At 43.4% G+C, this 144,179-nt stretch overlaps 1 protein-coding gene across 2 annotated transcripts; it reads right to left on the reverse strand.

The window, feature by feature from the left end:
- Nucleotides 1–17,157: 17,157 nt before the first annotated feature.
- rad51b (RAD51 paralog B) lies at nucleotides 17,158–104,237 on the reverse strand. Of its 2 annotated transcripts, none has more exons than XM_036148770.1 (10): nucleotides 104,116–104,237; nucleotides 103,539–103,637; nucleotides 90,729–90,866; nucleotides 51,963–52,080; nucleotides 51,782–51,873; nucleotides 51,604–51,698; nucleotides 51,264–51,377; nucleotides 19,003–19,132; nucleotides 18,519–18,640; nucleotides 17,158–18,452 (listed from the first exon to the last, which is right to left on the reverse strand). In XM_036148770.1, the coding sequence occupies exons 2-10, from the start codon at nucleotides 103,617–103,619 to the stop codon at nucleotides 18,329–18,331; spliced, it is 1,014 nt and encodes a 337-aa protein (XP_036004663.1). In that variant the 5' UTR covers nucleotides 103,620–103,637; nucleotides 104,116–104,237; the 3' UTR covers nucleotides 17,158–18,328. The 2 variants fall into 2 exon arrangements, with proteins under 2 accessions (XP_036004663.1, XP_036004662.1); XM_036148769.1 differs by having other exon boundaries at nucleotides 104,018–104,188.
- Between the last annotated feature and the right edge of the window lie 39,942 nt (nucleotides 104,238–144,179).

The following is a 144,179-nucleotide window of genomic DNA, read 5'->3' on the forward strand; positions in this document are numbered from 1 at the left end:
GTCCTATTAATCCTTTTCACAGACTCATACCAGAGGGTTTGCATACATTGTACATGTATGTATATTTAAAAAATCGCCGTAGTTAGCAGCTGTAGTGCAGACCGCGGTGAAGTTAGCTTGACATTGGACATTCAACCTCCGCGGAGTCAGCGGGATCTAGCTCACGGTTGATCCGGTTGAAGGACTCCGATTTCGGCTAGCGTGTCTCAGCTGCTCCCTTCTCCCATACGCGGTGGGACCGTCAATAAATCTGATTTGATTTTTGTTTCTCAAGACGCTCCGCTGACGCCGCGGAGCTTGAGTGTCCATGTCAAGCCAACTTCACCGCGGTCTAGTGCGAGCCAGAAAGTAGCGCTACATACTTGGCCGAATGATTAAAAGGTCCGAAAGAAATGGGATACATTCGTAAAAGAAACGGGAAAGGACTGGATTGCCAGCAGTGACAAAAGTGTTTTATGCAATTCACACTTCACAAGCGAGGATTGTGAGGGGTACTTACAATGGAGCATGGGCTCTATGTGTTGGCCAGCGTTAGATATAGTCTCCTCAGGTTCACCTTGTGCAAACTCCGTTTCTTCATATATTAATTTCTTATCTGAGTCGCCGATGCTTGAGGGGGAGTTTGAAGATGTATCAGACATTTTTTTTTATTTATTTTTTTGTACGTAGAGTAAGAGTTATTAATAAAATTGAACAAATCGGTAGCAAAAGACGTAGTATTTGCAGGCTGATGCACGGTACTAGTTCTGTTTGTGACGTCGCATTCCGGAACAACCCGAATGCAGAACGTTCGTGCTCTTTCGACAATGTAGAAATTGTCCTTCAAGTTTTATCAAAATTACTTCCAAACGGCGCACATAATTCACATATAATATACATTTCTTTACTCTGGTGACTATTTGAATGCATCTGGCAAAAAATACGTTCAGTCCAAGAGTTAGACTAGTAATGATAATAGGCCAACTGATGATAATAATAATGATAATAATAATAACAACAACAATAAAGCATGTAACCTCATATTTATATAGCAATAGCCTTGTAATAATGATAGGCATATACTACTCATAATAATAATAATAATAATAATAATAATAATAGTAATAATAATAATGCCTGCAAGCTCACATTAGAAGTCTGGTGCTACTGCCAATTATAGCAATAGCCTAGTAATGATGATAGGCCTACTGATGATGATGATAATAATAATAATAATAATAATAATAATAATAATAATAATAATAACAAAAAAAGCATGTAACCTCACAATTATATAGCAATAGCCTAGTAATGGTGATAGGCCTACTGATGATAATAATAATAATAATAATAATAATAATAATAATAATAATAACAAAAAAAAGCATGTAACCTCACAATTATATAGCAATAGCCTAGTAATGGTGATAGGCCTATACTACTCATAATAATAATAATAATAATGCCTGCAAGCTCACATTAGAAGTCTGGTGCTACTGCCAATTATAACAATAGCCTAGAAATGATAATAGACCTACCTACCGCTACTGATGATGGTAATAATAATAATGTGGGCCTAAAAATAATAGCCTAGGGCTATCTATCTATCTATCTATCTATCTATCTATCTATCTATGCAAGGTAGAGCGGGGCGGGGCGGGGGGATGGGGGATCTGGGCGGGGGGCACTGGGGCCCCAACTGCAACGAACCAGCTTTGGGGGGGCCCAGCTTGCAAAAAGTTGAGAACCCCTGGTCTAAGCCATTGTAACGTACAGCTATCCTCCTTTCGTACGCGCCCCCCCTCCGATCCCCCCCGATTCGCTAAATCTAGAAGAGAACGCCATCACATGGTGCACGGAAGGCAGCACACCCATACGAAACGCCGACTCGGACCAAGCGGGCGAAATGCTGGAGCTTTTATTGTGCGCGTACGTACACTACCACGTAACGAACACACGCATACTGATTGTATGTGTAAATCCGTTCGTACGGTATTCAAAATCATTGCGGCTGTACGGCCGAAGTCGACGTTTCGTACGATTTTCCCTTGACAATGTAGAAATTGTCCTTCAGGTTGTAAGAATGCCAAGCGGGGGTGCAAAACGGTTGTTAAAACGTTAGACTGTGAACTGATCCATAAAAAAACGGCGGCATCTATGTATTGTTGAAAATTCTTCTAATCAACTTTGTTTTGCAACAAGTCTAGCACATCTCTTTAATCCGACTTTTACAGACAGTGAAGCCGTCCACCAAGGGACAATTTGGCAGCATATGGCAGGTCTGACCGAGCAGACTACAGTAACTTTCGGTGATTTGAAAATATTCTCAACAGGAAAATTGTCGTTTTCTATAAAGACAGCAAGGATGCACTGCTTCGTAATTTCCAGACTGACTTTTCAGATCGTTCAAATCCAATTTTTTTGTTTCTGTTCAAAAATCATTAATATGGAATTAAAAGTCTCACAGCATTCACAGGCTCTAATTACATCTGCAGCTATGTCAACAGACATAACTGTGAAGGTCGCTGTGCGGTTTGCCTTGATCCGAACTGTACGATGCAGCCGTACAGTTCTGTGCAATGCATAGACTGTAAGCGCATATGTCGTAATCTGCAATGTTTTAATTGCCACAAGGTGCCCAGATTGAAGCCCAAACTCAACAAGCATGTGAGTAGCTGTGACACCACTAAATTCTGTCCTGTTTGTAAAAAGCTATATGATTTGTCAGCCGGCAAAGAGAGCAAACCTCACGAGTGTTCCATAAAATGTCCGATCTGTCATGAGAAAGTGCCTGCCGGTGCTGATGTAACGTTAAACGGTCATCAGTGTTATATTCAGCCAAGTCTGACTGATGCTGAACTCAATGACAAATTGGTTTTCTACGATCTCGAAACTTTTACAGATAAGTCTGGTTCAACATTCCATATCTTGCTTGCGCAAAAACATTGAAGGGGGAAACTTGGTATTCCTATGGATTGAACTGTGTCAAGGAGCTTCTGCTCCATTTTCGGAGACCTTGTTATAGAGGTTATACTTTTCTAGCTCACAACAGCCGAGGATTTGACTCTTACTTGATTCTGAGTGTGATGGTTCAGTTGGGTATAAAACCACATTTAATAACGCAGGGAAGTAAAGTTCTCTGTTTTACCGAGCGGGACCACAGTCTTAAATTCATAGACAGTCTCTCATTCCTTACCATGAAACTCAGCCAGATGCCAAAAACATTAGGCTTCACTGATCACTAAAGTTTTTTTTCCCCCACTTGTTCTCCTCTGAGAAGACTTTAAACTACGTATGTCCGCTTCCTCCACCTAGTTTCTACGCTGTGGAACACATGAACCCCGCCGAGCAGGAACGTTTTTTCCAGCTGGTACAACGAGGCCTGTAAGCACCCCTTTGACATTCAGAAAGAGGCTCTTATTATTGCAAAAATGACGTGGAGATTCTTTTCAGGGCTTGTGTGAAATTCAGAGAAGAGTTCTTTAAAGAGACAAATGTGGATCCATTAAAGTCCATAACAATAGCAGCTGCTTGTATTAAAGCTTTTACTTCAAATTTCCTGCTCCCTAACACTTTAGCCATACCTTCCCCCGTGGATTACCGCTGGCAGTGCAAGACTTTTTCGTATGCGTTCATTCAGTGGTTAGAGTGGGTAGCTGCTGAACGGGGCATTTTCATTCAACATTCTCTTAATCGAGGTGAAATGAAAGTGGGGCCTTATTATGTGGATGGATTTGCAGAGATTCGAGGAGTAAAGACTGTGTTTGAGTTCAATGTATGATTTTATCATGAATGTCCCACCTGTTTTCCAGCTGACCAGAAATGCCCGCTCAGAGGAGTCTGTTTTGAGACTTTCCATTATGCTACCATGGAGAGAGCAAGGGTGTTGGTATCGGTTTATGGGGTACATGTGGAGATGATGTGGGAACATACTTGGAGTTTGATGAAGGCGTCACACTCGGGTCTCAAAAAGTTTCTGGACTGTTTCAGCGCACCTGTACCTCTTCGCCCTCGAGATGGTTTGTTTGGGGGTCGAACTTGTGCTCTTAGGCTCAGGTACACGGCCGGAGAGAATGAGTCTGTACGTTATGTAGATTTCACATCTTTGTATCCATTTGTGAATGCCAACTGCAGCTATCCGTTAGGCCATAGCAAAATCATTTGCAAAGATTTTGATGATCCTCATAACTATTTCGGCTTCATCAGGGCGACCGTGTACCCGCCTCGTGGTCTGTTTTTCCCCGTTCTGCCATACAAGACATCTACCGGTAAACTGGTGTTCACACTGTGCCGGGCTTGCACCGAGATGAACTACCAGTCGGGTCCTTGCACTCACTCTGACGAAGAGAGAGCGTTAACAGGTGTATGGGTAAGTGTGGAATTCAACAAGGCTCTTGAGCAGGGATATCGGCTTGCTAATATCACTGAGGTTTGGCATTTTGAAAAACAGAGCAGTTCAATCTTTAAACCGTATATCCACACATTTCTCAAGGGTAAACAGTAGGCTTCAGGTTTCCCAGCTGAAGCTACGGACGAGGAAAGTCGTATGAAATATGTGGCAGACTACAAACGTGAGCAAGGTATCCAGCTAGATGTACGGAAGATTGAGGTGAATCCGGCTAAAAGGCAGGTGGCAAAATTGTGTCTGAACAGTTTTTGGGGCAAATTTGCATAGATAAATGATTTGGCTCAGACAAGCATTGTCAGCGAGCCCGAAGAGTTTTTCAACTTTCTATTTTCCGGTAAATACACAGTAAGCTACTTTCACTTCCTGAACGATGAAATGTGTATGGTTCAGAGGAAATGCAAAAAAACGATGCGTCTCTCCACCCAATAATGTCTTCATCGCTGCCTTTACAACCGCCCACGCACGTCTGAAATTGTACACCTGTCTCGAAAGACTTAAACAGCGAGTTCCGTACATTGACACGGACAGTCTGATCTACGTGGTAAAACCGGGTCAGACCTCCCTCGAGCTCGGACATTTATTTGGTGACTTGACTGATGAACTTTCAGGTGATTCGATAGACGAATATGTTTCCGCAAGTCCAAAAAGCTACGCCTACCGGACCAGAAGCCAGAAACGGGTTGTGATGAAGTTTAAAGGTATCAGTCTGACTCGTAAATGCTGTGAGACAGTGAATTTTGACAGTGTAAAAGAGCTGGTTGAAGGTTATTTGCAAGGTTCTACAGGGGATGTTTTACAAGCTACACAGCACACCATCAGAACACATAAAAGAAACTTCCAGCTTCAAAATGCCACATTTCAGAAAACGCTCCGTGTGGTGTATGACAAGAGAAGGCTTTTTTCTGACGGTACAACTCTTCCGTTTGGTTATTAAAGGTTAACTGAGAAAAATAAAAAATCTAAATAAAATGTCTCTCTCCCGTGAAACACAGGAGGTCGAATTTGATCCTAGATTCAAAACTCCCTTTTCACTTCTAATAGCAGGGCCGAGTGGTTGTGGTAAATCTTTTTTTGTTTAAAGTGTTTTGCAGAATTATAACCATGTTATGGATGTTGTTCCTGTAAATATCGTTTGGATTTACACCTGTTTTCAAAGTATGTATTCTGAATTGCAAAAAATTAATAAAAAGATTAAATTCATCGAAGGACTACCTGATTCTTTTGATGATGAAAATCTGTTTCCTCCTGATCAAAATCCTTTGGTTATTTTAGACTATGTGATTTTCCAGGCTTCAGACCATCCGGAAGTGGTGAAAATTTTCACTCAATACAGACATCATAAAAATATGAGTGTTATAATGTTAACCCAGAATATTTTTCATAAAGGGAAGTATAGCCGAACCATTAGTTTAAACGCTAATTATATAGTGCTGTTTAAGAACCCCAGAGATAAACTGCAGCTGAATATATTAGCCCGTCAAATATTCCCGTCAGAGAAAACTTTCTTCATGGAGAGTTTTCAAGACGCCACCAGAGATCCTCACGGATATATAATCGTGGATCTGACTCCCACTTGCCCAGATCATTTCAGACTGAGAACAGGAATGCTCCCAGGTCAGTGGCCGGCTATCTATGTACCGAAATTAAATTAATTTTATCATGTCAGCTCGCATAAGCAGGAACATTCCCTTATTCAGAGCGCTATATCAAGCCACAGCAAAGAAGCGTAAAGACATTCTTGCTCACTGCTCACCCGACTTTCTCAAAGCCTTGTGTGAAATAGCTCTGAACACCTTAAAAAGGTAACGTAAAAATATCTCATTCTCAGCATAAAAAATTGGAAAAGCAGAAAAAGATCATCAGATTGCTGGCTGATAAAAGAACTGGCTTAAAACGCAAGCAGTCGGTTCTGAAAAATCAAACAGGTGGATTCATTCTGCCCTTGTTAGGTGTTGTGGCTCCTTTAATCGGAGAGCTGGTGGGAGGTCTCATCAGGAGATGAGAAAAAATGTCTCTTAGGACTGCGCAAAAGATGTATCTGGTTTCACCGCATCAGTTCAAACGTTTGACCCCGTCGGACCCTTCCTTTAGACAGACCGCTGAAGACGATTTGGATTCTAAAATGAGAGAGATTCTGAATGAACCGGGACTGAGTTCTTATGAAAAAATTAAAAGGTACAACGCTCTGCTGCAGAGATATCTGACTCTAATGAAACAATGTCAGCTTGAGGAACCCCGAGTGACTTTAACTATACAACGTGACCCTGTGCCTGAAAATAACGAGGCGGACTCTGATTCTACTGCTTCTACAGCGTCTCCTGTTGAATTGGATGAAACCGCTATCGAGGTTTTAAGAGCTCTGCCTAACAGAGATCGCAAAAATGCTGAATACATACTGAAAAGGTTAACGCAAGTTGGTACGAGTTGGACTTCGAAAGGGGAATTTGTTTACCGTGATCGTGTGATGGGGGGCTCACATCTGGTCGATTTGTTGAAAAACCTCCTCCTTCCAATTTGGAGGAAAACACAGAGTCAGGAACCTGTAGGTTGGACCTGTTCATGGCCACCCTGAAGGAGTTAAACATCCCCGTGTCGTCAGTCAGTAATCTGCAAGCTCGTGACCAATACAGAGGCATGGCAGAAGCGGGTGTATTGGAGAAGAACAAAGATAAGCCCGTCATGAAATGTAAAGGAAAAATTGTGTTGTCCCCTAAATTCTCCGGAATAGACTTTGAGCATCCCACCCCTGAGAACGGCCGTGCTTGAAGCAAAAGACTCAACAAAACTCCTGCATGGTTGAAATTCTCACCCTAAAAGTCTGTATGAAATAAAAACTGGAGAAATTAACTTGTAATAAAGAAAACTTTAATGTTTCAAATTATTCATGTGTACAGTGTTTTTATTTTAGACAGGTTACAACTTGTAACAATCTTTAAACATTTGTAAAGAGCAGGTTCCGTGAATAAACGAACACGAAGCCCTATTTTTATTACAATTCTGATACTTTTTCACAAAATCAAATACCATGACATCATTTTCATTAACATCATTGTGGTAGGTAGCCAATATGTCATGCACTGAAAGCCCACAGGCTTTATGACACAGATAATAAACACAATGATGGCCGCACACGACGGATAGAGTGTCTTGAAGTTGACGATTATGATACAATATTTTCGAGGATCTATCTTTCAAAAATGTCACTATGCTTGGTGGATAAAATTCAAAATCAGGACTGAATCCATGAGTTGAAAAAGATGGCTTGATCATTCTCTTCCAAAGTCAAAGCTAGCCAGTGTTCTCCAGGCATGTGTGAAGGATGAGTGTTTACGATGAAATAGGCCGGTCCTTTGTACGTGCGCTTTAGCAGCGGGAGCTGATCAGATGCCCAGACGCCGTGAAATAAATCCCCCAGGAGATGATGCATCAAATTCTCGATTTCGTGGTTATTCATGTTTTTAATAAAAATCCACCAAGACCTGCCTTTTTGAGTTGATTTCCAAAATTGAATCGTAACATGCGTACACAATCAGGGTGGTCGTGTGAGGCAGAGGAACTCTGAACCTCATTTCCAGTCTCAAATTCCCATTACACACAGAGCGTCAGCGTCCTCGCTCGGGTTGAGATTAAAAACAAAAAGGGAGTAACCTTCGTTAAAGTCCTCTCGAGCGATGCTCAAAGGAAGGTCTTTTAAATGACGACCTGTAGCGGTGAACATGTTGTAATATTCCCTCACTGAAATACCATCGCTGAATTGAGGTTGAAACGCTTTGGCTGGCACCTGTCTGCCGTCTTTGCAGAGAGCTAAATATTCTACATCCATATGCTTAAAGTTGAAAGGGGACATGCGTCTCCTGCCTGTGAAGGCTTCGTAGTTCACCAAGCCTAAATGTATCTAGGTAGGGTACCCAAAAACAGATTCTCCTGTGTACATATCCTGGAATTTTCTGGGATAGAATATGTTTTCACGTTCACGCGGGAAAGTGGATATAGGGCGTTTCCTCTCATTAATGCAGAAGCGTGGCCCAACCGGATAGCCGGGGAGACTGAAACTTTTTTCACAAATAGAGAAGCCCCTAGAATTTTCAGTCGGAAGGTTGAATCACGAGGTCCCATCAAAGAGAATGCATCGCTAGCTCTGGTCAATTTAACTCTCATGTCGACAGAGTTCAATAGGAGTCTTTCGCAAAAGAATATATCAGCGTGAAGCGGTCCCATCAGGTGTAATTCCCTTGAATTAGCGGTGAATGAAGCTCTGCGGTTCATACCCAAGTTAGGACCGTCTGACGTAACAATAGAATCGATTGCTCCAGCTGTATCTTTGTAAAAGAGACCTGCGCTAAATTGACTCTTTAAAGTGTCTTCTGAATAATTGAGTAATGTTTCAATCATCGCCCTGTAAAAATGAGTCGCGCTACTCTGAAATTAATCTCCCAGAATAACGTCGCATTGACTGAACATTGTATTCAACGGGTAATTTATGAGTCCGACGGCTGCATCATTAGCCGGATTGCTCCCGTCTGCGTTGGTAATTTTTAGACGGACGTGCAGCAAGGTGTCGTTCAAATCCAGGTGTTTTTCTCCATCTCCGGGGATAAAGAACTCAATAGGCCCTGTGTCTGTAATAGCTGACACAGGTAGTATTTCGGTGTAAATCTTATCTTCCACAGATAGTTGAGTCATAGGGACCGTGAAAAGATCGAGTTCGGCCAGGGTACATTCTGATGATTTCTGATGTAAAAGAGCCATGATTGATTTTTAATGAAAATACTAAATCAGTTAAATATATCCTTGCTCGCAGCAGACTTCCTTCTCCTAGGCTTGCTGTTGCGAACTGGCTTGTTCTTCTTCCGCGGTGCGAGTTTATGTGAGCGCCAAACACGTTGCCCCGAAGGTCGCTTTCTAGCCCTTTTTGACAAAACCATAACCCCTGACACCTCCTGGTTATTCACACTTGTTATTTTGGTCATTGCTTTACCTATGACGTCTGAAGCAATGTTTGTGGCCGCCCTTTTCAGATGGGGTTTCGCTATTGCGAAGCCGGATTTAACTAGGGGCGATACGAAACAAAATAGTTTTGAAAAAATGGATCCAATCCCATGCCCGTACATAACGGGAGCGCCATAGAAACCTGGTAAAGCGCCCCCAACCTGGCTTTGGTAATAGGAGACGAAACGGTGTGGGTCTTCTCTCAGGAAAACCATGTTTTCTTGATTTTTTATTTATTTTTTTCCTTCTCACGTTTTAGTACGTTGCAACGTTGCTGGTGTGAATGATTGCACGGCTATGAATGATTCCGGCCGCAGTCGTGCGTGTTTTTTTATATCCACAATCTGTTTCACGTGAATGCTCGGTGTGAGGTCACAGGTCTGAAATGCAACTTCATGATGCACTTTCCGTATGTAAATTTCACCGGGATGTTCTGATCCGTTTTTATTTCAACTTGTATATTTTCAATGTGTTTCTTAGCAACAGGTAAATAGTAAGGATAATGGAAAGTTTCCGTTATAACATCCCCAAAAACACCTTGGACCTGGACGGTTCGCAATAGCGGTGCGTGAATGTCACCCACCATCTGGGAGGCAACAACGTCGTTGTAGAAATACAGATGGTAGAACCCTGCCTTAAAGTCTATAGGTCGAGGGGCGTGCCAGTGGTCTAATTTGACCCATTCTCCAGGTTCCGTGCCTAACATAAAGGCGATTGGAGCGTAAAAACATAGGTGGTTCTGGCCACCTGCTTGAAAAGTTAGCATGTTAGCAGTGCGGTTAACTTTGAAATAAATATCTGAATCTATCTTTCTCAGATGGGCTTCAATCTCTGTGATAAGCTGATTCAAATTAGTGTAGTATCCGTTTCCTATCTGTACACGTTGGACTTTTTCCTGGCCTGCTTTCCGCGATTCGAAATAGGCGTTTTCTGAGGGGACATTATGGCATGTATGTGGATAAGAAACCTCCGTCAAGGCCACTTGCCACTGACCTTTTAAGTTCATAGGTTTGGCTAAATCCACACGGAAACTCGATATGCTATTATCCTTAAAAACATTGAGGCTAGCGTTGGACGGCAGCGTCAGATAAAACCCCTGGTCCTCAGTTAAGCGATCCATGTTGCAATGTCACCCTTCCGGAGAGCAGCGCCTCGTTTTATACATCACAGAGGTCATCGGCTCTCACCCAGCTGCTGAATTTCTCCGGCCAATTTTTTCAATGTACTAAGACCTGTCTGACTGTGCTGACTGTCGGAATGTGCGTTTGTCTAATATTTCACCCACTTGATACATTTTGTTTTTTGACATTTTCACCTTTTGAAGCTCCTCAGCATAAAAAGAACCTCGGACGGGCTCTCCATCTAAATGTTTCAGCTTGAAGACGGGTGGAGATCGCTGTATCACTTCTGTAACTGTAAAGATTTCATCTGTGAAACTCAGTTCATATTTTTTGTCAAACACTCCACGCACTTTCGATATTCTGACATGATCACCCTGCTTAAACGCCATCTTGAGTTTTGTGCAGCGTTTGGAATTAGTCCCGTACAAATTCTGAAACACCTGAAAAACGTTAGTAACGATGACTTCCACAGGGGCCATTTTAATACTCGAATGATAGCTGTGGTTGTAACTTTTGACCAGATCCTGAAGCACGTTTACATATCGGAGAATGTTGTTTGCTGTGAAATATCTCCACATTCTTGATTTTAACGTACGATTAAACCTCTCAACCACCGAGGCTTTTATTTCACTAGCCGTGGAAAAATTTTCAATTCCGTTTTTATCCATTAACGCTTTGAATGATTTGTTGAAAAATTCTTTACCATCGTCAGTTTGAAGTCTCTTTGGAACCCCACTCTCCTTTAAAACAGACTCGAAAGCTGTTACGACATCGGACGCCGTTTTCCTTTTTAAAACTCTGACGTAGGCTCTTTTGGAGAATACGTCGATAACGGTTAATAAATAATTGTAGCCGTCGTTTTCTTTGGATAAACTCTGCATATCACAAAGATCTGCTTGAAACTGTCTCAGAGGCCTGGTGACAAACACTCTATTTCTAGGAAATCTTATTCTTGCTGGTTTATGTAAAGAATATGCATCTGTTCTGTTCTGATAAAAAGTCTCGGACCATTTCAATCGGAACCTTTTTCCCGGTTTCACTCTGCATAGCCCTCTGTAATCTATCTACTCCACCAAAAGAACCTGGGTGAGCAGGTGTGTAATATACACGCTTCATTAACTTTGCTTCAGCCATACCTTCCCACACACGTAGTGATGCTAAATGAAGGAGAAGACATCTGTATTCAAGTTTCTATATATTTTATTAACATAATCAAGAAAGAAATTACACTAATTTATTATACCACAAACTAATTGTAAAACAATCATTTCATTTCATATAAGAAAGAAAGAAAAGATGTAGAAAATAAAACAAACAGTTTTTTTTAATACAATGTCACTAGCTAATTTAATATATATAATATATATAAAGAGAAAGACAAGAGAAAACATGTATGCATTGGTTTCAAGACCCTCGCCAGTAATCGAAGGCGGCTAGAAGCTGATCTCTAAATTCGGAGCTTTCTTCAACGGCGTGACCAAATGCAACATTGATGGGGTCATACACCTGCTTGACCAGCGTCAATTCATACAGATATGCCTGTGTGACAGCATTAACTGCATCGTTGTCTTGATGAATGTTGCGTGCGGCTAGAAAGTGTTGAATGGCTCCGATGAAACACTCATTACAAAGCAGCGGCATTATACAATGGTAGTTGCTTTCAAAGAATCCATCCTCAGTATCGTCTAAGCATTCATGCTCTTTTTGACTAGGACGATCGTGAGCACACCCATAACATTTATCATACATGAACTTGTTGATGGCTTAGTACAAAAGATGGTACACCACAGTTTTCACCGCTCTGATGAAACCGAAGCGAATCCACCCATCGTTTTCATCGGCACCGCTCTCACCGTCTGGCTGGGTGTCCTTAGGTTGCGATGTGGGAGCTGAGGCCGCATCCACCTGGCTCTCAGATGGCGATGCAGGCGGTGAGGTTGGATCTCCCTGGCCGCAGGGGAGCTCTGAGTCATCCTCAGGTGGCGATGGGGGCGCTGAGGCCTGATCCGTCTGGCTCTCAGGGATTTGCTCCACCGCGGAGGCCGGATCTCCCTGGCCGCAGGGGGGCTCTGAGTCATCCTCAGGTGGCGATGGGGGCGCTGAAAGCCTGATCCATCTGGCTCTCAGGGATGTGCTCCACCGCGGAGGCCGGATCTCCCTGGCCGCAGGGGAGCTTTGAGTCATCCTCAGGTGGTGATGGGGGCACTGAGGCCTGATTCGTCTGGCTCTCAGGGATGTGCTCCACCGCGGAGGCCGGATGTCCTTGGCTGCAGGGGAGCTCTGAGTCTTGGGAAAGCGGTGGGGAGGCAGGAAGATCCACCGCTTGTGAATCTTCATCCTGGGTTGCCATCTGAGGTGGTGAGGGAGTAAACTCGGAATTGTCCCTCCTTAAAACAAAGATCTCTTGGTGTAGTTTGAGGCCTTCAGGGCGAGATCCGGTCCAGATCATGGTGTTTCTCTTTAGCGATGTGAGGATGCTTTCTCTGGTAAGAAGTCCTGTCAGCGAAGTTGCACAGAGTCCCGATCGGTTTGGCTGGTTGTATTTATATACTGAGAAGGGTGTGGTTAATGTTGAAGGGGGTGGTATTAGCAGTTGTGAGGGGCGGGTCTAAAAAGCGAGCGCTTTCTTGACCCCCAAAATGTCTTTCCAGTTGCGGCAGTCGCGAAGCAGTGTTGAAATCCGGTCTGGTATTCCGATCATCTTGTCACGCAGGGCATCAAAGGGGATGGTTAGCAATGTCCTGAAGACCCCACATTCTGAATTGTAATAATCCAGCATGAACATAACCGTCTGTGTTTTATCTTGAGCCTTTTTGAGACTTGCACGGAAAAACCATCGACCGTTAACCCCCGTCTTCGACTGCCAAGTAGCTGAGAAGATCCTATTTTCTGAATCATTGTCAATTTCATTCAGGTCGGTCAGCACTCGTTTGCAGCACTTAGCGGCGGGTGAATCATTGATTCCTTCCTCGACTTGTTGACGCGCCCGCTTGCCCCGTTTAGCTGCGGGTGAGGCCTTGATTCCGTCCTCAGCTTGCTGATGTGACCATTTGCCCCGTTTAGCGGGGGGTGAATCCGTGATTCCATCCTCGGCTTGCTGATGTGGCCGTTTGCCCCGTCTAGCTACGGGGGAGTCCTTGATTCCATCCTCAGCTTCTTTTCTCACAGAGGACCCTCCAGGAATAGGTTCTTGGGGATTTAGTCGAATGAAGCTGGTTTTTCGTTTCACCGAAGGGCCTGCTGCCGCATTCGCTTCTTCAGGGCCTAGTCTGCGAAGCATAATGAGTTTCAGAACAGCCCAATCGTTTGATGTCAGCATCCCCAAGGAGTGGATAGTTTGCAGCTCTTCACCTTCATCATCTATTTGATAGAGGTACATTTCCCCAGATTCATATTTGAAGACGTACCCCCATTTACCGCGGGCTCCATAGGGCTCCAAAGACCATTGTTCTTGCAGACGATGGCTCGGAGGCATCTTTAAAGTTCTGCATAAAAACAGCGTAGCCTTGTGAGGAGTATGCTGAGCTCGCCAAAAATCGCTCTGATCATGGCAAATCGTGACGGTGTCTCAGCGATAACGGGTTCATAGGTGCTTCTTCCGGACGCCATGTTGAAAAGTATTCATTCACTATAGACGCTGGAGAAAAGGGGTTTATATCATGAGAGAAGCGGTCGTGGGCGGGGTTGAAGGAGACTTCCGGGGGTGGGGCTTCTGCCGGAAGTGTGTGTGGGGGGGTGGTGGGGGTTCCGGAAATCATAAATCATATTTTTTGGAAGGAGGGGGGTGACCGGTGTCATAAATCAAAAGGTCATATACAGTTCATAAGGGCCATAAATTAACTTTTGACACAAGGTATATCCTATCGTTTTTTAGTGAGCCCAGGAGACTGGGTGTTCGTCAAAGTCGTCAGAAGGAAGAACTGGGCAACCCCAAGGTAGTGCTCCTAGCCACGCCAACAGCTGTGAAGATCACTGGAAGACCTTCCTGGATTCACCTCAGCCACTGTAAGTTACAGAGAGTGTTAAATACCTAAAAGGTTGGAACAGTGGGGAAGTCCAATTACAAAGGGGTTTGGTTTTTTAGGGCCACTCGTCTCAACGTCGGTGAAGAAATCAACTGATTCCTGTTCTTTAAAATCCAAGGTAAAATTAACATCTGTTAACCTAGCAAAAATTGGGTTCCCATGGACATGGGGCTTCCTTTGCATTGTGACTGTTGTGTGCATTATCTGTTTGCGTCCAGATCTGCTGAGTGGAAGAGGAAAGAGGTTCATCCACTCCACTGCCATGAAGATTTGGCTGGGAAATCTCCCAGACCATCACCCAGACAACTCGTGGCAGATGTATGTGACGATGTTGGCTGAAGAGAAGAACATGAGTAACTGCTACGTGCTAAGTGATGCCCAAATTCACCAGACAACCCACCCTGTATGCTAAGAGCATGCTGGCAGGAGACGGAAAGTGTTTCCTGAGGACTGCCCTCGTACCTGTGTTTGCACTTGGCTACATAAAAAAATAAATAAAAATAAAAATCGCATGCCGTGCATACGCTCATTGAATGGATCATACTGTGATGTGAAGTTATTTTCCACCTGCAACAACACCACCCGGATCTTCCCTTTCACCAAGAAAGTCAAAAACTACATAGGAAGCCTGAAGGCCCAGATGGATTGCGGTGATAAACATCCTGTGAGCATACAGCTTAGGTTAAAGCAAAAACAATCAGTTTGACTGAAAAAAATTTCAAGTCAGCCCATATATTCCCGAGCCGTGGACATCATGCCACATCAGTTACCTCACTTGCTTATTGTGCAAAGTCAACATTAACAAAATCTGGTAGGTCTACAATATCCATTGACCACTCCTGTATCTCTCCCACCTTTCAGCTTCAGAGCCTTGGTGTCATCCTGGAAAGCCTCCCATCCTCTCCTTCACTTTCCATATCACCTGGTTAACTTTCATCTCAGCAGCATCAAGTTCTTTCTTCACACTTTTGCCAAACTGGTTCACAGTCCACTCACTTCTTGACTTTACAATTTCAGCTCCCTTCCCTCCAGAAAACCTCCATAAACTGCAGCTAGTACAAAGACAGGAGCTTCGTCATTACATCATCTACTTCACTCCTGTACATTAACTCCACTGGCTCCCTGTCACATTCTATATAAATCAATCCTATGATCATACAAGGCCAACCACAACCATGGACAATGCAGGACACATAACCAACACTATGATGACGTCATATATTTCAATTTAACACAGATCGCACATTACAATAATCAGTTTTTCCAATTATTGCACAGCAATTAATTATCACACCTCATGAGTTTATAAAAAAAGGCATTATTAAACTTTTTTGAAGTCTAATAAAACGGTTATATTTTAGCCCTGACTGGTGACCTGTCCAGGATGTAATCTGCCCCCCCCACCTCCCCCCATTGCCCTGTTTCCCCATCAGATAGGGCTTGACGTAACACCTGTGCGGACAAGCGGGTATAGAAAATCCATGGATGGATGGGATGTTACATTTTTGAAAAGTTTAATAAAATTGCTCAAAGTTGATCAGAAATGAACATAACTTGCTTTTTAAGATGAACACTTTAATTAGAAAAATGTTATTGAACTTTGCATAAAGTTAAATATTGCTGTAGATAATCTTGGCTGCTGTAGCTTATCTCTCTGGCAGGTGATTTTGGGTTGAATAAAATGAGTCCATAGAACCACAGGAGGCTTTCTCAGCTGGTTCTAGTGCGAATGGCCACAGGTGGAAATAATTCATTAATTAACTGCAGGAGCAGCGACAGACACACTTACCGATGAAGATGTTGTCAGCTGTTCATTCTGCTGAACTTTATGACCTGCTGGTTTGCATAAATCCAAAGAAAACTTTGACCACTGCTACTTTCATTCATGCCATCTGAGGTCACTTTAAAATGTTCTCCCAAAAGTTAAAATGATGAAACACCGATAAAACTCAGATTGGCAGATGTCCGCTTCACAAAGACCCGCCCTACTCTCTTTCTAATTGGCTAATGTCGCGGCTCTGCCAGGTTTCATTGGATGAAAGCAGCTTCAGTTTAATACCTTACAGTCTAGACGGAACGTTTTGCACTCATTTTCCAAATGACGGAAATCTGTCGCAGCGACGGAGAACTTTAACCCCTGGCATACAGTCACCTTTCAAACCTGGCTGCAAGAAACTGAGCCAGGTACAGGGGTGCCAGGCTAACCTCGCTGATCTGTTTCCAAACTCCACGTTAACCCGGGACTACATAGCGTGGGCATCTATACCTACAGAAGGAGGATGGTTCCTGTGTGGTGGAAAAAACATTTACCCATCACTGCCCCTCAGCTGGTCAGGTGCATGTGCACCTGTGTTTGTTTCTGACCACACCATCATCATCTCAGCTCAGACTGTGACGGACTATCACTCCGCTAATAGGAAGAGAAGAGAGATCAGCTCCAGCTCAGGTTTCCAACCCCATGATCCCATATGGGGTTCCAACGTTCCCTCTGAACACAAGCACAGCGGATAAAATAGGACTTTCACTTTTCCCGTGGTTTGGAGTTGGTAAATCTATGCTGATGATTGAGACACTGGACTACAGAATGATGACCCTGGTGAACATGACAATGGACATCAATAAAGGACAAAACAAACAAGTGAAATGCGTTTAATGGTACTGCAAAACAGAATGGTTTTGGACATGTTAAGTGCTAGCCAAGGTGGCGTATGTGTAATGACTGGAATTTCCTGCTGTACGTATATTTCTGACGCAAATGAAACTCATTACTGAAGCTATGTCTGCTTTAAAGAATCTGCAACAAGCAATGTCCCAGGTGCTGTTACTCTAAGTATGGACTTCTTCTCCTGGTTCTTTTCAGGATCTTTGTGGCACCTCTTGCTGATAATAATGTTAAATGCTTAACAAAATGACAGTCTCATTAAAAATGCAAAATGCAAGAAATGAGTGCTCGAAGTAGGTGAAGTTAAGCTTCACCTACTTGGTGAAGTGGGCAGTTTTTGTAGTCGCTAGCACAGAGACAGAGCCGAGTGAGCGGAAAAAGCTGAGCAAGCTCACAGCTGGTGTTGAGCGTGGAAGGAGCTGGTCCAGTGTGCAAGCAGACACGGAACAGAGCATGAAGATTAGGCCGTTATTTTTGTGCCTTTGAGTTGAGTACATAGAATCCACGCCATAAGCGCTAGCTTTCTGCATTTCACCTTAAAGATGGTAACTTATGTTGTTTTGCTTTTTCACTTGTTTCTTGGGGCGCTTTTGCTAATAACACGTCTTCTCACATAGCCACCATAACTGGAAGACTCATAGTTAACAGCTTATCAAAGGATCCCCCACACACAGCTCAAAGTATTCAGATTTTAATGAGATTTAACTTAGTTCTGCAACATGTATAGAGAAAAAAAATAATGGACATAACAGCTTAAAGATGAACACATTAGAAATGTTTTAAATAAAGGTTTGCTGTTTTTAAGACAAAACCTTCAGAGCAGAAACACTAGACAAATGTATTGCCAGTTTGAAGTAATTTGGGCTTCACAGATGTTTGTACACAATTAGTATCTAGTTGGTGGTATTGGTCATACACTGTCAGAAAGTTTTGATCTAATATTACTATGCCTTTGCAGCAGACATTAAACCATTTTTGTTGTTGAATAGAATAAACTTCAATAACAAAATACCTCATGGTCTGCAGATAAGTTTGATCTACCTCTTCCTCTCAGCACTTGAACAGGACACCTGTCAAACCACCAAACCCTCATACTGATGCACCCCTTTGCAGTTCAAAAATTAGCTTCCTCTTCCAATCCAGCTCAGTCCTTGGCGTCCCCTACCCCATCAGCATTGATTGCGAACATGGCCTCAGCCTCCGGCAGGCAGGGAGAGTCATAGATTTTACAAATTCTGGTCTCTCCTCGGCCCTTCCTCAGGTATAGCCTGCACAGAGGAAAATAAGTTGGAAGGTACTCGCACTGAAGGATAAACACTGAGTCATAAACGTACCTTGTGGTGGAAGCATGTGCCAGAATGTTGCCACCAATTGGTTTCTTGGGATCTGATGAAAACATGGCTGACCCATCAACCTGTGCCACCACTTGGTTTGATATTACCACGGCAACCCCAAACTAGAAAGAGAAGACAACACACTTGTTTGTGCTATAACAGCTGCTTGGACATAAAGAACCTCAATGTGGCAAGTTTGCTCATATATTTCTGCACAGATGTGAAAGAATCAGCATCCGTCAACTGCATCAAAGCTCTCAGTAAAAAGGAAAACCTTCCTGTGCAGACAGATTTTTTTGAGCTAAAAGTTATTTTATCCTTACAATAGTTACAAAGTCATAATGCTCAGCTGCTGAATTACTTTTTATAGTCCTATGTATCTGCAATGAACATTGTTCATTGAGTGAGTTTGAATTTTAAGCCAAGTTTAAAGTTCCACTGTGGGAAAAAATGCTTTAGCTGGTGGGTGAGCTGCAATGCGTACCTCATCTGCTAACCGGAGCAACATGCGGAGGAACCGCCCCAAGTGTCCCTGCCTGGCTGACAGCTCCCCTCTCCCGGAATAGTCTGTTCTATACAGAGCTGTAGCACTGTCCACTATTAGCAGGGCATACCTGGAAAAAAAATATTCCGCCGTTATAGACTACAGATATTTAACTTTGGGCATCTGGGCCCATTTATACAAAGAATCCTAAGACCAAAGGTTTGGTCTTAGTGGCATCATTTTAGTAAAAATCTAAGAATTTCTCAAATTCTCAGATTTTTCTTAGAATTTACCTTGGTAAGATAAAATTTATTCACAAAGCACCCTGGCCATAAAAGAGCTCCTAAAGTGAAAATCTGTTAGTAGGGAGAACTTTTAGTGAGCCTAAGCAGGGAATATAGTAGAAACAGAGAGAGCTGTTTTGCTGATCTACCACCTAAACCATGGAGGAATGAGCACATAAACTTTAACAGTGTTACAATTATAAATATTTAGAAATGATAAACTTTAACCCATCTGGTCACTGAAATTAATATCCCTCTATGGTGATGATAAAGGTGCAGCTGTAGAAACAGTTTTGTTGATAAATAAATAGAAAAAATATCCCCTGGAATAAAAAAAACATATTAAAAAAATATATTACATAGCAATTTCAATATCACTTATACAACAAAATACTGTCAATAATAAACATTTTAAAATATTACTACTAATAATAATGTGATTTGTAACATACTTCACATTTCCAAGAAAACTCAAAGTGCTACAGTTAATTGAAAACAAATAATAAAATAAGAAGAGGGACATTAAAATGTAATTAAAATACACAAGTGAAAGTTTTAAAGCAATTACATAAAAGAAAACTAAAAGCAGAACAAACAGAATTGGATAAAGTCACATAAGAATAGACATAAATTCACACAAGATAAAGTACAGAAATAGAGATGTCAAAATTATTTAAAAATACTTTAGAAGTATAAACTCAAACTTTTTACTCAATTAAAGTATAAATGTAAAAGTAATTTAAGAAAAGAAAATACTATTAAGGACCCCCCAAAAAAGACAATTTTTTAAAGGCCATTATGAATATAATGTTATGTTAAGATTTTAAATGTTTGCAATAGGTTACATATTTCACCCACATATATGCCCATTGAAAATGAACCATTGTATTTCAATGCAAATATATCAATGAACGACAAATATGCATTACTGCGGCACATAATGCATATGTGCTTTTCATGGAGAAGGAGATCCGATGACTGGTTACTTACAAATATTGTAATGGTATAAAAAGTCAAAATTCAGAGACAAGGTAATTACGTTTTACTTTGCATTATTGGAATGTAAATAGAAATTAAAGCTTAGTTGCAGGAAACTACGATCGCAACACATATACGATAAAACAGGAAAAGATTTGTTTGTCCAGGGCAGGCTTTGTAACAATTAGTCATGTATGGTTCTCTTTAGTGGACAATGGCATAAAAATGAATGATTAAAAGTGATTAATCAAAACATTTTATTGACTGATAAATTCCTGATATGTACTATGTTCAGTTCTATATAATGTCAATTTTAACTTTGCATACCACTTTCTTGGAAAAACTCTTACAGATCCAACCAGAGGTATTCAAGACTGTGCTCTTCTAGGTCACCAACCTTCTCACTGGTGCTTGGTTGGCACATTTCGTTCATATTAGAGGGAAAGTGACCTGTTGAAACATGGAGTCTCCAGGGAAGCTTCTGGTGGTTTAACATTGAAACTGTCTTTTGAAGTGGATGATTTTCACCCCCAAACGCAGGGCTATGGCAATGCGAGAGATTTGGCAGAGGAATAAACAGGGAAAGTTTAGAATGGTTCCATAAGGGTTTAATACATTGATGGGACAATGATGTTTGTGCTTTCTGGTCCACTCATTACAACCAAAATAGAGCTTAAGGAAAATATAGTGTTATACCATTGAAGTATAGTGTTAACTGAGATAAACAGCATTCTATAGTGATGTTCTCTGGAAGTGTATTTTATTTCTGTTAATAAATTCTTGAACTTGAAGAGACGTTGTTACTCATTTATTCTATATGTGTGCAGAGTTTGAACACCAAACCAAAGAAGACCAGTGCTCGAATCATTCCTTTCAACTATAGTCCTAATATCAGCTGTTTGGGCTGATATTCAACAGACAATACCTAACAGACCAAGAGTTCTTTTATTAAACATTAAATAACTTAAACAGAGTGTAATAACACAACAACAGACACAAGTCCATTATCTGAGGCGATGAAAATATCATTAGTGAGGTCCACCAGTGCTGTTTCAGTGCTACGATGAGCTATGAAGCCTGACTGAAACTCTTCAAATAGGTCATTACTTTGTAAGTGTTCACATAGTTGATGACAGTTTCTGTCCACTTAAAAAGACAGAAACTGGAGAACTTTCTGGGGAAAACCTGGTCTGATCTGGAGAGACGGCATCCATCCTACTTTGGATGGTGCTGCTCTTCTTTCTATAAATCTGGCCGGATTTATTAGTCCTCCTAAATGCTGACAACCCAGGGTCCAGACCAGGAAGCAGAGCCGTAGTTTAACACACCTCTCTGCAGCTTCTGTACTGTTACCCATCCATTATCCTATTGAGATGGTGTCTTTCCCACGGCCAAAACTTAACAGATCAAAAACTTATCTAAAAAGGAACAAATCATAAAAACCTAATAAAAATCAATACGGTTCACCTTGAACCTAAAAATAAAACAATTAAATGTGGTCTATTAAATATAAGGTCCCTCCCTCCAAAGACTTTTTTAGTTAACGAATTGATTTCTGATAAACAGATTGATTTGTTTTGTCTCACAGAAACCTAGCTACAAAGGACTATGTTAGTATAAATGAGTCAACTCCCTCCAATTATTCAAATTTCCACATTCCCAGATCTGTGGGAAGAGGAGGAGGAGTGGCAACCATCTTTCAGTCTGATTTATTAATTAGTCCCAGGCCAATTAATAACTACAGTTCTTTTGAACATTTAGCCCTCAGTTTCCCTCATCCAAACTGCAAAGCAATAAAACCTCTTCTGTTTGTTGTTTTGTATCGTCCACCAGGCCCTTACACTCAGTTTTTGGATGAGTTGTCAGATTTCTTATCTGATTTGGTGTTAAATACTGATAAGGCTATTATAGTGGGTGATTTTAACATCCATGTTGACACAGAATGTGATAACCTTAGTGTAGCCTTTGAAACTATCCTAGATTCAATTGGTTTTAATCAAAATGTGCATAAACCGACACACTCTTGGCTCCATACTTTAGACCTTGTGCTGACATATGGCATTGATTGTGAAGAATTAACAGTATTTCCTCACAACCCTGTCCTATCTGATCATTTTTTAATAACATTTGAGTTTAATCTAACTGAGTTCTCCACCCCCAAAAGAGGGTTCCATTATAGTAGATCTTTATCGGATAATGCTGTATCAAAACTTAAAGAGTCTGTCTCCTTTTTAATATCCTCCGTATTGCAGAAATGCCCTGTAGATGGCAGCAATGTTGTTTCTTCCAATTCACAAATAGATGTCTTTGTAAACGGTATGACTTCGTCATTGCGTTCTGCATTAGACAATGTAGCTCCCTTCAAAAAGAAGGTGATTATTCACAGGGAGCTGGCTCCTTGGTTTAATTCAGAGCTGCGTTCCTTGAAGCACAATGTTAGGAAATTGGAGAGAAAATGGCGCTCTACACACCAAGAGGAATCCTACCTAATCTGGAGGGACAGTCTATTGTTGTATAACAAGACCCTTCGCAGAGTTAGAGCAGCATATTTTTCATCATTAATTGAGGAGAAAAAGAAAAATTCTAGATTTCTCTTCAGTACAGTTGCCAAACTTACCCAGAGCCACAGCTCTGTTGATCCATCCATTCCCTTAGCTCTTAGCAGTAATGATTTTATGGGATTCTTCATAAATAAAATTGATTCCATTAAAAATAAAATAATTGGCATCCTCCCAAACATGATTACCTCGTCCTCAGTAAGTGAGGCAACATTGGTAATGACCTACTTGAGGAGTTTCAGTCAGGCTTCAGAGCTCATCATAGCACTGAAACAGCTCTGGTGAAGGTCACTAATGATATTCTCATGGCCTCAGATAATGGACTTGTGTCTATACTTGTCCTGTTAGATCTCAGTGCTGCATTTGATACAGTTGATCACAATATTCTCCTACAAAGACTTGAGCATACTGTAGGGATTAAGGGAAAAGCATTAGGCTGGTTTAAATCTTATCTGTCGGACAGATTCCAGTTTGTTCATGTTAATAATAAATCTTCCTCAAACTCTAGGGTCACTTGTGGAGTACCACAGGGTTCAGTCCTTGGACCAATTCTATTTACTATATATATGCTTCCGATTGGCAAAATTATCAGACAGCATGGGATTAATTTTCACTGTTATGCTGATGACACTCAGCTATATTTATCCATAAATCCTGATGAATCCAATCAGTTACTTCGACTGCAGTCATGTCTTGATAACATCAAAAGCTGGATGACTTTAAATTTCCTGCATTTAAGTTCTGACAAGACAGAAGTTGTAATCTTTGGGCCAGAGTCTTCAAAAAATAAAGTTCTTAATCAATCACTTAATCTGGATGGCATTAACTTGGCCTCTGGTAATAAAGTTAAAAATCTTGGTGTTGTTTTCGACCAAGACATGTCATTTAAATCCCATTTTAAACAGGTTTCCAGAGTTTCCTTTTTTCACCTCCGACATATCGGCAAAATTAGAAACATTCTGTCCAGGTGTGATGCTGAAAAACTAGTCCATGCATTTGTTACTTCAAGGCTGGACTATTGTAATTCTTTACTATCAGGAAGTCCACAAAATGCAGTTCGAAGTCTTCAGCTGATCCAAAATGCTGCGGCAAGAGTTCTGATGAAAATCAACAAGAGGGATCATATTTCTCCAATTTTAGCTTCTCTTCATTGGCTTCCTGTTGAATCAAGAATAGAATTTAAAATTCTTCTTCTAACGTATAAAGCCCTTAATAATCAAGCTCCATCATATATCAGAGCTCTGATTACCCCGTATGTTCCTAACAGAGCACTTCGCTCTCAGACTGCAGGTCTGCTGGTGGTTCCTAGAGTCTCTAAAAGTAGAATGGGAGGCAGATCATTTAGCTATCAGGCTCCTCTCCTGTGGAACCAACTCCCAGTTTTGGTCCGTGAGGCAGACACCCTATCTATTTTTAAGAATAATCTTAAAACTTTCCTTTTTGACAAAGCTTATAGTTAGAGTGGCTCATGTTACCCTGAGCTATCTCTATAGTTGTGCTGTGATAGGCCTAGGCTGCTGGAGGACATCAGGGTCTAATTTTCTCACTCTACTGATTTCTACTGTTCTTCAGTCTACTGTTCTCCAGTTTTGCATTGTATTACATTGAAATGACTGTCGTCATTTCTGCTTTTAACTTTTTGCTCTCTCTCTTTTTCTTCATAGTAGGTACACCTGGTCTGGCGTTCTGTTAACTGTGACATCATCCAGAGAAGACGGCTCACCCGCTACTACCATCTAATGTAGAACAGATTACTAGATCAATGTGTGCTTCTGTGCTTTTTTGTCTCTCTTGTTGTGTCTCTGCTCTGTCTTCTGTAACCCCAGTCGGTCGAGGCGGATTACCGTTCATACTGAGCCCGGTTCTGCCGGAGGTTTTCCTTCCCGTTAATGGGGAGTTTTTCTTCTCACTGTCGCTTCATGCTTGCTCAGTATGAGGGATTGCAGCAAAGCCATGTACAATGCAGATGACTCTCCCTGTGGCTCTACGGTTCCCCAGGAGTGAATGCTGCTTGTCGGGACTTTGATGCAATCAACTGGTTTCCTTATATAGGACATTTTTGACCAATCTGTATAATCTGACCCAATCTGTATAATATGATTGAACTTGATTTTGTAAAGTGCCTTGAGATGACATGTTTCATGATTTGGCGCTATATAAATAAAATTGAATTGAAATTGAATTGAATGAGCAACTACTTTCTCTAGAATTTCAGATAGGAAAAGAAGATTAGACATAGGTCTGTAATTTATTAAATCATCTTGATCAACCCCTCCCTGGGCTCCCACCTTACTGTGGTGGAGGAGTTTGAGTGTCCCAATGACCCTAGGAGCTATGCTGTCAGGGGCTTTATGCCCCTAGTAGGGTCACCCAAAGCAGACAAGTCCTAGGTAAGGGCCCAGACAAAGAGCAGCCCAAAACCTCCTTATGATGAATACAATAAATGGACGTTGTGTTCCCTCGCCCGGACGCGGGTCACTGGGGCCCCACTCTGAAGCCAGGCCTGGAGGTGGGGCACGTTGGCGAGCGCCTGGTGGCCGGGCTTTCACCCATGGAGCCCGGCCGGGCTCAGCCCGAAGAGGCATCATGGGTTCCCCTTCCAATGGGCTCACCACCTGTCGGAGGGGCCAAAGGGGTCGGGTGCATTGTACAACGGGTGGCAGTCAAGGGCGGGGACCTTGGCGTTCCGATCCTCGGCTGCAGAAGCTGGCTCTTGGGACGTGGAATGTCACCTCTCTGGTGGGGTAGGAGCCTAAGCTAGTGCGCCAGGTTGAGAGGTTCCGGCTAGAGATAGTCAAAACACACATCGACACATGGCTCTGAAACCAGTCTCCTTGAGAGAGGTATGACATTCTTCACTCTGGAGTTGCCCCTGGTGAGAGGCGCCGAGCTGGAGTGGGCACACTTCCCCTCTGTCAGCCTGCCCCAGGGCAGCTGTAGCTACTAACATAGCTCACCACCGTCAGGGTGTGAATGTGTGTGTGACTGGGTGAATGACTAAGACTGTAGTGTAAAGCACTTTGGAGGTCGTCAAGACTAGTTAAAACTACAAGTACTAATACTAACACAAGTACAAGCCATTTACCATTACCATTTTACTTGTTGCCCCTCATCTCGGTGCCTGTACGTTGGGGTTCACCCCGGTGAACGAGAGGGTGGCCTCCCTCCGCATACGTGTGGGGGGACGGGTTCTGACTGTTTGTGCGTATGCGGCGAAAAGCAGCTCAGATTACCCACCCTCCATGGAGGGGGTACTGGAGAGTGCCCCTCCTGGGGACTCCCTCGTTTTGCTGGGGGACTTCAACGCTCACGTGGGCAATGACAGTGAGACTTGGAGAGGCGTGGTTGGGAGGAATGGTCTACCTGATTTGAACTCGAGTGGTGTTCGGTTTTTGGACTTCTGGGCTCGTCATGGATTGTCCATCACGAACACCATGTTCAAGCATAAGGGTGTCCACATGTGCTCTTGGCACCAGGACACCCTAGGCCGTAGGTCAATGATCAACTTTGTTGTCGTTTCATCTGATCTGCAGCCGCATGTCTTGGACACTTGGGTGAAGAGAGGGGCGGAGCTCTCCACCGACCACTACCTGGTGGTGAGCTGGCTCCGATGGTGGGGGAGGTAGCCGGTCAGACCTGGCAGGCCCAAACGTATTGTGAGGGTTTGCTGGGAACGTCTGGTGGAGTCCTCAGTTAGACAGAGCTTTACCTTCCACCTCCGGGGAGAGCTTTGAACACGTCCCGAGGGAGGCGGGGGACATTGAGTCTGAATGGACCATGTTCCGCGCCTCTATTGTCGAGGCGGCTAGTTGGAGCTGTGGCCGCAAGGTTGTCGGTGCATGTCACGGTGACAACCCTCGAACACCCTCCCTCACCGCTGGTGGACACCGTCAAGCTGAAGGAGGAGTCCTATTGGGCTTTATTGGCCTGTGGGACTCCAGGAGCAGCTGATGTGTACCGGCAGTTGAAGCGACAGGCGGCTTGGCTGGTTGCCGAGGCAAAAACTCGGGCATGGAAAGAGTTCGGAGAGGCCATGGAGAAAGACTTCCGTGTGGCTTCAAAGCGATTCTGGTCCACTATCTGGCGTCTCAGGAGGGGGAAGCAGTGCAGTACCAACACTTTTTTTTAGTGGGGGTGGTATGCTGCTGACCTTGACTCGGAACGTTGTGCGTCGGTGGGCGGAATACTTCGAAGACCTCCTTAATCCCACCAACACGTCTTCCATTGCGGAAGCAGAGCCTGGGGACTCTGGGTTGGGTTATCCCATCTCTTAAGATGAGGTCTTCGAAGTTGTTAAAAAGCTCCTCGTGGCAAGGCCCCGGGGGTGGATAAGATTCGCCCTGAGTACTTTAAGGCCCTGGATGTTGTGGGGCTGTGTTGGTTAACACGGCTCTGCAGCATTGTGTGGACATCGGGGGCAGTTCCCTTGGATTGGCAAACTTGGGTGGTGGTCCCCCTATTTAAAAAGGGGGACCGGAGGGTGTGTTCCAACTACAGAGGAATCACACTCTTAAGCCTCCCTGTCAAGGTCTATTCTGGGGTTCTGGAAAGGAGGGTCCGTTGGATAGTCGAATCTCGGCTTCAGGAAGAGCAGTGTGGTTTTCGTCCTGGCCGTGGAACACTGGATCAGCTCTATACCCTCAGCAACATCCTGGAGGGGGCATGGGAATTTGCCCAACCAGTCTACATGTGCTTTGTGAATCTGGAGAAGGCATTCGACCGTGTCCCTTAGGGGGTCCTTTGGTGGTATTCCGGGAGTATGGAGTACCGGGCCCTTTGACACCGGTCATACAGAGACCTGACAGCCCTTATTAGAGTCTGGTCCGCATAGCCGGCAGTAAAAGATCCGGTGAGAGTTGGACTCCGCCAAGGTTCCCGTTTGTCACCTATTCTGTTCATAACTTTTATGGACAGAATTTCTAGGTGCAGCCAAGGTGTTGAGGGGATCCGTTTTGGTGGCCTTAGGATTTCTGCTATTTCTGCTATTCACGGATGACGTGGTCCTATTGGCTTCATCAGGGCGTGATCTACAGCTCTCACTAGAGTGGTTCGCAGCAGAGTGCGATGCGGCCGGGATGAAAATCAGTGCCTCCAAATCCGAGACCATGGTCTTTAGCCGGAAAAGGATAGAGTGCCTTCTCCGGCTTGGGGAGGATGCGTTACCCCTAGTGGAGGATTTCAAGGATCTTGGGGTCTTGTTCACGAATGAGGGGAAGATGGAGCGGGAGAACGACAGGCGGATTGGTGCAGCGTCTGCTGTGTAGCAGGCGCTGTACCGATTCGTTGTGGTGAAGAGAGAACTGAGCCAAAAGGCGAAGCTCTCGATTTACCGGTCAATCTACGTTCCTACCCTCATCTATGGTCATGAGTTTTGGGTCGTGACCGAAAGAACGAGATCCCGGATACAAGTGGCCGAAATGAGTTTTCTCCATAGTGTGTCTGGGCTCTCCCTTAGAGATAGGGTGAGGAGCTCAAAGTAGAGCCGCTGCTCCTCCATGTCGAGAGGAGCCAGTTGAGGTGGCGCGGGCATCTGGTTAGGATGCCTCCCGGACACGTTCCGGGCACGTCCCACCGGGAGGAGACCCAGGGGAAGACCCAGGACACGCTGGAGAGACTGTTTCTTGGCTGGCCTGGGAACGCCTTGGAATTCCCCCAGAGGAGCTGGCCAAAATGGCTGGTGAGAGGGACGTCTGGGCTTCCCAACTGAAGCTGCTACCCCCGCGACCCAACCCCGGATAAGCGGAAGACGATGGATGGATGGATGGATCTTGATCAAGAGATGGTTTCTTAAGTAAAGGTTAAATAACAGCTACTTTAAAAGCCTGTGCTAAATATCCATTTACTAAGGATAGATTAGTAATATCTAAAATGGGGGCATTAATCAAAGGGAACACCTCCTCAAATAACTTGGTTGGGATTGGGTCTAACATTCAAGTTTAAGGTTTAGATTAAGAAGTTTAGATAACTCAGAAAGCTCCACTAAACAGTTCAAACACAGAATCCGGTTCTAAACATTCCTTCAACACTATCTCACTTACTGAGAACGAGGTAATCATGTTTGTGAGGATGCCAATGATTTTATTTTTAATGGGGTAAATTTTATTTATGAAGAATCCCATAAAATCATTCCTGCTTTGAGCCGAGGGAATGGAAGGATCAACAGAGCTATGACTCTGGGTAAGTTTGGCAACTGTACTAAAGAGAAACCTAGGATTATTTTTATTCTCCTCTATTAATGATGAAAAAAATGCTGTTCTAACTCTGCAAAGGGTCTTTTTATATAACAGTAGACTGTTTTTCCAGATTCGGTAGGATTCCTTTGGATGTGTGAGTGCCATTTTCTCCCGAATTTCCTAACATATTGCTTCAAAGAACGCAGCTCTAAATTAAACCAAGGAGCCATCTTCCTGTGAATAATCACCTTCGTTTTAAATAGGGCTACATTGTCTAATGCAAAATGCAACGACGAAGTGACACCCTCAACAAAGTTGTCAATTTGTGAATGGGAAGAAACAACATTGCTGCCATCTGCTTGGCATTTCTGTGATACTGAGGAAATTAAAAGGTGGACAGACTCTAGTTTGATAAGAATTATCTGCTAAAGTTCTACTATAATGAAATCTTTTGGAGGTGGAGAACTCAGATTGAACTCAAAAGTTATTAACAAATGGTCATATAGGACAGGGTTGAGGAAATACTGTTTGTTGCAATCAATGCCATATGTCAGCACAACTTGACTTCATTCATTGACTTCCTGTACTATACCTCCTGGATTTTATAGAAGCCCATTCTATTAGGTCTATTAGCAGTAGAAGCCTGGTCCATATCAAGGAGATCAGGGCAATTCTCCTGGGCTACTCTGATGTCTGCTAAGGACAAATATAAGTATGTACCCGATTTAGCAGCAGCCATAGCCACAACTGCAGAACTGGCCTCACCTACTGCTCGACATAGGGCATCTGGAACAGTTACCCTATTTTCTGAGTTCTGGAGCCCTTTTCTGTACTTCAATTTGAACTGGAACTCCTGCAGATGGAGTCAATCGAGATGCTCTTTTTGGATAGTTAATGTCACCATTTCTCTACAGCCCATACAACAGCCAAGCATTCCTTTAGAAGAATAATTACACACTCCACCTCTTAAGGATCTGGAATGGAAGGCAATGACATGTTCCTCCTCCAATGTCCTCTGAACCAGGACAACTCCCAATCCAACACCACTAGCGTCAGTATGTATCTCAAATGGCATCCAGAAATCTGCTGCCTTAATATGGAGTGCCTTTATCAAAGCATTCTTTAGCTGTACAAATGCATGTTGGCTTTCAGATTTCCACTTCCACTTTCTGTCTTTTTTCATGAGTAGATATAATGGACTAACCTGACAACAGCCAGCTGCATGTATCGCTCCGCCTAGCTCCACTCACATACATCTGGGACACCGCCATAGGGATTGCCTTTACTGAAGGCTGGGCCTTATCAAAACTCCTTGCATATGATTGGATAAGCCACTTGTCTGTCATCTTTATCGACGTGGTATTTCAACCACTCACACCGAAGCTAACCCGTGACGCTGATGAGACCGACGCAGGAAAAAAAACCATTTTTTTTTTATGTGTTTGCGGCTCTAGTGCAGGGTTTCCCGCAGCGCTATCTTGGCGAGGCGGCCGCGGAAAACGTGTCGTCCCTCTCCCCCCCGCTCCGCGGAAAACGTGTCGTCCCTCTCCCCCCCGCTCCGCGGAAAACGTGTCGTCCAATCCCCCCCCCCCCCGCTCCGCGAGCCGGTCCGCCTCGCATAAGCAAATTCCTGCGGGAAACACTGTAGTGGCACACCTTTTATTGACAGTGAGCTGACAGGAAGAGGGGGGGAGACAGGCGGCAAAGCGCCGCGGGTCGGAGTCGATCCCGGGCCGACCGCGTTGAGGACTAAAGGCCTCCTTATATGGTTCGCGCTAACCGCTAACCGCTCCGGGGACGCGTCCGCGTTGCGCGTCCGCGCCCCGGAAAACAAAACTTGCCAAATCCGGTCGGGAGAAGGGCGAAAACATGGTTTCCACCAACAAAAGCCTTAAGAGCCGTTCTCTGATGTTCTTTTAATGAAACAATATTAGGTAGATTGGACAACATGGAAGAAATAGCAGCATCAATGCTAACGCTTGCTTCCTCGATGCGAGCCGCCATTGTTGTTGGAATCTCACGGTGGCTTCTCCACTACGTCACATCCATGAAACACCCGCCCTGCGTCCCGATTGGCCAGACCAAAAATTTGGTTGGGGAAATCACTTTCAATCAGCCGTGTCCCAGATGTATGTGAGTGGAGCTAGGCGGAGCGATACATGCAGCTGGCTGTTGTCAGGTTAATAATGGACCAGCTATGTCAGCAAAGTGAGAATTTAATTTGTGATACCATCTTGCCAACCCCATGAGCCATTGTAGACTTTTCTTTTCAGTCGGGGTCAGGTAACCTTAGACAGCTTGGGTCCACTTGATCTACCTTCCCTGAGACTACATGGCCCGAGAATTAGAGTTGCTTTTTTTATGTTCAAAGTCAGATTGGACTCATGTAACTTAACAACCCTTTCCTGGTCTTTCAGGTGTTGTTCTGGAGTGGGCAAAAAGATGATCACATCATCAATATATACAAAGCAACTTTTCCCTCTCAGCTCTACCAACACTTTTTCTATCAGTCTTTGAAAAGAGGCACCAGCGTTTTTAAGTCCAGACGGCATGCATCTAAACTGATACAGTCAAAAAGGTGTTATAACAGCAGTTTTGGCTTTACTCTCCGCAGCTACTACCATTTGCCAGTACCCAGAATTTAAATTCAGGGTGCTTAAAATCTAAGCTCCATTCATCGATTCCAGCAGCTCATGTATTAGAGGCATGGGATAGACATCCTGACGGGTCTTAGCATTTACGGCTCGATAACACACAAAACCAATGTCTTATTAGGTTTTTGGAATGAGAACCACTGGGAATGCCCAAGATGATTGAGAGGACTCTATGATTCCCTCTTTTAATATGCTCTCAATATGTTCTTTTAGTAATTGCTGCTTGAAAGGTTAAAACTCTGTAGGCTCTGTAGCACACTGGCATCTCATCAGTGGTATAAATCGTATGTTCTTCAATAAAGGTTTTACCTAGTTTATCTGTACATACACTTGACCATGTTTATTTAGTTTTTTTTAACCTGTGGTGGAAAATTCCCTTTTCTGGGTTATAACTCCATGGGGAGTTTTACCATTTCTTTATTAGGCAGGGAAACAATCAAACTTAAATGGGATGAACAGGGAAGTACCGTTGTAGTGAGCATGGGTTTAAGGACAAAAGGGTAAAATTAATAACCTTGAGGTCCTTTGATTCCATAGATGTAGTCCCCTAGATTAATGATGGTAGAGATTTTTTTTTCAGGGATCCAAAAGTTTATTCACCAACTTTCAAGGTACATGAACTGGTGGATGAAAGCTTCAGCAATGCTTGACGGTTCAGGAGCAGACTTGAATGTCAAACCAACATGTTTCGGCTTGTAGCCTTCTTCAGGGTAATTCAGGATTTTCTTCTACTAGAGATTTTTGTCAGGAAATCAAGACCAAAACCTCATGGAAGTCAGTATCTACCACCACAAATGTCTCCAATGACTACATCATTCCATGCCAGTAGTATAAAATAATGTTTTTTCCCAAAGCACTATAGGTTTTCCAATGGGAAAACCTATAGTGTTTCCCATTGGAAAACCTATAGTGCTTTCACTTTCAGCTTGTTTAGTAGTAGTTTCCCCCGATGAGCAACTTCCTGCTAGAAACTGTGGTACATTAGTGTGAAAGTGCAGACGATATCTAATACAGCATTACATTTTCTGTCTCGTACCTCTATAGGGACATACAAAAGGGGAGATGACATCCTCGGACCTCGTTCCATAAGAGAAACAACATCTGCCGGTCTTCTAACCACCCTGTTTTGATGAGATTTGGCTGGAATCTTCCCTTTGGACTTTTGTTGGCCAGCATTTCCCCAATAGGCCTTAGCTCCAGCAGTTTTTTTTCCCACCTGTGATCCTACTGTAACTAGTTGGTCCATCGTTGTGATGGTACCTCGAAGGCATCCAGCTAGTTTGGGATTACAATTTTTCAAAATCCTCCTTACTAATTCTGCTTCTGAAATATCAGGCTTCCAACGTAAACACAATGCTCGGTAATCAAAGGCAAAGTCCCTCAAGCCCTGTTCTGATAGTTTGACCATACCTGAGTTTTTCTTCCACCTCTGGGAGATATTCTGTGGGTAAAAGTGCTGCATAAAATGCTTCCTGGAATTCAGTTCAGTTATGTATGTTGTTGCTGGCCACAGTGTGAGCAGGTCCCTTTAAGACACAGGCCGGAGGGGCGTGCTCCGATGTTGCAGGGGTAGTGAGCACAACCCATATAGAGAGGCCTTAGTCTCCGAAATTGATGACCCGGGTTCGATTGTGGCCTGCGGTCCTTTGCCATATGTCTTTCCCCTTCTCTCAAACCCCCTTTCCTCTCAGTCTACTATAGGAAAAATTAGCCAAAAGTACTGTAAAAACGCAGAAAAAAAGAGACACCAGCCAGAGTCTGACAGTGGTCTCACAGTCAAGAATGTTTCACACTGGTCCATGAAGTTTAACACATCTGCAACCTCTCTTGCTCCCCCAAATAATAGAAAATTCATATGAATGGGTGATTCAAAAAAGGTTAAAAAATAAAACAACTGGACTTCTATTCTGAAGATGAAGACGTTTCGCTTTCCATCCAGGAAGCTTTCTCAATTCAAAATGCCTGGAGTAGTGTGGAGTTCCAAGCTTTATAGACCTGCTGGCGAGGCCTCATTAGAGCTTAAATTTACATATAAATTCACCCGGAACTGATCGGCCAACAATGGACAGTCGTCAGGCTCATCGTGGTATTATTCAAAAGTTTTATTCCCAATCAGGAAGAAATACATTGCTGAAGGTGTCAGGGCTGCAGTTGCTGTAGATAAGCTTCATATTATTGGTCAGCTGTTCAGGGATCAGAAAGGAATATACTTTCTTTTCAAATGTCCATCATTCCTACTCTTGTTTGGACTATTTTTTACCCAGAAGCTCGCTGCTGTCTGACATTTCTGATGCTGTAAAACATCCTATTGCTGTCAGTAATCATGCTCCTGTTTCTTTAACCGTGATAAATAAAAAATAACCCCACAAATCAAAAGCTGGAGACTTAATACATCATTGCTTAAAGATTAAGAATTTATCAAATATTTTAAAGAAGAGTGGGGTTCATACTTGGAGTACAATGATCTACCAGGAACATCAGCATCTATCGTCTGGGAAGCAGGGAAAGCAGTGATGAGAGATTTAAATAATTTCATTCTCATCTTATTAAAAGAAGATAGAAAACAAAAAGATTCAGGAATCAAAGGAGAAAATTAAGTTACTAGAAACCTTCCAGGAAGAGGAAAAGCTGGGTAAAATCCGTGAAGTAAAATTAAAATAAAACGAATATATTGAAAAACAAAACAAAGAGAACTTTAAAGATGGTAATAAGTAAGCTTCTTAGCTAATCAGTTAAAAATAAACAAAGAAAAAAAAGACTTTATTTGCAGTCACAGACTCAACTGTATAAAGTATAAACAACACCTTCGGAGATCTCTACAAATCGCAGATGAATCCACCAGATAATGACATCAAGTAATTTCTGGATAAAATTATACTTCCTAAATTACCAGACAGTCAAACAATGACCCTGGATTCACCACTGACAACAGTCAGAATTCAGGAAGCTCTAAAAAGCATACCCAATAAAAAGGCTCATCTCATAATACACCCTGATCAAACTGGTTTCACTAAAGGTAGGCAGTCATGCACAAATGCACACAGATTACTTAATTTAATAGATTATTCCTATAGTAAAAATATTGAATCCAATATATTGTCTTTAGATTCAGAAAAAGCATTTGATAGAGTTAACTGGAAAAATTTATTTGATACTCTACATAAATTTGGTTTTCGAACTTTTTTTTAATAAATGGGTTAAAAATGTTATACAGCTTCCCAACAGCATGTGTCAGGACAAATAACCAAACATCTTCCAGCTTTTGTCTCCAGAAGGGCACTAGGCAAGGATGCCCGCTTTCCACCCCTCACTGTTTGACATTTTATTTGAACCCTTACCAGCAACAATTAGACAAACTAATGTTGTTAAAGGTATAAAATGCATGAAAATAGAGAATAAAATTAGTCTTTATGCAGATGCCGTATTACTCTATCTCCAGCACTCAAACACCTCTCTCTCTCTCTTTCTCTCTCAAATATTTAGATTACTTGAGTCTGTCTCAAAAGTCTCAGATTACTCTATAAATTGGTCTTGGTTGTTTATATTGCAAATAGAATAATGAATGTGAATCCACTGTGTACTTGAATGCAACTTTATTAGCAGCTTCCTCATAACATTGCGGCAACATTTGTTTAACATTGAAGTTTAACATAATCTCTGCCCCTAAATGCATGGGTTAAAGCAAAAATAATCAGTCTGACTGAAAAAAAATTAAAGTCAGCCCATATATTCCCGAGCAGTGGACATCATGCCACATCAGTTACCTCACTTGCTTATTGTACAAAGTGAACATTAACCAAATCTGGTAGGTCTACAATATATATTGACCATTCCTGTATCTCTCCCACCTTTCAGCTTCAGAGCCTTGGCGCCATCCTGGACAGCCTCCCATCCTCTCCTTCACTTTCCATATCATCACCTGGTTAACTTTCATCTCAGCAGCATCAAGTTCTTCCTTCACACTTTTGCCAAGCTGGTTTACAGTCCACTCACCTCTTGACTTTACAATTTCAGCTCCCTTCCCTCCCTGTCCTCCAGAAAACCTCCATAAACTGCAGCTAGTAAAAAGACAGCAGCTTCGTCATTACATCATCTAGTTCACTCCTGTACATTAACTCCACTGGCTCCCTGTCACATTCTATATAAACCAATCCTGTGATCATACAAGGCCAACCACAACCATGGACAATGCAGGACACATAACCAACACTATGATGACATCATATATTTCAATTTAACACAGATCGCACATTACAATAATCAGTCTGTTTTTCCAAATTTTGCACAGCAATTAATTATCACACCTCATGAGTATATAAAAAAGGCATTATTTAACTTTTTTGAAGTCTAATAAAACGGTTATATTTTAGCCCTGTGACTGGTGACCTGTCCAGGATGTAATCTGCCCCCCCATTACCCTGTTTCCCCCTGCCCCCCCATTGCCCTGTTTCCCCATCAGATAGGGCTTGACGTAACACCTGTGTGGACAAGCGGGTATAGAAAATCCATGGATGGATGGGATGTTACATTTTTGAAAAGTTTAATAAAATTGCTCAAAGTTGATCAGAAAAGAACATAACTTGCTTTTTAAGATGAACACTTTAATTAGAAAAATGTTATTGAACTTTGCATAAAGTTAGATATTGCTGTAGATAATCTTGAATGCTGTAGCTTATCTCTCTGGCAGGTGATTTTGGGTTGAATAAAATGAGTCCATAGAACCACAGGAGGCTTTCTCAGCTGGTTCTAGTGCGAATGGCCACAGGTGGAAATAATTAATTAATTAACTGCAGGAGCAGTGACAGACACACTTACCGATGAAGATGTTGTCAGCTGTTCATTCCGCTGAACTTTATGACCTGCTGGTTTGCATAAATCCAAAGAAAACTTTGACCACTGCTACTTTCATTCATGCCATCTGAGGTCACTTTAAAATGTTCTCCCAAAAGTTAAAATGATGAGACACAGATAAAACTCAGATTGGCAGATGTCCGCTTCACAAAAACCCACCCTACTCTCTTTCTGATTAGCTAATGTCACGGCTCTGCCAGGTTTCATTGGATGAAAGCAGCTTCAGTTTAATACCTTGCAGTCTAGACGGAACGTTTTGCACTCATTTTTCAAATGACGGAGAACTTTAACCCCTGAAAATGAAAATACACAAAAATAAAGAAGGGGAATCAGCAATTTCACATTTCTTTCACTATTATTTTGATATACATAAACAAAACAGTTTTAACAGTCAGCAACCACAGCCCTAACACTCTCTGACTCTGGTCACTATGGTAACGTTTAAAACACCCCATCAAAGAAAGATACAGATACACCAAAAAAAAAGAAGAAAAAAAAGAAAGAATACAAAGGGCATACATTTTAACTCACCATAATGCTAAATCAATGGGAGTGCTGAGCTTGTTTCTCTGTAACGAGATGGTCCCATATAGGGGTAATGTCTTCAGAAAGTTCATCAAAGTGACATTTAACTTTTGTGGCCCTGGTTGCTTCAAATTGCGTTGGACTTCCCCATTTAGCAGCTAGAGCCAGAGTGGCAGGCTTAGCCTCAGCAAATTGCTCCCTAAACTTCATTAAAACACTGATGCCGTTTTGCAGAAGAGTAGATGCTTTCAGAATATCCGCGTCTTTAGCTTGCAGGAGCTGTGAGGCAGCGTTTATGCACTCAAGAATCTTGGTTTGTGGCTAGAGAATGGAGGGAGAGGGTGTGGGGGAGGTAGCATTTTAGGGTTTGTGGGGGCATTCGGTTCATGTTGGCCCCATCTTCGGGTGGGTGGGCTCGTGGGTTGTCTGGTCTGGGGCCGGGATGGGGGGTCAGGACCTAAGCATTAACTGAGTAGGTCGGGTTGTGGTGGTGGTCCCGTTCGGCATCTGGGGGTTTTGGCTCTTCACAACTACTATTGAGCATCTTTCTCATGGATAAACCTTACATACACAAGCACACTCTCACAAACACCTACAGGTGCTTGGATCCAGGTATAGAAATACCTGTATGGAAATACAGAAAACCCCTATTCTTATCTTCAGCTGTCACTTTATACATGTATTAATTAATACTGTATATACTTGAGTGATGGTATCAAGGCGTTACTTGATTGTATCTGTAATACTTTATCGGCTGGCTGTGCTCTTCTTTCTACATCTCTCTGCAGGTGAAGGAGCAGACTGAGGATGTATCGTTCTCACCCTTTTCTCTTTTACCTTCTTGTTTCAGTGGCCACATAACATGAAATATTCCCTGCATAAATTATAGTAAAGTTTCTTGCATGTATAAATCAAGCGAAGCACTATGGCGAATGTGGTAAGGCTCTGCTTGTGAAAGTAATATCTCTTGGGCTCTTTTTGGCATTAAGACAACAATTCGTATTGCCACATTGCCAGACAGGACACTATTTAAAAAAAATAAATAGAGGAATAGCCAATAATTGCGCTGAACTACAAAGTTTAAAATGTCGGTGGGGAGTCTGCGCGACGCATGATACAGCCAAGTGTGCAGCCGCCTTTAATGTTTCTAAGCCGAGTTGTCACTCCTTTACTTTCAGCTCAGTCACCTGCACCGCTCAGAGTAGGGAATTATTTTTACCGGCCGTCTTAAATATTTCTGCGTTTTCTAAATGGACCCAGTTGCTGAGGATGGCTGCACTAAATATTCCCAAGGAGTTGGGAGCGCTAAGCATCTTCTGGTCATGAAGACGTCAGTGGAGTCTGTTCTGACTGGGGAACATGGGGCATGCAAGAGAAATGCTTATAAATGACCAGGTAGTTCTCCCCGACACAATTTGTATCACTTGCATCGGGAGCGCGGAATTCAAAGGGATAAATGCATCCTTTTTTCTTTTGTAACACAACAGAAAAAGGACGCATTCGTTTTCACGTGATGCCCCGATTACTTCAATATACGAGAACATTTGCGTCATACAAATATGAGGCTGATAACGTGTTTAAACTTTTTTTTCCCCCTCATGCAGGGAGCATTTAAAATTATGTGGACACTACAATGGGAAAGTAGGAGAGGAAAGGAAGAACAAGAGAAAAAAAAGAGAAAAGGTGAAAGAAAGGGGAGATAAAAGGGAGAGAATGATAATTATTTATTAAACTTGATTATTAGAAGCCAGAGGTCACCAACCTTTTTGAAACAGAGCTCCTTAATTGGTACCATTTCATACGGAGGGCTACCTGTACTGACCTTTGAACTACAGAGTTCGTTCTCACCTTATATTTACATAATATGAACATGTTTTTAATGCTTGTGTCATCTTTAAATAAAAAATAAAAAAAAATAAAGTATGACAAAAATTGGAAGAGCAACTTAAAAAATAACACTTTAGATGCAGCTCACTGGAAGTAGGAAGGAAGACTGCCAGGTGGCTGTTAGAATTATTCTTACTATGTCTACATATTTTATGTTATTTACTATTTTCATTGTCTTTATCATATATATTTACTCTTTACTACTAAGAAGTTTTAAGGTTTTAGATCTCTCTCTTATAGTTGCAGAAGGCCTGCAGAAAGCAGAGAAATATGTTGTGACTATGATAAGTGTTTTTATGAACTCTATTCAGCCATCTGGAGTGCTGCTTGGTTTTATCTCGAAGGTCACATTTATTTTGCTTATCCCTACTCCTTAGCTTGACAATGGAACCAGGGATCCCTTTTCCTAATAAATAGAGAGGGGGCGACGGATTTGCTTCAGATCGGATTTGGAGATCTGTATTAAGTATCTCCGTTCGATCTCCTTGCAAGATTATTTGAAAACCAACTTCATTGTTGTCTCTCCTTCTTGTGTTGTTAATGAATGTTTTAGGTGTTTTAACCTGACATTTAATTGGTCCTTCGAGCCGGAGCCCAACATACAGGAGGATTTCCTCTGGGTGAGGTGAACCGGGTGAAAAGTCAGTGACCACTGCATTCAGATCCTTTTTCAAGGGCCTAGTCCATCTCGCCTCCGGGTTTCTGACTGTTGACGGGAAGTCCGAGGGAGGATTGACAGCAGTGGTGAGTGGATTTGTTTTTTAAAGGTGTAAATGAATAACTGAGGGGTATTGCGCATAGAAGGGATAACGGAGTCCGAGAAAGTCTGTGATAACAAACCCTATCATTCTTGGCACTGATAGGTACACTAAGGGGTAACAGAGCCCGAAAGGTCTGTGTAGAGAAAAAACGAAATAGGTTAATGGCGTCCAGAGAATAGGCCGTGTAATTCGAGGGTAGGGTGGCAGTGTCCTACAAAATTAAAGTCTGCATTGTGTGTTTGTGTGTATGACTGGAAAATTAAATACCACTAGGTATTTTCTTTTCATTTAAAAACAGTGGGATTGAAAGTAACAAGCCTTGTGGAGGTCTAGCAAGAATTCTCCACTCGAAAGAGTTGAAGTCAGAATTACCACAACAGGTATTTTATTGTTACCCCACGGTGTAAAAATTCCAGCCTATAGAACACCCTATGTGTTACAGGACTGGACTTAATTTATAAAAATGGGAAAGGGACAAAGAAAAACGTTGAAACAGCTCCAGAGTAAAGACTGGAAATTCACTGAACATCGGGACCCTGATAAAATAAAACCTTTAGCTTCATGGGTAAAAGAATACAATGCAGGTTTAAGGGGTGATTCAACAAACAAAAATAGCTAAAATTCCAGGAAGGTATTATTAATAAATGAAGAGATTTAAAAGGGGATCCCACAGAAACAATTTGGGAGTCTTTGAAAATACACCGGTAAGACAAGGAGGTATTTAAAGGTCCCATAGAAAAAAGAAAAGAAAAACAAAGTGTCGCAGAAGACTCTTTTCGCGCAAGCTGTCTGTCTGATATGATTTTGTTTTTGTTATATCTTGTCCAACGTAATGTGTCCTTTAATGGGATCATTGCATGAAAGGAGAGAATGTTTGAGTACACAGCGCTTGGGAGTGTGTGCGTGTGTGTGCGCGAGTGAGTCTGTGTGTGTAAATCTGAGAGTATGTGTGTGCGTATGTGTGGCTCAGAATAGCGTCTGAGTGGAGAGATTTACAGTGGAAAAGTACTGTGTGGAGTTGATGTTCGTGAAGGGAGAATTTGGCCAGAATAGTGGTGAAAAGTTATTATAGTTGATATTTGGCAGGGGATTAAACATTTCTTTCACACAACTGAAAAAGAAAGAAAAATATATTTTTTTGTACAAGCATAGCTTTAACTAGTGTCATTTATTGCAAAATTGCATATTAAGATTACCAAATGAGCTTTAATACTTTCAGTAATAAAAAGATAAAATACAAGATTAATTGAAATTAAAAAAAATAATAGTTTGACAGCCCTAGTTTAGAGATAATACACCAGACTTATATCTGGTTGAAAATAGAAAAGCGAAAATTGAATAAAAGTAATAAAAAAAGGAAACAGAAACGGAACTAAAAGGGCGTTGCACCGGGGAAGCGTTTACATGGGGGAACGGACTAGACACTTCCGTTGTGGATAAAAGTGTTCTGAACTGCTAATAGCGACGTATAACTTTCAAAAATGGATAAGCATCCAGGTGTCTGCAAGACAAAGAGTTGCACCCTTGCGGGGCTGAAGCGTAAAACCGCATGTTGACGAAACATTTGGGGGTCGTAGCCAGCAAACCTCTCCACTTTTTAAACTAAGCGGGAACTAACACGTTGAAAACATCTTTCGGCGTTGCCATAGATGTTTTGAAAAATATAAAAAAAAAACACAGATCTGTGTAAGATAGTGAAAAAACAGGCCTTCGTCTGTTTGGTTTTTCTGAATGTCATCGTTCCTATGTAACTGTATGTATGTATCTATTTAACTAAACGTTTGTCTGGGTGAACTAATTCAGTTCAAATTATAAATCATGGTTTCAAAGATGTTCATTTGTTTTGGGAGAACTGCAGCTCCCTAGTTCAAATAACATTTTTATGCATGAACTATGTTAACTAAAAACTAAAGAAGGAAAAAAAGACACTTCAATAACAAAGTTTTTTTCCACATTAAATATCCGGGCCAAATTCAATTGATACACGGAGAGATTAACATGGCTTAAACGAAAATATTTCAGCTTTGTTAGAAAATTGTAACTGGTAATGAGCTGCACATAAAAGCTTGTTGGGTTTACTCCACTACAGAATTAGGCAGTGACCCCATCATTTGTTTGAGCCCTAAAGTAATATAAACTCACTGAGATCTTATTGCTTATAACAATAGTGATTCATCACAAACCAGTCCATTTCAAAGAAGTTCAGAAATACATGATCTTTGATTTAAATAGATGTTTGTGCTTTGAACAAACCTGTATGGAACTAAATATGAATTGCTTTTCTAAGGGTTTTCTATTCATTTATTTTTTACTTGGAATTTGAATGCAACTAATGAGAAATTTTGAAAAGCGTCAAAATATCAGAAGGCCACGTTACACGCGTCAACAGTTACAAAATCATCTGATGTTATTAGTTATGCTGAACTGAGGTGAACCTCAGAGAGACAGTATAACCTGAGAAGGACAATAGATATGAAAAACAAATCTGACCATGATGTAAACATCTGAATGTTATGGCAAGGCTGGGTCTGTGTGTTCTGGCCTGGGGGCACGAAAACTATGTCAGAGGGGAAAAAGAAAATAAAGCCAGCTTCTGAAGGGTTAAATTCTAATTCTAATCTTGGTTTGTTTTGGGTAGCCTTCTCAATGTGCTGAATTATGGGGAAAACTCTTATCATTTATAGAGAAACACTAGAAGCTCAAAAACTAAAAGGGAACAATCATTGCTTTAAAGTTTCACCCTTGACCAATTAGGTTTGATAAGGTATATATAAATAAAAGTATTACTAACAGCAAATACACATGGTCAAAGGGCCAGAAGGATATCAAAAAGGTTTGTAATAAGTCAAAAACCTATGTCATATTGGAAAAGACATAATTGTGCTCCTTGGAAAACAATTTTGTTTTAGTTTTTTTTGGTTCATTTCTTTCGTTTTTTTTGTTTTCTTTCTTTTGGAGGTGTTTTGAACAGAGTTTCAAAGAAAAGGTAAAGAATAGAAACCTTCCCAGGATCAGAGAAAAAAAAAGGGAAAAACATCACGTCAAAGGGACACTAAGGGGACCAGGGTTTTAACTGCATGCTATTAACACTCTTGTTTTTCTCTGAGTTATTGCTTTCAGATTAAAGGAGACGCCACCTTTCTGCCAACAGAAGACTCTGAAAAGACAGTGCTAGCAGTGCGGTAAGGAGTTATAATCAAATTTGGACACTAAATTATACTTAGTTTTAACCAAGTTATGCCAGATCTTCCAGCAGGAAAGGTGGCGTCTTAAAGATGTTTGTTGCTTTCTGCTATTAACAGCTCTATCTTTCTGCTTCTTTTTCTTTGCAAAGAAACCTGGTCAATATGATAGGAATGTGCTAACATAGAGATTTAGTTTCATTTTAGACATTCTCAGATGCGAGAGAATGCAGAAACAGTGCAGCAGTGCCATGGGGGCTGATCCTTGGGACCAGGACTAAAGGTGATGTCATTGACTTCAGCCTGATCCAGTTTTGAGTTTTATTTTGTTGCTGAAAACAGAAAGCTTCGGAGAACCTCAACCCTTCCTGACCAGGCACTCAGAATACATAGATCATATATCAGATTGCAGAGGCTTAGACAAATAGGAACGCAGAGACGCGTTCTTCCAAGAACTTCTTAATCAAAATCCTTAATCCTCAGTTTAAGAAGATAAATAAATAAATAATCACAATGTACACAATGTAAGGTTTACTTTATTTTAGGATTAATTTGGGAACTAATTCTGATTTGCTTAAGTAGCTTTGGTTGTTCAACAATGTTAGAACATTTTCAAAAAACTCCTGTTCTCTCCTGCTCTCTGCTTTGTTTTGTGTTGTAGAGCCTTGGCATCCTTGAACAGTAACAGTATGGTATAAATATTTTGTCTTTTCTGTGCAGAACAGCACCTCACTTAAAAAAAAAAGTAGAGAGAGAGGGAAAAGCTTTCACATGGAAAGGCTTTCTTTTTCTCAGTTGGGTTTTCAAAATAATTGGGAAATGACATGAAACGAATATGTTGATGAAATTATGTTGCAGAGAACTTCAACTGTCAGACAACAACAGTTAAGACACACATTAAAAGCATTCTGTTAAGAATTATTATGAATTTACTGCATATACATTTGAACTTAAAGATTACTATTTTAATTAATAATTAAATTGCAGAATTCTGAAAGCTAAATAATTGTGCACAGAAATATCTTGAATGTGAAAGTGCTTGGAGGATGTTTTAATAAATGACACATGAAAGGGGTTTTGATAAGAACACTAATTACACCTTGTTTCTGTTCTCCAGTGGAAACAAGGACTCGTGTCTGCAGACCATCTTCACAAAGTGTTTTATTAGAGAGAAATGCAAAATAAAATGCTCAGTGCCCATCCAGAACTGAAAACTTATTACCATCCAGCTCAATCATCCAGCCTAAGAGGAGGAACCAAGAAGAGGACTGGGGATGAAGAAGCCAGAGAACTCTGATTCCTTATTCTTCAATGGGAGGAGTTGCCTGAAGAGACCCTAAGCGCAATTAGATTATTTTCTGCCTTGTGCCTGAATGGCCTGAAGGCTTCCTTAACTTTGCGTTCTTGACGTTTAGAACTCTTCTCATATTCTGTTGCTGTTTGTTTAACTGCTCTGTTCCACTGACTCACATGTTTGATTTTTTTGTGTTATGAGATCTAAACTTTAATATTACATCATGTTGATCAATATGGTTTTATGGTAAAAAATGGAAACTGTTTGCTTCAGACACACAAAGATCTATGGTTTATGCACCTTTTGATTTGATATAGGAAGAACCAGGATCGAATTGGCTCTAAAGATCCTTTAATATTAGCTGGTAATGATAACACATAGATTCAATACAGGGTTTCCAGGCTCAGATTGGCCGAGAGCAGATCTCCCTGGGAGGGGGGCCTTGCCAGTTTTTACTGCCCCCTAGGGGTAGCTTTTTCTGGGGTTCCCCTGCCCGCACTGAACCTCTCCTGCCTTTGCTCCTGGTGTTGTAAGTTTGGAGTGGTGGATTATTGTCCATCGTAGGGGTGAGTGGAGAAAGGAGTAGGAGGGTATTCAGGGTGGGGAAGAGTAGACGGATTCGACCTTGGTTACTGAACAGGTTTTAGCTTATCTAGTCTAATGTAATTTCAAAATAATGTGCGCATAGGTACCTAAAACAGGCCTTACCTAATTAGATGAATCCTAAATTGTAGACAAAAGCTAAATCTTTAATCTTGTGTGTTAAAGCTCTATGAAGCATTCCTGTTGGTCAGTACTAAAAGTTCCAGCACTACCCGGTTCCAACACGGGAACCCTTTGGGTCCCACTTTACGAGTTTACAGAAATGGTTCCTCTGTGCTTTGTTCACATTTTCAAGTGATGGGTCATCTTGTTTTGTCTTGATGTTGACGACGCCATCATCAAAAAAAAAAAAAAAAAAAAAAAGAGAGGAATGTTATAACAATTATTTTTCTGAAGTCACTATGGCCTCACACCACTTGGACATAGGAGGCCTGGAGACCTGATGTCTCTGTATAAGATCCACTGTTTGCTGAGTGCAAGGCCAAATGCTGCAGCTGCTGAGGAATACTGATTGTTTACGATAGACTGTCTTTGTTTTGTCTAATGGGAAGGCCACAGTGCAGTATTAGGGGAAGCCCGAAAAGTGAGACAGACAGAGACAGGGCAGACGCAGACTGCAGCGGAACCGTGGGGTGCAATTACTTTCCAACTATGTGAATCTCTGCTCTGTTTCTCAATAAAAGTGCTGGAACGTCATACCACCGTCTCGTCATTTAGTAAAGATGGGATTCCACCCAAAACTCCCATAACACGGGCGTACTCAACGCCAAAGGGAAGGAACGGGCGCACGACAGCGCCAGAGGGAAAGAACGGGCGCACGACAGCGCCAAAAGGAAGGAACGGGCGCACCACAGCACCAGAGGGAAGGACGGGCGCACCACAACGCCAGAGGGAAGGACGGGCACACCACAATGCCAGAGGGAAGAACGGGCGTACGACAACGCCAGAGGGAAGAACGGACGTACGACAACGCCAGAGGGAAGAACAGGCGTATGACAACGCCAGAGGGAAAAACAAGCGTACTGAAAACACCAGGGCTCAAAACACACGCTGGAGCACGACTGGCATACAGAAACGCCAGGGGAACCCGCCGGGGCGTGCGGGAAACGCCGGGGCTTGGGAAAGAGAACGCCGGGCGTGAGGGAAACGCCAGGGCACAAGGAAAGCAGGAACTAAAAACGCCAGGGAACAAGAACGGAGGGCGTACTAACACGCCGGGGAACCGAGGGCGTCCTAAGACGTCGGGGAACCACGAATCAGAGGGCATCCTAACATGCCGGGGAACCAAGAGTCAGAGGGCGTCCTAACACGCCGGGGAACCGAGAAACAGAGGGCGTCCTAATACGCCCGAGAACCAAGAAACCCAAGACAGAAGGCATTCTAACACGCCAGAGGACCAAGAAGTCTAAACGCCAGGAACAAGGAGGCGTTCTAACACGCCGGGGAACCAAGAGGTCTAAATTCTATAAGACAGAGGAACAAGGAGGCCAAAAACAAACTAAGGAAGCTCGAACTAGCCAAAGCTACAGAGCGTGAAACAGCTCATAATCAGGGGTCAGAAGTCTAAACAAGCGCTAGGACCTAAGGAGTGCTGGAACCTAAGGAGCGCTGGGACCAAAATAAAGAATCAAACCAAGAACCAGAAAATAAAGGCAAGACTAGAAAACTAGGTCAGGGATAACACCACAAAGAAAAACTACAGCAAAAAACAGTCAGTCAAGTCAAAACAAAATACTAAAGCAGAACTATGAGACTAAAGCTAAACTAGAAATTAAGGCAAAACAAGAAAACTAGGACATGAACAAGTACACTAACGTGAAGAGCAGAGAACTAAAGCTATAATGAGAAAGCAAAGCAAAGCTAGAAAACTAAGGCAAAATCTAGAACCCTAAAACAGAGCAGGAAAAAACAAAAGCAAAACAGAGACAAAAAACTCTAAGAAAACAAAGAACCCCCTAAATAATTCTAAACTGAGAAATTCTAAATCACTCAAAACTAAAGCCGAGCTTTAACAAAATAAAAAAGAAAGCACTGGCCTTAAGGGCGCAGGCAAAGACGGCTGCTAAGCCGCAAAGAGTCCTGGACGAGGCAGGCGGCGGAGCAGCATCGCCCGACTAAAACCTCGAGGGGGGCGGCCCCGACGAGGCCGAACCTGATGGCACAGTTAACTCAGTTGGCGAATCTGGCCGGACAGGAAAGTCCCAGGCGAGCATCGTGGAGGACGGCCCCAGCGAGGCAAAGTCCAGCGGCTCGGAGTCTGCAGTCGTCGGCTTTGGCCGAACAGGAAAGTCAAAGGCGGGCGCCGTGGTGGACGGCCCCGACGAGGCAAAGTCAAGCGGCTTGGAGTCCGCAATCTGCAGCTCCAGCCGAACAGGAAAATCAAAGGCGGGCGCCGTGGTGGACGGCCCCGACGAGGCAAAGTCAAGCCGCTTGGAGTCCGCAACCTGCAGCTTCGGCCGAACAGGACAGTCAGAGGCGGTCGACCCTGGCCAGACGAACAAGGAGCGGGAGTTACATCACCTGAGGACCCGGACTGGTGCGAAGCGACTCCCTCGGCGACTTTGAGCTAACGCGGCGCACCTCCGTCGGCAGTTTCGGACGGCGGCGAAATGAAATCCTTTGACGGCTTCAGAGAGTGACGCCGGGCAACAGGCTTCAGCGGAAGCTGAGATTGGAGACGGATCCTCCTGGACCCGCTCGGGGGACTTGGGCGGAGGCAGAGCAGCTCTCACGGAGGCCTCGGGCTGAGGCAGAGCGGCTCCCACAGAGGCCTCGGGCTGAGGCAAAGCGGCTCCCACATAGGCCTCGGGCTGAGGCAAAGCGGCTCCCACATAGGCCTCGGGCTGAGGCAAAGCGGCTCCCACATAGGCCTCGGGCTGAGGCAAAGCGGCTCCCACATAGGCCTCGGGCTGAGGCAAAGCGGCTCCCACATAGGCCTCGGGCTGAGGCAAAGCGGCTCCCACATAGGCCTCGGGCTGAGGCAAAGCGGCTCCCACATAGGCCTCGGGCTGAGGCAAAGCGGCTCCCACATAGGCCTCGGGCTCATCCTCGTCGGCCGGCGGATCTATTTTCTTGGCGGCCGGCAGAGCGGAGCCTTCAGCGGCCGGCAGAGCGGAGCCTTCAGCGGCCGGCAGAGCGGAGCCTTCAGCGGCCGGCAGAGCGGAACTTACGGCGGCCGGCAGAGCGGAGCTTACGGTGGCCGGCAGAGTGGAGCCTCCAGCGGCCGGCAGAGCGGAGCTTACGGTGGCCGGCAGAGCAGAGCCTTCGGCGGCCGGCAGAGCGGAGTTTTCGGGTGGAGGCGGAACCATCTCCTCGGCTACCTCGGACGCTGCCGGACTACAGGCTTCAGTGGGCGGGTCCTCCTGAACCCCCTCACGGGACTTGAGCGGAAGCGAGTCCTCGGAGGCCTTAATGCGTCGGAGTGCCCGGCGTCCTAGCCGGGAGGAGCCAGACAGGGAAACAGAGGCTGTCAGAGGGGTGGCCGCAGGCCCACGGGGAAGAAGGTCGTCCCGGTCACCGTAATAGAAGCTCCACAGTTGGTCCTCCTCGACGTGTGGGGCTCTGATGGACGGAACGTTGAGCTTTACTCGGGGGGCCAGCTGCGAGTCATAGAGGGGGTGACCTAGGCGATGAATGGATCTGCGGCTTCTCTTCTCGTGCTCTGGGGTAGCGGCAATAACGCCCACGTAGAACACCTGGGGAGTGGAGTCGGCCTTGATCGGCGGCGCAGGGTCCCGGGCAGAAGCCATCCTGGCGTACCTCTCTCTCCTCAGGCGTTCGCACATGTCCAGGTATGTGCGGCTCTCCGGGGTGTCAGCCCCTGCAGGTAAGTCCCATGTGGTGTCTGAGTTCATCTTTGGCTGGTCCGTAATGTCAGGATTTGTTTAACGATGAACTCAGAACACACACACACACACACACACACACACACAGGACAAAAGTTTGAGAGGTTTATTTTAAGGGTAGATGACGATGAGAGATGTAACCAGAAATGCCGAAATACAGAGGCTCAGGGGTGCAGGTGACGGCAGGAGCTGACAGCCTGGGGAGAGAGTCCAAGGAAGCTGGAAGGCTTGACACTGAGCAGAGTCTTTTCAGAGTGGCTAATCGGGTTGGCAGTACTCAGGAGACACCAGGACTAAGGCAGAGCTTCTCCAGGAACTAGGAGCATAATATAAAGTCTTTCAGAGTGACTGGCAGGACTGACCTTAAATGAGAAGGCAAAAAACCGAGGACTGGCATGGAGAGGGTGTAGGACGATGATAGAAGAACGATGACGGACCAGCACTAAAGTGAGGCAGAGGGAGGTTTAAATAGGAAGACTAACAGGTGAAATGCATCTGACTGAATAATTACTAACAGGTGTGACTGACTGCAAGGAGAGTGAAGTGAAGGCTGAGTGGAAGGGAAGGAGGAAACTAAAATTTAACAAACTAAAACCAAAACAAGGTGGAAAAACTGAGAATAATAGTAAACCAAAGCCGAATCAAAACTAAACCATGACAACTGTGTCAACAAATTTTGTAAGATATCTGGGTATAAGGTAAATTACGGAAAATCAGAAATAATGCCTTTAAATGCCTGTGACCAGGGAGAACCAACTTTCATCAAGCCATTTCAATGGGCTCCTACAGGATTAAAATATCTAGGAATACGCATTACACCTAGAACTAGCCAGCTGTACTCTGAAAACATCAATTCTATTATTACTCATATTAAGGATAAGTTGGTGAGAAGGTGGAAGCTCCCCATATCTTTTTTGGGGAGAGTTAACCTTATTAAGATATTAATTCTCCCTAAGTTAATTTATCCAGTGTCTATGCTGTTTTTGTTTATTGACTCTAAAGATTTAGCTGGAATCAATAAAGCAATATCAGAATTTATCTACCTAAAATAAAATTGAGGTCTTGCAACTTCCCAGAACTTTGGGTGGATGGGGCCTGCCCGAGGTTGAGAACTATGTACTGTCTTTACATGCAAGAATTATTTCACCGTGGGCTGCCCAAAAACACTCTAATCCATGGTTTGAGATTGAGGGAAAGGAGATCAACTGCACATTTTCACGGTGGTTTTATTCTCATTACTTTCAGTACATGAAAGATAAGGTCGAAAACATCACAAAGTGTGATTTGTGTGCTACACCAAAAGAACTGTAGACCTCACAAAACAGTACAAGTAATACAAAAAAACCCCACACAAACATTCAACGATGTCACGGTAACCGAAACTATATTTTACCACATTTAATCTAAAAGGCAGAGGGATGTTTACAGCTTCAGTACTGGGCTCTCATACACAATAACGGCCCGTTCATTCCTTACAGACAATAAGTAGGACCAACTGCGTACACCCATTCAGGGGCGTGCGCAGTATGACATCAGTGTTCCATTCATCACATTTGTGGAGAAGATCATACTATAATGCAGAAGTGTTCTAGTTGACACATCTTCCCCTAATCAGTCATTCTGTCCAATATAAGTATGTCAGACTCTGTGCCTTCAGAGTCTGTTGTCTATCTGTAATTTCCATGGTAACCAACTTTGCAGTCCAGTCTCTGTAATCTCACAATCCCTGACAAGAGAACATCTATTTTTATGGAACTTCACAACCAACTTTGGAAGTTCTGATTAGCAAGAATATAAAGTATATTCTGAGATTAAAGTCCCTCTGATACTGTTTAAGTGACTGAGTGTAACTGCAGATTTGCCACATTCAACATGGCGGACGCTCTGACACATCCGCAGCATTGGCAGAACCCACACAATGAGGCGTCTACGTTAATAATATCTATGGTAAGGAACAAAAAATTCACAGGTCTTGTCCAGCTTTGGGGCTACTATGCCTGAATAAAATTCCACCAGATTTAATTAATTTATCGGATATCTATTATCAGAAAAATTTACCCATCGGGCTGATAAAAAAACTCCACCAAATTGGCCGATATTTTATCGTTCTGATAAATATCATGCACCCTACAGGTTAACATCTAAGTTTTGTGAAAGTAAATATAGATTATTATTGATGAGGTAGAATACTTCTGTAAAAGAAAAAAACATTTTGTATTCACCAAGTAGATTCAGAGGTGCTAATGACTTAAAAAGAGTAATGTACAGTATTTTCTCTTTTCAATCTTGTGTATAAGCTGTAAACTTCTCAGTTATTTTATGTTAGAATGCTGTGACATACATAAGGAATTTTGCTAACAGTAACTCAAAAGTAACTCAGTGTAGTGTAAACCTTTTGAGACCATATGTTATAAAAATATATTACCTTTTTTAAAGCTGTGACTAGTAATCTCAAATCTATTACAATTTCAAAGTCACTTGTCCAACACTGCTAATCACACATTTTACCATCCGTAAAATGTGTGATTAGCAGTATTTTGCACATTAGGTTACCGTTAAAACTTTTTTTTGGTCATATTCAGAGTATTGTGTTTGCTTTTTTGTATGTCACACAGTAGTATTCTGTGAAATTACATTCTAAAATACAATGAATGGTAGAGACAAACCTGGACTCAGCCATCATGGCAGAAGCTTGATACAGCAGCTGAGTCTGATGGTCAGTATTGAACGCACGAGCGTAGGCCACATTGTCCAACACATCGCTGCCTACAAGCCCATACCTAATTTCCACAAAGGAAAGCATTTTCATTTGTGAAAAAACAAACAAAACAAAAAACAACAAGGTTTAAAACTATTCTATAATTTCAAAATGCATAGCAAATCAAGACCTAGCAAGATCAGCAATTTTTTTAGGGATGGGGAATAAATAACAATTCGATAGTAATTATGTTTAAAGGTTAGATTTGAAGAATTGCCATGAAATGAAGGTGAAAAATGTAGCCTAACCTCTCAGCTACAGCGAGCAGTCTCTCTGGTCTGAAAGTTCCCTCTGTGTCGATGTACATTGCTTTACCTTCTCCACCTCCCTGATCAATAGGCAGCTATAGACATAGGAACACGCGCTTCTGTAAGAACAGCTTTTCACACATTATTAGTTTCAATTCTTGGTGACATGTGACACTACCTGACAGGTAACAGCAAGTGTGTGGCAAAGCTGGGTCTTTCCAGTCCGAAACTCTCCAAACATTTCTGTGATGGAGCCTGTCTCGATCCCACCTGCACAGGAACAAAAACTTGTATAACATGGTATATTTCCCTTCTGGTAGTATATAAGTCACTGTTTAAAGTCAGAAAATGTGGCACACCCTGCAACAATTTGTCCAGCTCCTTGGAGCCTGTAGAGATCTGGATGATTTCTGCTCTCCTCTGGTGGAACTCTGTAGCTGTGGTGAAGCCCATTGGCACCAGTTTGGCAGCTTCTGCCTACCAGGCAAGAAAGCAAAGTATGTACAATTAATTGCAATTAATTTGAATAGAAATATCCTTAATTGGCCCACAGCGGGAAAATTCAGGTGCACCCGTATCAAATAAGGGGAGAAGGGGGCTACTACTACTACTATAATGTACAGTTATCAATAATGTGCAAATGGTTTGATGGGCTCATTTTGTAAACACTACTCTGGAGATGTACAAAACCCTTTTCAGCCCCAGCCCCAAGGGATGGAGGGGTACCAAAGCCCCCTAAAATATGCATTCATTTACAATATTGAGTACAATGCTCATATTAGTTTTGCTGAAACTCCATACATGACTGCTTAGGAAATGCATCTTAAGAAAAAAAATAGCACAGGGGTCTCCCTTTAAGAAACGGTCCAAAGAGAGACCAAAAAGTGTTTCAATTACACTTTTGAGTACAAAACTGAAATTCATTTTATGATATACTCTCATACCACCTTGCTTAAAAATGTAACTTAAGAAATTATAATCAATGGCGCTTAAGCTTAAGAAGGGGTTAATCACCCCTGGGGTCAAAAATAGGTCAAATTACACTTTTGAGTACAACACTGAAATTCAGAGAAGCGAGGCATCTCATGTTAATGACTGTAATGTTTCTAAGTGAGGAAAAATAACCTTAAGGGTTCTGCTCTTTATAAAGGGTCGATAACATGCAAAAATTGAGTACCAATACACTATTGAATACGCATTATTTGAAATTCATGCCTTTAGAATGTTCTTATTATTTTCCCATCTACAAAAGTGGAACCAAAGACACAATTTCGCCCGGATTTTTTTTCTTAGAAACTAAGTATATATTTAGTCAAGCTGTTCAAAATAGTAAGCAGACTATAGGTACAACTTTCTTAAGTTTCATAGAGATAGGTTTAAGTAATTCAGTGTCAAAGGGTCCACATCTGGATACTGACTAAAGAAATCCTTTGATCTCAATCAAGATTTATGACCAGCTACTGAAGTGTGAACTTTGACTCCTTTTCATCTGTTTATTTATTTACATTTTGATATAATGAATACAATGCAGAGCCCTACCAAGTTTCCATGCATTTGCAGGATGATATTATACTACTTCGTTCATAAGGAATGAAAAAACGTCCACTGGAAATTGCTGAGGAGAGCATCCCTTACCAGGAAACATTCGCTTCATTGGCAGAAGGACAAGTAGAGGAAGCAGCCTGTGATGTGCTCAAGGAATATAGTGCAAAGCTCTATGGTGCAAAAGATAAAGTACCACTCAACAGACACAGATTCACCGTCTTTGACAAATTGTTTGGCCCGCAGAAGGGTAAGCTGCCATTAGCAAAACTCACAGGTGTTGATTCTAGCAGCATCCCACTTTGTGAGAATGTCATCACACAGAAGATTCATCGGAGCAACTTTGATGCTATGACATGGCATGCAGCCTGTGACAGGGAAATCCCAAAGGTTCCTCAACAAGGATGGGAACTTGTAGATGGAGCATATCGTCTAGCAATTAGCGGGTTGCCGGTTCGATCCCCCGCATTGTCTCTGTTGTTGTGTCCTTGGGCAAGACACTTCACCCACATTGCCTGCTGGCGGTGGTCAGAGGGCCCAGTGGCGCCGGTGCATGGCAGCCTTGCCTCTGTCAGCCTGCCCCAGGGCAGCTGTAGCTACTTACATAGCTCACCACCGTCAGGGTGTGAATGGGTGAATGACTGAAATGTAGTCTAAAGCGCTTTGGAGGTCGTCAAGACTAGTTAAAGCGCTATACAAGTACAAGCCATTTACCATTTTGTATGGTTCACTGGTCCTTAAATTCCTGACAGAGAGATGTTGTTGATGACAACGATGATGATAACTGTACGATGACTGACCACGACTCAGACAAAGACTGCTATGAGTGACTCGGACAGCATTCCTAATGAAGACTCTGAATGAAAATTGTATAATACAACAATAATTTGAGTAGCTTGTTATATTAAGCTAATGTAAAGCCTTGCATTTCATAGTAAAACTAACAAATATCTTTGACATCCATTTCCTTGGTATGCTACTTTACAAAACAGAATTACAGAATTCTCCAAAGAGTACAGCATAAATGAAAAATTTGTATACTGTTTACAGCTGTATCACTTTGACTGTACTTGATGGAGTTTTCTTAATAAGCCAGAATAAATTATACGGGTATTTTAAGTTCCATTTCATAGATGGAGAATGAATTTCAAAATACGTATTCAATAGTGTATTAGTACTAAATTTTTGCATGTTATCGACCCTTTATAAAGAGCAGAACCCTTAAGGTTATTTTTCCTCACTTAGAAACATTACAGTCATTAACATGAGATGCCTCGCTTCTCTGAATTTCAGTGTTGTACTCAAAAGTGTAATTTGACCTATTTTTGACCCCAGGGGTGATTAACCCCTTCTTAAGCTTAAGTGCCATTGATTATCATTTCTTAAGTTACATTTTTAAGCAAGGTGGTATGAGACTATATTATAGAGTGAATTTCAGTTTTGTACTCAAAAGTGTAATTGAAACCCTTTTTGGTCTCCCTTTGGACCGTTTCTTAAAGGGAGACCCCTGTGCTATTTTTTTCTTAAGATGCATTTTCCTAAGCAGTCATGTATGGAGTTTCAGCAAAACTAATATGAGCCTTGTACTCAACATTGTAAATTAATGCATGTTTTAGGGGGCTTTGGTACCCCTCCATCCCTTGGGGCCGGGGCTGACATGCTTAAGAAAAGGGTTTTGTACATCTCCAGAGTAGTGTTTACAAAATGAGCCCATCAAACCTTTTGTACTTAATTGTGTAAATGAACCCAGGCTAGCTCCCTGACTAGTAGATAAAGTGAGAAAAATAAGTATTTGAACACCCTGCGACTTTGCAAGTTCTCCCACTTAGAAATCATGGAGGGGTCTGAAATTGTAATCTTAGGTCCAGTTGTTGTCGGACCTGAACTAAACCCCCTCCTCCATTCTTCTCTATTTTGGGTAAAAGTTCATAATAGCTAGGGTTCTAAAGACATCTGAATCTAACATGTATTACCCTGCTTAGAGTTCCTGTGAGACCTTTTCAGCTAAATAAGTAGGACATGATCGATATACTAACCACCTCACTCTTTTTCAGTAGACAAGTTGGGCAACCTAGTAGCCTGAGGCCACCCATTTCCTGTCCACTGCCCTAGTTAACGGTGGCTCCTACTTTTACACAATGGCACTTGTTATTGGATCAGTTTTTAGTGACTTAAAAGTTCCAAAGGGTGGTGTTGTTTATGTTTTTCTACAGGCAGGGATGGGCAGTATTTCTAATACAAGTATTTGAAATATGTATTTCAAACACAAAATACTATTTTGTAATTTGTATTTTATTGAGATGATGAAATAAAAGTATTGAGATACTTTCTGTGAGTCAGTCTGTGATGACATGTAACTATCTATGAATTGTGGCACCTTTACAATTAAGTCTCTGTGATACCACTCTCGGCCACTCGGGAATGTTAGCACTGTTTCACACTTGCTATGGGCACATTGCACGATCAACACAAAACGCACGGTGCTGCATATTAGATTAAGTCAGGTATCTTCTACTTGGTGCTTTGTCCGGACCAGTCAAGGAAGTTGTTTCAAAGCAAGGTGAGCAAGCAAATTTACCTAGTTTATTTCAGTAACACATTTATTCTCAACCATGAATCACTCTTTTAATCACATGTTCCTGTTCAATGTAACATTCAGTGTTTGTAAGGCTAGGCTATTTAACTTTTGAATGTTAGCTGCTAACTAACTCTCTGTGTTAGTTTCACTGTCGTTGATTTCACCAGTGAACATTCAAAGAATCACTTTTGTAAAGTTATTATGTTACACGGATTCCTTTTCTTTCATGTAATTAGCCTATAGCCTACATATGATTTTTGTATCTCATTGTCAATATGTGTGCAGCTGTAGCACCACAGGTGACCTTCTCCACCACTTGTGGTAGGCTAGTTTTGGCTCATACTAGTGTTGGCCGTTTTAAATTTACTTTTTCTTAGAAATGTACCTAAATAATGTTCTACTGTTGACTGTATGTAGCCTACACAATATCAGTGTTGGGAGTAATGCAGTAAAAAAATTATTTAATTAGGCTACAGCAGGGGTTTTCAAATTCATTGAATGTGAGCCTCCCCTTCGAATAGGTAAAGAAATCCCCCCCCCCCATCCACAAACCTACCCCACACAGGTCCCTGCAGTAAATGCATCTTTCTTTTGTGTTCCTGGAATGCTGTGTTTCAAAAACAACAGATAGCCCAATACATGTTTTTTTTGTATTTATTTTAACAAAGTACATTCATAAAAAAGGTTGATTCATAAAATATCCATCCTACATGCTACTTTTACTGAAACATTACAGACAGAGGGCCTAGTTTTAAAATGTAACTGTCATTAGAGCGCAAGTTGCGAGCGCAGAAACAGCCGAGCGAGCGCACAGCTGGTGCTGAATGCGGAATGAGCATGTGCGCGCGAGCAGAGATGGAACTAAGCGCGAGGACAGTGGGTTAAGCGTGCGCCAGAGCGGTTTTGAGCGTTGAGAGTTGTCTCACTGCGCGCTTGGATTGGTTCCTGCGCGTTCAAAGAGAAGGCACAAATATCGCTACATAGTTTCACAGAGTTGAGCAGCAGCGTCTTCTTTCTTCTTGCGCCTCCCCTGTGACTCTTTGGCGCCCCCAGGGAGGCGCGCCTCAGTAATGTAAGGCATTAACTATACAATTTCAGTAATATTTTACAATTCTTAGTAACTCAAGTTACTTTGCTTTTTAATCCAAAATTGAGAAATGCTTAATTGGTACCAGAGAAGATTATCCAAGAATTAAAAAAAAGTCATCTATGCTGGTCCTGGAATTTGATTGCCCTGTTTCGATGAATGTAGAAAGGGAGTTTGAGTTATCTCTGCCATTCATGCAACAGATCTAACATGGCTATACTTCTCATTTCAAGCAGTGAGAATAACTAAAATTTGGCTTTTACAGACAAAGATCTTAGCCATTATTCTCAAACTATTTGCATTAAGTCTACACAACTCTAAGTGGAAGAAAAGGCAACGATTACTATGGCTGTATTTTATTAGAATAAGTTGTGAATTACCTTTGGCCTTTGGGGCCTATATTGTCCCATGAGCAATAACTGCAACCCTTATATTGTTATTTTGTTAGCTTTAAGCCTAGCTCAGTCATTATGCCATACCACATCACCTCCTGCCGTGTAATGAGCTGCATTGAACACATGAAGAAATCCATGTTTCCTGTTACTTTGATGAAAGTAATGTAAACATAGTGTAATGGCTTGCAATTCAAAGACAGTAATATTGTAATGTAACAAATTATGGTTGAATCTGGGCAAGTAGAGGGCAGAACATGAGAACTAGGGCACTTCTTTTGATCCACAGTTTAGACAAGGTAAGGTTACACTGCACAAAGCTTACAATTTGAGTTCACATAATTACATTGCAACATTTTGCGATTTTCCTTTCTTTTTTTGTTTTACGGTATTAAGGTGACAACCAGATTTTTTATTTTTACTTTTTTTGGTATTTTCAATTTTCAATTCAATTCAATTCAATTTTATTTATATAGAGCCAAATCATGAAACATGTCATCTCAAGGCACTTTACAAAGTCAAATTCAATCATATTATACAGATTGGGTCAGATTATACAGATTGGTCAAAAATGTCCTATATAAGGAAACCAGTTGATTGCATCAAAGTCCCGACAAGCAGCATTCACTCCTGGGGAAGCGTAGAGCCACCGGGAGAGTCGTCTGCATTGTACATGGCTTTGCTGCAATCCCTCATAATGAGCAAGCAAGAAGCGACAGTGGGAAGAAAAACTCCCCATTAACGGGAAGGAAAACCTCCGGCAGAACCGGGCTCAGTATGAACGGTCATCTGCCTCGACCAACCGGGGGTTACAGAAGACAGAGCAGAGACACAACAAGAGAGACAAAGAAGCACAAATTGATCTAATCTGTTCTACATTAGATGGTAGTAGCGGGTGAGCCGTCTTCTCTAGATGATGTCACAGTTAACAGAACGCTAGACCAGGTGTACCTACTATGAAGATAAAAGAGAGAGAACAGAAAGTTAAAGCAGAAATGACGACACACAATGCATAATTGAAGAACAGTAGAACTCTAAAGAGTGAGAAAAGATTAGTCTTAAAAGTAGACAGGGTGTCTGCCTCACAGACAAAAACTGGGAGTTGGTTCCACAGGAGAGGAGCCTGATAGCTAAAGGATCTGCCTCCCATTCTACTTTTAGAGACTCTAGGAACCACCAGCAGACCTGCAGTCTGAGAGCAAAGTGCTTTGTTATGAACATACGGGGTAATCAGAGCTCTGATATATGATGGAGCTTGATTATTAAGGGCTTTATACGTTAGAAGAAGAATTTTAAATTCTATTCTTGATTTAACAGGAAGCCAATGAAGGGAAGCTAAAATTGGAGAAATTATGAACCCGCTTGTTGATTTTCATCAAAACTCTTGCTGCAGCATTTTGGATCAGCTGAAGACTTCGAACTGCATTTTGTGGACTTCCTGATAGTAAAGAATTACAATAGTCCAGCCTTGAAGTAACAAATGCATGGACCAGTTTTTCAGCATCACTCCTGGACAGAATGTTTCTAATTTTGGCGATATTCCGGAGGTGAAAAAATGAAACTCTGGAAACCTGTTTAATATGGGATTTAAATGACATGTCTTGGTCAAAAATAACACCAAGATTTTTTACTTTATTACAAGAGGCCAAGTTAATGCCACCCAGATTAAGTGATTGGTTAAGAAGTTTATTTTTTGAGGACTCTGGCCCAAAGATTACAACTTCGGTCTTGTCAGAATTTAGATGCAGGAAATTTAAAGTCATCCAGCTTTTGATGTCATCAAGATATGACTGCAGTCAAAGTAATTGATTGGATTCATCAGGATTTATGGATAAATATAGCTGAGTATCATCAGCATAACAGTGGAAATTAATCCCATGCTGTCTGATAATTTTGCCGATCGGAAGCATATATATAGTAAAGAGAATTGGTCCAAGGACTGAACCCTGTGGTACTCCACAGGTGACCCTAGAGTTTGAGGAAGATTTATTATTAACATGAACAAACTGGAATCTGTCCGATAGATAAGATTTAAACCAGCCTAATGCTTTCCCCTTGATCCCTACAGTATGTTCAAGTCTTTGTAGGAGAATATTGTGATCAACTGTATCAAATGCAGCACTGAGATCTAACAGGACAAGTACAGACACAAGTCCATTATCTGAGGCCATGAGAATATCATTAGTGACCTTCACCAGAGCTGTTTCAGTGCTATGATGAGCTCTGAAGCCTGACTGAAACTCCTCAAGTAGGCCATTGCTTTGTAAATGTTCACAAAGTTGATTAGCAACTACTTTCTCAAGAATTTTAGATAAGAAAAGAAGATTAGATATAGGTCTGTAGTTTACTAACTCATCTTGATCAAGAGAAGGTTTCTTAAGTAAAGGTTTAATAACAGCTACTTTAAAAACCTGTGGTACATATCCATTTACTAAGGATAGATTAATCATGTCTAAAATAGTGCCACTGATCAAAGGGAATATCTCCTTAAACAACTTGGTTGGGATTGGGTCTAACATACAGGTAGAAGGTTTAGATGAAGCTAAAATTTTAGATAGCTCAGAAAGCTCTGCTGCTTCTAAACAGTTCAAACACTGCACAGGTTCTAAAGATTCCTCCAATGCTGCCTCACTTACTGAGGACAAGGTAATCATGTTTGGGAGGATGCCAATTATTTTATTTTTAATGGCATCGATTTTATTTATGAAGAATCCCATAAAATCGTTGCTACTAAGAGCTAAGGGAATGGATGGATCAACAGAGCTGTGGCTCTGGGTAAGTTTGGCAACTGTACTAAAGAGAAATCTAGGATTATTTTTATTCTCTTCAATTAATGATGAAAAATATGCTGCTCTAACTCTGCGAAGGGTCTTGTTATACAACAATAGACTGTCCCTCCAGATTAAGTAGGATTCCTCTTGGTGTGTAGAGCACCATTTTCTCTCCAATTTCCTAACATTGTGCTTCAAGGAACGCAGCTCGGAATTAAACCAGGGAGCCAGCTTCCTGTGATTAATCACCTTCTTTTTCAAGGTAGCTACATTGTCTAATGCAGAACGCAATGAGGAAGTCACATTGTTAGCAAAGGTATCGATTTGTGAATGGGAAGAAACAGCATTGCTGCCATCTACAGGGCATTTCTGCAATACTGAGGATATTAAAAAGGGGACAGACTCTTTAAGTTTTGATACAGCATTATTCGATAAAGATCTACTATAATGGAACCCTCTTTTGGGGGTGGAGAACTCAGTTAGATTAAACTCAAATGTTATTAAAAATGATCAGACAGGACAGGGTTGTGAGAGAATACTGTTAATTCTTCACAATCAATGCCATATGTCAGAACAAGGTCTAAAGTATGGAGCCGAGAGTGCGTCGGTTTATGCAAATTTTGAGCAAAACCAATTGAATCTAGGATAGTTTTAAAGGCTACACTAAGGTTATCACATTCAGTGTCAACATGGATGTTAAAATCACCCACTATAATAACCTTATCTGTATTTAACACCAAATCAGATAAGAAATCTGACATTTGTATTTTGTATTTATATTGATCAAGGTTGTGCACTGTGGTAGTTATGGTGTTAAATCACTTAAAATGTTAAAATGCTTACCAGTTTAAATAAATCATCCATTTGGATTGTTTGTCTTTGAGTTATTGTCACTGATTCATAGTGGACAATCTATTCCACCAATAGAGTAAATAAGTATACTTAAGGAAGGGCTTCTTGAGTTACCGAACATTTCTCAGGGCAGAGGTTTATATTGGGTGTCTAACATATATGCATATCTAGCATATCTGTTGACTAACTATTGAAGGAGTCTCTTGCTTTCAGATGTTTTTCCAGACAGTGTACAAGTGAAGGGATAGAAGAAAAAGGCTTTTAGAATGAAGTATTTTTTAGTATTTTGAAAATACAAAAATACAATATTTTATTTTGATACATTTTTTGCCTTCTGTATTTTGTAGTTTATTTTGATAAATTTTTAAGGTGGGTATTTGGTATTTTATTTCTGAAAATACATTTTGATGTATTTGTGCCCATCCCTGTCTACAGGTAACCTTTAAAGACCTCCTAAATAATTTTAGAACCATGTACCATGTTTATTTTACAACCATTAAAGAGCTCAATAAATGTTGACTCAATAATTCAATGTACACAAAACCTAATTTTATATGCTTCTTTATTTAGTAAGCTTTTAAGAGGGAAATAGTAACAGCATTGTTAATCAGCTACAGCAATCACAAGTTGAAATTTAACCACTGCCCTAACTCTAAATTAAGACTGATTACAAAAATGTTCAGGAGAGGCTTTTGAATTTAGAGAATAAAACTGACCCATATCGCAGATGAAATCCCAAAGTGTCTCTGATTTCTGGGTGAAGGAGTTGTTCAGATGAAAAACTCTAGATGGCAACACTAATGTCCAGATAATGTCCTGCTCGCTAAGACTCGAAGTTTGTGTCTCCGCCCCGACAACATGGGCTGAGGTTCATCTTTTTGGTTTGACAAGTTGTTTCAACTTCAGCTCTGACATCCGGTGGGTGAAACCCCCATCTCTGGAATATTAAGGTTGTTTTCATCGACCAGTTCAAAACCACAGCAGCACTTCTAACCAACTCCGCAGATCACATTGGCCCCGAATTGTAGAAGAAACACGGAGAAAGGGCATTGGACTCAGCCTCGCTGGTTCTCAGAGACAAGGGGTTCGGTGGTCATCCTTTGGCCAGCTGATCTTCTGTCTTGGGTCTTTTTTCCTCTTTTCTTCTGTTCCGTATAACGCGTCTTCCTTGATGAGAACTGAGCACCGAACACCCAAATCATCTCACTTTTGTGTTTGTTGAAAACCGTTGATTGGGAGTTGCGGAACCTCCAAAAGTTAATGTTGCAACAGGGAACGACCAGCTACAATCACAGGTTTGTTCCTCTTTTTCCGAGCCGATTCGTGACAAACAACAGGCCCCTTCCTCTTTATTCGGGCTGATTTGTGACAACCAGCAGGGTTCTACGAGTAATCCATCACCCCTCTTTCAACTTTTACTGGTCAAACCCAAGATTGCTCCACAGCCTTCACTGAACATGTTCAAAACATACTTCTTTTCAGCCTAACACGTCTACTTTATTGAATACAATCATTCTTATTTTATTTCATTTGTTCAGTACATAAGTCCTTAAGACTTTAATAAAATGAAAACAATCAATCAAATCATACAGTTTCAGAGCTTTTATGTCATCTGTTTTTCTTAGTATATTTAATGTCCAAATTATCTATCAATTTATGAATAACATAAAATATGGACGAGCTCACCACACCACCGATTGTGGCAACCTGACAGTGCATGTCCTGTGTGAGAGAAATAATATAAAAATAAAAGAAATCCATAAATCACAATGTATAATTTTTTTAAATAATTTATTTGTGTGTTACTGGTGCAAATAAGTATTTGAACAGCTGCCAATCAGCAAAAATTCTGGCCCTCAAAAACCTGTTAGTCCGTCTCTAAAAAGTCCACATCAGATCTGTTGAGTAGGACAAGATGTTGTTGTCCCAATAGATACCTAAGGCACCGACGAGACACTATGGCCATCAAGTGGGTGATGGCATTCCTTGGGTTCTCAAGTGGGCGCCCTCCTTCATGGGTGTTTCGCTGATAGGCCCACGACACCTCCAGAGAGCTCAGCAGTGAATCCCAGCGTTCCAGGTTCACTCCCATCAACCATCACACACTTGAGCCCCAGGCCAGGTCCTTCCTCTTGGTCCACAGCCACTGGCTCCCCTTTTCAGTGGCCTTGGAGAGGTCCTTGTTTGCCTGCCTGTGGGCCTTCCCTCACACCCCCATCTCCCTGAGTAGCCTAGATGTTGAGCTGGCTATGAATCCCCTGCAGCCTACTTCCACCGGGCGTACCTTCACATTCCACCCTTGATGTTGGGCTTCTGCTGCAAGATTGGTGTATCTCAGCTTCTTCCGCTCATAGGCTTCCTCTATGGCACCCTCCCAGGGTACCGTAAGCTCAATGATGTACACCAGCTTGAGTGAGGAAGACCACAGAACGAGTCTGGACGCAGGTTGGTGGATGCAATTTTCGGTGGAAAGCACAGCTTTTTGTCCAGGTCTGCCAGCATTTTCCAGTCCTGTGCTCTGCCCAGCTACCCAATGTCAGCCCTACTGGTGATGGTGAAGCTGGCTTGACCCTCTCGGACAAAAAGTGTTGGCTGCCAGTGGGATGGAGGCGGGGGGAGCGCATTTGCACTCATCCGCATGCATTCCAGCACTGCTGCAAGACTTCTGAGCACCTGGTTGTGTCGCCAGGTGTAGCAACCTTGGGTAAGGCTGGTCTTGCATCCCACTAAGATGTGCTTTAGTGTTGCTGGGCTTGGGCACAAGGAGCATGTGGGGTTGTCGCCATACCATTGGCTTAGGTTTGCAGGTGACGGTAAAACATAAGCAGCTCTGATGGTAAAGCTTGCCCTGAATACCTCCATCTCCCTTTCCAGGAGAGCTTTCTTTTCTCAACTCCTTCCCATGCCATCCACTGCCCTTGCTTCGCCTGTGCCATGGCTTGTTTGCGCCTTGCTGCTTCCTCTTCCCGCCGTACCTCTTGGACCACCAGCTTGCGCTTCTGATCTGGATTGGCCTTGCTCCAAGTTGGTCCGTGAGTGCGAAGGCCAAGACTACTCCTCCCCTCCTGAACATGTCCCAGGATGTCCCGGGGTCGGAGTGCTGCCTTTGCCTGCTCTGTAGCAGCTAGCGAATCCACTTCCTCCCAGTGGCCAAGATGGTTGCTGCTTGGGACACAAGTGGGTCCCTGGAGTCTTGAAGCTTAATTTCCAGTCTAACCTTGGCACACTTGTACTCCTCTGCCAGGCTAGTGATGGGAAGTTCCAGCATTCCTCTGCCATAAAGCCCAATGCTACTGAGGCACCTAGGAAGGCCAAGCCACTTCCCTGCATAGGCGTTGACCAGCCTTTCCAGATTTTCCACCTTTGAGAGTGGAACATCGTAGAGGGTTAGTGGCCAGAGGAGACGTGGCAGGAGTCCATACTGCATACACTACAGCTTGAGCTTGCCAGGAAGCAAGGTTCTGTCGATGTTCTCTAGGTCCTTCCTGAGCTGCTCTACTTGCTCTTTGTCTTTGAGGGAGGCATCATACCATCGCCCCAGGCTCTTCACAGGCTTCTTGGTGACCGTTGGAATGGGTTCATCACCAATGTGGAAGCAGTGGTCTGACAGCCTGCCCTTGACGATGGAGATGCTTCTGGACTTGGTTGGCTTGATTTTCATGCGAGCCCGCTCAATGTTCTCTTGAAGTTTTCCCAGTAGCCGTACTGTGCAAGCCTTGGTCACAGTAAGTGTGGTGAGATCATCCATGTAAGCCCTGACTGGGGGCAGCTTCAGCCCAGGTCTTATTCGCTTTCCGCCTACCACCCATCGAGATGCCTGTATTATGACCTCCATGGGCAGGGTGAATGCCAGCAGGAGATGGTGCAACCAGCCATGATTCCCACTTCCAGATGTTGCCATGTTGTGGTGTACTCTGCTGTCGTCACACAGAGCTGGACGTCCTGGAAGTAGGCCTGGACCAGGGCTGAAAGGGCTGATGGGACTCTGAAGTAATCAAAGGCTGTCCACAGGAGGTTGTGAGGGACTGAGCCCAAAGCGTTTGCAAGATCCAGGAAAACTACGTGGAGATCTGTCCCCTCCTTTCTGGTGAGCTGGATTTGATGCCAGATTATGCTGGCGTGCTCCAAACATCCTGGGAAGCCTGAGATGCCTGCTTTCTGGATTGATGTGTCAATCAGGTGGTTTCTTTGCAGGTAACTTGCTAACCGATGAGCAACCACGCTGAAAAAGATTTTCCCCTCGACATTCAGAAGGCTGATCTGGCGGAACTGGTCGATTTCTGAGGAACCCTTTTCCCTGGGGATAAGGATCCCTCCAGCTCTCCGCCAGGATGTTGGAATCTCCTTCTTTTTCCACACAATCTTCATCAGCTTCCAGAGGAATTGAAGGACACCTGGTGCATTTTTGTAGTCTGCATCAAACTCCATTGGGGCCTGGCAGCCCTTGCTCTACACACAGTTTTTTCTACTTCACTCCACCTGGGTGGACTGATATCCAGCTCGTGCGCTGGTGTGTTAAGGGGTGGCATGTCAGGTGGGAGTGTAACCTTTTCCTGGTGTCGTTTATCTGTGCAAGTTCTTTTCAGGTGTTCTTCTAAGACAGCCTTTGACAGAGAGACTTCCACTCATCTCCTTTGTGAAGAGACTCTTCACAATTTTGAAGGGGTCTTTGTAGAAGCGCGATCTTACTTGCTCTTTACTTCTGCACTTCTTCTCTTGAAGAAGCGCAGAAAGAAACGTTTATTCCATCCTTTTCCTCCTCCGTGGCCTCTCCTTCACTAGCCTGTCTATCTCCGTCTGCCTTCGGGACTTGGTGGAGATTGTCGGAGTAGATCGTTTGCCTTCGACCACTCCGATCCAGTCATAGAGTAGCTTACCCATTCTTTCCAGCTTCTTTAGGGTGTTGCCTCTGACTATTATTCTAAATTATAAGCACCCGTTTAAGGTCGTTAGCTGCATAAAGACACCTGTCCACCCCACACAATCAGGAGGCTTTAACTACTAACATGGCTAAGACCAAAGAGCTGTCCAAAGACACCACAGACAAAATTGTAGACCTCCACAAGGCTGGAAAGGACTATGGAGCAATTGCCAAACAGCTTGGTGAAAAAACTGTTGGAGCAATTATTAGAAAATGGAAAAAGCTAAACATGACTGTCAATCTCCCCCGAACTGGGGCTTCATGCAAGATCTCACCTCGTGGTGTATCAATCATCCAAAGAAAGGTTAGGAGTCAGCCCAGAACTACACCGAAGAAGCTGGTTAATGACCTGAAGAGAGCTGGCACCACTGTTTCCAAGGTTACTGTGGGTAACACACTAAGACGTCATAGTTTAAAGTTATGCAAAGTTCCCCTGCTTAAATCAGCACATATCCAGGCCTGTCTTAAGTTTTCTCATGACTATTTGGACGACTCAGAGTCATGGGAGAAAGTTCTGTGGTCAGATCAGACCAAAATAAACTTTTTGGTCTTAATTCCACTCGCCGTGTTTGGAGGACGAGGAATGATGAGTACCATTCCAAAAACACCATCCCTATTGTGAAATATGGGGGTGGAAGCATCACGCTTTGGGGGTGTTTTTCTGCACATGGGACAGGATGACTGCACTATATTAAGGAGAGGATGACCGGGACCATGTATTGCGAGATTTAGGGGAACAACCTCCTTCCCTCAGTTAGAGCATTGAAGATGGGTCGTGGCTGGGTCTTCCAATATGACAATGATCTGAAGTACACACCCAGGATATAAGGAGTGGCTCCGAAAGAAGCCTATCAAGGTTCTGGAGTGGCCTAGCCAGTCTCCAGACCTAGACCCTATAGAAAATCTTTGGAGAAACTCGATGTTTCTCAGCAATAGCGCAGAAACATGGCTGATCTTGAGAAGATCTGTGTGAAGGAATGGGCCAAAATCCCTGCTGCAGTTTGTGCAAACCTGGTGAAAAACTACAGGAAACGTTTGTCCTCTGTAACTGCAAACAAAGGCTACCGTACCAAATGTAACATTGATTTACAAATACTTATTTGCAGCAGTAACACAAAAATAAATTATTTAAAAAATTCATACATTGTGATTTCCTGATTTCGTTTTTTAGATTATGTGGACATGAACTTGAGATGAAAATTTTAGACCGCTCCATGATTTTTAAGTGGGAGAACTTGCAAAGTTGCAGGGTGTTTAAATTTCCTCGCTGTAACCGCTGCTCCAGCAAACTACACCATGGGTGATAGCCCAAAAATTGCTTTCTTAAGAATTGCTTTCTTAATGCCAAAGAGAGCCCCACAGATTTACGTTTCATAAATGGAAAATTACTGCTTTCACTATAGTGCTCCACTTTATATGTATACAAAAAACTTTTTTGGATGTTATTTTCGGATTATTTCAAATTCAACGGACACAGATACGGAAAGGTAAAAAAGAAAGGAAGAGAGAAATGTTAGGCAAAATGTTCAAAGTGAGAAATGGTGACAAAAATAAAGCAGAAGAAAAAGATTATATGATAACAGTCTCGAAATCTGCTTCTATACCTGCAGAAAGAACAAAACCAACAGAAAAAGTGTCACAGGTACAAACAACCAATGGCTATGATAACATTCCTGAAGAAAACGCTGCATTATTTAATAAAAGAAATATTTAGCGACAAAAGTAACTATGGGGTTCATCTGTATCACAGTATATCTGTAAACACCTGGATCCAAACACCTTTGGGTAAGTGAGCTTTTATTAAGGGCCAGGCTATAAATTATTTTATTTTAAATTACAAGAATAAAGTTATAACATTAAGAGAATAAAGCCAAAACCATATGACAATAAACTCATAATATTACAAAAAAAGGTAACATTAAAAATATAAAGTATATTGTGAGATTAAAGTCCCCATACTGAATAACAACCTGAGTCTAACAGCAGATTTGCCACATCCAAACTGGCGGGCGCTCAGTCATCTGCAGCATAAGGCCAGTCCATATTACGAGGTGGCTATGTATGTATGTCTGCGCTTACTGGACTCAAGTGAGCAGTGACAGTGCTGGCAGAATCTTTGGCGGGAGCAGAGAAACGCAGAGTTACACAGGAGGGGTCAGAGTATGAAGGTTCTTTTGTTCCAAAACGATTTGTGCATTGTAAGCGTGAATTTGAAGTTGTAGAGGGAGTTAAATTCTAAGTTTTGTATTTGTAGAATAAAAGAAAATCACAAGTACAATTTTTTTTTACACTTAAAATTGTTCTAATTTTAAGTACAAGTACACACATTGTGTTCTGCGAGTTGCACATCAAAAACCTCTTACATTCTCAGTTTTGCTCCAAATGGTCCAGAACTATTGTTGCAAAACTATTTGTGCATTGTAACTTTGGTGTTTTGTAATTGTAGATTTTTTTAATCAAGTACAAAATAAGTACAAAATAAAGTTACACTTATTCAAATTCTTGAGTACAAGTACACAAATTGTGTTCTGTGAGTTGCACATTCATAAATGTCTGTCATTCAGTTCTGCTACAGTTGATCTAAAACAAATGGTGCAAAACAAATTCAAACACGTGTAATAAACTGCACAAATCTGCTGCTGCGAGTCACAAATTCTGTGTAATGAGTCATTAAACCAGACGGTCCTTGCTCACCTGTTTGTAGCTGGCATGGTGGTGAATGCACCTAGTCCCAAAGTTGATATTAACACAACGATGGACCCATCCTTGTTTGACTTCAGCAACTCCCCCATCAGCAGTGAATGGAAATAAGGAGTGTGCCACAACCTGTCACAGCACTCCAATATGCTTTAAGTTGAGGAATGGGATGTAAGCTTAGCAAAGGAGGTGGAGAATCGCAATAGTCTAAGTGAGAAGACGCCATTTCGGGAGTGGTCACGTTGCATAGCCCCCGCTGATTTAGGTGGTGATGTCTGAGATCATACAAGGGTTGCTCACAGAAGGGATCATAAAGGAATCCCTATACACCTGTCCAGGGTGTACCCCGCCTCACGCCCATTGACAGCTGGAGATAGGCGCCAGCACCCCTTGCGACACCACAAGGGATAGAGGTGTTGGAAAATGGATGGAAGGATGGAATCCCTACACTTCACCAACTGTCCTTGCATGGAAAAAGAATGGTCAACTTTGTATGTGTGCCGACTTCCGGACCCTAAAGCGCTGCACCATCTCAGACCAGTACACTGTACCTTGGATAGATGATGCATTGGACTGCTTGTCCGGCAGTAAACGGTTTCCTGTTCTGGACCTGCACAGCAGTTATCATCGCGTGCTTTCATATGTCTGCGTTGGTTCTTCCAGTTTGAATTGATCCCACAGGGAATAACAAGAGCTCCAGTGACATTTCACTTGAGGTTATAGCGTACCTAGATGACCTAATTGTATTTAGCAAAACCCTGGAAAAGCATGAACAGAGACTACTTAAAACCAGTAGCCTTTGAAAGCCAAAATCTCAGTGCAGCTGAAAAGAACTATCCGGTGCATCAGATGAAGTCTCACAAGTGGGCTGTGGTTGACAGATTCCACAACTACTTTTATGGAGCACAGTTTACCATGAGAACTGATAACGACCCTCTAACACAGGGGTCACCAACATGGTGCCCATCTCCATCCATCCATCTTCCAAACCGCTTAATCCCTCATGGGGTCGCGGGGGTTGCTGGTGCCTATTTCCAGTGTTCACCGGGCGAGAGGCGGGGTACACCCTGGACAGGTCGCCAGTCTGTCGCAGGGCAACACAGAGACAAACAGGACAAACAACCATTCACACACACACTCACACCTAAGGACAATTTGAAGAAGCCAATTAACCTAACAGTCATGTTTTTGGACTGTGGGAGGAACCATTTAACTTTCCCTGTTTGTTTCTCTGCCAAACCCATCGGTGCAGCATGTGAGTTCGGTTCTCTTTGGCCATCCAAGGAAGAGGTTTAAAGCAGGGGACAGCTGCTTAGCAGCAGCAGACATGCGGTTCGGAGCTAGCCGAAACGTGGTCGGGATAGACTGGTCCTGCATCCTGTTTCAGCTCAGCTCTTGTCTCCACTTGGCCTGGTGAGGATAGCATCGGGCTCCGTGCTGTCTCGCCTTAACTTTCCTGCAACAGCTGACAAAAATAAACATACCTGTTTCGGCATTCTTTACTTCAGCGGCTGCTTGCGCAGAAGTGAGACTGCAAACTTAGCTTCGATCTAGTCGGCAGATTTCCGAACTCAGTCGGGTCCTCCGCTCTGCAGAGGATGAGAATTTCTCCCATTGTCGCTCCATTGAAGCGAGGGGAGATGAGTTTCACAGAAGGCCCGTTCTGTGCAACTGGTAGGCCTTGAGCCTCATGTGTCTGAGTCCTATGCGGCTCGCAGGGGCAGCTGGTCTCCCCAGCCACCCTCTCTTCCAGCGTCTTCAGGCAAGAAGTGTGAAGAGACTGGTCTAGGCTCATAGCAGGTATCCCTGGTGTTAGGGGCTGTCTCTGCGTGGAGGTGTGAAATTCCTTGCCCACAATCCATTTTGATTCCTCCCCCATGTCACATATTGCCAATTCAATCTGATTTTATTTTCTCATTATGGCTTTAATGGCACAACACATAGCTGTATTTGCATAGATTTAAAGAGAAAAGCATTAAAACAGGTTCATGTTACATAAAGTTAAGATGAGCTCTAATTCTTCTAGTTCAAGGTCAGCACAGGTAGCCTTTTGTATCATACAGTACTAATGAAGTAGCTCCCAGGGTCAAAAAGGTTGGTGATCCCTGCTCCAACTTACAGTATAAGAGAGATAATATCCTATGTTCTGTCACTTTTTAATTGATGGATGATTAATGACCCTAATCATTTCCGGTCCCCCTTGATTTCCGCCCCCTCTTGATTTCCGGTCTCCCTTGATTTCCGGCCCCTCTTGATTTCCGGTCTCCCTTGATTTCCGGATCCTCTCCCTTACCCATATTATATTATCATTAATATGATATTAATTATTATTAATATAGTTATTAACTTTATTATCGTGATTATTGAATTATGTCTAATGATTCCTTTAATACACATCCAACAACTTAATTTAGTTTATCCACAGTTATTTAATTTATCTTATACACATCCAATTATTCAATTCCCTTAATACACACTCAATCTGATGCTCAGCAGCAGCATACCACCCATATTAAATTATTAAATTATAATATTAATTATAATACAATTCACTTTACTATCGTGATTATTTAATTATACCTAATTATTTCAGTTGTACACATGCAATTATTTAGTGTATCTTATACGCACTCAATCTAACGCTCAGCAGCAGCATACCAGCCACACTCTACGTAAGCTTTGCTGAATACGGATCCTACGTGAAAAAACCTCCGTCCCGCACCGTTGTGATTGCGCTGAAATAGAGAATCCTTAATCTTTAATGCTGTCTTCATAGTGCAGCTGCTCACTCTCTTACTGACCACGACCTAAGTTTCACGAGATCTGTTGAGGAGGGGAGGAGTTGTGTCACACATCTGTGCTGCGTTTGCACGCTGCAGGAAGGGGGACAGTATCGATTCGGCATTTGCAGTCATCAAATTCGTGCAGGGCGTTATCTTATCATTTTATACATCTAACAGTAAAAACCGTCCTTTCAACGAGCATGACATCCTTTCATTGTTAGTTAATAAACAAAAACTCCGAGCCTCTCTGTTATCTTAATCAACAGAGTGTCTGGTCAGTGTAGACATCATACTTCCTGGTCAGCTAGGGGGCCGAACAGGAAACCTCCCTCTTATCTCAATAAACCAGTGACCATCGCACCACACACCAGACCATTGTTAGTGAGCAAAACAGGAAGCGTTTCAACTTATCTCAATAAGACACTGCTCAGCGCAGGTCGGGGTATCCGCCATCGGTAAATCCCGTCTGGAAGTCACAACTCCCTAATGTATTTTTAACACCGCCGATTTACGGTTGGATTTACTTTTATTCTAATATATCCGTTTAAAATACTAATACGTTGTTTTAACCATTTTATTTTTATTCTTTTAGGGTTTTTTCATGAGACGAGCGGTAATCCATACATGCAATATGGAGCCCATCAACCTCAATCGGAAAAAAACTCGGCCAGAGAACAAACTTGCACTGAAAAACCGTCCGTCCAGAAGCAAAACCCGCCAGGACTTCGCCTCTAAAAATTCGCCTACCCCTAAACAAGAAACAGTTGAAGTCATTGATCTGCATACACCACCGCCGGTTGGCCAACCTCTCTTCCTCCACTCGCCTGTAGCGGGCATTCAACCTCGCCAGCTGTTTGCAGCACCTCAAACAGCAAAACCACCCACCTTGCAAAACAACCGGATCCAAACGGTTGTACCACAAGGAACAATTCCACCAGCAAACCCAACGCTTCGTAAGTTTACTATTCTTTATAACTCTGAAACTATATAACGATTTTATGTTTCTCAACTAGCCCCGTTTCATGTTCTCATTGTATGCCATTGACAGACACACTGAGCGTTGAAACTTCGCTTCAGACAGTACAAGACGAGCAGGAGGCTGCATCATACAGTAAGACGTTTGGGGCACATTCATGTGGCGCACTGCGTTAACATGCAGTTTCCGGTCTGTTTTTACGTGGGTTCGATCCCCCGGTGTGATGCATTTTTTTTTCTTTATGTATTTATTTCTGCTGCAATCATTGTATGCGTGTAATTTGCTCCATTTAAAAGCTCCGTCTCTCAACAGCAGCAGGCCCCCTCGCTGCAGGAGGAGACAGGGGGGAGATACAGGAACCATCTCAAGCAGAACAGTCAGGAACCTCTTCACAGGGTTAGTAATACAGCTTTTTCTTGTGTTTCAGTCTTAAAGTTTAAGCTAGTTTTCTGCACGGCTCAAAAATATCTTCACCTCCCTCCCTTGCTCTATATGTGTGTATGCGTGGCGCACTGAGTTAACACGCAAATTCAGGTCTGTTTTTACATGGGTTCGATCCCCCCGGTATGATGCAGTTTTTTTTCTTTATGTATTTATATCTGCTGCAATCATTGTATGCGTGTAATTCGCTCCATTTAAAAGCTCTCTCTCTCTCTCTCTCTCTCTCTCTCTCTCTCTCTCTCTCTCTCTCTCTCTCTCCTCTCTCTCTCTCTCCTCTCTCTCTCTCTCTATCTCTCTATCTCTCTCTCTCTCTCTCTCTCTCTCTCTCTCTCTCTCTCTCTCTCTCATACTCTCTCTCTCTCTCTCTCTCTCTCTCTCTCTCTCTCTCTCTCTCTCTCTCTCTCTCTCTCTCTCTCTCTCTCTCTCTCTCTCTCTCTCAGCAGCCCTCCTGAGGGAAAACAGTGCAGAGATACAGCCCGCGAACACGCCTCAAACTGATCAAGAAAACCCAGTGATCACATTAAACGGTGAGTTACAAAGCTTTTTATGTATTATTATTATTATTATTATTATGATGTATTTATTTATTTTTTGTCATAGTCTTAAACTAAATGTTTAAAGTAGCTTTCTCCCTCCCTCCCTCTGTATGTGTGTGTATGTGCGTGATCTACCGTCTTAGTGGGGACCATCACAGGTTTTTAACCTTTGGAGTCAGGACATTTTACAAAGGGATGGATATATTTACCATCCCTCGTGTGTGTGTATGTGTGTGTGTGTGTGTGTGTTCTAATCAGACCTCTGCTCCTTGGCCTCTCTCCACTTTTCATCTATATGCTGTTTCTTTTACTCATTTATTTAATTGTATTTATTTATTTACTTATTTATATCTATTTTATTTTTTTTTTGCAGCCCCTGATACGATCCGGAGAAGACCATCCTTAAGAAGAAAGAGGAAAAGACCCAGTCTCATTGCACTAAGTTCTACCCTCGGGAGAATCCAGAGAGTAATTTCGAAGCTCATCACAAAAGTGGTTACGCTTCGAAGGCTTGCAGCGGGCAAAGAATTTCTTTGGCGTACAATAAATAATAAAAATCAATAAACCCCCCCACTCCTTTATTAAATGTCTGTATTTACAATTAGGTTATTATATCATAATGATTCATTGTTTATTCACCTCTTTACACATATGAAATGACCTTTTTCTACAATTATGCAGCCATATAATTAAATTAATAAATCCCAGCGTCCTTCTTTTCTTTATTATATCATAATGAGTCAATGTATTTCACCTATTTCTATATATGAAAGCATCCTTTTTCTACAATTAGGCAGACGTATAATAAATTCCCATTCATATTAATTAATCAAATATCTGTATTTACAATTAGTTCATCACATAATAAATCATTATATTTTCACCTATTTCCACATATGAAACTACCTTTTTCTACAATTAACTTGTAATATAATAAATTAATGTTTTATTCTTTTCTGATTATAGTTGTTCCATTCTATTACAGAATCTGCATCGATTTTTCAACAAATTCCACGCTGTGGCCGCAGAGGAACCTACTACCATTTGAGAGCTGATGAGCTTCTGAGAATCTGCAACTTTCTCCTGCACGAAGTCTCCAAGGCCTCGACACTACAGTAGAGTTAACCTTTTAAATTGTGACCTCTGTAAAAATGGATAGTCAGCAAATGAGAGATGCTTTGAATGAAATTGTTGAAGCTGTGAATGAACTCCGTGATCTCCCTGTATACCCTGCAACTGAATTGTTCAATCTAACCCCAAATTCACCCGTCAGACCTCAGACGGGTCCGGATTGGGATCTTGAACGTTTACTGTCTGTAGAACGAGCCATCGAATGATTAAATGATTCTTTCTCTCAACAATACTCGCCTGAAAATAATTCCTTAGAGTTTCAACAGCAAGTTACAAATGCTTCAAAAGAAATCACACAAATGGTTAATGACCTTCAAAATCTTCCTGTTCAGCATGTGCCTGGTTCTTTCAATGTAGCTCCAAATTCACCTTCCAGGTTAGAACAAGCGATCCATCAATTAAACGTTTCTCTCCCTCAAACATTTAGCCCTAATGCTACAAACGCTCAGTATGAGCAACATGGGGGTAGTCTTGTAGACAAACGGTGAACATAATCCCTCATGTCCTTTGAATCCTGCTTTGCAAAATCCCTCATCCAACCAGCCTCATCAGCCAAGCCTCATTGCACCCGACCTCCCCACACTCGATCGAGCAAATCAACCGTCCGCTAGTCATGGAGAGCGAGCTGTAAACAGCTCTGAACATACCCAACAAACTCAGAGAGAGCGTGATTGTGTCAATGTTCCAGAAATAAGACGTCCTTTCAATGTCATTGCCTCGCGAGCTGGGGACGCTCCCAACCCCGCCGAATTTCACACACAAGTGTATCATATTTTCACCAAGCTCGCAGAGTTTAGCTCGTAGCGATATTATTCAGCCAGAATTGATCGGGCAAGGATTTTCTCACCACGCAATTGTTCAGGTAAATGATAATAGTGATCCAATTCTGTCTGCATTTCTGGAATTTTTAGAGGAGCTAACGCAGTCAAACGCAGAGTTGCCGGATCCAAACAACTTAGAAATGATCGTTCAGGTTGTAAGAAACCCTCATGGAGGTGTCAAACTTAAAGCCGAAAAATCATTGGACTGTGAACTGATTCGTAAAAAACTTCAACATTTGTATATCGTCGCCAATCGTTCTGATCAGCTTTGTTTTTCAAACAGTCTAGCCCATCTGTGTAACCCTGCTTTTACAGACGCCCAAGCCGTGCAGCAAGCCATACTTTGGCAACGCACAGCGGGCCTCACAGAGCAAACCCCGTCACTTTCAGTGACGTGCAAAAATTTGAAAAGATTGTCAACAGGAAAATTGTAATTTTCTATAAAGACGGAAAGGAGGCATTGCTTCGTAAATTCCAGACTGACTTTTCCGATCGTTCAAATCCTCTTTTTCTGCTTCTGTTCAAAAAACATTATTATGGCATTAGGAACCTGGCAGGGTTTACCGGTTCTAACTACATTTGCAGCTACTGCTTTAGCGGTTTCCAAAAAATCAACAGGCATAACTGTGAGGTTCATTGTTCAGTCTGTCTCGATCCGAAATGTACTCTGCAGCAGTACAACTCTGTAAAATGCACAGATTGTAAACGAATCTGTCGTAATTCATTCTGCCTCGATAGACACAAACAGCCCAGATTGAGACCTTACCTCGGAAAGCATGTGAGTAACTGCGAAATGACAAAATTCTGTCCTGTGTGTAAAAAGCTATATGATCTAGCAGCAAGCGAAGAGAGCAAGCCTCACGACTGTTCGATAAAATGTAGTCTGTCGCCAGAAAGTTCCCCGCGGTGTTGATGTAACGTTAAACGAGCATTGGTGTTACATTCACCCGACCATCACTGATCCTGAACTCGGCAATAAACTGTTTTTTTTATGATTGTGAAACTTTTACAGATCAAACCGGGTGACACATCCCATTCCTCATCTACACAAAAACTTATGGGCTGAACTGCGTCAGGGATTTTCTGCTCCATTTCCGGAAACCTCGTTACAGAGGTTATACTTTCCTAGCTCACAACAGTCGCGGGTTTGACTCTTACTTGATTCTGAATGTGATGGTTCAGTTGAACCATCACATTCAGCCCACTCCCCCCCCCCCCAGCTTCTATGCGGTAGACCGCATGAATCCCGCTGAACAGGAAAGGTTTTATATTTGGTACAACGAGGCTTGTAAACAACCCTTTGACTTTCAAAAAGAAGCTCTTTATTATTGTCAAAATGATGTGGAGATTCTTTTCAGGGCTTGTGTGGAATTCAGAGAAGAGTTCTTTAAAGAGACAAACGTGGATCCTTTAAAGTCCATCACAATTGCCTCAGCCTGCATAAATCTTTACATCAAATTTCCTCCCTCCTAACACTCTCGCAATTCCATCCCCGGTGGATTACCGACGACAATGTAAAACATTTTCGAACGTGTCTATTCAATGGTTAGAATGGGTAGCTTTGGAACGAGGCATCGACATCCAGCATGCGCTCAATAAAGGTGAAAAGAAAATCGGGCCTTATCACGTCGATTGGTACGCAGAGGTTCAAGGGGTGAAAATCGCATTTGAGTTCAACGGGTGTTTTTTTCACAGGTGTCCCACTTGCTTTCCACCCGACCAGACCTGTCCTCTCAATGGCGTTTGCTTTGAAACGTTCCACTTTGCTACCGTGGAAAGAGTCAGGTTATTGCAATCGGTTTACGGCGTGCAATTAGAGGTTATGTGGGAACATGACTGGATCTTAATGAAAGCGTCGCACCCGGGTCTCAAAAGGTTTCTACCGTCTTTCAACGCGCCGGAGCCTCTTTCCCAGTGAGAAGCGTTGTACGGAGGAAGGACTTGTGCTCTCAGACTCCTGTACACGGCGGGGGAGGAGAAATCGGTGCATTATGTAGATTTCACCTCATTGTACCCGTACGTGAATGCAAACTGCCCCTCTTGGCCACCCCAAAATCATTTGCAAAGATTTTGACGATCCATGTAACTATTTCGGGTTCATCAGGGCAACTGTGTTTCCACCCCGCGGTCTGTTTTTCCCCGTTTTGCCGTACAAGACATCTACCGGTAAACTCGTGTTCGCTCTCTGCCGTGCCTGCGCTGAAATTAACTACCAGGCAGGCCCTTGCAGCCACTCTGACCGAGAGAGAGCGTTGACGGGGTATGGGTAAGTGTGGAATTTAACAAAGCTCTGGAACTCGGATATCGCATCGCTAAAATCACTGAGGTTTGGCATTTTGAAAAACAGAGCAGTTCAACCCTTAAACCGTATCCACACTTTTCTCAAGGGTAAGCAGGAAGCTTGAGGTTTCCCGGCTGAAGCTACGGATGAGGAGAGCAGGTTGTGTTGTAGGATACAAACTGAACCAAGGCATCCAGCTAGATGTACGGAAGATCGAGGTGAATCCTGCTAAAAAAGTGGCTAAACTGTGTTTGAACAGTTTTTGGGGGAAATTTGCACAGAGAAATGACCTGGCTCAAACTACCATTGTGAGAGAGTCTGATGAGTTTTTTAACTTCCTGTTTTCAGGAAAATACATTGTGAGCTACTTTCACTTTCTGAACGATGACATGTGTATGACTCAATGGAAATACAACAAGCGATGCATCTCTCCGCCCAGCAAGGTGAATAATGTGTTTATTGTGGGTTCACCACGGCACACGCACGGTTGGAACTGTTCACCTGTCTCGAACCACTGATCTACGTGGTTAAACCGGGTCAGACCTCCCTCGAGCTGGGAAATTATTTGGGGGATTTAACGGATGAGCTGGGAGGTTATACCATACAGGAATTAGCTTCAACAGGCCCAAAAGCTACGCTTACCAGACAAAAAAAAAAACAGAAAAAAGTTGTGATGCGATGTAAAGGCATCACTCAAACTCATGAAATGCAGTGAGAGGGTGAATTTTGACAGCGTGAAAGACCTGGTGGAAGGTTATCTGCAAGGGTCTACAGGGGACATGTTAGAAGCCCCGCAGCATATCATCAGAAGGCATAAAAGAAACTTCCAGCTTCAAAATGCCACATTTCAGAAAAAGTTCCGCGTGGTGTATGACAAGAGAAGGCTTTTTCCTGATGGAACAACTCTCCCTTTTGATTACTAAAAAGGTTAACAGAGAACAATGTCGCTCTCCGGTGAAACACAGGAGATTGAATTTGACCCTAGATTCAAAACCCCTTTTCATGTCTGATAGTGGGTCCGAGTGGTTGTGGAAAATCTTTTTTTGTTAAAAGTGTTTTGCAGAATTGTAACCATGTTATGGATGTTGTACCTGTAAATATTTTATGGATTTATACATCTCTTCAACCCATGTACGCTGAATTGCAGAGAATGAATAAAAAGATTAAATTCATCCAAGGACTACCTGATTCGTTTGATGATGAAAATCTGTTTCCTCCTGATCAGAATCATTCGGTTATATTGGACAATGTAATTTTCCAGGCTTCGGAGCATCCAGAAGTGGTCAAGATTTTTACGCAATACAAACATCACAGAAATATGAGCGTGATGATGCTGACTCAGAATGTGTTTCATCAAGGCAAGTACAGCCGCACCATCAACTTAAACACTAATTATATGGTGTTGTTTAAGAACCCCAGAGATAAACTGCAGCTGAATATATTAGCCCGTCAGATGTTCCCGTCAGAGAAAACTTTCTTTATGGAGAGTTTTCAAGACGCCACCAGAGAACCTCACGGGTATTTAATAGTCGATCTGACTCCGACTTGCCCAGATCGTTTCAGACTGAGAACGGGAATGCTCCCTGGTCAGTGGCCAGCTGTGTATGTACCCAAGTAAATTAATTTACCATGTCGGCGCGCATAAAAAGGGACGCAGCTCTATGCAGAGCTTTGTATCATGCCACCCCATAGAAACGGAAAGACATTTAAAGCTTTGTGTGAAATAGCTCTGAATATCTTAAAAGGTAACGTTAAAGTATCTCCCACTCAACATAAAAAAACTGGAAAAGCAGAAAAAGATTATCAGACTGCTCGCCGATAAAAGAACGGGTTTAAAACGCAAGCAGCTGGCTCTGAAAAATCAAACCGGCGGATTTATTCTACCCTTGCTGAGCGTTGTGGCCCCTTTAATAGGAGAGGTGGTTGCTTCTACACCCTCTCGTGTAAAATTGGACGAAACCGCTAACGAAGTTCTAAAAGCTCTACCTAACAGATCGTAAAAACGCAGAATACATATTGAAAAAGTTGTCCCTACATGGTACTGGTTGGACGTCGAAAGGCGAAATTGTTTATCGGGATCGTGTGATGGGAAGTTCACAATTGGTCGATTTGCTGAAAAACCTTCTGTTGCTGTTTAAGAGGAAAACACAGACCCAGGAACCTGTAAGCTGGAACCATTTCATGACCGCCCTGAAGGAGCTAAACATCCCTGTGTCCTCAGTCAGCAATCCGCAAGCCCGGGAGCAATACAGACGCTTGACGGAAACGGGCGTATCGGAGAAGAACGGAGCTAAACCTGTTGCAAAACGAAAAGGGAAGATTGTGTTATCCCCTAAATTCTCTGGATTAGAGTTTGAGCATCCCACCCCCTACAATGAACGAGTCAGGAGCAAAAGAGTCAAGAACCCTGCATGGTTGAAAATTTCTCCTTAAAATTCTGTATGAAAAAAAACTTGAGAAAAAGAATTTGTAATAAAGATACTTTTATTGTTTCAAATTACTCATGCGTACAGTATTTTTCTTCTAGAGCCGTTACAGTTTGTAACAATCTTTAAACATTTGTAAAGAACACATTCCGTGATTAAATGAGCACGAGGCCCTATTTTTTACACAACGCTGATATTTTTTCACAAAATCAAATACCATGACATTTTTATAAACATCGTCGTCATAGGTAGCCAATATCTTATGCATCGATAACCCGCAGGCTTTATGACAAAGATAATAAACACAATGATGACCGCACACGACAGATAGTGTCTTTAAGTTGACGATTAGGATACAATATTTTCGAGGATATCTCTTTCAAAAATGTCACTATGCTCGAGGGATAAAATTCAAAATCCAGAGGAAATCCGTGAGAGTCGAAAAAGGTGGCTCTATCATTCTCTTCCAAAGTCAGAGCTAGCCAGTGTTCTCCAGGCATGTGTGAAGGATGAGTGTTGACGATAAAATAGGCGGGGCCTCTGTACGTGCGTTTGAGTAACGGAAGCTGATCACAAGCCCAAACGCCGGAAAACAGGTCCCCCAACAGGTGATGTTGGGGGACCTGAATAACATGAATAACCTCGATCTTGTGGTTATTCATGTTTTAATAAAAATCCACCAAGATCTGCCTTTTTGAGTCGATTTCCAAAATTGAGTCGTAACCTGCGTACACAATCAGGGTGGTCGTATGAGGCAGCGGAACTCTGAATCTCATTTCCACTCTAAAATTTCCGTTGCACACCGGTGACAGAGCGTCTGCGTCCTCGCTTGGATTGAGATTAAAGACAAACAGGGAACAGCACTAAATATTCCACATCCATATGCTTAAAGTTGAAAGGCGACATGCCTCACCTTCCAGTGAATGCCTTGTGGTTGACCATACCTAAAACAACATATTTCGGCATGGTTCCCAAAAAGAGATTCTCCTGAGTACATATCCTGGAATTTTCAGGGATAGAGTACGTTTTTACATTAACGCGCAAAAGAGATAGAGGGCGTTTCCTCTCATTAATGCTGAGGCATGCCTGAGTCGGATAGCCGGGGAGACTGAAACTTTTTTCACAAAAAGCGAAGCACCCAGAATTTTCAGTCGGAAGGTTGAATCACGCGGTCCCATGATAGAGAAAGCACCGCGGGCTCTGGTTAGTTTAACCCTCATGTCGACAGAATTCAAGAGGAGTCTTTCGCAGAAGAAAATATCTGCGTGAAGCGGCCCCATCAGGTGTAACTCTCTGGAATTAGCGGTGAAAGAGCTTCTCTTGTTTAACCCCGAATTTGGACCATCGGTCGTAACCATCGAGTCAATAGCTCCCGCTGTGTCTTTGTAAAAGAGGCCGGCGCTAAATTGGCTCTTTAACGTGTCTTCTGAATAGTTGAGCAAAGTTTCAATCATTGCTCTGTACGGGTGAGTCACGCTACTCTGTGAAATTAACCTGTCCCCCAGAATAACGTCGCATTGACTAAACATTGTATTCAAAGGGTAATTCATCAGCCCGACGGCAGTGTCGTAAGCCAGGTCGCTTCCATCTGCGTTGGTGATCTTTAGATGGACGTGCAGCAAAGTATCGTTCAAATCCAAGTATTTTTCTCCATCTCCGGGGATAAAGAACTCGATAGGCCCGGTATCTGTAATTGCTAACACAGGTAATATTTCGATGTAGAGCTTATCTTCGATAGATAGCTGTGTCATGGGCTGGAAAATAAGTAGAGTTCCGCCAGCGTACATTCTGATGATTTCCGTTGTAAAAGAGCCATGTTTGATTGTTATTGAAAAATAATTCAGCTAAATATATCCTTGCTCACAACGGACTTCCCTCTTGCTTTGCTCCTGCCGACTGATTTCTTCTTTTTGCGGGGCACAACTATTTGTGAACGCCCAACACGTTGCCCCGGAGGTCTCTTTCTAGCTCTTCTTGACAAAACCATAACCCCGGACCCCTCCTGGTTATTCACACCCTTGTGCGAGCCGCTTATTTTCGTCATAGCTTTACCTATGACGTCCGAGGCGATGTTTGTGGCAGCCTTCTTCAGATGCGGTTTAGCAATAGCGAAGCCGGATTTAAATAGGGGTGATACGAAACGAAATAATTTTGAAAATATGGATCCTATCCCGCGGCCGTACATAACAGGGGCACCATAGAAGCCGGGTAAAGTGCCCCCCACCTGGTTCTGGTAGTAAGGGATAAAACGGTGTGGGTCCTCTCGCAAGAAAACCATGTTTTCTTGATTGTCGTCGCTTCTTCCTCACATTTTTAGAACGCTGCAACGTTGTCGTGTGACTGGTTGCACAGCTATGAATGATTCCGGCCACAATCGTGTGTTTTTATAAGCACGAGTCGTTTCACCTGAACGCTCTGCTTGAAGCAACGGGTCTGAAATGTAGCTTCACAATGCACTTTCTGTATGTAAATTTCAGCGGGGTGTTCTGATCAGTTTTAATTTCAACTTGTATATTTTCAATATGTTTCTTGGCAACAGGGCGATAGTAGTGGTTATGAACGGTTTGTGTGGTAATATCTCCAAACACGCCCTGGACCTGAACTGTTCGCAAGAGGGGTAGTATGCGTCCCCCACTATCTGTGGCGCAACAACGTTGCTGTAAAAACAGAGGTGGTAGAAACCTGCTTTATAATGTATAGGATGAGGGGCGTGCCAGTGGTCGAATTTGATCCATTCTCCGGGTTCCGCGCCGAGCATGTAGGCCAGTGGAGCGTGAAAACATAGATGGTACTGAGCGCCGGCCTGGTAGGTGAGTATGTTTGCGAGCCGGTTAACCTTGAAATAAATATCTGAATCTATCTTTCTCAGATGGGCTTCGATCTCTTTGATAAGCTGATTCATATTACTGTAGTATCCATTTCCTATCTGTATGCGATGGACTTGTTCCTCGCTCGCTTTCCGCCATTCGAAATAAGCATTTTCTGAGGGGACATTATGCCATGTGTGTGGATAAGAAACCTCAGTCAATGCCACTTGCCATTCTCCTTGTAAATTGATATGCTCGGCTAAATCCACACGGAAACTCAATATGTTATTATCCTTAAAGACGTCGAGGCTAGCGTTGGAGGGTAGCATCAGGTAAAATCCCTCGTCCTGAGTTAAGTGGTCCATGTTGCACTGTCAACCGTCGGAGAGCAACGTCTTCTTTTATACATCTCGCAGGTCGTCGGCTCTCACCCAGCTGTTGAATTTCTCCGGCCAATTTTTCCAACGTACTAAGACCTGTTTGACCCCCCGCACGGTGCGTTTGTCTAATATCTCACCCACTTGATACATTTTGTTTTTTGACATTTTCACCTTTTGAAGCTCCTCTGCGTAGAAAGAACCTTGGACAGGCTCTCCTTCTAAATCTTTCAGTTTGAAGACAAATGGAGATTGTTGTATCACTTCTGTAACTGTAAAGATTTCGTCCGTGAAACTCTGTTCATATTTCTTGTCAAACACCTTGGAGATTCTGACATGGTCGCCTGGTTTAAACGCCATCTTAACTTTTGTTCAGCGTTCGGAATTGGTCCCGTACAGATTCTCAAACACTTGAAAAGCGTTACTAGCGGTGACTTGGATAGGCGCCATTTTAATACTTGAATGATAGCCGTGGTTGTAGCTTTTGACCAGATCCTGAAGCACATTTAGATATCGGAGTGTTGTTTGCGGCGAAATATCTCCACATGCTTGATTTTAACATACGGTTAAACCTCTCAACCACCGACGCTTTTATTTCATTAGCCGTGGAAAAATGTTTAATACCGTTTTTATCCATCAGTGCTTTTAAAGATTTGTTGAAAAATTATTTTCCGTCGTCAGTTTGAAGCTTCTTTGGAATTTCACTCTCTTTTAAAATGGATTCAAAAGCTTTTACGACGTCAGAGGCAGTTTTCCTTTTCAAAGCCCTGGCATAGGCTCTTTTGGAAAATACGTCAATAACGGTTAATAAATAATTGTAACTGTGGTTTTCTCCGGACAAGCTCTGCATATCACGAAGATCGGCTTGGAACTGTTTCAGAGACCCGATGACAAACACTCTATTTCTAGGAAATCTAATTCTTGCGGGTTTATGCAGAGAACAGGCATCTTGTGCTGATAAAAAGTCTTGAACCTTTTCAGCCGGGACCTTCTTACCCGTTTCACTTTCCATAGCTCTCTGTAATCTATCTACCCCACCGAAAGAGCCGGGGTGCGAAGGCCTGTAATATACCCGTTTCATTACCTTTTTTTCAGCCATACCTTCCCACACACGCGTAGTGGTGCTAAATGAAGGAGAGGAGGAATGCGGTTGGATTTTATATCTTTTTTTATTAACATTAATTTATTATATCACAAACTTATTGTAAAACAATAATTTCATATTTAGAGAAAGACCTTCTTTCAATACGATGTCATAAACTAATTGTAGAAAACACTCATTTAATATATCACAATCTAGTTGTAGAAAACAATCATTTAATATATCACAAGCTAATTGTAGAAAATACTACTTTAAAATATCACAAACTCATTGTAAAAAACACTCATTTAATATATAAACTAATTGCAGAAAACTACTACTAATATATATTAAAGAAAGACCAGAGAAAACATGCATGCTTTGGTTTCAAGACTCCTGCCAGTACTGCGTGATGGTTTCAAGTTGATCTTTTAATTCATAGTTTTCTTCAACCATCTGATCATACCCGTAAAGGATTGTATAAAATAACTCCTTGGTCAGCGTCAATTCGTACAGATAGGTCTGTACGACAACGTTGACTGTGTCGTTGTCTTGGTGGAGGTTGCGAGCGGTTGGAAACCGTTGAACGGCATCGAAGAAACGTGCGTTATAAAGTACTCGCATTACACGATAGTAATTGCTTTCAAACAACCCGTCCTCAAGCTGCTCCAAACAACAAGGTCAAGTGGAACGAGCTGTTTATCCCAGAACTGCATGGCACACTTAGATGGCACTGACCCAAAAGATTGGCACATATCTATCAGATACCACCCCGGACGTGACACAGTTTCCCTGCTGATGTCACAGTTTGGATGTGTACCACCCTTGTATGGGTGTGTCCCGAGATCCCTATATAATGTTTGTGTGATGAGCAATCGAGGCCTCCTGCCGATCAGGGGCCCATCAGCGCTGGTGTGACTAACTATTTCTCTGTCTTTACGTAGATAAAATATAACTAAAAGCATACTTGTCTGTTTTATGCGTCCTACATTCAAGGTAATAAGTAAGTGGGGGTCGCCTGACTGGGTAAAACGAGCTGGGTCCACCGAGGGTGCTTCACCGTAGACGGGACACGGTGAAACAGTAACAATTCATGGTCTCTCTGACTAGGACGATCATTGTTACACCCGTAGCACTTATCACGCATGTATTTTTGGATGGCAGCGCTCAAAAGACGAAACACCACAGTTTTCACCACTTTGATGAAGCCGAAGCGAATCCACCCGTCGTATTCATCCGCCCCGCTCTCACCCTCTGCTTGGCTGTGGGGAATTTGCGTGTCCTCGGGTTGCGAAGGGTCCGGGGAGGCTGGATCTCTCTGGCCTGAGGGAAGTTCTGAGTCCTGGAGCTGTGAATCTTCCTCCTGGGTCTCTGAAAGAGACGGCATGGCTGGAAGCCTGGCTGGAACCATGGCTGGAAACGTGGAATTCTCATCCATTTGTTGCTGTCCGGGGAACCACGCTGCCGTGAAGGAGTAGTTCTTTAAACCACGTAGTTGCTCATGGTCTCAGATGCTAAAAGTCTGGTCAGTGAAGTTGCATGGAGGTTCTGATCGGCTTGCCTGGTTGGTTTTTTATACTGAGAAGGGGTGTGGTTAACGTTGAAGGGGAGCGGTCTAAAAAGCTAGCACTTTCTGGATCCCCAAAATGTCTATCCAGTTGCGACAGATGCGAAACAGCGTTGACATCCGGTCTGCTATTGCAGTCATCTTGTCACGGCATGCGTCAAGCAGAAAAATAACCAGAGTTGTTTTATCTTGAGCTTGTCTCAGAGTTGCGCGGAAAAAAAAAACATCGACCGGTAACCCCCGTCTTTGATTGCCACGTTGGCGAGAAGATCCTATTTGTTGAATCTGTGTCCGTTTCGTTCAGGCGGGTCAAAACTCCCGGGGTGGGGGAGGGGATCGGAAATGGGGCAGGGGATGTGATTTCCAGAAGTGGGGGGGGGCGGAAATGGGGGAGGGGTGTGAATTCCAGAAGTGGGGGAGGGGACCGGAAATGGGGGAGGGGTGTGAATTCCGGAAGTGGAAATGATTAGGGTCATTAATCATCCATCAATTAAAAAGTGACAGAACATATAGTATTATCTTTCTAGTATAACATAATTACAGCTAAGCTCAATGCAACTGGCAATCGCTGGCAATCTGCCAGCAACACACATACAATTTCACTTTGCAGTACAACATTGACGCTGACTCGCTATCACACAACCCTTTTCCTACTCAAGATGACGAATAGCAAAGTGTGTCCCCTGAAAGCCTGTTGTAAGAAAACCCAACTCTAGGAAGGCCAAAAAGAGCCCACCACCATTGCAGAGATGGTACAGCACTCTGGTACAGCATCAGGAGAAACTACCAGTTCATCTTGACCTAGGTCAGGGGTTTTCAAATTCATTGAACGTGAGCCTCCCCTTGGAATAGGTAAAGATAACCACCCCCCCCCCAAAAAAATAAAAATAAAACACAAACCTACCCCACACAGGTCCCTGCAGCAAATACATCTTTCCTTTGTGTTCCTGGAATCCTGTGTTTTACAAACATCTGATAGCCCAATAGATGTTTTTTATTGTATTTATTTTAACAAAGTACATCCATAAAAAAGGCCTATTCATAAAATTCATCAATCCAAATATTTCCATTTTACATGCTACTTTTACATCACGGACAGAGGGCCTATTTTTAAAGTTGAACTGTCATTAGAGCAAATTCATAAACTGACAAACTGAACTAAACAGACGCCAATGTCAAACTGAACTCACGTCAACAGGATATGTCAGGTGAAATAATAATAAAAAAGAAAACCTGAATTTAACAGACGTCAACACATCCATATTCCGATTTACTTTTTAGGCTAATTATACACAATTTAAACCTATTGCTATTTTAACAACCAAGCATTTCATTATTATCTCTTATCTGATGTATTTCTGATGTTTGGCACTTTGTTTTAGCTCGTGTTAAAGTGCTCTTTAAATAATGATAACAATGATTATGATTATGATCAGAATAAACTTTTGCATCACCTCCCAGAAGCTGGAAAGAAAAGAGACAAATATTTTTAACACCTCACTTAGTAACTCTTAGTAACTCTAATATTACAGCATTTTGATTTAATCAATCTGAATGCAGTATTTGCAAGCCATGGCTGGTGGAGTGGATAGTTTTTGAAGTCGCAGCGCAGAAACAGCAACCACGCTCAGCATGGAATTAGCAGGTGCGCGCGAGCAAAGTTGCGCGCGAGCAGAGATGGAACTGAGCGCGAGGAAAGAAGGATGAGAAGAGTTTTTCGGAGTTGAGCGCACGCCAGACCAGTTTTGAGCCTTGAGAGTTGTCTCACTGCGCGCTTGATTGGTTCCTGCACACTCAGACAGAAGGCAAACATATCGCTACATAGTTTCACAGAGCTGAGCGGCAGCGTTGTCTTCTTCTGTCTTCTTCTCTGACTTCTCGCGCCTCCCCTGTGACTCTTTGGCGCCCCCCAAGGGAGGCGCGCCTCACCTATTGAAAACCACTGACCTAGGTTATTTGACCCGAATAAGTCACAATGCAATGCAAGCACAAGACAGAGGCCCCACAACTGCTCCAATTAAGCAGTTGCATTGTGGAGGTCCATCATTCTCACCATGCGAGAGCCCTGCAGCCATGTTGATCAACAAAAAGAAAAGGACACTGATGGTTAAAGGCAATTTGCCAGTCATAGACATTTGCTTTGGTATGTCTGAGGAAGGGAAAGAATCTGTGTCCTATAATCAGTATGTCACCAAACTAAAGAGAGATCTTAAGAGAGCCTACAACTTGGCTACAGAGACTGCTGACAAGAAAAATAACAGAAACAAGAAAGCTTAGCTACCCAACATACCAGTTTATTAAATTAAGCCCAAAAGGGGTTTGGGTGCAGAAAAGACCAATGGATGATTGTGAGGCTGAAGCACCAGAAACACCTGTAACAAGGAAATGGCAACAACAGACAAGGGAGTCTGCACAGTCATCTAACAACGTAGATGACATTTCCTCAGAGCCCGAGGATAAGGAAGCCAGCCCTACTGTCAAGCACATATCCCCGTGCTCTGGGGCATCCCGAGACATCAACCCATTCACTGTTCCCCTTGCTTTTTCTCAGTCCTAGTGCAGCTCACACCACCAGCCAAATCATTATGTTCTTTAAACACTTAACTTTGGTGTTACAGCTTAAGACACAGAGTGAACAGACAGGGTCCAGACAAAGAACAGACAGTGCTATTTGACAGTCAGTGTACAGACCGTCTTGAAGAAAATCATAGTTCTATTCGCTGCTTTCCGTGATGTTCAAATTTTGTTTGTTAGGTTAAGAGGACCTTACCCATTATGCCCCGCATGGCGCAAGAGCCACAACTCGCTAGTTCAGTGAGATGATATTTAACGGTTATTGTTGCTTTAATTATGGCTTATTTCAGTGTTTCATTTATCACTTAGATCAATGGTTGACATTAATATGAATTATGGTTTGATTTAATGTCTAACTAGAACAATGAAGATTGATTAATAATTAAAACTTTTTTTCATGTTGATGGTGGCCTTATTATAGCTTTATTAAAAAGAACAAGCCTGACTGCATCCATGTTCATATGCTCCATTTTTACACTAGAGTTTAAAATCTTTGTAAACACTAAACAATATGGTTTAGTGTTTAAGGTCGAAAGATTTTGCTTTTAAAAACATTTGGATCTTTGATGTTTAAGAGTAAAAATATATTTGATAGAATATTAAAAATAAATCAAGGGAGTAAAATTTAAAACATGTTATGGATGATCATTAATAAAGGTAATAAATGAAGGATAGTAGCAACAAGAAGCAATAAAGGGACAACCAAAGGCATGTAGACAAGAACATCCATCTATCCATCCTCTTCCGCTTATCCGGGGTAGGGTCGCGGGGGTAGCAGCTTCAGTAGGGAGGCCCAAACATCCCTCTCCCCAGCCACTTGGACCAGCTCCTCCGGGGGTATCCCAAGGCGTTCCCAGGCCAGCCGAAAAACCTGATCCCTACAGCGTGTCCTGGGTCTTCCCCTGGGTCTCCTACTAGTCGGACGTGCCCGGAACACCTCACCATGGAGGCGTCCTGGAGGCATCCTAACCAGATGCCCGAGCCACCTCAACTGGCTCCTCTCGACGTGCAGAAGCAGGGGCTCTACTGTGAATAGCAGACGCAATCTTAAGGCCACCAAAACGGATCCCCTTAACACCTTGGCCGCGCCTAGAAATTCTGCCCATAAGTTATGAACATATCCGGCGACAAAGAGTCCGACTCTCACTGGAAACGAGTGACTTACTACCGGCAATGCGGACCAATCTCTGACACCGTTCATACAGAAACCTAACAGCCCTTGTTAAAGGACCCGGTACTCCATACCCCCGGAGTACCACCCACAGGACCCCCCAAGGGACATGCTCGAATGCCTTCTCCAGATCCACAAAGCACATGAAGATTGGTTGGGTAAACTCCTACGCACCCTCTAGGATCCTGCTGAGGGCGTAGAGCTGATCCAGTGTTCCACGGCCAGGACCAAAACCACACTGCTCTTCCTGAATCCAAGATTCGACTATCTGACGGACCCTCCTTTCCAGAACCCTGAATAGACCTTACCAGGGAGGCTTAAGAGTGTGATTCCTCTGTAGTTGGAACACACCCTCCGGTCCCCCTTTTTAAATAGGGGGACCACCACCCCAGTCTGCCAATCCAGGGGAACTGCCCCCGATGTCCATGCAATGTTGCAGAGTCGCGTTAACCAACACAGCCCCACAACATCCAGATCCTTAAGGTACTCAGAGTGAATCTCATCCACCCCCGGGGCCTTGCCACCAAGGAGTTTTTTAACCACCTCAGTGACCTCAGCACCAGAGATGGGGAGAACCCGACCCGAAGTCCCCGGGCTCTGCTTCCTCAATGGAAGACGTGTTGGCGGGATTAAGGAGGTCTTCGAAGTATTCTGCTCACCGACACACAACGTCCCGATTTGAGGTCATCAGCAAGCCACCCGCACTATAAACAGTGTTGGTACTGCACTGCTAGACAACAACAAGGGAGTCAAAATATTTTTTGGAACAACTGAAGCGATGGAGATCATAAAAAAAAATTGTGATTAGTCGATTATTAAAATAATCGTTAGTTGCAACCCTAATCAATATTGAATTATTTAAAATCAATCTCAAATCAAAATCAAATTGAATCATGACACAAAGAATCAAAATTGAATTGAACTGTGAGATTCTTAACAATGCCCAGCCCTAGTTTTCAGTACTTACCCCGCTAATTTTATACAACCTTGTAAAATACATTTTAAAGCATGCTCTGGATTTAACATGTGCAAAAGTCTATGCAGTAATGCAATGCATCTTTATCAGCTTCTCTCCCTGAGGCTTAAACTTCCTTCCAGTCTTTTTTACTGGTATCATGCAAACAGTATAGACAGCTTGAATGACCACACAAGCAGCCCCATGAAGCGGACAGAATGACAGCAATCAATGTAAATTGCAATGCATGTAATGGAAATAATTGTGAAGACTTTCAGCTGTGTATAGAGGAACTAAGCGTCATAAAAAGTATCAACTCTAAAATTAGTGTGTAAATAAAAAGACTGGGATTTCTTACTAAAACTTTGTCTGCTTTGGCCTCACTGATGCCCTTGATGTTGAGCAGCTCCTTCTTGGGTGTGTAGGCCACTGCTTCTATGGTATGGAATCCTGCATCCTCCAGTTTCTTGATGTCACTGGCACTTATTCCGCAATGCTGCAAGCAAAAAAAGAAAAAAAGGCATTCATTAAAGGATCAACACACTAATAGAAAGAAACAAAATATTCATTTACATAAAAGTCCAACTTTTAATGGACACTTTAGACCAGTGGTGTCCAAAGTCAGTCCTCAAGGGCAAGTGTCCTGCATGTTTCAGTTGTTGTCCTGGTTCAACACAACTGAACCTAATGAGTGCCTAATTAGAAGGGCTTTGGCAGACCTTGATGACAGACTGAGAAGGCAAATCATTAATTTGAATACAGTTTGGAGTTGGGGGAGATCTAAAACATGCAGGAGAGGACTGGAGTTTACAACTTGGCTGCACGTTTACTTTAGACAAAAGAGATCTTCCTGAACCAAAAAATTAGCAGGACTCTAGTGCAGTAGTTCCTAACCCTGGTCCTCAAGTACCACTGTCCTGCATGTTTTAGGCATTTCCTTGCTGCCACACGGTGTGTGGCAGCAAGCATACCATAGACTCTACTTGGGTCGCCTGCCCAGGTAAATTGAGACCCAGACAAATCCTCCTTGAACCTAAAAAAAAGAAGAAAAAAAAAAGAAATAGGAGACTCATGCAGCGACCAGCAGCCTACTTAATGCAACTACAACCACAGTGTCAAGCTGGTGTTTGCAGAGATAAGTAAACCTTTTACCATGACTGACTGTTCTATCAGGGTTTGATAAAGTAGCTCGTCTCTGGGGCCCATAAATTCCATGATGCCAAAACCACAGACAGATTTGCAGAATTTACAGTTAAGTCAGTGCGTTAGCAAAGATCTGATCACTTTTTTGAAAAAGTGATTAGATCAGCCAACTAAAGGTTCCCTCCCACGTACTTGTGGACACAACACTTATTTTCACGACCAAGGTTACCCTGTGATCTGTTCAGGTTAGGACGTGTGGCGTCATAGCCCTCTGTGCCACGCATTGACAGATGCACAATGGGTCCCTGGTGAAGAAACGGCTCTGGATGCCGACTAGCTTAATAAACATGCTACCATCCCCCCGGTTCGTGCCACTGACAGGCTAGCCCCATTTACACTACCCTTGTTAAACCGAGCCGAGCCGAGACCAGTCTGAGCTTGGATCAGTTAACCAAGCCGAGACCACCGTTTACACACCACACTATCCCGGTTCCTTGGTTGCTCCTCGCCTCCTAGTGACGATCTGCGGTACTGCTGCTCTCCGGGATTGAAGGCGGGACCGAGCAAATCAAAATGGCGGCGCCCGTAACATTCAGGATGTTATGGTTAGACAGAGTCTGCCTTTGGGACGCGGATAAGACAAACAAACGTCTAGTAAGGATTTACAGACGCAGGAAACAACGACAGACGCTGAGGTTCATCACACTGCTAAGCAGAATCATCTCTGGAAGGAGATGGAGGAGAGGAGGAGATGAGCGGCTGAGATTTCGCGAGAGCTGTGAGCTGTGCGTAAGTAAAATGGCGGCATACATGTAGTTCAAAATTAAATCCACTCAGGTAAGTAATAACCAATAACTGAAAATTAAACAAAGTAAAAACATTAAACATTAACAATTGTCTCATTTTCACGAGGGAACAAACTGGAAGAAGAGACCTTGACGAGCCTGGAGAGCTACCTGGACGAGTGTTTTGACAACATCGTGATGGGGAAGAAAAAATAGCCCGCAGCCACAAACACACTTTCACTCAAACGAACCCGGTCTAGCTCTACCGGTGCCTCAACTTCCACTCTGTCTCCCGACAGAAGCTACAGCGACGTCCTGGAGTCCATCGACAAAAAGCTTACCAGCCTGGACGCTCGCCTCGCCTTGGTAGAGGTCCTTCATAAAGAGTTTCAGGCTCTCAGAGAAGTGGTCGAATTTAGCCAAGCCCAGCTAGCTTCTGTTGCCGCGGAGAATGACGCGCTGAGGGGGAAAGTCACGGAGCTAACCGAGGGGTTGACGCGGCTGACCGCCGAAAATAAGAAGATGAAAGAATTTATTCTGGACATACAGTCGCGAAGTATGAGAGACAACCTCGTCTTTGCAGGCATCCCGGAGCGCCAAGAAGAGGAGCCTGAATTTGCTATACGTGAGTTTCTCCAGCAGAAGCTGAAAATACCGGCGGATCAGGTAAAAAACATCACCTTTCATTGCGTTCACCGGCTCGGAGGTAAGAAACCCGATAAAATCCGCCCTCGTCCGATTGTAGCCAAATTTGAGCATTATAAACAAAAAGTGTTTGTTAAAAGCTATGGCCGCGAATTGAGAGGAACGGATTTCAGTGTTAATGACCAGTTTCCTAAGGAAATCCTAGACCGTAGGCGAGTGTTATTTCCAATCAGGAAATAATACATTAATGATGTAACGTTGCAGTTGACAAACTTTATATCAATGGTCAGTTGTTCAGGGATCAGAAGATCACTCCTTGGCTTTATTAGATGCACAAAGGGTGGATTTATAGCTTGTCACGCTTGGAAAAAAAAAATGTGTTCGGAACACGGTGATAAAAAAAATAAACGCACAGCTCAAGAGCACGTTTGCACGGTATGGTTGTTAGTCACGGTTGGGTACACGAGGCATGGGTGATGGTTATTTCTCTTTCATCTTTTCTCACTCTTTGCACTCTCTTAATTCTCTGTCTTTCTTTATATTATTCATCTGCTCCTCTCCTGCTGACCAGGAAATCACAAGCACGTCAGATGATGCTACCTGGGTCTTTGTATAACTATTCTTCTGAAGACATGCACTTTTCAACTTCTCACTTTCACCTATGATGAATGTAAAGTTTGTGTCATGGAATGTGCATGGAGCAGGCACCAGGGAAAAACAGCTAAAGATCTCTAACCAGCTTACAAGATTAAAGGCAGATGTTGTCTTATTGCAAGAAACCCATAAATCAGATACAACTGTAAGTGATCTTAACTCACCTGAGTTCCCCAATGTGTTTGCTGCCTGCTATAACTCTAGACAGAGAGGAGTAGCAATTTTAACCCACAAAAACGTTAGTTTTAAAATATTAGACAAAATTATTGATCCCGAAGGTAGATTCATAATAATTAAAATATCTATTCATAACCAGAAGTTATGTATTGTTAGTGTATATGGTCCAAATGTTGATGAACCCTCATTCTTCCACAAACTCTTCTATGCACTTTCAAAACACGGGGATTGTTCTCTAATTATTGGGGGTGACCTCAACTTTGGTCTAAATGAGGAAATAGACAGGCTGAATACAACAGGGTCTCAGCGTAGTTGGCAGTCATTAAATATAGTCAAACAATACATGAGTGATTTTGGTCTTTGCGATGCATGGCGTTCTCTTCATCCTAATAGTAAGCAATATACTTTTTTTTCAAATGTTCACCACTCGTATTCTCGTTTGGACTATTTCTTAATCAGCAGTTCGCTGCTGTCGGACGTTTCAGATGCTGTAATTCATCCTATCGCTATTAGTGATCATGCTCCTGTTACTTTAACCCTAACAAATAAAAAAATAACCCCACAAAACAAGAGCTGGAGATTTAATACATCGTTGCTTAAAGATGAAGATTTTAATAAATTTTTCAAAGAAGAGTCGGCTTCATACTTAGAACACAATGATCTGCCAGGCACTTCAGCATCTATACTTTGGGAAGCAGGGAAAGCAGTGATGAGAGGCAAAATAATTTCATTCTCATCTCACAAAAAGAAGTTGGAAAACAAGAAGATTCAGGAATTAGAAGAAAAACTTAAGTTACTAGAAACTTCCCTGGAAGAGGGAAAGTTGGGCAAAATCCGTAAAATAAAACTAGAATTAAACCAAAATATTGAAAAGCAAAACAAATTTCTAATAGAAAAACTTCGATTAGAAAATTTTGAACATGGGCAATAAGTCAGGAAGCTTCTTAGCTAATCAGTTAAAAATAAATAAAGAGAAAACAACTATATTTGCAGTTACAGATTCCAATGGGAATACATTACATGATCCAGAATGTATAAATAACACCTTCCGTGATTTCTACAAAACTTTATACACATCACAGATAAATCAATCAGACAATGTCATCAAGCAGTTTCTGGATAAAATTACACTTCCTAAACTATCAGATAACCAAAGAACGACACTGGACTCACCGCTGACAACAGTTGAAGTTTAGGAAGCTTTAACAAGCATGCCCAATAAAAAGGCTCCAGGCCCAGATGGATTCCCTACTGAGTTTTATAAGGAGTTCTGGAGTATTCTGGCACCAACGTTTCACAGAATGTTGCAAGAAATTCAGTAAAATGGCAGATTTCCAGCTAATATGAACTCTGCCACCATCAGTCTTCTGCTTAAGCCAGGCAAAGATCCTATGTTGCCCACCAGCTATCGTCCCATATCCTTAATCAACGTGGATATTAAAATAATATGTAAAGCTTTTGCAAAACGATTAGATAAAGTCACTCCTTTCATAATCCACCCAGACCAAACTGGCTTTATCAGAGGAAGGCAGTCATCCACAAATACACGCAGATTACTTAATTTAATAGATTATTCCTACAGTACAAATAATAAAACTATTATAATGTCTTTATATGCAGGAAAAGCATTTGATAGAGTAAATTGGAATTTTTTATTCGCTACTCTGCATAAATTTGGTTTTGGCAATTTTTTTATAAATTGGTTAAAAATTTTATACAGCTCTCCTACAGCCTGTGTCAGGACAAATAATCAAACATTTTCCAGCTTTTGTCTCCAGAGGGGCACTAGGCAAGGATGCCCACTTCCCCCCTCACTTTTTGCCATTTTTATTGAACCTCTAGCAGCAACAATTAGACAAACAAAGGTTATTAAAGGTATAAAATGCATTAATATAGAGCATAAGATTAGTCTTTATGCTGATGATGTATTACTCTATCTTCAGCACTCAAACTCTTCCCTTTCTCAAGTAATTAGATTACTAGAATCCTTCTCAAAGGTTTCTGATTACTCTATAAACTGGTCTAAATCTACGGTACTGCCAATTAATTGCTCTTTCCAAAACCCCCTAGATTTACATTTGCGCTCAGGAAACATCACATATTTGGGTATCACTGTGTCGTCTAAACTTGCGGATTTAGTAAGATCTAATCACATCCCACTTTTAAAAAAGATAGAAGATGACTTGGATAGATGGAAATCGCTTCCAATTTCACTCATGGGTAGGGTAGCTTCGATTAAAATGATGGTCTTACCTAGAATTAATTACTTATTTTCAATGATCCCCAATAAACCATCATCTGACTGGTTTAAATCTCTAGACTCATCAATCTCTAAATTTCTTTGGAAAGATAAACCGCCCCGTATCAGCTTAAAGACGCTACAGAAAACTAAAGACAGAGGGGGACTAGATCTGCCTAACTTCCATAAGTACTACTTGGCAAAATAGACTACAATATATCACTAAATGGATAAAGCAAAATCCTTTAGACGAGCCCTGGATAGATATAGAACAGAAAATATGCAATAATATCATGATTTCAGATTTGCCGTTTATTAGCTCAAATATAAAACGGCATACATGCTTTAAAAATATCAATATCAGCTCTACTCTGACAGCATGGTGGGAGTTTCTTAAAATGACAAAGTCGTCACTTATCCCATGGAGTCGTACACCCATCTGGAACAACCCTGACATCCTACAAAATAATAATATGATAAACTTTACATACTGGAAGAATAAAGGTATTGAATATCTGGAACATTTACTTGATGGAACCGAGTTCATCAATTTTTCCAAACTAAATATGCAATATGGCATTAGTAAAAATAAATTTTTGGAATATGAACAACTTAAATCTATAATTAGAAAAAAATATAAGCATATTAATGGTGGTTTACAAATCCCAACTAATATATTAGAGTTCCTAGATTTAACCCCCCCCCAAACTACTGTCTAAATCATACAGGACACTGAATAAAATAGATGATTTGATATCTCTTCCTATTATGAAATGGGAAGAGGATCTATCAGTCAGCTTTGAACAAGACTTCTGGGCTCAGATATGTCTAAGAACTTTCAAATTGACTAGTAACACCAACTTACAACTAATACAATACACAATCCTTCACAGAGTACACTACACAGGACAAAGATTATTCAAGATGGGTCTGGCACAATCTAATATCTGTCCACACTGCATAGGCAATCATCCTGATAATTATATTCATGCGTTATGGTTATGCACACCAGTCCAGAGGTTCTGGACACAGATATGTAAGGACTTATCAAAGTGCTTGAGCTGTAAAATTACACCTTCCCCATCAGTTTGCTTGCTTGGTAATTTTGAGGAAAGCCCTCTTGGGAATAAAATAGTTTACATGGTTTTCACTGCACTATGTATCGCAAAGAAAACTATCCTCATGAATTGGAAAAGTAAGGAGAATCTCAGTATCAATCAGTATAGAGATCTTTTGTTGGATCATATTAATCTTGAGACAGCATCTGCATCCACATCTGTTCGATCTCTTTGGGCTCCTTTGATTAGCACTATCACTTAGTGGAATGGGGGGCGGTGGGTTGCTTCCTGCAGGGCGCAGTGGGTGGGTGGAGGGGTTCCTGGGACTCTGGGGGCACTTGGAGTGGGGCGCTTGGTGGGTCTGACTCCAGGGTCTGTTGCCCCCATCTGGGAGGAGCTTGGGAGGCCTACGGGTGGCCCACAGAGCCGCTTGCGGCGCTCTTGGGGAGCTACGCGGTGACAGACGTGGGTTACTGACCTGGTAGCTGTGCTTTCGCTGGGTGGGTCCTGGGTGGGTCTGGGGGCCTGGGGTCCCTGGGGCGCGCAGCCCTCGGGCGGGGGCCCCGGCGGGGCCTCGGGGGTTCCGGTTCTGGGGGGTGTGCCGCTTGGTGTCTGGGCCGGCGTGCGCCAGGGTGTCCGCCCCTGCACAGGGCCTCTGGTGCGCTGGGGGGCCTCGGGGCCTGTTGAGCTGGTAGGGGGGCATGGTCATTAACATCTCCGGGCAGATGCTCTTCCCCTTCTTTGGGTTGGCATTCTGCTAGTGGGGGGAGGGGAGGGAGGGGGAGTAGTGACTTACCCAGCCTGGATGTCTAGTGTCGAATGTATGGTGAGATGTTTGAATGTTAGTGTTGGGGAGGGGTTAAATCTACGGGTGGTCTGGGGGGGGGGGTTTGGTGGACGTTCTGGTGGGCTTGTGTCCGGCCCCCTGTCCCGGTCCTGGTCCGTGTAGTCTCCCAGTGCAGGTTTCACCTGGGGGGTGGGGTTTGGGATGGCTCGTGCGGGCTGGCTGGCCAGGGTCCCCCATCTTATTAACTTATTTTTTAATTTATTTATTTAATAATAATAATAATAATAATAATAATAATAATAATAATAATAATAATTATTATTATTATTATTATTTATTTTTTATTTTTGGGGGGGGGGGGGGGTAAATACAGTAGGCATGGGGTTGGGCTGGGTTAGGTAGAGGTGTTGGTCCTGGTGGGTGGTTGGCTGGCGGGCCCTGCGGCCTCTCCCCGGCCCCCGGGCTATGGTGGTGCCGCTGGAGGGGCCCCTTTCTCCGGGTGGAGCTTTCGGGGAGCGGGGGTGCCTATTGGAGTCAGTAGGGGAGCTGGCTCCCTGGGTTTGCTCCCCAGTCCTTTGCTCCCCATCCCCGGACTCCTCCTTCTGCCTGCTCCATCACGCCGCCACACATGTAGGTCCTTGGGGAGAGGGCGTTACTGGAGGTTGCCACCTTTTGGTGACATCCCTCTCCCCAATTTTATCATGCATTTTAGACACTTTCACTCTAAACATTTTCACAACGCACATTCACGTAGGCCACGATATATGGGGGGGGTGGGGGGAAGACATCTGGGAGGGGGGGGGGGGGGGGCTTATGTTGTGTGAGCCTCGCCCCGGGTGGCTCCCTTCACCCCCTCTCGCATTTAGACATTGAGGGTTCTGGGTAGTTGCTTGGAGGGGGGCGCTGGCACCAGCTTCCTTCCGGAGGGGGGGTGGGCTGTGCCGTGCACCCCCTTCGGTGCTCCCAGTTTTAAACACACCTGAGATGAACATGCAACAACACAACATCTGAGCGGGCGTAGGGAGGATCGGGGGTCTTTTGCACACCCCCGATCGCGGCACAGAGTCTGGGGCCTGGAGGAGGTGCGGGCTACTGGGTCCGGGGTCTTGGCGGGGGGCTGCTGCGGCTAGCCAGCGGCTTACCGGGTCTGGGGCTGACGCCTCTGCTCTCCCCAGGAAGGGATGGGGGCAGGAGTGGCTAGGGTAAGGTCGGGGTGGGAGGGGGTTTATTAGGTAATATAGTGGGTGAGGGGGGGCTCTGGTCGGATGGCCCGTACGGGTCGTGTCGGCCCCCCCTCTTTGGGGGGCCTGGACCGGGGGGCGTCTGGTCCGGGGGCCGGGCACAGGAAGTCGTATTGTTGAATTGTGGTGGCCCCCCCCCCCCCCCCCCACTTGGGATTTTTGGATGTGAATGCTATGTGGGAATGTGTGTACAGCGTCCTTTTTTTTTGTGTCTGTGTGTGGCGAGTGGGGCACAAGGGAGGGATGGTGTGAATGAGTTTTTTTTTTTTTTTTTTTTTCCCAGGTTCGGGTCCGGTCCGCTCCCTCTCCCAAGATCATCTCAAGTCTCCGATAGGTGCGGAGCCCATCCCCCCACGTCCTGCCCTCCTCCGCTGCGTTGGCAGGCGCCTTGGCCCTCTGACGCGTTGACGGTCCTCGGGTTTGGGGCGGGTTCCCGGGTGGGCGCCGGCCCATTCCCGGTGGTGGGTTCGCGGGGCCTGGCCCCCCGGGGGGCGGCCGGGGCCCCTGCCGCGGGGGCGGGGTGCCCCTGGGGCCTCTGGCCCCCAGGGCCCATGGCCAGGACCACTTCAGCGCGGCCGGCTGCCGGCGGAGCCCACGGGCTTGTCCCTGCGGCTCTTGGGGGCGTCAGCGGTGGCTGGGGGATTTCCTCGGGGTCGTCTCTCCTCTTTCCTCGGGGGGGTTGCAGATTTCCTGTGAAGGCCCCTCTCGGGCGCACTGCTTTGGGGGCCCCTTTGGGAGTCCGGGGTTACGGGTCCCCTGACTCCTGCCTCTGTGCTCGGGGAAGGTGGGTCTTCAGTTCTCCACAATCACTGTCAAGCTATTTCCTTCTGGATAATTTTCATCTAAACTAGTGCACTCTCACAAACTCCCACAGGTGCTGGGTCCCAGGTATTAAATGTTCACTTATATACAGAAAGGCTATAATTTATTTATTTACTTTCTTTTACTTTCTTTTTTAGGTATCACATTACACATGTCAGCTTAAATAATAATACATATGATTTAGCAATGGTATCAAGGTGTTACACGATTGTATCTGTTGCTTTATGTCTGTTGGTTGTGCTGTTCTTTTTGTGTCTCTTTCCAGGTGATGGAGCAGACAGAGGACGTTTTATCATTCTCTTTCTTTTTATCTCTTCTTTCTTTCACCTCTTATTTCTCTTTTTTTTTCTCTTCTTGTTTTTCTTTTACTCTCCTACTTTCCCATTGTAGTGTCCATATAATTTGAAATTCTCCCTGCAGGAATCACAATAAAGCTATTTACACGCACAAATCAAGCGGAGCATTATGGCGAAAGCTGTTTGCTCCACTTGTGAAAGTAAAATCTGTCGAGCTCTATTTGGCATTAAGATATCAATTTTTATTGCCACATTGCTAGACAGGACACTGGGGGAAAAAAAAAGAATCATCTCTGGAAATCGTGTGGCACGGTAAGGAAGCTAGTATTATTATGAATGTCTGAAATTTGTCTCAATGGAGTGTGAATCAGGACGTGCAGCCAGACACGCCGGAAAAACCGCGGACAGTCAGCTGACTGTAAGGGGATGACACGGTCTGCTCATGCGCTCTTCGTTATCAGATAACCGGGATAAAAAAAAACAAAAAAAAAAACAGTCCGAGACCTACTCAGGAACTGGTCTGCAGTTAGCGCGGTCCGGTTATGTCTAGCGCGATCCCGTTCAGTCTGCTGACCATTTACACTGCTGACGAGTTATCTCGGTTACAGAGCTCGGACTGGTCTCGGCTCGGTTAAAAAAAGTGTAGTGTAAACGGGCCTACAGAGTGGGAAACGTATTGATTTGTCACAAGAAATGTAGACAATTGGCGCACCCAACTATGAAGGATAAAACATCAGCAAACTGTCCCCGCTGCTCATAGCTTGCGCTCAGTACAACCAAGCAGACCCAGCTGCAGAAACAAATTAAATGGGGACTTTCGATTTGGGTGCACCCTTTTTAGCACACATTTTATTTGCTTCAGGCTGAACAGTGGCTCTGTGACCACTTCTAAAGGGTATAAACAAAATTATCTCAATAATACCCCAAAATCTAAAAAGAATGGTGTTACCAGTTGGGTTTCTTTTGAACATGTTGGACTGAAAAAATAGCTTTGGGCAGGTTGTTAAAAGTTAGGCTGCTTTTGACAACATTTGGTGAGTTTTTAGTTTTTAGTTAAAAATTAATAGTAAAATCATACCATAATAGTTGTCATTGTGCGGCAGCAAAGTAAAACATTCTACATTTTAATAAAACAACATATCAAGTCAGTTCTTGAGAAAGTAGTTGCTAATCAACTTTGTGAACATTTACAAAGCAATGGCCTACTTGAGGAGTTTCAGTCAGGCTTCAGAGCTCATCATAGCACTGAAACAGCTCTGGTGAAGGTCACTAATGATATTCTCATGGCCTCAGATAATGGACTTGTGTCTGTACTTGTCCTGTTAGATCTCAGTGCTGCATTTAATACAGTTGATCACAATATTCTCCTACAAAGACTTGAACATACTGTAGGGATTAAGGGGAAAGCATTAGGCTGGTTTAAATCTTATCTGTCGGACAGATTCCAGTTTGTTCATGTTAATAATAAATCTTCCTCAAACTCTAGGGTCACTTGTGGAGTACCACAGGGTTCAGTCCTTGGACCAATTCTATTTACTATATATATATATATATATATATATATATATATATATATATATATATATATATATATATATATATATATATATATATATATATATATATGCTTCCGATCTGCAAAATTATCAGACAGCATGGGATTAATTTACACTGTTATGCTGATGATACTCAGCTATATTTATCCATAAATCCTGACGAATCCAATCAGTTACTTTGACTGCAGTCATGTCTTGATGACATCAAAAGCTGGATGACTTTAAATTTCCTGCATCTAAATTCTGACAAGACCGAAGTTGTATTATTTGGGCCAGAGTCCTCAAAAAATAAACTTCTTAACCAATCACTTAATCTGGGTGGCATTAACATGGCCTCTAGTAATAAAGTAAAACATCTTGGTGTTATTTTTGACCAAGACGTCATTTAAATCCCATATTAAACAGGTTTCCAGAGTTTCCTTTTTTCACCTCAGGAATATCGCCAAAATTAGAAACATTCTGTCCAGGAGCGATGCTGAAAAACTAGTCCATGCATTTGTTACTTCAAGGCCGGACTATTGTAATTCTTTATTATCAGGAAGTCCACAAAATGCAGTTCAAAGTCTTCAGCTGATCCAAAATGCTGCAGCAAGAGTGAGGCAGACACCCTGTCTACTTTTAAGATTAATCTTAAAACTTTCCTTTTTGACTAAGCTTATAGTTGGAGTGGCTCATGTTACCCTGAACTACCTCTATAGTTTTGCTGCTATAGGCTTAGGCTACTGGAGGACATCAGGGCCTATTTTTCTCACTCTACTGATTTCTACTGTTCTCTAGTTTTGCATTGCATTGAAATGACTGTTGTCATTTCAGCTTTTAACTTTTTGCTCTCTCTCTTTTTTCTTCATAGTAGGTACACCTGGTCTGGCGTTCTGTTAACTGTGACATCATCCAAGGAAAACAGATCACCTGCTATTACCATCTAATGTAGAACAGATTACTGGATCAATGTGTGCTTCTGTGCTTTTTTGTCTGCCTTGTTATTTGTGTCTCTGCTCTGTCTTCTGTAACCCCCAGTCGGTCGAGACAGATGACCGTTCATACTGAGCCCGGTTCTGCTGGAGGTTTTCCTTCCCGTTAATGGGCAGGTTTTTTTCCGCTGTCGCTTCATGCTTGCTCAGTATGAGGGATTGCAGCAAAGCCATGGACAATGCAGACAACTCTCCCTGTGGCTCTACGCTTCTCCAGGAGTGAATGCTGTTTGTCGGGACTTAGATGCAATCAACTGGTTCCCTTATATAGGAAATTTTTGACCAATCTGTATAATATGATTGAATTTGACTTTGTAAAGTGCCTCGAGATGACATGTTTCATGAATTGGCGCTATATAAATAAAATTTAATTGAAAAAATGTTTCTTAATAATATTGATGTATTAATAAACATTTGGTGAGAAGTACTTTACAGTTCTATATGATTTTATTTAAAATGTGCAGTGTTTATAAACACATTTTGACAGGATGTGTAAGTAGGAGGTACTTGGCTTGAGTTTAGATGTCAGAAGTGGTACAAAGCTGTACAAAGTTTGGGAACCACAGCCCTAGTCTATTACTTATTTTCCTGTATTCTTCAGTTACTAATGTCATTTTTAAATAACAATAATTAAAATAAAATAAAAATCTAACCAGTCTGTCATAGTTTTGCCATTTAATGTCAAATTAAACGTTGAATTTAATAGCATATAAATAATAAAACAAAGCTCTAACGCAGAATGTTACACAGAATAAAACTGAGACAGTGGAACATAATGCACTCAGGATAAATACCTCCAGCCTGCAGAGAGGCTGTGGGCCGAAGTTCTCTTCCTCCACTTCTGCCTGCACTCTCGCTTCACTTCTCATCGCCATGTTTCGAGGAAAAAAGACCTGGCCGACAGGGGCACAATGAAGCGACTGTCAATGTTGTACCAAAACACAGTCAAAGGACATCTGTTTCTTTTATGTGTTTCCCGTTAGTGTCAACACCTTGTTCATTTGCCGGGAGGTTCGCATTCTTAAATATCAACACTGTTAATATCAAAATCTGACTTTTTACTGCACACCACAATCATAATGACGGAAAGCTTTAACATGGTAATATGCTACCACGGTTGCAGCCGAAGCTTATTTAAATCCTTTTAACTGTCCTGAAGCTGAATTATTTGCGACTTTGCCATTTTTATACTTAAGCAAACTCTTTAGCTAAGCATTGGCACCGTTTCTTATCTTCGACATCGGATTTTTCTTTCTCTAGAACACCAGCTCACCTCGTAGAGCGGATTGAAAGGTTAGGTTTGGGCTCGTCCCTAAACCTCTGTGCAAACACTTAGTCCAGAGAGCTGAAAGAAAGCTTTCACGGATCTACCTGCAGCGTTTCGTGTCCGTTGTTAACTTATTTCCTCAAAGATCCCGCGCTCAGAAACACAACTTGGGACGTAATGACGTTTCAGATCGACGTTGGTAACGTGAACATATGATTCTTCTTCGCCCTATTCACCATAGGAGTAGACCCCGCATTGACTGTCGCAGCGCAGGATTTACGGTCACCATCTTGGGGCGGTTGACCTGCTACCCTATCCTGTTGATTCAAGCTGAACAGACAAATGATGCCTCAGCACTGTGCGGCATATTTTTGTTTGAATGGACGGACTATTGACGTCAGGGCTTGAGGGGTAACTTTTCACTAGTAAGATGAACAGATATTGTTTATATTTTTGATTAGATTGTGATTTTTCTAATATTATGTAGAGAGATACAGGTATACACGTTGATGCTATAAACAGAGTCCAAGTTTTTGTGACTTAGTCTCTCCAAAATTGCATCTGCTTCGTGAAGGCAACAGAGCTTTAGACATTAGTGAATAAACAGCATATATATATATATATATATATATATATATATATATATATATATATATATATATATAGATATATAGATATAGATATAGATATAGATATAGATATAGATATATTGAGATAGATAGATAGATAGATAGATAGATAGATAGATAGATAGATAGATAGATAGATAGATAGATAGATAGATAGATAGATAGATAGATAGATAGATAGATAGATAGATAGATAGATAGATAGATAGATAGATAGATGGGACAATTAGTTCAATACTCAGTTATAGTTGATTAAAATTGATTCTGCGCCTGGTCAACACATTACAGTGAGCTGAGCTGTCGACCGCCCCAAGATGGCGCCCCCAAATCTCGTCAGCGCCCATAAGCGAAAGCGGTCGATGCAGGGGCCGTTTCTCAATTCACGAGAACGCGAGTACGGACTCGCGTTCTCGTCAAGTCTGTTCTCGGTAAGAACACAGGAAGATCGGACTTGACGAGAACGCGAGCACGCAGCACGTATTGTGCATTGGAACAGAAGTATACTCGTGACGTCATCACACCCACAGCGCTTGAGCATTCCTTTAACGTTCAAAACTATTTATACACTACACCATCATATCTTATTGAAAACGTTTTTTATTTAAATTAATTTCTGAGTATAAGTATAAAAAATATCTAAAATAATTACAGAACTGTGGGTATAAAACCAGCAATAGCGTGAATTTCTTTGTGGGGAGTTGTAATTGTTGTAGTTGGCGATTGAATCTTCTTTAAAAATCAGCACTTTGTAGAAGCAAAATGAGCAATGTTGCTGTTGCTTCGGTCGTTGGTCAGCTTTACCAGCAGGCTGAAGAGGAGGTGATGCAGTTGAGGAGGAAAATCCGAGCAAGGAGAAGATTGATGCAGCAGAGGCTCAGAAGGCAGGCTTTGCTCACCCATCTATTGCCAACTGGTAGGCATAAGACTGACAGCCTATTTCCTACTTTTATCTAAAAAAAAAACCCCATTGACGATGATATTAAAAAGTGATCAGGTTGAAATTGTGACTATTTTTCCTATATTAATAAAAATGAAGACCCAGTTTTAACATTAATAACAGTAGGGTTAAGCTACTTTATTGCACCTCCTGACCTTCACAGCATTGATCATTAAGGAAGGAAAAAAAAAACATTTTTATGTCTGTCCACCTTTACAGTGATTAATCTATAAATTATGTGCAGTTAGTTCAGCCCATTTTTTCAGTGAAATGGTAAAAATACCAGAGAAGGGAAGCCATTTGTTACATTTACTATACTTGACTCGTTTTACAACACTATACATTTTATCTTTTCTTTCTTGAGAACTATAATAATCTGCATGTTAAACAGGTATAGTTTTATGCATAGAAAACGTGACAAAAAACAATTAACATTTGGCATTTTTTATTTACAGGAAGAAACAGAAACAAAATATGTGAGGACAAACACCTCTGTGCCGATCCTCCAAATATTTTTTAATGAAGGGGACCTGAAACCAGCCTTCAGGCTAAACAAGGCCACCATCGTCCTCCTCCTTCAGCTGCTGCCCATCCAGAAGGTCCATGGATGGCCACAGAAGATAGAGGTGCTGCTGACCCTCTGCTGGCTGGTCTGTGGTGCATCCTATAGGGAAACAGCTTGCCAGTAAGATCTCTTACCTTCTTGTCCTTAAATAGAGCCAACAATGACACACAATTGATACATAGATTATATCAATTGGATAGAAGATTAAGACAGATCAGCATATTACCTAAATTACAAGTTAATTTTATATTTGGTACAGGTCAAGTGGAGGAATGCTACAACAGGCACCACGCCAAGGCTGATAAACATCATTGAGCATGTCTTTGGTGGTCTGAAGACACGGTGGCGTTCCATCTTCTTCAGGGCGTTGGAGGTCCGCCTGACGTTTGCCCCAAAAGTAATCGCTGCCTGCTGCATCCTCCACAATATTAGTATAGTAGCAGGGGACCAGCTGGACGTGGAGGATGAGGAGGTGGACCCAGAGGAGGATGACCATCCAGCGGCTGAAGACAGGGAGCTGCTCCAGCTGGCTGCATGTTTAAGTGAACATGACTACACCTGACCTAATGTAGATCAGTTCTAGTCATGTTCACATGCTGCTTCATTTCTTTTTTTTTCACCACCTGGAAAAATACATAAAATAATGCGTAAATTAATTTCCATTCCAACTATTTTTAATTGTAAGTTTATAGGCATTGTCTGTTTGTATAAGATCTTAATGAGTTATTTTGTTGTTTTAAACCATGTTAGTAACTGTTAATAATTTGTTGAATATATTACACCTTCATTCTGTTCCAAAGATAAAACATTTGTATAAAATAAATTTCTGTTTTTTCATATACTATTATTACTATTATTTTCTTTCCCTCTTTCTCCTCTCAATTATTCGTGTCATGACTCAGAAGAAACTCACTTAGATAGGAAAAACATTTATAGAATGTATTTATTTATTTATTTTATATGCTGCTGCCGTCCTAGGGAGACATTTACAATTTATTCCAGCAAGTATTGAGTTAATAAAGCAACACACGTCAGTCAGATAAACACAAAACAAATAAATCATAACCAGCGGTATTATGCACACTACTTTTTTTTAATTACGCACCAACTCTGTAAACAGGCCACATAGAGAAGCTTAAAAGTATAATATTCTCGCCTCAAACGATCTTAAAACGTACTTTTGAACAACAACAGCAGCAGAAAAGGGAATTTTTTAACTTACCGCTGTGAGCTCTGTTTGCGCTGTCTCGAATCAAGCTGCGGCCGCGGTGCATTCTGGGCAAGCGGTCAGTCTGAAGAACGCACAAGTCTGCTCTGATGCATGCTCGATAAAGAGGGCGGGCGAGAACAACATCCGGGGAATTCGGCGCGTTCTCGATTTGGCGTTCTCAGCATTGGAACAGTGCTCGGTCTGAGGCTGATGACGTGTCACGAGCACACGAGCACACGAGAACGCTCAAGAACGCATATTGAGAAACGGCCAGGGTCTACTCTTATATTATGGCCGTTTCTCAATTCACGAGAACGTGAGTCCGTACTCGCGTTCTCGTCAAATCTGTTCTCGGTAAGAACACAGGAAGATCGGACTTGACAAGAACGTGAGCACGCAGCACGTATTGTGTATTGGAACAGAAGCGTACTCGTGACGTCATCACACCCACAGCTCTTGAGATTTTCTTGAACATTCAAAACTATTTATACACTACACCATCATATCTTATTGAAAAAGTTTTTTTTTTTCTTAATTTCTAAAAAGTCTAATAAAATATCTAAAAAAATTTACAGAACTGTGGATATAAAACCAGCAATGGGTCTTTTGCAGACACGTGACTTCAACACTAGGAGGCGCCATTTTGGGGGGTAACCACTGAGCTATATTATACACTGGAGTGCTAATCACCGTCTGTTTGAATGAGTCGCTTTGAAGCCACCAGCCGCCACATTGGTACTCCCTATTTCCCCCCAGTAACTAGGGAATATGTGCGCTACAGCATCGAATAACGAGGATTTTCTCATGTTCAGGGGGGGCTTAAGACTTTTAAAATGTCAAATGCCATATACTTTTATGTTATGTTCTAAAAATATAAAGTACTGAGAAAGTCATGTGCTGAAATATTTTGCATTTTATTCATTTAAATATATATGTTTAACATTTATAAATATATAAATAACAATATACAAAAACATATATTTACATATGTGTATACATATATATACATATATACATATATACATACTTATATATACATATATATATTTAATATGAATAACATGTAAAATATTTCAGCACATAATTTCCTAGTAGTTGATAGTGTTAGTACATCCACTGACTGTAGAATTACCTGTGAAACGTTTTCACTCAGCCAGAAAACTGCTTGTTGTTGCAACCAAATCCTATGGGATACTGTGAGAGTAAGGAGTAGCAAGATGGCGGCCAGTGACTTCAGTTTTTCGGCAAAATCAGCACTCCAGTGTATTATATAGCTCAGTGGGGGTAACCTGCCTAATCGCAACGAAGTTCATTTGAGTTCAAGGATTGACAGTAAAGCCGCGACGTCAGCTAAATAACTTCACCAATATGGACATCCACAATAAAAACGAAAAGAAGCCTTACAGAGATAAACTCAATAAGGACGCCAGAGACCGGTATTTAGCTAAGCTAACCTCAATTAGCAATATAGATCCATATGAGCTAGCAGCTAAAGCATGGACAGCCGACCCCTCGCTATTTCAGTTCAGTTCAGTTCAGTTCAGTTTATTCGAACAACAAAAACAATATAAGATGTGTAAATACAACACAACACAATGAATACATAAAGCATAATAAATTGTTCGAAAAGGAATGGGACGAAGTATAAACATTATTTCCACCAACTACAAATATGGACATAATTTTTTATCTTGTTAATGGTGTTAGTGCATATACACTTGAAGAATTCCGAAACTACAAATCTCTGGAAGCTCATGGACTGTTTACTAACGGTTGGGTGCAAGATTTATACTCATTTCAACCAGAAGGATGCACTAACACTGTGGTTTCTGGTGGTTGGACCTCCTGGTTAATAAAGATTGGAGGAATTCTTTCTATTTTCTTTTTGATTTTGCTTTCATGTTGTATTATTCCAATGGTTAAGTGAATGGTAATGAAAATTACTGATACCACTATGCTGAAGATCAATAATGATGCAGACGTGCTTTCTGTTTATACTGACCATAATTTGGAGAAGTATGATGTTTCTGATTTAAAAGATGACAGTACTGATGAAGATGGATATTACATTACTTAGAGTGCTATAATGTGTCAGGATGCAGCTTATAGGCTGCATGCTGAGCCTCTCTCCCTCTCTCTTGTTCCTGCGCAGCCTGATCGGTTTCACCTGGCAGGCTGCAATTAACCCGCAACTGCTTCCACCTGTTTCCACCGCTTTATAAGACTCACCTCTTTCTGTTCCCGTCGCCGGTCTATAGCGTTCACTCCCGCTCAGTCCCTGCCAGTATTCTTGTCAGCTCCGTTTTGTTACCGTCAGTCTGAAGACTCCGTTCAACCTGGTTTTTGTTACAGTCAGCCCATAGACTTTCCGTCAGTTTGTTTTTCTCCAGAACACGGCGCAGACGTTCAGCTCTCCAGTGCACAGCTCTGATGTTCAGCTCTCCACTGCACAGCTCAGACGTTCTGCCCTCCAGTGCACGGCTCTGATGTTCGGCTCTCCACTGCACGGTTCAGACGTTCTGCTCTCCAGTGCCCTGCTCAGATGTGTTGCTCTCAGTGCTCGGCTCAGATGTTCTGCTCTCCAGCACTCGGCTCAGATGTTCTGCTCTCCAGTGTTCGGCTCCAGAGTTCCTTCCGGTCAGTCTCTCTACACTCCTCCTGCCGGCCAGCTTCTACACCCTACACCTCCGTCTGTTGAAAGACTCTGGTCTCATCATCCATCTTCCACACCATTCAATAAAACTCACTCATAAGAACTGACTCTATGTGTGCGTGCTGTGTCCGGGTTCATCCCAGAAAAATATCATAACATTATGGACCGGCCACGGGATGAACCCGAGCACGCACAGAGCCTGGTGTAGAAGCTGGTAGGATCTGCCTCGCCTGCGGTTCGTCTCGCCGGGGTCGCCGTGCGGCGACACCCCGCCTCCGGTTCATCTTGCCTGGGTCGCCGTGCGGCGACGCCTTGCCTCTGTTTTTGTCTCGCCATGGTCGCTGGATTGCGACGTCACGCTTCTGGTTTGTCTGCCGGGGTCGCATCCGCGACGCCCCGCTTCTGACTCTGTCTCCTGGATCGCCTTTCGCAAGTTCCGCCTCCTACGCTGCGCAGCCGTTAAAGACGGCGCTCCTCGTCGTTGCTGCCCAGCGTTGACTTTTGCCGCTGCCCAGCATACAGAGACTTTGCTGTCCAGCACGTCCTGGTTTCTGTTTTGTTTTAAGTTATTTTTGGGTCCTGGTTTTTGAGTTATTTTTTAATTACTTAACGTTTCTTAGATTTCTTAAAGTTATTCAGGTTTGGTTTTGTTGTGTTCTAGTTCTGCTTTAGTTTCTAGTCTTTTTGTATATTTTTTATTGTTTTAGAAGAATTATTTCCACCTTCTGTTCTTTTGTTTTGGCTCAACCTTAGTTTTTTGGTTTACTTAGGATTTTTTGGGATTTATGTTGTTTTGAGTATTGTGTTTTATTTTGTTGGTTTTGTCCGGGTTTTTGTGTCCCAGGTTATTCTAGTCAATCGGGTTTTTCTTTAGCATTCTAGTTTTTGTTTTTTTTTAGTCAGCTAGTTCGGATTTTTGTTCTCCGTATTCTTGTTTTAGCCATAGCCCTGATTTAGTGTTCTAGGTTCGCCTTTAGTCTTCTGAGTTTTGTTTTTTAGTTCCAGTTTTTTTTACCTTAGACTCCCTGTTCTGTTCCGTTTCATAGTTTTGCTTTAGCGTTTGGTTCCTTTCCTAGTTGTCAGTCTTGTTTTGATTTGTATGTAGATCCGGTTTTAGCCCTGTAGCTTCGTCAGCCCTGTAGTCCCTGTCTAGCCCCCGTAATTCCAGTCTAGCCCCTGTAGTTTCTGTCCTAGCCCTGTAGTTTTAGTCTTGTTCTGTATTTGTTTTTTCTTTATTAAGTGTGATGATTTAGAAGAACTCAATGTAAGCCGGACATGGAGCTGATGCTAAAAGATTTATTGCACAGATGATGGGTCCTCCAGACGCAGACAAAAGGCAAAAAGCTAAGACAGACTCGAAAACAGGACAGATTATGTTGGGCAAACAGACAGAAAAATCAAACTCAGGCTGCAATGCTCTTACCCCAGGCATGAGAGTGAACGGGAGAGGAGTGACGTTCTGGCACTGGAGACTGATCAGAACGGAGTATAAATAGAGATGATAACAGGTGAAAACACTGAAGGCTAATTGCAGACGGGGTGGAGAGTAAACAGGTGTGCTGAGTAAAGATTAGATCAGCTCCAGTGCCAGAAACGTTACATTAAGTTTTGTTTGTCTTTTCCCCCCTTAGTATTTTTGTGTCTGGGTTCCTGCGCTATCTGGGTTCCTGCACTGTATGGGTTCCTGCGTTGGATGGAGTCCAGCGCTCTTAAAGGTCCCTGCGCTCTCTAAGGTCCCTGCGCTTTCTAGGTCCCTACACCCTTCTGTTTTCTTTGTTTGTTTTTGCTCTGTTTAGGTTAGTTTATGCAGGTCGCCGCCAGAGCCCTCCGGCGCTCCCATGTTGCCGGCTGAGCCCTCTGGTGCGCCAGACTGTCGCTGCCCTGCGCATGCAGGTCGCTGCCAGAGCCCTCCGGCGCTCCTATGTCGCCGGCTGAGCCCTCTGGTGTGCCAGCTTGTCGCTACCCAGTGCACGCAGGTCGCCGCCAGAGCCCTCCGGTGCTTAAGTCGCTGTCTGTGCCCTCTGGCGCGCCTGGCCTGTTGCTGCCTTGCTCACCCTCTTGTTCTTGTTATTCCCTTGTTTAGGCGCCGCCAGAGCCCTCCGGCGCTCCTTTGTCGCCGGCTGAGCCCTCTGGTGCGCCAACCTGTCGCTGCCTAGCGCACACAGGTCGCCGCCAGAGCCCTCCGGTGCTTAAGTCGGTGTCTGTGCCCTCTGGCGCCACTGGCCTCTTGCTGCTTAGCTTACCCTCTAGTTCCTGGTGTTTACTTTTATCTTGATTCCCCGGCGTGTTTAGACGCCCTTTGTTCTTGGTTCCCCGGCGTGTTAGGACGCCCTCTGATTCTCGGTTCCCCGGCGTGTTAGGACGCTCTCTGATTTTCGGTTCCCTGGCGTGTTAGGACGCCCTCTTTTCTCGGTTCCCCGGCGTGTTAGTACGCCCTCCGTTCTTGTTCCCTGGTGTTTTAGATATTCATGTTTCCCTTGTGCCCCGGCGTTCCCTTTGCGCCCCGGCAGTCTCCTTCCTTGCGCCCCGGCGTTTTTCCTCGCGTCCCGGTGTTCTCTTTCCTCGCGCCCCGGTGTTCTCCCCACGCCCCGGCGTTCTTTTCCCCAAGCCCCGGTGTTTCCCTCACACCCCAGCGGGTGTCCCTCTGGCGTTGTCGTACGCCTGTTCTTCCCTCTGGCGTTGTCGTACGCCTGTTCTTCCCTCTGGCGCTGTGTTGCACCCGTTCCTTCCCTTTGGCGCTGTGTTGCGCCCGTTTCTTCCCTTTGGCGCTGTGTTGCGCTCGCTCTTTCCCCCGGTGCAGTCAAGCGTTCGTGCCTTTCCCTGATGTGCCGCGCCCTGGTTGTGCTTTGGCACATCAGTGTTCTCTAGCTCCTTGGTTCCCCGTGTTCTCTGGCTCCTTGGTTCCCCCGTGTTCTTTGGCTCCTTGATTCCCCGCTGTTCTCTAGTTCCTTGGTTCCCCAGTGTTCTCTAGTTCCTTGGTTCCCCGGTGTTCTCTGGCCCCTTTGGTTCCCGGTGTTCTCTGGCCCCTTTCGGTTCCTCGTGTTTGCTGGCTCTTTGGTCCCTCAGTGTTAGGTTTCGACTCTTGTTACCGTCAGTCTGAAGACTCCTTTCAACCTGGTTTTTGTTACAGTCAGCCCATAGACTTTCCGTCAGTTTGTTTTTCTCCAGAACACAGCGCAGACGTTCAGCTCTCCGGTGCACGGCTCAGACGTTCAGCCCTCCGGTGCTCGGCTCAGACGTTCAGCCCTCCGGTGCTCGGCTCAGACGTTCAGCCCTCCGGTGCTCTGCTCAGACGTTCTGCTCTCCACTGCACGGCTCTGAGTTTCAGCTCTCCAGTGCACAGCTCTGACGTTCTGCTCTCCACTGCACGGTTCAGACGTTCTGCTCTCCAGAACACGGCTCTGATGTTCAGCTCTCCACTGCACGGTTCAGACGTTCTGCTCTCCAATGCCCTGCTCAGATGTGTTGCTCTCCAGTGCTCGGCTCTGATGCTCTGCTCTCCAGTGCTCGGCTCAGATGTTCTGCTCTCCAGCACTCGGCTCAGATGTTCTGCTCTCCAGTGTTCGGCTCCAGAGTTCCTCCCGGTCAGTCTCTCTACACTCCTCCTGCCGGCCAGCTTCTACACCCTACACCTCCGTCTGTTGAAAGACTCTGGTCTCATCATCCATCTTCCACACCATTCAATAAAACTCACTCATAAGAACTGACTCTGTGTGTGCGTGCTGTGTCCGGGTTCATCCCAGAAAAATATCATAACATAATGATGTAATAACTCTAAACCAGATGGGAAGCTGATACTGATGTTCAGCATTCTAGTACTTTAAAATTCAGTAAAATGTATCTTTTAACATTTTTTTTCTAATTATTTTTTTATGTTTTTTATCTTTCATTCTGTTTATGTATTTTTTAATTTTATTTTTTATATACAATTTCCTATTTTTTTTTGCTATTACAGGCTTACAGTGTTTGAAAATTTTCTTTATTATGTGATGATTTCAGAATCAGAAGAAAGGATTGTTGTGAAAATGTTTATAGATACATGTAACGCTGATCATATCTTCTCTGGGTGCACCTGCATATTTCCCGTGTGAAAGAAACTCTCATGCTCACAGATTCACTATTGTGTTTCCACATCCAAGGACACAGAGGGGAGTTGAGTTAGATAGGAATTGGATCGTACCAGTGGCTGCACTCCTCTGACGATAACTACCACTTTCTTTGTTAACCCAGAATGTATAAAAGTTAGTGTGTTCTTTGTCTCATTGCTCTGTTTCCTGACTGCGTTGGGGGACAGAGACATTCAAACGCTCATGCCTTTGAATTAAAATAACTTAAAGACAAACGATGCATCATTTGTTTTCATGAGTGGTGTGCTCACTTAATTGATAATTATTAATATCCATAACATGATTTACTTGGAGCTTTATCTGAGATCCAATTCAGTACCACACATTTTCTTGCACAGAAAGTAAGCATTCTGTAGAGTTGACGCTGATATTTACCAGTAATACCGCCATTGGTTAAACCAAGTAATAAATACAATGGGTTGAATTGTGTGCAAACAGAGAAAATCTTATCTAATTCACATTTTATTATTTGCCAAAAATGTTGAATTTTACTGCAGGACCAGTAACAATGTGTAAGACTACCTATATCCACTCTACATTTTAGACAAAATGGCGAGAAGTTTGCATTGAATTTACTTCGTTGAGAAGGAGAGATGTGCGCACGGTGTAAAATTTTAAATTGTATGGCCTTAACCCGATAACCTGACTCCACCAGATGTATTACGTTCCGCCTAGCTTCACTCACATACATCTGGGACACCGCCATAGGAATTGCCTTTATTGAAGGCTGGGCCTTATCAAAAATCCTTGCAAATCCTTGATTGGATAAGCCACTTGTCTGTCATCTTTATCGACGTGCTATTTCAACCACTCACACCGAAGCTAACCCGTGACGCTGATAAGAGCGACGCAGGAAAAAAACAAAACTTTTTTTTTTTTTATGCGTTTGCGGCTCTAGTGGCACGTGTTTTATTGACAGTTAGCTGACAGAAAGAGGGGGAAAGACAGGCGGCAAAGCGCCGCAGGTTGGAGTCGATCCCGGGCCGACCGCATCGAGGACTAATGTCCTCCTAATATGGTTCGTGCTAACCGCTAACCGCTCCGGGGCACGTACGCGTCTGCTGTGGATGCGCCCCGGAAAACAAAATTTGCCAAATGCGGTCGGGAGAAGGGCGAAAACATGGTTTCCACCAACAAAAGCCTTCAGAGCTGTTCTCTGATGTTGTTTTAATGAAACAATATTAGGTAGATTGGACAACACGGAAGAAATAGCAGCATCAATGTTAACGCTTCCTTCCTCGACGAGCCGCCATTGCTATCAAAACAGTCTCACGTCATGGTCGCGTCTCCACTACGTCACATCTATGAAACTCCAGCCCTGCGTCCTGATTGGCCAGACTTATGTCCCAGATGTATGTGAGTGAAGCTAGGCGGAACGAAATACATCTGGCGGCGTCAGGTTATTAACCCGATTGCAAATACTTAAAGAATTAGCATTCTTCCAAGCCTCGTCCCATCCCTTCTAATTTATTGCCCACTGCAATTCCTTTTCCCAGACTTCTTTTAAGTGAAATGTATTTGGTAAGGGGTGCTCTTTCAGCAAGTTATAAAAGGTTTTGATTGAAGTTTTTACCCTGGAGGAAAAAAGCTGTTTTTCACAAACTGAAATTGTTTGGTCTACATCGAGTGTGTTTTTTTTCTGTATGAAATCTCTAATTTGTAAATCTGTCCGTCCGTCCGTCTTCTTCCGCTTATCTAGGGTCAGGTCGCGGGGGTAGCAGCTTCAGTAGAGAGGCCCAGACGTCCCTCTCCCCGGCCACTTGGGCCAGCTCCTCAGGAGGAATCCCAAGGCGTTCCCAGGCCAGCCGGGAGACATAGTCCCTCCAGCGTGTCCTGGGTCTTCCCCTGGGCCTCCTCCCGGTGGGACGTGCCCGGAACACCTCACCAGGGAGGTGTCCAGGAGGCATCCTGACCAGATGCCCGAGCCACCTCAACTGGCTCCTCTCGACGTGGAGGAGCAGCGGCTCTACTCTGAGTCCTCCCCAGATGACTGAGCTCCTCACCCTATCTCTAAGGGAGAGCCCAGACACACTACGGAGAAAACTCGGCCACAGTTCCGACTAGCCGCCTCAACAATAGAGGCGCGGAACATGGTCCATTCAGACTCAATGTCCCCCGCCTTCCTCGGGACGTGTTTAAAGATCTCCCAGAGGTGGGAGTTAAAGCTCTGTCTCACAGGGGACTCTGCCAGACGTTCCCAGCAAACCCTCACAGTACGTTTGGGCCTGCCCGGTCGGACCGGGTTCCTCCACCGCCATCGGAGCCAACTCACCACCAGGTAGTGGTCGGTGAAGAGCTCCGCCCCTCCTTTCACCCGAGTGTCCAAGACATACGGCCGCAGATCAGATGTCTTCCCAGGCCAGCCGGGAGACATAGTCCCTCCAGCGTGTCCTGGGTCTTCCCCTGGGCCTCCTCACGCTGGGACGTGCCCGGAACACCTCACCAGGGAGGCGTCCAGGAGGCATCCTGACCAGATGCCCGAGCCACCTTAACTTGCTCCTCTCGACGTGGAGGAGCAGCGGCTCTACTCTGAGTCCTCCCCGGATGACTGAGCTTCTCACCCTATCTCTAAGCGAGAGCACAGACACACTACGGAGAAAACTCATTTCAGCCGCTTGTATCCGGGATCTCGTTCTTTCGGTCACGACCCAAAGCTCGTGACCATAGATGAGGGTAGGAACGTAGATCGACCGGTAAATCGAAAGCTTTGCCTTTTGGCTCAGCTCTCTCTTCACCACAACAGATTGGTACAGCACCCGCTTCACAGCAGACGATGCACCAATCCGCCTGTCGATCTCCCGCTCCATCTTCCCCTCATTCGTGAACAAGACCCCAAGATACTTGAACTCCTCCACTAGGGGCAGCACATCCTCCCCAACCCGGAGAAGGCACTCTACTCTTTTCCGGTTTAAGACCATGGTCTCGGATTTGGAGGTACTGATCTTCATCCCGGCCGCTTCGCTCTTGGCTGCGAACCACTCTAGTGAGAGCTGTAGATCACGCCCTGATGAAGCCAATAGGACCACGTCATCCGCGAATAGCAGAGATGCAATCCTAAGGCCACCAAAACGGATCCCCTCAACACCTTGGCTGCACCTAGAAATTCTGTCCATAAAAGTTATGAACAGAATCGGTGACAAAGGGCAACCTTGGCGGAGTCCAACTCTCACCGGAAACGAGTCCGACTTACTGCCGGCAATGCGGACCAGACTCTGACACCGGTCGTACAGAGACCTGACAGCCCTTATTAAAGGGTCCGGTACTCCATACTCCCGGAGTACCCCCCACAGGATCCCTCGGGGGACACGGTCGAATGCCTTCTCCAGATCCACAAAGCACAGGTAGACTGGTTGGGCAAACTCCCATGCCCCCTCCAGAATCCTACTGAGGGTATAGAGCTGGTCCAGTGTTCCACGGCCAGGATGAAAACCACACTGCTCTTCCTGAATCCGAGATTCGACTATCCAACAGACCCTCCTTTCCAGAACCCCTGAATAGACCTTACCAGGGAGGCTTAAGAGTGTGATTCCTCTGTAGTTGGAACACACCCTCCGGTCCCCCTTTTTAAATAGGGGAGCTACCACCCCAGTCTGCCAATCCAGGGGAACTGCCCCGATGTCCACGCAATGCTGCAGAGCCGCGTTAACCAACACAGCCCCACAACATCCAGAGCCTTAAGGTACTCAGGGCGAATCTCATCCACCCCCGGGGCCTTGCCACCGAGGAGCTTTTTAACAACCTCGGCAACCTCAGCACCAGAGATGGGAGAACCCGACCCAGAGTCCTCAGGCTCTGCTTCCACAATGGAAGACGTGTTGGTGGGATTAAGGAGGTCTTCGAAGTATTCCGCCCACCAAAACACGACGTCCCGAGTTGAGGTCAGCAGCACACCACCACCACTGTAAACAGTGTTGGTACTGCACTGCTTCCCCCTCCTGAGACGCCGGATAGTGGACCAGAATCGCTTCGAAGCCGTACGGAAGTCTTTCTCCATGGCCTCTCCGAACTCTTCCCACGCCCGAGTTTTTGCCTCGGCGACCAGTTGAGCCGCCTGCCGCTTCAACTGCCGGTATACATCAGCTGCTTCCGGAGTCCCACAGGCCAAAAAAACCCGGTAGGACTCCTTCAACTTGATGGCTTCCCTCACCGCTGGTGTCCACCAGCAGGTTCGAGGGTTGCCACCGCGACATGCACCGACAACCTTGTGGCCACAGCTCCGACTAGCCGCCTCAACAATAGAGGCGCGGAACATGGTCCATTCAGACTCAATGTCCCCCACCTCCCTCGGGATGTGTTTAAAGTTCTCCCGGAGGTGGGAGTTAAAGCTCCGTCTCACAAGGGACTCTGCCAGACGTTCCTAGCAAACCCTCACAGTACGTTTGGGCCTGCCCGGTCGGACTGGCTTCCTCCCCCGCCATCGGAGCCAACTCACCACCAGGTAGTGGTCGGTGGAGAGCTCCGCCCCTCTCTTCACCCGAGTGTCCAAGACATACGGCCGCAGATCAGATGAAATGACAACAAAGTCGATCATTGAACTGCGACCTAGGGTGTCCTGGTGCCAAGAGCACATATGGACACCCTTATGCTTGAACATGGTGTTTGTGATGGACAATCCATGACGAGCACAGAAGTCCGACAACAAAACACCACTCAAGTTCAGATCAGGTGGGCCATTCCTCCCAACCATGCCCCTCCAGGTCCCACTGTCATTGCCCATGTGAGCGTTGAAGTCCCCCAGCAAAACGAGGGAATCCCCAGGAGGGGCACTCTCCAGTACCCCTTCCAAGGACTCCAAAAAGGGTGGGTAATCTGAACTGCTGTTTGGCGCATAAGCGCAAACAACAGTCAGAACCCGTCCCCCCACACGTATGCTGAGGGAGGCCACCCTCTCGTTCACCGGGGAAAACCCCAACGTGCAGGCACCGAGATGGGGGGCAACAAGTATGCCCACCCCAGCTCGGCGCCTCTCACCATGGGCAACTCCAGAGTGGAAGAATGTCCAGCCCCTCTCAAGGAGACTGGTTCCAGAGCCAGAGCGGTGCATTGAGGTGAGTCCCACTATCTCTAGTCGGAACCTCTCAACCTCGCGCACAAGCTCAGACTCCTTCCCCACCAGAGAGGTGACATTCCACGTCCCAAGAGCCAGCTTCTGCAGCCGAGGATCGGAACGCCAAGGTCCCCGCCCTCTACTGCCACCCATTGCACAATGCACCCGACCCCTTTGGCCCCTCCGACAGGCGGTGAGCCCATCGGAAGGGGGACCCATGTCGCCTCTTCGGGCTGAGCCCGGCCGGGCTCAATGGGCAAAAGCCCGGCCACCAGACGCTCGGCAACGTGCCCCACCTCCAGGCCTGGCTCCAGAGTGGGGCCCTGGTGACCCGCGTCCGGGCGAGGGAACACGAGATCCAATAATTGTACTCATCATAAGGGGCATTTTGGGCTGCGCTTTGTCTGGTCCCTCAGCTAGGACCTTTCTGCCTTGGGTGACCCTACTAGGGGCTTAAAGCCCCTGACAGCATAGCTCCTAGGATCATTGGAACACTCAAACCCCTCCACCACGGTAAGGTGGCAGCCCAGGGAGGGGATTTCCTTCGCTATTTGTAAATAGCGAAAGAAATCCTGCCTCCCAATATCATATTTATCCATTAGTTTGGAGAATGATAATAATGTGGTACCTTCCATCAAGTCAGACAGCGTACGAATTCCCTTTATTGACCATATTTTGAAGCCAGAGTCCATAGCGCCTGGTAGAAACATAGGGTTATCACAGATAGTTGAAAGAGGTGATATAATTTGGAACCTGTCCTCAAGTTTTTGGGCCATTTGCCATGTCCTCACAGTGTTAATAGTAATTGGGTTACTGCAGTACGTTTTTATAGTATTGTTTTTTCCCAAAAAAAGTAATTTTTTTAAAGGAAACCTGGACATAGAGCTTTCTATATTGAGCCACAGAGAAGCAGGCCCCCCTGTCCAATCAGCAGCAGCTCGCATGTGAGCGCTGATCTGATACTTTCGTATGTCTGGGAGAGCAAGGCCTCCATTTGCGGATGGGAGGCACAGTGTAGAAATTTTTAGGTGTGGTTTCCTTCCTGCCCATATGAAAGAACTTAGCCATCCATTTAGGGCCTTAATTGTTTTACGGAGAAAAAGAACTGGAATCATTTGTATGGGATATAAAAGTCTGGGCAAGACATTCATTTTTAGAAGAGACACGCGGCCCAACCACGAGAGAGGCAGTGCTCTCCATCTTTCAAGGTCCAACCGAATCCGTTCAAATAAGGGGGTGAAATTTGCCTTATACATTTTGTCAAATGAAGGGGTAATTCTTTTTCCCAGGTATGAAAATCCTTCTGGAGACCAAGTGAAAGGAAATGGAGCAGGTATAGATGGTTGATGTTTTAATGTGCCTAGTGGCATGACCTCTGATTTGTTGAAATTGATTTTATAGTCCGAAAAATCCCCAAACCTGTTAATGGTCTCTATGAGATGTGGGATAGAGTCCTCAGGCTGAGATAGAAATATGAGCACTTTGTCAGCATATAAAGTGATCTTGTGTTGTCTCTTTCCAATGGTCAGACCGCCTATCCCCCCATGGGTCTGCACCGACTCTGCCAGAGGCTCCATAACCAGAGCAAAAAGCAGGGGCGAAAGGGGGCAGCCTTGGCGTGTCCCCCTTCGCACCTGGAAATTTGGCGATCGTGAACCATTAGTAATAACAGCTGAGCAAGGCTCACTGTAAAGTATTCTGATCCAATTGACAAAATTTTCCCCCAAGCCAAACTTTCTCATAGTGTAGAAAAGATATGACCACTCAACACGATCAAATGCCTTTTCAGCGTCTAGGGAAACAACTAGGCAGGAGCAACGTCCCTTAATGAAGCCAGTTTGATCTTCATTAATAAGTGTTGGGAGTAAAATCTCCAAACGTTATGCTAATGTTTTTGAGAGGATCTTTAAGTCTACATTTAATAAGGAAATCGGCCTGTACGAGGCACAATCTTCCGGTGGTTTATCTTTTTTTTTTAAGTATTAGAGCTATATTGGCTTCCCTCAATGACATGGGCAGGTGACCTTTTTGAAAAGAGACGTTAAACATGTGCAGCAGGGGTTCGGCTAGTAGGGTGATGAAATCCTTGTAAAATTATACAATAAGATGGTCAGGCCCCGCTGTTTTTCCAGACTGCAGACCTTTAATGGTTTCTGTGACTTCCTTAATAGTTATAGGACTGTCTAATATTGATTTTTGGATTTCTGTCAGACAAGGAAGGTTAAAGTTGGAAAAAAGGTGTTCATTAGCTCTGTAGTGTCAGTAGAGATCTGAGATTTGTAGAGATTCTTGTACATTTTTTTGAAGGTGTTGTTAACATCATTTGAGTCAAAGAGCTGTTTGCCATTCTTGTCGTTAATGAATGCTATATTTTGAGAGTCTGATTTCTTTTTGATCACGTATGACAAGTATTTCCCAGGCTTGTCACCGTGTTCATATAGTTTTTGTTTTGCAAATCAAATTTTTTTCTCTGCTTCATTTGTTAGCAGGCAGTTCAGCGCTGAGCGGAGAGTCTGGATTTCTTTGAGTTTCTCCGTGGAGGGTCTAACTTGATAAACTTGCTCAGCCTTCTTCAATTTGGTTTCCAAAATTAATCTTTGTTCTGCTTGCCTGCGTCTTTTACCATTTGTAAAAGTAGTAATTGTCAGGGTTTTGTTTACCGATGAACTCAGGACGCACACACGGGACTAAAAGTTTGAGTTTTTATTGAAGGAAGTATGCTGAGTGGTGAGTGATGAAGACCGGAGGTTCAGGACTGCAGAAGGTCAGGGATGAATGTGATGGCAGGAGCTGACGACTATCCAGGCAGCCGGGAATGCTCAGAACTGCTCGGCTAGCAGCCCCAGTAGCCACAGCAGGTTAGCAGTTTGTTTGCAGACACCAGGACACAGAGCTGAGCTTCTCGAGGGCGGCTAGTCAGGTTAGCAGAACTTGAGAGACAAGAGTCATAACCAAGCTGATCTAACCTGGGTGGGTGGAGGGAAGGTAGGATGGTGGGCTAAAATCAAACCAAAACTACCCACTAGGGCGAACTAAAAGGGGGTTTCTAACAACCCCTGGTAAACCAAACAAAGCGCGTCTAACAGATGTTGATAAGCCAAACAAAGGGCATGACAGGCGAACATCGCCACAAGGCAAAAACGGGCATGACAGGCGAACATCGCCACAAGGCAAAAACGGGCAGAACAGGCGAACATCGCCACAAGGCAAAACAGGCGAACATCGCCACAAGGCAAAACATGCGAACAACGCCAGAGGGAAGAACAGGCGTAGGACAACGCCAGAGGGAAGAACAGGCGTACAACAACGCCAGAGGGAAGAACAGGCGTACGACAACGCCAGAGGGAAGAACAGGCGTACGACAACGCCAGAGGGAAGAACAGGCGTACGACAACGCCAGAGGGAAGAACAGGCGTACGACAACGCCAGAGGGAAGGAACAGCCGTACTTAATGCCAAAGGGAAACCCGCCGGGGCGTGAGGAAAACGCCGGGGCTTGGGGAAGAGAACGTCGGGATGTGAGGGAAGCAGGAACATCTAAAACGCCTAGGAACAAGAACGGAGGGCGTACTTACACGCCGGGGAACCGAGAACAGAGGGCGTCCTACACGCCGGGGAACCGAGAACAGAGGACGTCCTAACACGCCGGGGAACCGAGAACAGAGGGCGTCCTAACACGCCGGGGAACCGAAAACAGAGGGCGTCCTAACACGCCGGGGAATCGAGAACAAAGGGCGTCCTAACACGCCGGGGAACCGAGAACAAAAGGGCGTCCTAATACACCGGGGAACCGAGAACAAAGGGCGTCCTAACACGCCAGGGAACCGAGAGGTCTAAATTCAAGAAGACCGAGGAACAAGAAGGCCTAAAACTTAACTAAGGAAGCTCTAACTAGCCAAACTAATGAGCATGAAACAGCTCAGAACCAGGGGACAGAAGTCTAAATGAGCGTTAGGACCTAAGGAGCGCTGGGAGAGCGCAGGACAAAAATAAAGAATTTAAACTAAGAATTAGAAAATAAAGGCAAGACTAGAACAGGGATAGCACCACAAAAGAAAAACTAAAGCTAACCCTTAAATCAAAACAAAACACTAAGCAGAAAACTATAAAACTAATGCGATACCAGAAAATTAAAACAAAACAGAGAAACTAGGGCCTGAACTGGTAAACTAATGTAAAAACTAGATAGCTAAAGTAACACAAAACTGAAGCTGAAAGACTAAGGTAAAAAACAATACTTAAGCAAAATTATGAGACTAAAGCTAAACTAGAAATTAAGGCAAAACAAGAAAACTAGAACATGAATAAGTAAACTAACGAGAAAACCAGAGAACTAAGGCTATAAATGAGGAAGCAAAGCAAAGCTTGGAAACTAAGGCAAAATCTAGAATCCTAAAACGGAGCAGGAAAAACAAAAGCAAAACAGAGACTAAGAACTCTAAGAAAACAAGAACCCCTAAATAACTCTAAAACCCCAAAATCCTAAGTAAATCAAAAACTGAAATCGAGCCCAAAAAAATAACAGAAGGCACTGGCCTTAAGGGCTCAGGCAAAAACGGCTGCTAAGCAAAAAAGAAAAAGTCTTCGTGGAGGTCGTCCTGGACGAGGCAGGCGGCGGAGCAGCATCGCCCGACTAAACCCTCGAGGAGGGCGGCCCCGACGAGGCAAAGTCGAGCGGCTCGAAGTCCGCAGTCTGCGGCTCAGGCCGAACAAAAAAGTCAGAGGCGGGCGCCGTGGTGGACGGCCCCGACGAGGCAGAGTCGAGCGGCTCGAAGTCCGCAGTCTGCGGCTCAGGCCGAACAAAAAAGTCAGAGGCGGTGCCAAGCTACAGGTCTCGGCGGAAACCGAGGCCAGAGGCGGGTCCTCCTGGACCTCCTCACGAGGCTTGGGCGGAGGCAGGTCCTCCTGGACCTCCTCAGGAGGCTTGGGCGGAGGCAGGTCCTCCTGGACCTCCTCAGGAGGCTTGGGCGGAGGCAGGTCCTCCTGGACCTCCTCACGAGGCTTGGGCGGAGGCAGGTCCTCCTGGACCTCCTCACGAGGCTTGGGCGGAGGCAGGTCCTCCTGGACCTCCTCACGGGACTTGGGCGGAGGCAGGTCCTCCTGGACCTCCTCACGGGACTTGGGCGGAGGCAGGTCCTCCTGGACCTCCTCACGGGACTTGGGCGGAGGCAAAGCGGCTCCCTCGGAGACCTCGGGCTCATCCTCGTCGGCCGGCGGATCTATTTTCTTGGCGGCCGGCAAAGCGGAGCCTTCAGTGGTCGGCAGAGCAAATCCTTCAGCGGCCGGCAGAGCGGAGCTTATGGTGGCCGGCAGAGCGGAGCTTTCGGCGGCCGGCAGAGCGGAGTTTTCTGGTGGAGGCGGAACCATCTCCTCGGCTACTTCAGGCAGTGACGGGCAACAGGCTTCGGAGGGCGGCGGCGCCGGGCTACAAGCTTCAGAGAGCGGCGCCGGGCTACAGGCTTCGGAGGGCGGCGCCGGGCTACGGGCTTCGGAGGGCGGCGCCGGGCTACAGGCTTCGGAGGGCGGCGCCGGGCTACGGGCTTCGGAGGGCGGCGCCGGGCTACAGGCTTCGGAGGGCGGCAGGGTTGGAGGCAGAAGCGCGTCCTTGACGGACCTTCCGTGCCGGTGGTTCTGCCGTCCTTGCCGGAAGGAGCCAGATGAGGAATCCGGGGCAGTCTTGGAGGTAGCCGCTGGCCAGCAGGGCAGAGGTCGTCTCGGTCACCGTAGAAGAAATCCCACAGCTGGCTCTCCTTGATGCGTGGAGCTCCGCTAGGTGGAACGATGAGCCTCATTCGAGGGGCCAGCTGCAAGTCATGGAGGTGATGACCGAGACGAGAGGCTGAGTGGCTTCTCTTCCTGGGTTCCGGGGTAGCCGTAACAATGCCCACGTAAACCACCTGGGGAGTGGAGTCGGTCCAGACGGGTGGCGCAGGGTCCCGGGCGGAAGCCATCTTGGCATACCTCTCCCTCATCTGGCGTTCGCACATCTCCACATATGCGAGGATGTCCGGGTCGTCAACTCCTGCAGGTAAGTCCCGCATGGCGCCTGAGTTCACCTTTTGACTGGGCCGTACTGTCAGGGTTTTGTTTACCGATGAACTCAGGACGCACACACGGGACTAAAAGTTTGAGTTTTTATTGAAGGAAGTATGCTGGGTGGTGAGTGATGAAGACCGGAGGTTCAGGACTGCAGAAGGTCAGGGATGAATGTGATGGCAGGAGCTGACAACTATCCAGGCAGCCGGGAATGCTCAGAACTGCTCGGCTAGCAGCCCCAGTAGCCACAGCAGGTTAGCAGTTCGTTTGCAGACACCAGGACACAGAGCTGAGCTTCTCGAGGGCGGCTAGTCAGGTTAGCAGAACTTGAGAGACACCAGGGCACAGAGCTGAGCTTCTCCAGGGCGGCTAGTCAGGTTAGCAGAACTTAGGAGACACCAGGGCACAGAGCTGAGCTTCTCCAGGGCGGCTAGTCAGGTTAGCAGAACTTAGGAGACACCAGAGCACAGAGCAGAGCCTTTCCAGGATGGCTAGTCCAGTTAGCAGTTCTCTGGAGACACCAGGACACAGAGCAGAACTTCTCCAGTGACAAACAGCAAAGTAAGAGTCTAAAGAAAACTGGCAGGACTAACCTTAAACAAGAAAAACAAATCTTCCAAGGCAAAAACAGGGACTGGCATGGAGAGGTGTGGAATGATGACGGCCCAGTGCTGAACTGAAGGCAGAGGCAGGTTAAATAGAACACTTCACAGGTGGAACCAGGGTCTGGCTAATTGACTGGTAAATGATATCAGGTGTGACTGACTGCTGAGGAGGTGAAGAGAAAATTGACAGAAAATAACTGATGACTGAAAACTAACAATAAATAAAGTCAAACCTAACCCAAAAGAGATGAAAAAATGAAAATAACAGAAAAACAAAGCCAAACCAAAACTCAACCATGACAGTAATGAGGCCTCTGCAATAAGCTTTGGAGGTCTCCCATAGTAATGATGGATCAACGGTGGATGCTGCATTGACTGAGAGAAAATGCTTGAATTCCTCTGCAAAATAAATTTTAAATTTTTCATCATACAAAACAGAGGAGTCAAAGTGCCACCGTCTTGAACGGCTGGCCACAGTTCCAATGTTACATTTAATGTACACAGGCGACAAAAAATAATCAATTATTGTATAACAAGAATGTATTTTGGAGAAGAATGTGAATTCCTTATCTGTTAAGTGTTGCGTTCTCCACACATCAACATATGCCAACTCCTCGCACAAAGTCAAAACCAATTGGGCCTGAGATGAAATACGACATTTGCCAGTTGGGGATTTATCAATCAAGGGGGAGAGAGTTAAAATCCCCACCCACAATTGTATTCTTGATGTTCCACCAGTTTTGTAAAAGCAGATATCAGAAATTTACCTGGTTGACCCGGGGGAAAATAGACGTTCATAAAGGCGATCTCCTCCCCAACCAGAATACCCTTCACAATAATATATCTCCCACCGGTATCTTTTATGCAATCTATAAGTTTAAATGGTAAATTTTTCCAGATCAGAATGATAACACCTCTGCTTCTAGATGTAAAGGAGGAAAAGAAGGCCTGATTGAAAACACCCTGTTGCAATTTTGCATGTTCTTTAGCATCCAAATGGGTTTCTTGTAAAAAAGCTATTTGAACCTGTGTCCTTTCAAGATATATTAAGACGTTTCTCCGTTTAATTCAATTCAATTTAATTCAATTTTATTTATATAGCACCAAATCATGAAACATGTCATCTCAAGGCGCTTTACAAAGTCAAGTTCAATCATATTATACAGATTGGGTCAGATTATACAGATTGGTCAAAAATGTCCTATATAAGGAAACCAGTTGATTGCACCAAAGTCCCGACAAGCAGCATTCACTCCTGGGAAAGCGTAGAGCCACAGGGAGAGTCGTCTGCATTGTACATGGCTTTGCTGCAATCCCTCATACTGAACAAGCATGAAGCGACAGTGGGAAGAAAAACTCCCCATTAACGGGAAGAAAAACCTTCGGCAGAACCGGGCTCAGTATGAACGGTCATCTGCCTCGACCGACTGGGGGTTACAGAAGACAGAGCAGAGACACAACAAGACAGACAAAAAAAGCACAGAAGCACACATTAATCCAGTAATCTGTTTTGCATTAGATGGTAATAGCGGGTGAGCCGTCTTCTCTGGATGATGTCACAGTTAACAGAACGCCAGACCAGGTGTACCTACTATGAAGAAAAAAGAGAGAGAGCAAAAAGTTAAAAGCTGAAATGACAGCAGTCATTTCAATGCAATGCAAAACTAGAGAACAGTAGAAATCAGTAGAGTGAGAAAATTAGATCCTGATGTCCTGCAGTAGCCTAAGCCTGTAGCAGTAAAACTATAAAGGTAGCTCAGAGTAAAATGAGCCACTCTAGTTATAAGTTTTGTCAAAAAGGAAAGTTTTAAGATTAGTCTTAAAAGTAGACAGGATGTCTGCCTCATGGACCAAAACTGGGAGTTGGTTCCACAGGAGAGGAGCCTGATAACTAAAGGATCTGCCTCCCATTCTACTTTTAGAGACTCTAGGAACCACCAGCAGACATGCAGTCTGAGAGCGAAGTGCTCTGTTAGGAACATACAGGGTAATCAGAGCTCTGATATATGATGGAGCTTGATTATTAAGGGCTTTATACGTTAGAAGAAGAATTTTAAATTCTATTCTTGATTTAACAGGAAGCCAATGAAGGGAAGCTAAAATTGGAGAAATATGATCCCTCTGGTTGATTTTCATCAGAACTCTTGCTGCAGCATTTTGGATCAGCTGAAGGCTTTGAACTGCATTTTGTGGACTTCCTGATAGTAAAGAATTACAATAGTCCAGCCATAAAGTAACAAATGCATGGACTAGTTTTTCAGCATCACTCCTGGACAGAATGTTTCTAATTTTGGCGATATTGTAATATTCTGAGTTCTGTTATGGTTTATGTTAGTTTTAGTTTTCCTTCTCTTTCCTGTCTTTTATTATCTGGCTGTTTTGAGTTCTCTCTAGTTTGGATTCTTGTTTAGGTTTGTGCTTACTGTTTTAGTTATGTCTTCAGATGCTTCTTAGTTTAGGTTTTGAATTTGTGATCTGTTCCTGTTTTGAGCCTCGGCACTGATGTCTGGTCTAATTACTTACTCTGCACACCTGCCTAACTCCACCCATGCTGCAATCACCTCTCACCGGTTTCACCTGATTCCACCTCCATATAAACTGCTGAGACCAGACATCAGTGCCAGGTTGTCCTGTTGAGTATGGGTGAGTCTCCTCCTGCAAATTCTGTATGTTAGGTTTGCTTTTTGGATTTTTGACCCCTTTTCCTCCAGAAACCTGAGCCATTCTGTCCGGTCTGTTCCTGCCTTGTCTGCCCTGCTCGTTTGTTTATTTTTTGTGTCATTTTTTGATTCTACAGTCTGTTTGGATTTTTCCCCTGTTTTTTGGGTTGGTGATTAAAGAGCTTTTTTTTAAGAAACCTCTGCTGGTCTGGCTGAATTCTAGGTCCTTTTCCTCGGAACATTACAGATATTCCGGAGGTGAAAAAAGGAAACTCTGGAAACCTGTTTAATATGGATTTAAATGACATGTCTTGGTCAAAAATAACACCAAGATTTTTTACTTTATTACCAGAGGCCAAGTTAATGCCACCCAGATTAAATGATTGGTTAAGAAGTCTATTTTTTGAGGACTCTGGCCCATAGATTACAACTTGGGTCTTGTCAGAATTTAGATGCAGGAAATTTAAAGTCATCCAGCTTATGATGTCATCAAGACATGACTGCAGTCGAAGTAACTGATTGGATTCATCAGGAAGTATGGATAAATATAGCTGAGTGTCATCAGCATAACAGTGGAAATTAATCCCATGCTGTCTGATCATTTTGCCGATCAGAAGCATATATATATAGTAAAGAGAATTGGTCCAAGGACTGAACCCTGTGGTACTCCACAAGCGACCCTAGAGTTTGAGGAAGATTTATTATTAACATGAACAAATTGGAATCTGTCCGACAGATAAGATTTAAACCAGCCTAATGCTTTCCCCTTAATCCCTACAGTATGTTCAAGTCTTTGTAGGAGAATATCGTGATCAACTGTATAAAATGCAGCACTGAGATCTAACAGGACAAGTACAGATACAAGTCCATTATGTGAGGCCATGAGAATATCATTAGTGACCTTCACCAGAGCTGTTTAAGTGCTATGATGAGCTCTGAAGCCTGACTGAAACTCCTCAAGTAGGCCATTGCTTTGTAAATGTTCACAAAGCTGATTAGCAATTACTTTCTCAAGAATTTTAGATAAGAAAAGAAGATTAGACATAGGTCTGTAGTTTACTAACTCATCTTGATCAAGAGAAGGTTTCTTAAGTAAAGGTTTAATAACAGCTACTTTAAAAATCTGAGGTACATATCCATTTACTAAGGATAGATTAATCATGTCCAAAATAGGGCCACTGATCAAAGGGAATATGTCCTTAAACAACTTGGTTGGGATTGGGATTGCATCTAAAATTTTAGATAGCTCAGAAAGATCTACTGCTTCTAAACAGTTCAAAGACTGTGCAGGTTCTAAAGATTCCTCCAATGCTGCCTCACTTACTGAGGATGAGGTAATCATGTTTAGGAGGATGCCAATTATTTTATTTTTAATGGCATCAATTTTATTTATGAACAATCCCATAAAATCGTTACTACTAAGAGCTAAGGGAATTGATGGATAAACAGAGCTGTGGCTCTGTGTAAGTTTGGCAATTGTGCTAAAGAGAAATCTAGGATTATTTTTATTCTCTTCAATTAACGATGAAAAATATGCTGCTCTAACTCTGCGAAGGGTCTTGTTATACAACAATAGTGTAATGATCGGAGCAGGAGACCCAGAATACAACCAGACCAGCAGAGGTTCAGTGTATAATCTTCTTTTATTAACAAAAAGTGAAACAGGGACAAAACCAAAAAGAACCGTTAACCCAAAAGACGGCACAGAACCAGATGGACTCACGAGGCAGGCCAGGCAGGAACAGACAGAACGGCACAGGTTTCTGGAGACAAGGTGGTCGAAATACAAAAAAGCAAAACATAACAGAACTTGCCTACACTCAACAAGACGACCTGGCACTGATGTCTGGTCTCAACTGTTTATATGGAGGAGGAAGCAGGTGGAACCGGTCAGAGATGATTGCAACAGGGGTGGAGTAAGGCAGGTGGGCAGAGTGGGTGATTAGACCAGACATCAGTGCAGAGGATCAAAACAAGAAATAAACCAGAAACCAAAGCTAAAAAGCTGACAGGACAAGTGGACAGAAACTACACCAAACTTACTGAGAAACAGAAATCACTCTAAAGTAAAAACCTAAAACAGAAAATAAAGCTAAGCCAGATGACAAAACAGGATAAACTAACAGTAAATAAAAACCCAGACAGGACACAAACTCAAAGCAAGCAGAGAACCTAAAGCAGGAGAGGAAAATGACTCAAAAATAAAACCAGAACAGAAACCAGAATATTACAAATAGACTGTCCCTCCATATTAGGTAAGATTCTTCTTGGTGTGTAGAGCGCCATTTTCTCTCCAATTTCCTAACATTGTGCTTCAAGGAACGCAGCTCTGAATTAAACCAGGGAGCCAGCTTCCTGTGAATAATCACCTTCTTTTTCAAGGGAGCTACATTGTCTAATGCAGAACGCAATGAGGAAGTCACACTGTTAGCAAAGGTATCGATTTGTGAATGGGAAGAAACAGCATTGCTGCCATCTACAGGGCATTTCTGCAATACTGAGGATATTAAAAAGGGGACAGACTCTAAGTTTTGATACAGCATTATCTGATAAAGATCTACTATAATGGAACCCTCTTTTGGGGGTGGAGAACTCAGTTAGATTAAACTCAAATGTTATTAAAAAATTATCAGACAGGACAGGGTTGTGAGAGAATACTGTTAATTCTTCACAATCAATGCCATATGTTAGAACAAGGTCTAAAGTATGGAGCTGATTAAGAGGTGTGTGAATGCCATTTACATTCCATGTACAAATATTAAGTGCTGACATAATAGCATTTAGCTATATAAACAAGGTGCGTGGACTCTGACATAGTATCTTTGGTGTATTGAGGTCGAGCACTTTTCTCCCCTTTCTCCTTATCCCCTCCCTCCTCCTCTATACTTCAAAAAGAGCTGGAATAACATGTAACAAACAGTAAAACTAACTAATTGCAAACAAACATTGCCTAACATTGGCATAACAGATACACTATTTCTCCTCCAAACGGTGAAGTGGAAGTGTGTAAGTCTTCTGACAACAAACAGTCACCTGTTCAGCTAATTCAATAGCAACAACAAAAAAAAAAGAGAGGAAAGGGGGGCCGGCGCTTGGATAATAAGAACCATTATTTACCCATTTTACAAAAAGTAGTATATAACGCGCCTCCGCCAATGTGTATGTTTCTAATGTGTGTTTTGTGTTTTAATTATGTGCAGGAAAATCTGATGTGAAATGCAGAAGGGGTGTCTGCCAACTCATCTTTGTTTCGTGTTGCGGTCCATTGAAGGTTATCCGATGCCTCTGTCTTTTGCCCCCGCAATTAGTTGTCCATTTTCAGTCCTCATGTCTCAGTTCAGCAGCACAACATCGTTCCAGAACGAACATTGCCCATGAATCTTCTTTTCCAATCGTTGTCTGAAACCACAAGGAATTCTGCCAGCATTTTGCCAATATGGATTTTGTCCAAAATCAAATTGTCTAATAAAAGAATTGTCCATCTTCATCCGTAGTGTAGTGTAAATAAGTTGAAAAGAAAAAATCAAAACAAAAATTACAAGAAAACTGTCTCAAAACAAAATCAACCACATCGTTCCCTCTAAAACAAAATTATTCTTGAAGTTCTTCACCTTTACCCCAGATCTTGATCCCTTAAAAATTTATCCAAGCAAAATATTCTACAGACAGTTCAACCTCTTTGTATAAGTTCATTGATAAAAAACATTTCTCTTAACTTTGTAGCATCACATTCCCCATTAAACCTCTATGCAGCTTCTGCAAAAATTACTGATTTTTTGTCCAAAATTTGATTAAAACTGGATTAGGCAGGAGTCAAGTACATCACCTTTTTCTCCGTCCCCTGGACCACTGTGGCACCGCTTGGTACTAACTTGTCTCTGAGAATGCCTAAGAAAAGAGACTAAAATCTCTCCGTTAGCACATTCCAATTATATATGACCAGGTTTCCTTGCAAGAAAAAAGCAGAAAACAGGATAGAAATGTTAATGTGAGTCAGTAGAGAGGGCAGCAGGGGTACATGAACAATTTCCAAAGCCACCTTCTTACCTCTAGAAGGATACTGAATACTGAATTGTACTTTATAAATAAATTTGCCTTGCCTTGCCTAGAAGGTCTCGATATTACCTGTCATAAGTTTGTTAAACTTAGCATAATTTAGTCACTTTTGTCAATCCCTGCATGTCCATTTTAGATCATGACTTCTTACCATACGGCCTGAAAGAGCTCACTTTCCAGAGTCTTCTGTTGGAACAAAGGTGGCTTTACAGTTTCATCTCACATCATCTGAAAGAAGTAACTCAGAGAAAAACAATTCTGTTAGTGTATTAGGTGACAAAAGAAAACCTGGTCTTTCTACTGTCTTGGTTCTTAACGTGATGTCTAAGTTCTTGGTTGGTCCAGGGGAGGTAGGAATCTCTCGTTCCTTTACTTTCATCATTTTGTATTAAAACTTCTCATCTTCTTAAATTATCTGCCGAACAACCTTGAATGTTGTCACTTTTTTGCCACTGGTGATGCAAAAATTAAAGCAAAGGAATCATTTAACAAAGAAATAATCAAAAATGCACAAAACAATAAAAACCCGAAAGTAAAAAGTCTCCCAATGAGTGCAATCTGTGTGTTCCAATATCTTATAGCATTCTTTTGATTTCTTTCTAGCTCTTTCGATCATGCAAACTTAGTTATTAATGCTTTTCAATCTTAAATGGTCAAGGGTGAAACTTTAAAGCAACCATTTTCTCTTTCAGGCTTTTGAGTTTCTAGTGTTTTTCTATACATGATAAGAGTTTTCCCCGTAATTCAGCACATTGAGAAGGCTACCCAAAAACAAAGAGATTAGAAGTAGAATCTAACTCTTCACAAGCTGGCTTTATTTAATTTAATTTTATTTATTTTTTTCCCTCTGACATACTTTTCTAGCCCCCAGGCCAGAACACACAGACCCAGCCTTGCCATAACATTCAGATGTTTATATCATGGTCAGATTTGTTTATCATATCTTTTGTCCTGCTTCAGGTTAAACTGACCCTCTGAGGCTTGCCTCAGCTCAGCATAACTAATAACATCAGATGATTTTGTAACCGATGACATGCTTAATGTGGCCTTGTGATATCTTGACACTTCTTAAAATTTCTCATTAGCTGCATTCAAATCCCCAGTAAAAAGAAATAAAATAAATGAATAGAAAACCCTTAGAAAAGCAACCATATTTAGTTCCATACAGTTTGTTCAAAGCACAGTTTTCCCTCATCTATTTAAATCAAAAATCTTGTATATCTAAACTTCTTTCAACTGGACTGGTTTGTGATGAATCATTATTATTATAAGCAATGAGATCTCAGTAATTTTAAATTACTTTAGGGCTAAAAATCAAGTGATAGGATCTCAGCCTAAATTTGTAAAACAGTAAACTTAACAAGCTTATGTAACGCTTATTTCCAATTTCTAACAAAGCTGAAATATTTCCGTTCAAGCCATGTTAATCTCTCCGTGTATCAATTTAATTTGGTCCTGATATTTAATGTTAAAAAACAAACTTTGTTATTTAAATCTCTCTTTTACTTTTACCTTTTTGTTAACCTAGTCCATGCTTAAAAATGTCATTTGAATTACGGAGCTGCAGTTCTCCCAAAACAAATGATCATCTTGAAACCATGAACAATAATTTTAACCGAATTAATTAATTCACACAGAAGAACGTTTAGTTACAAACGACACATACATACGTACAGTTACATACAGTTACATACATACAGATACATAGAAACTGACGACATTCAGACAAACAAACACACGCAGGCCTTTGCTTCTGACAGGGAGGAAGGGCTGGTCAGATCTTAACGACGGTTAGGGCAGCTTCTTTCAAAATGCCCTGGGTAACCACACGTCCAGCACAAGGGCATACCATAAACTTTGGTTGGTCCCTTTCTATGATTTCTGTTCTGCTTAGTATCTCTGCTGGGAATTTGTCCCCATGGAGGACTCTGATACATCTGAAATGGGACATCTGGAGGGAGGGATTCCACAAACTGGTCTGAACCAAACACAGGTGTCGGGGCCATAACCATCTGAGCTTTTGCAACATTCTTCTTACGTCTCCTCCTTTTACTTTGATTGTCTCTTAGCTGTTTTAGCTGTTCAGCTACGAGTTGTTGTTTTAAGTTCTGTATATCACCGCTAAGTTGCCTCATGCTTTTTTCATCTATATCCAGCTGATGAACCAAAGCTGCCATCCATTGATCTAAAGGCATATCATAACTCGCAACCATTCTATACATGTTCTGCTTAACATCCTGTGCCTGGCCCTTTAACATTGCTTGTTTAAAGAGTTGCTGCAGCGTGACTGATAACGGGCAAGAGCCGGTCTGGTCCTCCCATACTTTCAACATCCTGTTCACATATGCTAAAGCCGACTCCCCTGCACAACGTGTAGTGTCATTTAAAAGGCCAGAATCCGTACTTACCGGATAAAACGCCCTCAGTGTGCTCCAAAGTTGCCGTGCCACCGGGGCCAGAGGGGCAGCTGCTCCTAGTACGTCAGTTCCAGCAGAAACTTCAACCGCATGTACCTCTTGTGGTTCCAGGTATGTTGATAAGCCAGTCCTCACATCACCAATAGCCAATACATACCCGCTTAAAGTCTCCACGAATGCTTTGATCCAAAGGTGCGCCCCTTTTCTGGGATCAGGGAACATGTGCCTCAGATAAACGTTGTCAGCACATGAAAGAGGGCTGTAACCAGCTGCATTCTCCTGTCCTGTAGCACTGTGAGTCTGTCCCCCACATAATTCTATACCAGGCACATGCACCGAAGGGTCTGATGAAGTCACCACACTCCTGGCCTTGGATAACAGTTCTGCACTATCACCACACAGATTGTTTTGCATAACAGCGGCTGCACCAGAAGCAGACATCTCTGGAATAACAGGGGCTGTGTACTTATCTTCTTGTTTGAAAGAAGATGATTCCCTTACCCCCTGCAGATTTTCACTCTCTTGTTGTTTGTCGAGGCCTGAGAAGCAAATGCTGAAATAATGTTCAGTTAGTTTTATCAAGCCTGCTATTTTGATTTCCTCTTTTTGGCATTTTTCTCTAGCAAACTCACCTGCATTAGCCGTTTCTACTTGTGCTTGGGCTAGTCTATTTTTTAACATTTGCAAATAGTAAGTGCACATTTGGGCATCGGGTGGAGGTCCTTCTGTATCCCCAAAAACCCCGTCTCTCCTCATTTTTTCACACCACTCCTCAAATTGTTTTAAATGGTTTTCAGCATCTCTGTGTGGAAAGCTTGCCATTATGCTCCCTTTTCCTGTCTCCAACAGTGTTCCTAAAGAACACCCCTGGAGCTCATTTTCTGCCTGATTCTCAGCCATTCCAGCACTCACACGTTTTGGCCAACCTGCTGGGACAGCGTCCTGTCCTCGGTCCAATGAGAGCTTATTTTTTATCTCTCAGACACCAAAACTTATTATGTTCCTATATGCCTTATAATTGTGTTTTTACACGGCAGTTTCAATGAGCCAGTGTACTCAGGATGAGCAGGTTATATGTCACCTGAACAGGTGCACCCTTACCCATCACTTCCACGGCTCAATGATAGTAACGTGTCTCACACACCCACACACACACATACACACTCACACTCTCTCTGGCCAATCTTTAGTTAACTCAGTACGTACCTCCGGTCCTGCTGGTTGTGTGTGCGTCCACTGGCTTTTTTCTCTTTCTATATTCGTCTGTAATCGGGGTTTTAACAAAACGTCAAACCACCGCATTCACACTATTGTGTATTTGCCAGGTCGTACGCGCTCATTTTTCGAAAAAGGCTGCTTTTATATTACTGCAAAAACGACTTTTATGTTCGTCCTCGCGGAAAATAAGGGGGCATCTAAACCCACATTTTCTAGGCTACACGATGTTTTAGAAGCCACGCGTACAGGCGTGTCTGTCAGAATGGCCGCTTTTATGCTACACACAGAGGAACACGTATTTTCCTCTGTGCCTAACAAGGGGACCTTTTAAACCCTAAATTCTCAAGGTGCACAGTATTTTCGGAACCCTGGCCAAGACTTCCCGGACTTTCACCTCTGTGACCGCACGCAAATCCCAAGTTCTTATCGACACGTTTGCAAACAATTATCCTCAAACCTTTCTCTGCCTTTAGGAATACAAAAAGTCGGCCCTCCAGGAAGAAAAAGACACTAGGAAATGAATGAAATCTCCTTACCTTTTGTGCGGCCGCGGGCTGTGTGTTTTTCTTCCGGAATGACGTCCTGGCCGGAAAACGGAAGGTGGTACGCTGCCTTTTGGGTCCGGGCAGGAAACACCAATTTGTTACTGTTTCACCGTGCCGTGTCTACGGTGAAGCACCCTCGGTGGACCCAGTTCGTTTTACCCAGTCAGGCGACCCCCACTTACTTTACTACCCTGAATGTAGGACGCATAAAACAGACAAGTATGCTTTTAGTTATATTTTATCTAGGTAAAGACAGAGAAATAGTTACAGTCACACCAGCGCTGATGGGCCCCTGATCGGCAGGAGGCCTCGAGTGCTCATCACACAAACATTATAAAGGGATCTCGGGACACACCCATACAAGGGCGGTACACATCCAAACTGTGACATCAGCAGGGAGGCTGTGTCACCTCCGGGGTGGTATCTGATAGATATGTGCCGGGATAAACAGCTCGTTCCACTTGACCTTGTTGATATCCTAACAACAGCCACAGAGAAATCCTGAAAAATCATCATAGAGGCACCGTCGTGCTCCAGGCTTTGCCCATTCTTGCCCCGTTCCAAAGATGCGCGCATGATCTTCTCCTTGTCGCGGTAGTTGTGCAGCCTGACCAGGACTGGACGTGGCCTTTGGCCAGCGGCGGGGACTGGACCTCCGGTACGGTGAGCTCTGTCCACTTTTAGCTTCCCAGTTTCCGTTCGGATGTTCAGCACTTTTGGGAGCCACTTCGCAAAGAATAAAGCCGGATCATTCCCTTCCGCGTATTCCGCAACCTCTCGGAGCCCAGTTATGCGTATGTTTCGTCTCCTGCCCCTATTTTCCATGTCATCAATATGATCCGTGAGCTCTTTCACCTGTCTCTCCAGCAACTTCAGCTTGTTAGTGACAGGGGCTGTTTCATCTTCCAGGGTGGAGATACGGGATTCTGCCTCTGTGATGCGCTTCTCGTGTTCTTGAAGCTGCTCCCGGTAATCGTGCATAAATCTCGATATCGGATCAAGTTGGTTCCTTAATTTGTCTTTGAAGACTTTTGTAAGGTTTTCGGTTACCGCACGAATCACCTCCTGAAGAGCTGGGTACATCCTCTCAGAGTCGCAGATCTTTTCGCTAGCCAAACCGCCAATAGCCTCATTAGCTTCTCCGCTCGATTCTCCTGTCATCGCCGTCATAATGTTTTTCCTTCGTGGCATGTTCTCAGATGGTCTTAAAAAATAATCACTAATGCTCATTGCAAGTTTAGTCGACAAAGAGAGACTGCCTTGTCGTTTTTTGCAGGGTATAAACTGGAGAAATAGGTAAAAAAAAAAGGGCCATCGCCCCTCGCCCCGACTGTCTCTAAGCCGCCATCTTGAAGACCCGTACAAAACTTTATTAAAGTTCAATAGGTTTAATTCAACAATAACCTGAACGTAAATGTTAAAACAGTGAATGCATTTGGAACCAAATTGAGTATAAACATTTTTTAATTTCAAAGAAAACCGAGGCTTACCAATGTGGGGAAAGTGGTGAGGAGAGGGGCAACATCTAGTGAAGAAAAGGGACCAGTCTGGACACTACAAAACACAGCAAACACAAGAAAAGGGTGCTCCAACACAACACACAAACAAAAACACCGCCACCAGGGGTCACCACTGCCACCACAGTAGCCTCAGTCCCTAAATGAAAAACAAAACAAGAACAATATGAGTAAAACAGTGATACAATGGCACTACAATAATGCACTGCATCCCATAAATCGTGCCACCAATGCTGCCGGCAGCAGGGGAAAGTTCAGGTAATTTTCTTTAAAACATGTCTTTATAGGCAAAACAGCAGCGAGTGTCAATCCACGTAGAATGCTGATCAGAGGCTCGTCAGGTGGCTAAAACAAATAGGTACTAGATTATTAATACACTTGCTGACGATAACTATGACTTGCAGTAGCTGCTTACCTGTAACTGGTAAATTACCATGCTGCCAGGTAAACAAATCCACAATTCTGCCTACACAGTGTAGCTGTAACAAAATGCTAGATAAAGGCTTTGTTTAAATGGGGTGGATATTACCTAGCCATGTTAGCCCTTACCTTCCTGCCAGCAAACAACAGGACAGATCGGTCCAGAGGTCGGAGGAGCAACAAAGAAGCCCAGCACAGTTTGACAAACAAAGAGAAGCAACTGAGTTCAACGTCACAACGCACACAGCCTTGTGGTAGGTGGAGACCTGCTTATTTATATGCAGCAGCCAAAATTGACCTTTAAGTGACAGCGTACCATTTATGCTGCTACAGTCCACCCTTGCCCCCCACCCCAACTTGCGTCGATGCCCCGGCGACGACACCCACAAACACTAGCGCCAAGGTCTAAACAGTACTGAAACAGCATTAAAGTGTGGATCAGGAGGGTGTGCAGCCCCATGCACCAATCCCATTGGTCCTGGGAGAATGTGAACATTGAAGTGCTGCCCTTCTGTTGAGCGGGTAGTTCTTCTCATCACCCTTGGAGGGCCCTGATCTTTACTTGAGCTGGCAGCACGAGGCGTTTCAGACACAGATGTTGAAGGGTCTTCATGATGACATGCCCCGGCACACAGAGGAACCGTGTCATTTCGGACCATTTGTGGATTGGCTGGCAAAGAAGATAGTGGCTGGTGGAGATTTAGCCTTAAAAACAAATCAGAATCAGTTTCATCCTCCGGGGATTAATCAATTAACAGGTTCCCCAATGGGTGATGCTGGGACATCACTGCAAACAACTGGCTTCAGTAGGGACCGGTGGACATTTTTAGTTTTGTTTAAGTTATCTACAGGAGCCACAGTGTAAAGTGCTCATGTGTCACCCAGTACTTTTAGTACCTTATACACATTGGTGTGCCACAGATCTTGAATTTTCTGTCTTCCCTGTTGCCTGGTGTCTCGAAGTAGGACAAGTTGGCCTTCATGCAGAGGATAATCTTGAACCTGCTGGTCATTATTTCTCTTTCTTCTATCTGCAGCAATCTTCAGCTTCTCCCTGGCTTCCTCAAAAGCCAGTTGCAAGTGTGTCTGGTGCTCTGCAACCCACTTGTTGACACCGCCAGCACTCAGTTCTGATACATGGCCAAGCAGAAAGTCTAAAGGAAGCCTAGGTTGTTGGCCAAACATCAAAAAGAAGGGGCTTTCTCCAGTACTCTGATGTGGTGTGGTGTTATAACAAAAGACCACTTGTGGCAAATAGGAGGTCCATGCTCTCTTGCTGGTGTTGGGGAGGGTACGCAACAGGTTATGAAGAGTACGATTAAATCTTTCATATTGTCCATTTCCAGCAGGATGGTACAGTGTGGTCCTAGACTTCTTGATGCCATATAATTAACAGAGCTGCTGGATGAGGGAACTTTCAAAATTACGCCCCTGGTCCAAGTGAACACGGGCTGGTACACCAAACTTTGAAAACCACTCGTTCACCAGCACATGAGCCACAGTAGAGGCGCGTTGATCTCTAGTTGGTATGGCCAGTGTGTACTTGCTAAACACATCAGTTAAAATGAGCACATTCTCTCGCCAAACTTGAGAAGGCTCCAGGATTGTGAAGTCCATAGCAAGGATCTCATTGGGTCGTGACGCTAGCAAATGGCCCATATAGGTCCGTGCAAGAGGTTTAGTATCTTTTGCCACTTGACATCGCTCACACAACCTGCACCAATCAATGACATCAGAGGACATTTTTGGCCAGTAACATCTTGTCCTCAGGAGCGAGAGAGTTCTGTCCACACCCTGATGGCCATGGTCTTGGTGAGCCTAAGTCAGGACCTCCTCCTTCAAGGCTGTGTGCAGCAACAACTATGCCATCTCTTCAGCACCATCGGGACGGAAGAGCATGTTGTAATACTTGCATGTCCTCTGTGGTGTGTTCAGGTAGCACTGTGATGGTAGCTTGAGTAGCATCCTGTCTCTCCATCATCAGCTGCAGAGACTTAGGCAGACTACTCCATGGAACAACAGCACCAACCTGTTCTCCAGTAGATGGATGTTTTCTGGAAAGGGCGTCTGCATTCCTGTTCGTACACCCTGACCGGTACTGGATCTTGAAGTCGAAGGAGGCAAGTTGTGCAGCCCACTGGTGTTCAGTGGCACCCAGTTTGGCAGTACTAAGATAACTGAGGGGATTGTTATCAGTGAATACAAAACACTTATGGCCCAACAAGTATTCTATGAATTTTTCAGTCATGGCCCATTTAAGGGCTAAAAATTCAAGTTTCATTGAACTGTAGTTATCCATCACCATTATCACTCGCCTACAGCGTTCTGTAATGGTCTGTTCTCCCTCACCTACTACCTCATCACTTTCCTTCTCTCCCCCTTCTAAATCTAGATCAGAGCAGAGCAGTGAGTCTGGCATGTTAGGTGAGTTGGGACTTAATCCAGCATCATCAACAGTCCTGTGGGGCGATGTAATCTGAACTTCACTTGTGACTGTGGAGGGTTCTTTAGCTCTCATGTCTGATTGCCTCAAAAGTTCTTTCAGGTTGACTTGTAGTGGGACTGCCGTGTTCACCTCTTCATATTCAGAATCCGAAGAGAGTGCAACATATGTTGGAGCAACAGGCTTTGCTGATTCAGACCACCTCTGTTGGCTCCTAGTGACAGGTTTCCGCACTTGTTCTGTCTCAGTATCAGCAGGAAGTCGGACAAGATGACCAATGGGTAACAGGTGGTTGCGATGCACTGTTTTCTCAACCCCCAGTCCCCTTTCTGGTTTCACCTTGTAGACTGGCAAGTTAGGCATTCTCTCCAAGACAATGTATGGCATTGTCCGCCATCTCTCTTTCAACTTATGCTTTCCGGTGACACCAAAGTTCCTCAGAAGCACACGGTCTCCTTCTTCTAAGATCTGTTCTTTCACATGTTTGTCATGTGCCTTCTTGTTTCGTAGATGATTTTTGTCCGCTGCTTTTGTAGCAATGTGGTAAGCTTGTTCCAGATCTTTCCTTAGTTTCGAAACATACTGTTGGTAAGTTGGGCCTTTCCCGGTTTCGTCTGATACCCCGAAACAGATGTCCACAGGAAGACGAGCCTCCCTTCCGAACATTAGTAGATAGGGTGAATATCCAGTTGCTTCGTTCTGGGTGCAATTATAAGCATGCACCAACTGACTGACTTTCTGACTCCATCTCTGTTTCTGAGTGGGATCCAAGGTCCCAAGCATGGACAACAATGTTTGGTTAAATCTCTCAGGTTGAGGATCTCCCTGAGGATGGTAGGGCGATGTTCTGGACTTTCTGATCCCCAACATTCTCAGCAAATCCTGGATCAGCTTGCTTTCGAAATCGCGTCTCTGATCGGAATGTATCCGTGCAGGAAGTCCATAGTGAACAAAGAATTGATCACACAGAATCTTGGCCACTGTGGATGCTTGCTGGTCTTTAGCTGGAAACGCCTGAGCGTATCTTGTAAAGTGATCGGTCACCACCAGGATATTAGCATATTCAATTCAATTCAATTCAATTTTATTTATATAGCGCCAAATCATGAAACATGTCATCTCAAGGCACTTTACAAAGTCAAGTTCAATCATATTATACAGATTGGGTCAGATTATACAGATTGGTCAAAAATGTCCTATATAAGGAAACCAGTTGATTGCATCAAAGTCCCGACAAGCAGCATTCACTCCTGGGGAAGCGTAGAGCCACAGGAAGAGTCATCTGCATTGTACATGGCTTTGCTGCAATCCCTCATACTGAGCAAGCATGAAGCGACAGTGGGAAGAAAAACCACCCATTAACGGGAAGGAAAAACCTCCGGCAGAACCGGGCTCAGTATGAACGGTCATCTGCCTCGACCGACTGGGGTTACAGAAGACAGAACAGAGACACAACAAGAGAAACAAAAAAGCACAGAAGCACACATTGATCTAGTAATCTGTTCTACATTAGATGGTAGTAGTGGGTGAGCCGTCTTCTCTGGATGATGTCACAGTTAACAGAACGCCAGACCAGGTGTACCTACTATGAAGAAAAAGAGAGAGAGCAAAAAGTTAAAAGCTGAAATGACGACAGTCATTTCAATGTAATACAATGCAAAACTGGAGAACAGCAGACTGAAGAACAGTAGAAATCAGTAGAGTGAGAAAATTAGACCCTGATGTCCTCCAGCAGCCTAGGCCTATCACAGCACAACTATAGAGATAGCTCAGGGTATGAGCCACTCTAACTATAAGCTTTGTCAAAAAGGAAAGTTTTAACATTAGTCTTAAAAATAGATAGGGTGTCTGCCTCACGGACCAAAACTGGGAGTTGGTTCCACAGGAGAGGAGCCTGATAGCTAAAGGATCTGCCTCCCATTCTACTTTTAGAGACTCTAGGAACCACCAGCAGACCTGCAGTCTGAGAGCGAAGTGCTCTGTTAGGAACATACAGGGTAATCAGAGCTCTGATATATGATGGAGCTTGATTATTAAGGGCTTTATACGTTAGAAGGAGAATTTTAAATTCTATTCTTGATTTAACAGGAAGCCAGTGAAGGGAAGCTAAAATTGGAGACATATGATCCCTCTTGTTGATTTTCATCAGAACTCTTGCCGCAGCATTTTGAATCAGCTGAAGACTTCGAACTGCATTTTGTGGACTTCCTGATAGTAAAGAATTACAATAGTCCAGCCTTGAAGTAACAAATGCATGGACTAGTTTTTCAGCATCACTCCTGGACAGAATGTTTCTAATTTTGGCGATATTCCGGAGGTGAAAAAAGGAAACTCTGGAAACCTGTTTAATATGGGATTTAAATGACATGTCTTGGTCGAAAACAACACCAAGATTTTTAACTTTATTACCAGAGGCCAAGTTAATGCCATCCAGATTAAGGGATTGATTAAGAACTTTATTTTTTGAAGACTCTGGTCCAAAGATTACAACTTCTGTCTTGTCAGAATTTAAATGCAGGAAATTTAAAGTCATCCAGCTTTTGATGTCATCAGGACATGACTGCAGTCGAAGTAACTGATTGGATTCATCAGGATTTATGGATAAATATAGCTGAGTGTCATCAGCATAACAGTGGAAATTAATCCCATGCTGTCTGATAATTTTGCCAATCGGAAGCATATATATAGTAAATAGAATTGGTCCAAGGACTGAACCCTGTGGTACTCCACAAGTGACCCTAGAGTTTGAGGAAGATTTATTATTAACATGAACAAACTGGAATCTGTCCGACAGATAAGATTTAAACCAGCCTAATGCTTTTCCCTTAATCCCTACAGTATGCTCAAGTCTTTGTAGGAGAATATTGTGATCAACTGTATCAAATGCAGCACTGAGATCTAACAGGACAAGTATAGACACAAGTCCATTATCTGAGGCCATGAGAATATCATTGGTGACCTTCACCAGAGCTGTTTCAGTGCTATGATGAGCTCTGAAGCCTGACTGAAACTCCTCAAGTAGGTCATTACTTTGTAAATGTTCACATAGTTGATTAGCAACTACTTTCTCAAGAATTTTAGATA

The sequence above is a fragment of the Fundulus heteroclitus genome, chromosome 16, assembly GCF_011125445.2.
Source record: "Fundulus heteroclitus isolate FHET01 chromosome 16, MU-UCD_Fhet_4.1, whole genome shotgun sequence".
NCBI classification, from domain to species: Eukaryota; Metazoa; Chordata; class Actinopteri; order Cyprinodontiformes; family Fundulidae; genus Fundulus; species Fundulus heteroclitus.

Bases quoted from the DNA above. Each gene is read 5' to 3' on its own strand.
- rad51b (XM_036148770.1), bottom strand. From the start codon at position 103,619: ATGGCGATGAGAAGTGAAGCGAGAGTGCAGGCAGAAGTGGAGGAAGAG. The intron at 90,867-103,538 runs GTATTTATCCTG...TTTTGCTTGCAG, and splicing joins AGCCTCTCTGCAGGCTGGAG to CATTGCGGAATAAGTGCCAG. The intron at 18,453-18,518 runs GTACGTTTATGA...TCCTCTGTGCAG, and splicing joins GCACATGCTTCCACCACAAG to GCTATACCTGAGGAAGGGCC.